The sequence below is a fragment of the Odontesthes bonariensis genome, chromosome 7 (genome assembly GCF_027942865.1).
Source record: "Odontesthes bonariensis isolate fOdoBon6 chromosome 7, fOdoBon6.hap1, whole genome shotgun sequence".
NCBI classification, from domain to species: Eukaryota; Metazoa; Chordata; class Actinopteri; order Atheriniformes; family Atherinopsidae; genus Odontesthes; species Odontesthes bonariensis.
This window is the reverse complement of record NC_134512.1, coordinates 17,283,919-17,428,097: the sequence shown is the minus strand read 5'-3', so window position 1 is coordinate 17,428,097 and position 144,179 is coordinate 17,283,919. Positions and strand designations below refer to the sequence as shown.

The window sequence follows — 144,179 nt, the reverse complement described above, 5'->3', positions numbered from 1 at the left end:
ACATTTTTGCCCTTTTGAAATGACATTTGTAACCGTACTCTACAGTAACAACTTCTGATGACCATGAAGAGAGGATAGTATTAGTCTCATGATACATGATCAGCTGTAAGACAGATAGGCTATTTTATCTTATGCATAAGTAATGAGCAGAGGCCACTGACCCATAAATGAATTATCTCCAGCTGCATGTTGACCCATTGGTATGACTTCACTGTAATTGTTGAAAGTAATGATGTATTCTGGGTGTAGCTTAACTGTGTCTGTCCCATTCCTACAGTCACCAAAATAGAGGACTCCATTTTATTATGGCATGCTGGGAATTCCCCACCATTTCCTTGTGCTCTTGACCTCCCACCCTCCATTGTATGTGCAAGGAGAGGGTCTGAGTCTGGAGTGGACCAGCGCAGCACTGCCAGGCTGACAGATCGGCTCGTCGTGCCCTCTGCTGCTCCGTCTGCACTGCGGCTCCATTGTTCTGCCCTCTCAGGTCGAGCCCCATGGCAACTCCTCACCATTGTGTCTGACAGACCTGCAACCTGATACCATGGCAGTTTAGGCGCCTGCCTTCGTCCCTTTGGAATACAGGTGCCGCATGTACAGTATATGCTTGCATGGGCGTGTTTGCATGTGTGCATTGGATTTTAACATTTAAACAAGGAATAGGAATGGTTTGTTTTTATTGTAGGAATAGAAGTGTAGTATTTAATTGTCAGAAGTTTTAGCACAACATCAACACAATACGAGTTGATCTGTCATGTTCTCAGCACATGGGGGGACAAATAGAATGATCCAGGAATTGAAGGTACAGGGACAAGCCTGGGACTACATTAGAGAAGCATGTATGTTTGCAAATGTCAGATGCTCTTATTTAGTGGCAAACGACAGTCACAGACACATCTTTACTGCAACGAGAGGAAGATTGACATCTTATCTCACCTCCACAGAGAAATGTAAAAACTGAGCCTGAAGAAGCCTTTAGTGCAGACACAACACAACAGCCTATACACATCAAAGCAAGCCCCAACCAGGCTGAGCACGCCGTTGTGTGTCACTGAGGAATAGTCCTCTTTTTATGTAACACACAGATGATTAAAGAGTTCAACACAGCAAGCAGACTAATGACTCCACTGGGTTGCAGGGGAACTCAGGAGAAAAGAAGGCAGGGCCTCTGGAGGATACTTGCTGAAACTGGGATAGGTTCTAAAATATACAAATTTATTCATCAGAAAGCAGTCTTTTTATGTCATGGAAGTGTGTGCATGTGAGTGTGTGCAGGTGGCAGAGAGTGAATGTGAGCAAAAATGGAGGAGGGGGAGATGTGAGAGAAAGCGATACAGCGAGTCTGATGGTATCAGCCTCCTGTGAGCAATAAAACATCAAGCAAAAGGCAACAACCACCCTGTAAAAAAACAGCAACTTTGTCATACTGTTCAGTCTCACTTTCTCCATCTTTGTTTTTGTCTCCAATAGCTTAATAGATATCCTTAATATATTTAATGAGTCATCTTGCATCATTTAACATCCTAAATTGAGAAATTGACTTGTCTTTGTGGTGTTCATTTGCTTTAGTCTCAGTTAGTAAAACGCGGCTGCTATAGTGTATGAGTAAATAGATTCAGATTTTGTGCAGTGTTTGAACGGACCCCATCATCATCATTGAGTCCCTGATGTGAGGTAAGAACAAATGAAAAATAGTTGTGCCGTCCCAAAGGACAAAGTTCAGGAGTTTTAGTCTGTAGGAGGAGATACAGCACTAATGACCATGACCTTGAGATCAGTCGATAATCCATATGTTGAGATGCAGAGTTGTTATGAATCTGTTAAACATCTCAATCTTTACATCAGTGAGTACTTCTTTTGAAATCCACTAAGTATAATTTATAAGAATTCATAAACTTATGCTTGTTGTCAATTCATTTAGTTTTATTCTACTGTATGTTACAGCACATATGGACATTAATCTACTCTCTGAACTGGTTCCAAATCTTTTTCTCAACATTTTTAATCTTGTACTCATTTGGTTTTGTTAACCAAAACCAACAGTTTGTTAACTTCTACTGTTTAGAGCAAACTACCATTTAAAACGGCAACTTGAAGCATATACTGTAGATGATCCAGTTTTATGGCAGTGCACATCAGCAGCTACTGCATGCAGATCTCTGTTGCAGTAAAGAAAACAAGTTAGATTTATGAGAGTAAAATGATGGAAGATGGTCTCCATTGGCGCCTCTGGTCGATCGAGTCACTTAAATAGTTTTATTACGGCTGAACTGGTTTTCACTCCTAACACAATAAGCACATGAACAAAAATGTATCTCACAGGTAACTTGCTACATTTATGAGATGAATGTTGTTTATCCTCACTGTGATAAAGTCAGTTTCCTGCCTTTTTATGGCTTTTATGATGTTGTGATGTTTTATACATGTGTCTGTCTTCATCACTTACCCGCTTACTATTTAGCCTGTTGAGAGGAGCAAATAGTGGATGATCAGTGCCTGTCCCAGCACAAATTCCACAAAAGGGAGATTATAAGCTGGATAGATTCAAGGTCTATCGCAAACCCTGAAATTGGTACATTTTTTCAAATGTTACTTTGCTGTACTGATAAGATTTTTTTTCCCATCACCTTCATGCTGTCAGTTTGTTTGTTTTACTGTTTTTACCATGTAGCCATGTGAATAAAGACGAGCACAATGAAAAAAGTACCATGATTTGACTTTTGGGGGGATTCCATTCTCTCTTGTTCCCATGACTCTGGGGACTTTGAAAACTATTGTGCTCTGAAAGGAAAACATTCAAGTTCATACACTGAGGTGCTATTTTTACATAAACAGGTAGCCGACAGACTTGTGGGTTGAATCAGTGTGACGCATTTACATCTTGAAAAAAGGCATATTTAGTACAAAGTATATTTTATACAATACATATATGTATATGAAATATACTATGTATATGTATACATATAATTATGTATGTATGTACAAATAGCTCATTTAAGATGCATAACTGGAAAAGAAAATACCATTATTTAACAACTAATTCTGCTTAAATTGTTAACATGTCTACTGTACATTCAGCATGGAGAAAACAGAATATATTAATTTACCCAAGCGTGTCGGTTATCTAACATACTGTATCTGATTCATTTTTAATCTTTTTTAGTTCAATCTGGGAATTGTTTCATTTCAGTTTTATTCCCATGAGAGCATTGCTAACCCCTCCCTTTAGTTCAAGACCTCCTCTGGAAATAGAACATACATCATTTTTACAAGAGGGGGTCTTCATCCCTGGATAAGGCACCGAAATAGTTCATGCAAATCCACTGAAATGGTTACTCCTCGTGAGTGCGATCCAGCAGGCATGACAACATAAACAATGGGGCAGCTAGTTGTTCAAACCAGCTGCACAGTGCTATTGTTTGGATTAGAGGGATAATCTCAGAGCTGAAAAAGCTCGCAGTGGAGACACCTGATCAGACGGAGTGGATAAGTACTTGTTCCTTTTTTTATTTTGCCCAATTATTCCAAGCAACATACTTCAGTATTACTTTTACTTTTTGTGTGCTTTTGTATCACATCTGTGTCTTCCTTGCTATTTGCACTTAGTTTTAGATTAAGTTAGATAAGAGTTCATTGTTCATCTTTTCTTCAGATGAAAACTGAGTATAAGATTGCAACTATAAATTAGTGAGCAAAATGTAAGACTACGCTGAGAGAAACAATGTAGATGGAGGCTGGAACTTGGGGGGAAAAGTAAAGAGAGTGAAAAGCAATAGCTTGTGTTTGTCTGGTTGGGCAGAAGGCCTGCAGAGCTTGGCAGGAGTCTTGCTTCTGACAGCAGCTGCGGCCTCAGCTTTATATCTTAAGGTGGTGCCTTCGCTCCGCACTACTCCTTCTATCTCCAGCTCTTTTCAATCAGAGGGGACCATAAATTATTGTCAGCAGTAATCACAGCTGTCCATTGGGGGCCTGCTGAGGGCTCCCAGCCTGTCCTGGTGCATTAAGTCACACTGGATGGTGGCACTTCTGATATGGGCAGTGAGATGCATCTGCAAGCAGATTGATACACATCACAAAACTTTTTTAAGAGGTGCCAAGAAGAACCTGAAGCAAGTGAAATGGATCTGCAGGGTATTTCATGTAAAAATGACACCTAAAGTCATGATATATCAGTGGTAGATTCTGAAGAAAAATAGTTATGCCCATAGTCATCCTTACAGCTCGACAAAAAGTGTCTGTTGGACACACATGAAAGTGTTCATAAATAAGATTTTGGACTTATTAATCTGTATTCCCTTCATTTTTGGTTTTTGTGCTCGAACTTCAGGGGAATTTAGAAGACAATGGGTGTTAATAACACCTTTATCCTGTAACGTTTGAAGGCAAAAAAAATGAAAAAGTGAACATCTTTGACAAAACGTGATCGATAGTCGCTGTAGTCTTTTAGAATCCATGTGATTTCATTTCATTCGAACACTGAATGTAAGAAAAAAAAGCCTGTTTGAGTTTCACTAAATGTTGGCAGAGTTCTTCTCCCTAAAGTCATAAAGCAGACAAAGTGGGTTTCCCCTCTTTCTTCTGTGCGCAAAATTCATCTGGTTCCTTTGGCAAGCTGCCTTGGTAGTCATGGCGGAGCCTGCGTTTTTCACGACAGCACTGTTATTTTGCTGTGAAAACTCTCAGCATGGGGTGGCACACCTACCTCTGGCAAGACACTGCTGTCAGAGCTGATCAGCAGAGAGCAGCCTTCCCTTTCAATTAGCCTTGCCTGTCCAAAAGCAGGGCCAGGAGCACCAGCACACAGCCACACAGGCACCCAGTGAAGGAACAGCAAGGAGAGCAGGTGGGAAAAGAGGAGAGAGCTGGAGAAGTAAGCCCCAAAACTCCAAACAGGGACTGAAATACCCTCCACTGCTGTGCACTAAGTCCCTCTGTACCAGAAAAGGCCCTGCCATGGCACGTCACAGTAAACACAGGCAGGCTCCATGGAAACACAGCCATTTGGCATAAAAGCATTGGATGAGATATGGCACCAATGAGGCAGATAATTCTCTGAATAACTATGTCTTCCCCCTCATGTGCTATCACAGTGATGAAAAGAGAGAGTGCATGTGCGTGTGAAAGAGGTGGGAAAAGAGAGCATGCAGAAAACAACCCATAGTTACTTTGGAAATAACACGCCACAATTTATAAGCCTCTAATCAAGAGACAAATTACAGATTGATTAGAGAACCTATGAATGGTTTTGAAGGGGCTTGAGGAAGACTGCTGGAAGAAAAAAAAAGGGTGTCAGCCATACCCCTAAGCTGTTTATTACAAATGCCACATCCAGGTGGGATTTGCAGAGTTGCACCCTAGCCAGCATCTCTCTCTCAGTGGAAAGAGCCTGAGGTGGAGGATGGTAAACATGAGTAACTGTAACACAAGCACATATGTATATGCTTGATTTGGACTTATAGAAAGTTAAATAGAGAAACTGCTGAGAGGAGGAAACACATTGACAGAGTTTGTGTGAAATTCTTAGCTTTAAGAATGCTGTTAGCAGATTCAGTTTATTAACACCTCCCCAAAGTAGTTCAAACCTTTAAATAAAAGTCTGAGCAGTCTCAGAGAGTTTATGTAAAATACTTTAAAACCTTCTGCTTTTTGATTCAGTGTTTAGTTCAAGACAACATTTTGCATTAAATAAAACCAGACAATAAGAAGTCACAAAGAAAGACTGTGTAATAAGCTGTTACAATTTTCCAATCTCCATTCCCCTAAACGTTGAAGAGATGCTCCACTGTGATTAGTATCATGTGCTTAAACCTGCTGTAGAGGGTCATTGTAGCTATAAAAGCAGCCGTTCTGTCATCAGCTGTACGGAAACAGGAAAACCCATTGCTCACATGAACTTGTAAAACTTTGAGGTGAGTACAGGAAAGCATGATGAACAGACAAAAGAGTGTATGTTTCTGGAAAATGATTTCATTTTCATCATATCATATCTACCTCGCTGGTGATAAAGTTCTGGGGATTTTAGTCACATCATGTGATTATCAGTGGCAGACTTAATTGTCCAGATGTAATGGCAGATACTTGATTTTCCATTCATTTCTGAAGACTTTTTTTTAAATATGAGAAGCAGCAATATAAGAAAGGTCATTGCGCAAACTGCGTTATGCCATAGCAATTATTGCATTGTAGCCTTTTAAGTCTTTTTATGTTCATTTTGAGCCATCTTACTGGATAGGATAATTTAATAATACAAAAAATATATGTGTCAAGAAGACAAAATAACAAATATTTTAATTAATTGGAATCGTCTTCATTGTATTACAGTCATAATCCAATCAAATCAAATTGATTTAACACCAAATTGATCCAATTCATACAGAGCCAATTAAAAAAAAAAGTTGTCAAGCTAAGCAAACCAACAGATTGCACCAAAACCTTTATTCGATCCAATCTCCCGTTCTGAGCGTGCACGAGGAGACAGGGGAAAGAAAAAACTCCCTTTTAACAGGAATAAACCTACAACAGTAGCAGACTCAGGAAGGGTGGTCATCTGCCTCAACTGGCTGGGGTTTGACAGGACAGGGAAGAGGGAGCAACAAGCACCATCACACCAGGCCAGAGTTACCTGCTGTGAGAGAGAAACACAGGATAATGACAACAATAATGTCATATGTACATGGAGAGTAATGAGAGCTGAGCGAGGAAAGGTGCATTATGGGTGGTCCCCTTGCAGTCTAGGCCTATAGCAGCATAACTATGGGATGTTTCAGGGTCACCTAAGCAATCCCTAACTGTAAGCTTTATCAAAAAGGAAAGTTTTAACCCTAATCTTAAAGGCAGAGAGGGTATCTGCTTCCCAGATGTATTCTCGCAAATGGTTCCACAAGAGAGGGGCATGATAACTGAGGGCTACCATTTTACTTTTAGAAACTCTAGGAATCACAAGAAAACCTGCAGTCTGAGAGTGAAGTGCTCTGTTTGGAAAATATTACACTATGAGATCTTTAAGATATTTTGGAGGTCGATCATGAAGAGCTTTATATGTGAGGAGAAGAATTTAAAATTCTGTTCTGAATTTAACAGGGAGCCAGTGAAGAGAAGCTAAAACTGGAGAAATATGATATATCCTGCTAGTTCTCATCAGAACTCTGGCTGCAGCATTTTGGATGAGTTGGAGGCTTTTCTGGGAATTTTTTGGACAGCCTAATGAAAAAGAAATACAGAAGTCCAATCTTGAAGTAACAAATGCATGGAGCAGTTTTTCTGCATCACTCTGAGACAGGATGTTCCTAATTTTGGCAATATTACGAAGGTGAAAGAAGGCTAGAGACCCGTTTTTATATGTGAGTCAAAGGACAAACCCTGGTCAAAAATAACCCCATGGTTCCTCATTGTAGTACTACAGGCCTAGGAAATGCCATCAAGAGTAAGTATATTGCTAGACAGTTTCTACCTGATGCTCTCAGGTATAGAGATAGCAACTTCAGTTTTGTCTGAATTTAAAAACAGAAAATTCAGAGTAATCCAGGGCCCTCATTTATCAAGCGTTCTTAGGAACAGATCTGTGCGTAAAGCGTGCGTGCGATCATTCCTGAGCAAAGTGTGGGATTTATGAACATGTACTTGAACTTAGAAATGTGCCTAAATCTACGCACAGCTTTGACCATGCTTACGCACATTGCCTAGTGGTAGAATTACGAAACTGCAAATGGTGTTGATCGCTGCACAGGGGAATATTACAATGTTCATTCAATTGTTGCATTACAGTATGTCTGACGGCATTTGGGTCAGTGTAGCCTATGCAATTCCAAAGCACGGTGCATTAGACCTACCTGGCGTTCATTGCATTTCATTCAGAGTGTAACAATAATTGTTTCACCAGAAGACCTGACAAAAATTAGCCTAGTTTAATTGATAATCGACCTCTGCCGTGAATTGGGGCCATTTCTTGAGCGAGAAACTAAGCGCACGCAAGCCATACCTGTGCATATACAGGTGCTGTCCACTCTGGGCTTTTTGGCTACAGGTACGTTTCAGCATGAGGTAGGAAATCGATGCGGCATTTCTCAGCCGTCCATGAGCCGAATTCTGCCCACAGTGTTGGATGCGATTATTTCTTTGGCACCGACTTACATTCGATTCCCTTATGGGGGTCCACGCCAGGCAGACATTAAGCGAGGGTTTTATGGTATCGCGCAGTTCCCCAACGTGATAGGAGCAATAGACTGCACTCACGTCGCACTAAAAGCACCATCACAGCACGAATACAACTTCGTGAATAGGAAGGGGAAGCACTCCATTAATGTACAGCTTATATGCGACAGTGATATGCTGCTTCTCAATGTCGTTGCCCGATGGCCAGGGGGGACGCATGATTCCTTTATTTTGCAGAACAGCTCCGTGGGCCTTCGTTTACAAGAAGGAGCTGTTGAAGATGGTTGGCTTATTGGTGAGTGTTGTGCAGCATGTTTGCAACATTGGTTATATGTATGGTCAGTGTCCGAACTACGGGGGGACTCGGGGGATCCGAGACCCCCTGAAACTGACACGAGACCCCCCGAAAACATGATTTGGGAAATGTTGGGGGGTCTCTAAAATATTGGCAAAATGTGATTTCCCCTAATGAGTTATGATTGCAGACGTGATGCGTGTGTGGAGGTGTGGAGCCTGTGTGCGTAATTGGCATAAAGCTGTGCTGTCCGCCGCGTATGATTCTGTATTGCTTCTCATGTGTTTTCGAGATCCACGCTCTGAGTCAAGCGCAAGAAAGCAAGCAAGCTCCGGTGGCTTTTAAAGGGAATGTTGGTGCCATATATGGTTAATTGGGGGCGTTCCATGATGCAAATTAGTCTGATCGTGCCGCGCAAGGTGAACTGGCAGGTGTGGTATTTATCATTGCAGATTACCTACCCGTGTGCGTACGACCTGTGTAAGAACGTTTGATGAATGCCGATTTTTTTGTACTTGGGCACATTCTAAATTTCACTCATACGACATGATTTATAAGGGATTCTACGCACTAATGATAAATGAGGGCCCAGGTCTTTATATCTTTGAGACATGTTTGTTGTATAGCCAACTGATTGTTTTAATACATATAGCTGAGTATCATCTGCATAGCAGTGGGAATTTATGTGATGCTGTCTAATGACATTATCAAATAAAAGCATATATAAAGTGAAAAGAATCTGTCCAAGCACAGAACCCTGGGGAACTCCATGACTTACTCAGGTGTGTGAGGAAGATTCTTCGTTTTCAGAGACAGAATGGAATCTCTCAGATAAATATGACTTAAACCAGCCTACTGCAGCTCCTAAACATAAGCAGTAATTCACATGCCAATAAACCACTGCAGCAGAAAGGGGTACAAAAAGAGTGCAAGTCAAACCTCAAACAGTGCAATGTAAAAATGCTGAAATAAATATAACATTTATCCTATATCCATCCATTTTCTATGCCCCCTTAATCCTATTCAGGGTTGCGTGGGGCTGGAGCCTATCCCAGCTGCCATTGGGCAAGAGCATTGCCAGTCCATCACAGGGCCAATATAACATTTATGTTATGGAACACAGTATACAAGATGACCAAAAACGGCCCCCACCCGTAACTTTACCTTTACAAATAAGCCCACAATGATACAATTGACAAGCCACTTAACTAACTGCCCTGCCTTCATCATGAAAATAGGGTCTTACCTGGATGCCAGAATTTGCGGAACTCGGGCTTTCTACTTAACTTTCATCAGACCAATAGGAAGGGGAAAAACTGTATTACTTTAGTCAAGAATGGCACCAACGCAGATCTGACAACCAGGGCTCCGAACCGGTTCAAGGAACGAAAACCGAAAACGAACGGAATTTTACGAGGAACGGAAACGGAAACGAAAACGAAAACGAAAACGAAAATGAAATGGTCTTCAACTGTTCCGGAACAGAAACGTTATTCTGAAATCCACAAAACCGGTTAATAACATTTTTTTTCGTTCTCTATATATTTTATAAAATTTCACAAAAGCGTAGCCTTTGTCAGGGGAAAAAAAAAGACTACTTCCGGTTGTGCGTTCACTTCGCTGCCCGCTAGGCTCAATGCAGGCAGCTGTCACAAATCACTTCCTTTATCCACTACTTAGTCTAGTTATCCACTAGTTATCCACTAGTTAAGTGATGGCTTGGAGTAGATTCACCCTAGGGTCATTTGAACCGTGACATCCAGCCAAGTAGCCCACCCGAAGTTTTTCCGATCTTGGCCGAACATCAGCCGAGTTACTGAGTTATCCCGAATAGCTTAGTACAAGCGCTAACGGACCCTGGCAGTATCTCCAAAATGACCACACTAAAATCACATGCCATGACACCAAACTTCTACAGTAGTACAAATATGGTCTGTACTCACAAAACGATGCATTTGGAAGTTTGAAAATAGTCCAGGAGTTTATTATTATCAACACAAGCCTAATAGCTTCTATGCTGCTAAAGCTGCGTCGACGTTACTTCCTTGATCTGGGAGCTTCAATGTAAGATGAGGGTTGATCTACTACTGTAGACAACAAAGCAAGGCTGCTCAATTTCTCCATTGATAAAATAAATTCACAACTCTACAACATAAAAATTCATAAAAATTCATGTAGAATATAGCATATACTTTGTTGTCTACAGTAGTAGATCAACCCTCATCTTACATTGAAGCTCCCAGATCAAGGAAGTGACGTCGACGCAGCTTTAGCCCATCTGAATGTTTTTGGATGCTGCCGGTGATTTATTATTTTTGGGCATAGAGCTACGATGTAAATCAAGGGCAAATACTAATGAGTACGTCTATTCTAAGGTAAAGTCCACACACGTAGACTTGATAGGCCCGCCAAACACTGCCAGAACGATAAGAACGAACGATATTTTACGTTCCGAACCGGTTCAGGAACGATATGTTGGTGGCGGAACGCAAGAACGAAAACGTTAAACATGCCTGAACCGTTCGGAATGGAACGATTGAAAAATAATTTCGTTTTCAAGCCCTGCTGACAACACACCAGCACAGATAATTTGATTAGGGCCAAGTTAGCGATTTTATACAAACGTTCAAAGCTTTACAAACTTTTGCCAGAGATAGCTGGGATTACAGTTTTTCTCTATTGGTTTGACTCATTTCTTGAAACAGAAATTACATTCTCAAAACTCTAAGATCATTTGGCAAAACACTCTTATAGTTCAGCACAACACCATAGCTAACCAGCAAAAGCTCATATCTCCCCCTAAACAGTTCACCCATGTGTCAAAATGAAGTTTCTTTCTCATTCAAATAGTCAGTGCCCCCAAAATGCATTGTCCTTTTGGCATTGTGTGAGCACTACAAGTCAAAATGTTTAGATGTTTTGTCACTATGGCATAGGACTACCTAACAGAATACAATAGTGTATAAAAGTGAAGGAAAAAAGTTTCACAGTAAGAGTAGCCTCAAAGCACACACAATACACTCCTACCAACCATTTTTATTCACACAAATACTGTGAAGTATGTAACTTCCATACAGTATAGTATTGTAGAAGGAAAAGAAAAATATATACATAACACACATATACTGTAATATAAACACAAACAAAAAACAAGCAAAATTATGTGGCCTACAGTACTGTAAATAAATCTGCAGCTTACAGAAAACACTATAGCAACACTTTACTGGTCACTGTCGTCCCCCTCCCGCTCACCCTCACCCTCCCCTGCCCCTCCCTCATGACCACTGTCCTCACCCTCCTGGCCGTCCAGACGTTGCTGTCTGTCTGGCCACAGATTCTCATCAACATCGCAACATATATTTTCCCTTGCAATGCAACGCGGGAAGAAACGCCGTGCATGCCGCAACCATCCCCTACACTGATCTCCTGTAATGTCTAAACATGCAGCGTCCATTGCATGGAGCAGGGATCTTTGGTCTTGAGCATGATGCTCATATACTCTCCAACTCCAAGTAGAGAAAAACTCCTCAATAGGATTAAGGAAAGGGGAATAACATGAGATTCTATATGGTATTGATGGTATCATGTTCTTGGCCCATTTTGACAATTGAACAGATTATTGTGCATGTCATGACTTATACAATGAAATCATGCTGACATATTTTGGATAGAAGAACCATTAGACCAAGAATCAACTAATCAGTTCAGATCACCAAAATCTATTCACTTGGAAAATGTGCTAAATGTAGGCAAACTGTGCCAACTGTAGGCTACTTGTACTTAATCTTTTGCAGAGATGCACTGAAACAATTGACACATGTATTAATACAATTGCAATTTGATGAAAGCAATGAGAAATGCCATTCTGTTGTGAACAATTGCGAGGTGGTTTGGAGATTTGTCCATGTTATTTTGATAATGTAATTTCTGTTTCAAGAAATGAGCCAAACCAACAGAGAAAAACTATAATAGATAGACCGATACTCAACTGCAAACCATGGTCTCTCCCTGACCCGCCAATGCTGTGCTCTCATTGCATGAATATTGGTTGAATACTTGGCAGGACATACTGGCAACGAGAATTTAAGCTGCACAATTCAAAGATGCCACTTTTTTATCACAAAGCTGGAAGGTGCCTGTAATACTTTATATCCACAATGTGCCTTTGTGATTTAACATATAAACAGTTTGCTTCAGTTAAAATGAGCTCACTTTGAGCCCTTAGTGTGCTTGATTTGAGCTTTTCTGAGATCTGCTTACAAAGGTCTTCAGTAGACACGCCTCCAACTTGGACTTTAAAGCTGACTGAAAATGACTGAGAATATTATAGAAAATTCTCAAATGATAGCGATCCGGTTAATAGATCTATGCAATGAACATGACAGGAGTGTAATGTGGCTGAAAGTTTGAAAGCACATTTTTGTCAACTACTCTTTTTGATGTCCACAATAAGCTCTTTAGCCACATTAAACATCCTGATTGAATGAGGTCAATCATTCCGTACATACACTGTAGAAAATCCTGAATAAAGTAATCGGTTTTGAACGTAGTGTTCCTGATGCGTTAATTTTTGTCTATTATTTCAAAACAACTGCAGGGAACACAAAACAAGTCATTGTTGTTTTCTGTGAAAGATGTGCAAGTTAATCTGATGCTATTAACAGTGCAAAAGCAGTTCTAGCATAGCAATGTAATACCACGGGGCACTTCAATCTAATAAGGCAATAGTTATCAACACAGACACAGTTTTATAATTCTCAAGTGGCAGGAAGGACTCTGTGTGCTCTTTGTTTCTCTGTGGGCTGGACTCAGTACCACAGGATACTTTCAAGCAATGCCAAACTCCAAAAGTCCCGCTGCTTTTTCATAGCCATGGTCCCATGTGCATCCAGTTCAATCCATATGTAACTGAAGATGTGACTCTATCTCTTTGTTCTTTTGCCATTCACAAAAAAATCAATGTAACTCATGATGGATAATTTATGATATCCTTATCTGACCCAGCCTTTCATGTGGAAATGGTTTAATTTTGAGTGCTGGATTGAACACCAAAGAAAATGTCATTTCAAATGCCAAAGAGGTGCTTTTTATTTTCAGTCATGTTCCTATATTATATCATGTAATAATAAAAAGCTTGATTCAATGTAGTTTTTTGATTATACTGAGGCAAAATAAAAATTTAAGTATTTGGGAATGGAGGTAAACAAAGGCTCTTAGTCCAGAGCGAAGGGCAACATCCTCTCTTTCCTTTCCAGCTGAAGCATAGGATGGGGGCCACTTTGGTGAGTGTTGTTGTCAGCCAGAGATAAACTGCAGCTCCTGGGAGCGCCCCAGATCTGACAGAAACCACCCCCTCCATCAGTCACGTCATCTGAGTCAGTGAAGGAGTCTGTGCCCTGCTCGCGGTCACACAAACCAGGAGACACAAGCTGTTCCTCTCCAGGTGCTCATTAATGCACTTGTCCTTGATACCTCCACCATACAACAACACAAAGACAAACACATGCCTGCCGTGTTCTAATTACACTAGCATGCTCACACACTCACAAAGATGTGCATCATACATTTCACTAAGAGACTTGTAAATGTCAAACAACGACTGACGCCCCTTTACTTCCCCCACCTGCTGTTGTTGTTCTTTTCTTTTTTCTTCTTTTTTACTTTTTTTTCTCGTTTGGTGGGAGGTTGGGGGGAGGAGAACTGTTGTAATGAAGAGAGAGATGGCAAATATGGTGCTGTGGTAAGATGGTTGAACCCTTTGAAGTACGGGACGTTGGGGACAGCTGATAGCAGAGGCAGCACTGGCGCGGAGCACTCGGCTGGAAAAATTCATCACCTTCTTTAGCAATTAGCATATGGGCCTAATTACCATATGAAACCAAACCTCCATAACCAGTTTCTTTCTCCAATATAACTTTCTATCCATCTACATTATCACCCACCCAACTGAAAAATGGTGAGCATGGATGACCCCAGTATTGTCTCTTACCTCTCGTCTCCAAGGCCTGCTTGAGTAACTACTATACCTCCAATGTTCCTTTTTCCATTATGCAGTTAAGCTAGACAGTTAATTATCCAGGAGCAAGGAGGCCAGGTCTCTTTGCTGGCTGCGATAACGATATGCTTTGCTGGGCAGAGAATGAAGAGGGCCAGCCCACAGGGAACAGAGCTGATGTCAGGCAATCTTTCAAAAAAAAAAAAAAAAATGGCCCAGGCAATTAGATGCACCAGTGCCACCAGGAATGACTAGTGTTATTGAAGATACTGGCCACCTTATCTAATGGGGGTATTTAGGGCAATTATGATAAAGATGTCAGGGCGACCTCCCTGCGACTGTTGCTTTTACAAGGGGTGCCTCTGAGTGCAAGATCACAGAGCCAAAATAAGAAGTGACTAAAGATGTGGCCAGTCCCGTGTGGAAGTCTTGCCATCTGCAACTGCACTTAAGACTTAAGTCTCATGTGAAAGATACTGTCTGGAGGTGCTAAATGGGCTAATCTGCCATCATAGTTGTATTTATGGGAATTTTAGAGTCTATTATGACACTCTTAAGTAAGTAAACACACCAGTGCTCAATTAAAGGGTGAAGCCCCACTGATTTGCTTCCGTTTCGCATCATACCCATTTAGTACATCTGGCCCAGGGAGACATATAAACACTGTTGTTATTTAATGGGCGAGGGAAGCTCACCATCCGCAAGGTAGCAGACCCCCACAAAGGGGCATTTGGTGTGACTATTGTGCACTTTGTCCATATATGAATTGCTTCTATACACATATTCACCTGAGATATAACCTTTGCGCTTCTGGCTTCTAGAATCTCACATCAAAGTTTCAGCTAAAGGATAGGAGTAAGAGCTACTGGTCATCACACGCACTTAAAAGCCAGCCAGCCCATTCACAGTGTTAGCATATGTCATCCACATGGCTAGCATGAAACTAAACACACACTGACTTATGTTTGAAGTAGGTTCAAAGAGGCAAAAGAGCAGGAAAAGACCAACGTGGATGCAGCATGTATCCTCTTTCCTTATTTAAAACAGTCTAACAGCTGGTCATGTTTCTACAAAGTGCTCACTATGTCGGAATGACTGTTTTGAAATCGTGTCTTTGGGTAATGCATTATGGAAGCTCTCTCTGTATAATAACCTCTCAGGATAGATATTCGGCCATCAGGAAACAGCAATCCTGCTATGTAGTTAAAGAAAGGCTCTTCAGTGAAGCACAATCCAAAGGTAAGTGTTTCTTTTGGTTGTGGTGCATAGAATCCAGTTATACACTCTCAGAGACTGAGGAGAGTAGATATGAAATTTAATGAAATGAAACTCTTAAAGTACATTTTGCTACTCATTATAATCCATGAGTGCTGCTAAAGCTTAGGCAGATAAGAGAAATCTACCCTGATAAACCAAAAATTTTGGTTTTCAGCCATGCTAGGGGCATGGCCTGAGGCACAACACTGTATGATTCATCAGAGACATCACACTGCTGGAGATATGCAGATATTCATACTACCCAGGGGATGAGTCTTACTTACTTTTGTGGACACTAAATGTATTTCTTGTAATGAAAGCAAATTAACATTTTGTTTGAGTGTAATTCATCAAAAGCTGTTTAGATGACAAAATTCAAGTATTACAATCCAGCAAATTGTCATGACTTTAGTCTTGCCCTCTGTAGGGCCCATTCAAGCCCCATCATTAATCCATCTGAGCAAACACATTTGGGGGGACCATGGAAACTAAACACAATATTAGCCAGGCCAACCTAAGTAGGCCCCAAACATCAGCCCATGTGACTCATCTGCACTGCATATAGTGTATGACTGGATACTTTTTCATCCTGAGAAAACATTACAATGGGCTTTATTTTTCACTAATTAGCAAACGTTAAAATGCTAAACTAAAATGAACATGGTAAACAATTTGCATATTAGAACTATCACTTCACTTACACTAATGCTAAAATTAAGAGAGATTTATTCTTTAAAACTATGAAAGTTATCCACTGTATGTCCATGTAATAGTTCATGCTTGTGTAATGTATGCCTGCATGCGGTGGTTTCCAGGTAAGCCCCCACAAACCCCTTCCTGGCAATGGGGTTTCTTCCACTGTTTCAATTAAAAGTGAAAAAAAAAAATTTAGATGACCTCAATACAAAAAAGGGAATCATTTGTACAAGTGTTGAACCAAGTTTTAATTTTTCTTGAGAAAACAACTGCAGGCTGCAAACAAGGAATTGTTCTCGCAGCATGAGCAAACCTGATTAAAATACAACCTGTAAGACTTTATAGAGAATGTTAGGTATGTCACGTCGTGTTGCATGCTGGGATGGGAACACCATCTTGGGAGGGCAGCTCTGCTGTTACGTCTGCCAACTATGATTGTTGCATGGTCAAAAGAGAAGAGTGGGAGGAAAAAAAAGAAGAGAGAAGATATACGTTCTCCTGTGCAGCTTTGAGAAGGACAAATCATGTTCAAACTAGATCCATCCATCTATCCGTCCATTTTCTACACCCACTTAATCCAATTCAGGGTCACGGTTGCGTTGGAGCCTATCCCAGTTGCCAACAAGCAAGAGGCAGAGTACACCCTGAACATGTTGCAAGTCCATCACAGGGCCACACAGACACAAATAAGACAAACAACCATGCATGCTCATATTCACTCCTATAGACAATTCAGAGTACCCATTGAACCTAACCCTAACATATATGTTTTTGGACGGTGGGAGGAAGCTGGAGTACCCAGAGAGAAACCCACACATGCATGGGGAGAACATGCAAAATCCATACAGAAAGGCCCCAGCCGGGATTAGAACTATGAAACATCTCACTGTGAGGTGATAGTACTAACCACACCACCATGCAGCCTGCCAATCCAGATCATGGGGATAATTAAAGTGCTCATGTAATTCATGTTCACACCATAACTTATTTTTATTCTCTATTTGTACTATACTTTATTTAACATTAAACTTGTATTCTCACTATTTTTTCTTATTTTTACCATGTCCATGTTTTTACCATGTTATATTGTTGTAAAACTTTCATGCGGGATCATTGAAGATGTATGTTTGCTTACAGTTGTCTGTACATGTACTTCATGGATTATTTCAATAGAATAACAATAATGACAGTATACTGCCATTATTCAAGCTGTGTTTGATTTCTTTTATTTGATTCTTTTTACTACTGAAGAATTAGATACACTTAATTGTTGCAGAGATTGAATAAAAAAATCATAATGTTATAAAAGCGCATTTGATGGAAATCAGATCAGAACATATTGCTTTATAAAGCTATGCCCCCTGAAACATTAAACCGGAAAAATAAAACTAAATCAATTCCTGACAAGTTGCCTGTTTTATACTCATCTGTGACAATGAATTTTTCGACCACATATGCATTTGATTTATCATAAACCTTGATAAGTTAACTTTTGAATATCTGTAACGATTAACTATTGGGTCACTGAATACCAAAGGCTTTTGAACACCATGAACTTGAATATAAAATCCAAAAACGGCTTTGAAATGCAAGACTTATAGTATCTTTAATCCTGTTAAAACACAATTTGCCATGGCCAATATGGCGGATGTGTTGATGTATCACAGCATTGGGCTGAGGTAGTCAATGCGACACCCGCATGCATACGTCTAAGTATGGTGTGGCCACCACTTAGGCAACAATGCAGGTTACATGTCAACACAACAGGCTCTGTGTCGATCTGACACTGTAGAATAAAATTTGCTTAAGGCATGGCTGCGCCTGAGCCTAGCCTCATTTAGCTGGTAGCATGACTATAGACTGTTGGTTGTTTTTCTTTGGTCAGATTCATGTCCTGGGGCCTAATGATAATTCAGCCCTCACTGTTCCAAGTATATAATTAATTTGTCATATTAGGTCCATCTCAGCACAAAAACTACAGTTGAAATGTATTACATTTTCTCATCTGTATCCTTTTCCTTGTAATTTAAGTCTAACATAATAAGCAGCATCTCAGAGTCACAAAGCAATCATTCAGCTCAGATAATATAAATCACGTTGGCCTCATTCTTCATATCTCCTCATTCACTCTCAATGTTTTTTTTTTTCACTTGTTCATTATGTCAACAAAAAGCCTCCACTGTACAAAAGTGTAATAAGTAAATGGGCATGAGGCTTCTCTGAGAAAAAACAACAACGAATCAATCAGCTCAGGCTTGCCCTTCTGGAGCAACGAGCCCCCATCCTAACCAGCCATCAGTCATGCACCACCTCTGGTTGTCCTCTTGCCTATTTTCACACCATCTCTTTCACTTCACTGCTAATATAATGACTTATTATGTTTTCCGAATTGATTCCTCTTGATGTTGCTCTTTCTGACTCTCTTGCTTCCAGTGAGTTACAATCCCATCTGTCGGTTTTCCATCAAAAAAGCTGGAGAATTCAATTAAAATATTTGACAAAGTATCGAGCAAGCAGTGGAAACCTGGCATTTGAATTTTGATCCAAAATATTTATTTATTCATCTTCATGTTCCGTTGAACACCTACCATGAGGTTTTGGATGAGATCATAAAGGGTTTGTTAAAGGTTTCCATATATCAAAAATAAAGAATGAATAAATAAACAAAAAATTATATGATTAAAAAGCTTCTGAAGACAAATTGCTACTTGTGCAAATACAAATGATAATACCATTGCTATGTGGAGGTGTACTGTCTTTTTGGAGTTAAAGGGGAACTCCGGGGCATTTGAAGCGCATTTCCATTGCTAGAGGTTGTCAAATACTGACGGTAGGACACAGACCGGTGCAAATCGGCGCTCCCTGTGAAGCGATCGCGCTGTTTGCACAGCCTGTCATGCTAACCAAATACGTGGTGGCTAAGGGGCAAGAGCTAAACCTTCCACGTAAAACAACAACTTGCACACAGCAGAAACGTCACACCACTTTATAAACCATCCGACAATAAAGTCACAAGCCTTACCATCAAAACCATATGCATGGTTCTCACATTACTGGCATGGGGACGTTACAAAACAACTTTATAAACAGCATGTCACTTACCTCTTGTCGGTAGGCGCGCGCATGTGAAAGCCCAAAAGAGTCAATGGACGATAATCCCATATACAAAACAATTATCTTCTCTAGAAAAACTGCGTTCAAGTATTTAAAACATTACAACAATATTACTGGGCATGTATTGTTGTAATGTTTTAAATACTTGAACGCAGTTTTTCTAGAGAAGATAATTGTTTTGTATATGGGAGTATCGTCCATTGACTCTTTTGGGCTTTCACATGCGCGCCTACCGACAAGAGGTAAGTGACATGCTGTTTATAAAGTTGTTTTGTAACGTCCCCATGCCAGTAATGTGAGAACCATGCATTTGGTTTTGATGGTAAGGCTTGTGACTTTATTGTCGGATGGTTTATAAAGTGGTGTGACGTTTCTGCTGTGTGCAAGTTGTTGTTTTACGTGGAAGGTTTAGCTCTTGCCCCTTAGCCACCACGTATTTGGTTAGCATGACAGGCTGTGCAAACAGCGCAATCGCTTCACAGGGAGCGCCGATTTGCACCGGTCTGTGTCCTACCGTCAGTATTTGACAACCTCTAGCAATGGAAATGCGCTTCAAATGCCCCGGAGTTCCCCTTTAAGGCTTTCCCCCAGTCTAATAAAAAGAAGAAAAATAAAAAGTCACAGCTCTTCCAAAGAAAACAAGAGTACAGCATATGCATATGCTACTGTGCTACTCTATGCCAGCACAGTTACGTTTAAAACATCAGCTGAGTATCATTTCACAACATCAGATATTTCCATCACTTGCTGTTAATCAGTTCGTTCACGCTGTAGTTTTTGTAACATCTGGCGTGAGATAAAATTAGTGTATTTGCCATATCATGATCAACCTATAATTGGGAGCAAATCATTCTTATATTTGTTGAAAATACTAATATGACACTCCAATTAGATGTGTTTCTCTTGAAGTAAATGGATCATCAAAAGCTCCGCATAGGGTATGAACAGAGGACCAGCAAGACCTGCTGTGCCTACATAAACCCTAGCTGGGGTGATAGATTGCTACTTGACAGAGTGCTGTTTTTTGATGTATTGGAAGAGGACCACTGTGACTCCCATCCACCCTCACACACACAAACATCTCTAAACACCATACAGTATGAATCATTGTCTGCAGATGGTGATATGAGGATGTGTGGCAAAGCTACTGCTTGAAAATGTATGTGTAATGTAAAAAGGGTGAGAATTTGTGTCTGTGAGCATGTGGGTGTCTGTAACTCGTGTACTTGTAACAGCTCCCAACTCTGATTTCATCAGACACAACAGGAGTGAAAAACAGTCACCTTTACTGTACCAGCCCCTCTTCTCTACGGTTTTCTAGTCCATCTGTTGTCAACAGGAGGATAACAAAAGAAAAAGCAGACAAAGAGAGTGAGAACAAGACTCACCATCCTTCCATGAAGGACCCTGAAGGGTTTGGAGCCCTGAAAAATAAGGCTAATTTGAAGGTCATTTAAAGAGCGCCAGGCGGTGCAGCTCAGGAGGGGGGCCTCGGCACAAGTGCAGGGGGGGGGGGCTTGGTTTGCACCGCTGTGAGGTATAGGCTCCAGCACTCTCCCTGGTGCTCTTCATCAATCTCTCCCATCCACCAAGAGCCTCCTCTGACCCACATAGCAGCCAGAGGGAGGGGGTTGCCTTTCTTCCATTATTGATACTACTGCAACACAAACCTGAACTTACCTGAACCAAGTCAGCAGAGCGGCCACAAAAGGTCAGGAGGCCACAGGCAGACATTTAGCCTCTCATTCACATTTATAGGCAAAGGTAAGTGGCAAAACTCCCTTTTGATTTTCCTTTTTTTTATACAAACCATATATTCTGGAGGCACATTCTTGGAGCCTGGGGTTAAATGTATGGCGGACCCAAGTCTTAAGCAAGAACAATAACTAGAAGGAATCACTTCTCTTGCTGTTAGCATTATGCTCAAAGTACCCTGACTTTGGGAAAATCACACTGACATAACTGACATAAAAAGCCCTCTGAAAATGTTCTTACTTAAAGACAAATCACAGATTATAGTGAGATGCCAAATAGAAAAAGAAAAAGGCTGAAGTACCGTTGGACAGAAAGGCCGTTTTTTTCTAAATGACTGTAAATCAATATACAGAATATAATCAGAGAAATGGTTGATGTTTTTATTCTTAATCCCACAGTAGCACAAGCAAGTTACTGTCAACAGCAGCACTCTGAGGAACTGAATAGGTAACTTGCAGAACTTCCCCTACACAGGTGTGACTGGGAGTGCAGGGCTGGACCGCTGTGAAACAAGGACAAGGAACAACCATACTCACCTTCCAGTGCAATGTCCTTGGCTGTGTTACATTTGAGAGTGTGTGTTCGTGCGTGCGTGTGTGTGTGTGTGTGTGTGTGTGTGTGTGTGTGTGCGTGTACATGTGAGTGTCATGGTTTGAGGGTGCAAGAATACAAACAAACCCCTTTTGGAAATGTTTTGCGAACAGCTGCTGATCCTTGTTTTAGCAGCTAAAGCTTTATTGGAAGCAGTGGAGTGAGATGAAACTCACCATAGATATATCTCCTTGTTTCAGTGCTGCTAAATCTGCAATTATAAAGCTATATACATGCTGTCAGCACAGAAAACACAGTTGTTGGTTTACTCTGCTTTAGTCTGAACAAAGAATGGCAATATCACCCCTAATTCGCGCAGTAATCTTTGAATTTGACATTGAATGGGAAGAGAGAAGAAGCGTTTCGAGATGAAACAATGGTAGATTTCTTTTTCTGCATATTCTTCAAAGGTTTAGGTGAGGATAAACACAAGTTTAAGCCATCCCAAGTCTTCTCCACAGCAGAGAACAATTCCCATCTAAATAGGAAGCCATTGTTTAACAAAGCACTGAAATGGAAGGATGCTGAGGCAAAGAGAGCTTATCTTATCATACTGCAACTATCATGTCTTTGCAATGGACAGCTTCAGTCAGCTCAAAAGAAGGGCTGCTTGGCTTAAATGTCTGCCTTTGTTTCTGCCTCTTAACAACCGCATTACTTGCACAAATACTTTGATTACAGTATTGACACATGCATTCCTGCAAATAATCTAGCTTTATCTGAAGTGTAGCAGCTGTGAAGATATTTGCATATTTGCTGTGAGCAGAGGATACCTTTGTTAAAGTGTTAAACCACTTGTACCATTGAACAGTTAGACTTATGATTTGATGAATTGTGCCAGTTTTCCAGAAATTCAGACATTCTATTCAAAATGCATTGAGCTACGCCATTGTCTAAGATACAACTAGAACATTACAAACCGAGTATCTTGGAAAGACATCTATTTGACCATTTTCAATAAATGAAGACCCTACCTAAAAACATGGCACATTAAATAAAGTTGACTTGATCTGCCCCTACTTTAAACAGCATTTGTGACAACAGGGTTCGTGTTCATTGCTGAGGGGAGGGTGTCTGTGGGTTAACTAACACAGGAAGTGGGGACAGCTGTCTAAAAGATAGGTGGTAGTTTGTGGTTTTAAAAAATAACTGTGACATATTTGACAAACATGAGCACAAAATGATTGATGCTTGTTGCTGATTAAATTTGACTGTCATAAGAGTTTGCAGGCTTCATTCAGCTGTAAATTGGATCCATAAATTGCTTTCTTATTAGCAAAGGCTGGCACGCTTCTGCAGGGAAGGCTAAAGCTGGGTATAGGTGTAAATTAACACGTGTTGATAAGTCATCTCTCCTGCTTAGTTTGCCCACTCCTCATTAAGAACAATCACACAAAACATTATCTTCTCGTGAAATTTCCCAGAACACTTTAAAAATGAATATTCTACAAACATTTGAGATTGAGAGAAACACTAATGTTAAAAAACAGGCAACTAGAATGTACAAATCACATGATTTTCCGCTTCTAATTATGCATGATAGTTCCACAAAAATGACAACATAAGTCATGTCGTTTCACTTTGAGCTCGGCTCAGAAAGACGATTTTTGCCATAATTTATGTGACACACGCTGCATGTTAATGACACCTTCATGCACATGCTGGCGACAGTGTGGTTTGTTACCTTGCTTGTCTGTAAACTGCACAGTTACGCTGCAAAAGTTTTGCACCCAACTCAGGACAACTCACCCAAGTTACGAGATACAGGCTTCGTGTAATTCTTATCTTATCTCTGTCGGGCTTCTTTAAAAGTAATCACTGAAAAGTTGTAGTTCTGAAGCTTTTGTTGCCCGCCTGTCTGTACTTTTAGTTTTTCTGTTGCTTCTCCCATCGTATCGACAAGGAGGTATTCAGTTTTTATCTAAAGCGCCGGTTTGACAAGGTTGCTATGAGCCTAAACAGGAAGGGCAAGTGCCAAAGTACGCCTGGGCAGATTTCCCTGGTCCAGTGTCTTGACAGATGAAAATGAAATAACGACAAAATACAGCATTTATTACAGGCATGGGATGTTCTAAGTTATGAAACATATTTAATTATTTCTAAGGGCTAAGATACATAATTTTCCAAGTAGCATTTCGGGAACAAGGAAAAAAATATATAAGAGGGGGAAAAAAAATGATTGGAACAACTTACCTTTTGTCTTCCTGTAAAATGCTCTCTAAAAGTGTTTTTGGACTGGGTCTATGGAAAATAAAGAACATGGAGAGGCAGAGGTGCACAGAGTAAACATTACAGTTCATTACAGATGTGTTTTTCTTCCGCTGCCTGCATGCTCTGTACTGTAACTAAATCTACATACACTGACTTAGGCAGGCAGCTAAGAATCTAAAAGGTTGTCCCACAGACCTAGCATGACCACATAAACAATACAGAAACACTCTGCAGTCCATACATTGACTGAGCTGACATTGTTTATGAGCCATAGTTAGAATATCTAGACTATGGTGCAAATTGTTTTCTAGGAAGTAAGTGGATGAATAGTTATTTACTAAAGGTGCCATTTTGATGAATTAAAGAGCTGTAAGGACCCAAAAACCCTAAAGTTCAAAGAAATGGCACATTATCTATCTTTAAAGTATTAAGAAATCCATTTATCTTAAGATGCATCTCATCAGCGAACTGGACCATTAGTTATGGATGTGAATTTACAATATTAGAAATGAAAAAAAAACACATTTCATTTTATCTTTAATTTGCAATGAACTGCATGTTTTGTGAAGTAGTTTCAAAGCATGGTTATAAGACAGCAGAAAAATCTGATTAGAAGTGTTTGAATGGAGTTTGGCAACAGTGAGAAATGTTAAGTATTCACCCTCCACCTCTCATCACCCACCCACACAAACTTCCTTGAAAGTCTACACACAAACACACAGATGTCAGAGAAGTCTGAGTGACTCTACCCCTGTCACTGGTTGCCTGCTGTGAAAACAGCACCCCCCCCCCCCCCACTCTTCACCCCCCCCCCCCCCCCCCCCTCCCCTCTCTCCCTCTACTCTGGACGCCAGCCTGACATACCAGACCTTGTTCGTTAGCGCATATTTTTACCCACCGTTACTAAATTAGGAAGCCAAAGGGAGCAAATGGAGTGTGGCTGCCAAGGCAGAAGAAGAAGGGTCTGATCGGGCCTGGGTTTGCTGAGGGACCATGCCAAGCCTACCAGCTTCATTAAGAGCCACTTGGGTTTCAGAAATAGAAGCCCAACAGGGACCAGGGCCAAACAGAGCCCTGAACAGCCAGCCAAAAACTCACGGGACAAACAAACAAATAAACGAGTTGTCTCATGGCCTGCCAGAATCAACCGGCAGTAGCCATCCCAAGGAGCCAGTTGAAGTTATCTTAAGCAGTCTTGCACACAAAATGTGCCCTGCCCTGAGTTTAAAGTGGTGACGGAACACACACTGCCAGGCCGACACAGAATAAATTAACCTAGAAAGCTGTCTCCGGAGACCAATTTCTCAAAGCAGCCACAGAGACGTTATTTCTTGTTTATTTGGCATGAATATCAGGCACTGATGTAAGAAAGAATATTTTTACAAGGAAATCTACATTTCCTCTTGTTGCTATGTCCATATAGCTTTTATGTCTGCTACAGCTCAGAAGTGTGTGGAACACAGAAATTCCTTATCCTTAGTTTATTTTTAAAGCCATGTTTTATTTTAATTCTGAAAAGCTTTCAGTTCCTAGTCTCCATCTATGCTTGAAATGAACCTCCCCAACACTATGATACAGTACACAGAGTAGCTGTTTGAACAGCATTGAAATACAGTGGACTGTAAAATACTAATCACAAAATATCAACAGAGAAAGTATCTCGTTAACACTGTTTCAGAAGCATTTACGTGCGCTTGTTTTAAAAGAACAACAAATAGAAAAAAAGTGCTTCAGAGTAGCACAAACAACTGAAAACACTGCAGATAAAAATATCTTTTAAATATCTTTAAGCTCCATCGCTAACCGTCTCATTTCAGTGGCACTTCTCAACCTGTGATCTATAGCAACTTCAGCCCATTTAGCACACACCCTTTAAAACTAATGAGCTATTAGCAGATGACTTTGCACAACTTATAGGTCACTATTGCCTCTCTCACAGATTGCATTAACCAGTCAGTACGCTGAGATAGCAACAGTTCATATATAGTTTGGATGCACAGGGCTGTTTTATTTTCTTCTTCTAATTATCAAGTTTTGACTTTATGGCCCTTTGCCGGCTGCTGTTATTATGTGGTCTTTAGAAAGACCACATGACAGAGAGAAAACATGTGCAAGGAAGAGTTGAGGGCAAAAATGGAGTTTGGTTAACACCGAATTACGTATACTTTCATGATAAAAACTACTTTGAACCCCTCCCAGCACTTTTTTTTTTTTTTTTTTTTTTTTTTTTTTAGAAAAAAGCATAAAAACAAGAGAGTACAACCTAAATGCATGAAACATATTTGATGGGGACCGTTTCTATTGTGTTACTATACTGACATCTTGTGGACATAAATTGTACAACAGCATTAATGAAATGAGGATACAATGTTACATTAACCTTATCGGTATGATTTGATGTCAGTGGTTAACATTGGACTTTGCTCGTACGACTACTATCGATAATGTGACAGACAAGAGCGATTTAGCGTGTAATAGATTAGTAATAACCCTGTAAGCACTGGAAACGAAACCTGCTCATACCTGATTATCATTCCGTGTAATGAAAACACCTGACTCTCATTTCTCTAATGCGACTCTAATTTCAAATCATCTGGTAGGCAGCCCTGCGGGTTCACACATTTAACCCTCAAATATATAATATTTGACAATGTCTCTCTATTGAAAACATTAAAAAACCTTAAGTAAGTTGGCTTTTTTGTTTAATTTGCTGTCATTTCAAAGGCATTACATACTGGCGAATATTTTTCCGACGACGAGTGCTCTTGAATGCGCCTCACTTCCTCTCGCGTCGCTTGCACGTTGAGACGTTTTTTTTGTTTTGTTTTGGTGAAACGAATTAGCAAGAGCGACAGAACTATGGATCCAGGCTCTACAAACACGACCAACGACGCTCCAAGCGTATTTTAAGCAGCAGAACGCTTTACGTAAGGTAATGTTTTCGATTAGCTTAGGTTAGACCGTTTAATTCTCCGGGTGAGACGCTGCATGCTGGGCAAGGACGCTTCGTCAAGCTAGCACGCACAACGTAACCACGGCAACGAAGCTGCAGAGATTGCGGGGATGTCTACAGCATTTGAATGAAAAAAAAAAACGTTTAACGCTAGTAGTTTTTAAAAATGGATGACAATCAAGCAATGGTAAATACACGAAGTCATTCATCAGAATCTTCAACTGAGTAAGTTGTCTTCCGATGTTTTGGTTGCACTCAGACAGTCCAGATACGTTGGTTTGTTTACCGGAAAGAGTATTACAGAGACGGTGTATTCTCTCCCTCCGTTTTTTATTGCTGTTATTCAGGGGTATGGATGCATTTACTGATGGTTCACATGTGAGTTCCTCACAAGAAAGGTTTGCGAGGAAGGAGTTTTTGATGTTACCTCCCGAGGAGAAGCTGAATCACTTTGACAGACGGGCTCAGGCCACTGAGGACAACCAAGAAGTGAGTATATGATGTAGTCTGCCAGATGTTTGTCTCATAACTCGATGTAAGCCCCTAGACTGTGAGTAATGGTTATTCCTGATTGTATTTGCAGGTTGAGTTTGGAGGCCTGTTGATTCTTAACTTGGTTTTGAAAACAATTTAAATATGCATGAAAGAAACCAGCTTATTCTCCCTCTACTGAATAAGTATATCCTAACCAGTTGAGGAAAACTTAAATACTTGTACCAAACTTAAGACCACATCCCTTAGAATTATCGTTATTTGTATTGTGATTTTAGTAGCATCTGATTGCACGATGGATGTAAGATCAGGATCCCTGGCCAGGCTTGGCACACAATGAAATGAAAACTCTAAAACTTGGATTCAGATGATGCAAATATGTAGCAAGTTAGAAACACCATTGTGTCATTACAGATAATATGTTGCCAAATCGGGATAAAGCTTTAGTTGGTCTTATGAAACCTCAAAATTATGCTCCAAAAATCTGATCATAAATGGGACGGTTAGTCTTCTGTCTAGTCTTTATGTTTATATTTGTTCAGTCAATTTTGTCGATAGAACGCCAACACAAAAGATATTATTAAGACAAAGATGTAAATTAAAACAACACTCAGACCTAAACCCAGAGTTATTGAATGTACAGCTATATAGAGTCATATAAATCCTGCAAGATTCTGAAAAGCTTGAGCCAAAGTAATGCAAGCAATTATCTAGATGATGACAAGAAAGGTTTTATGAATTGTTCAAAATAATTTTTTACTTTAAAGGGTACGTAATATTGATGTGACATTTGATGCAGGATATATCAGGACTGGTGATACTGACAGAGTTCAACTGTGTATGTTTTAGTATGACGCTTGTATCCAGGACCTGGTGCGATGTGTGGCTCTGACAAGGCTAATATATGGAGAGAGACACCTGAAACTAGCCCAAGCCCATGCCAGACTGGCTAAAGCATATTTTCAGTTCAAAGGTAATTTGAAAAACAAACAAAAAATAAACTTTTTTGTTCTATTTAACTCTGTCTGTCCCTGCAGTGGCCTTATCTTGCATGTAAAAACAAGAACATTTTTACTGGCAACACGTCCCATAAAACACTGTCATTATTTATCTAACAAAAAAAGCAAAAAAAAAAAGAGGCAGTGTGTGAAAAACCAGGTACCCGCCATGATCTGTAGCTCCACCTTTAACAGCAGCAACTTGAGACCCTGTAATTGCTTTCAGTATGAAGTTACCAGTGTCTCACATCATGGAGGAATTTTGGCCCACTGCTTGCAATGTTGTAAAGCTCCACTCCCTTCGGGTCCTTCTGTAGCATTTCATTATGCCATAGTGACGCTTCGGTAAGCCCACTCTCACCTGGACAGAGCAGGCAGCACCATGGATCACGTTCTTTGATTTCTCCAGTGCTTTTAATACAATTCAGCTTGCACTGTTATGTAAGACGCTGCAAAAAATAACTGCTGGGATTATTGACTGCTCCACAAACACAGCACAGTTTATGAGACTGAAGGGTTGTGTTTGTGTGTGTGGTCAGCAGCACAGGAGCTCCCCAGGGGACTGTAGTCTTTCAGTTTCTCCTCACTCTGTACACCTCAGTCTACCAGGTCAACTCAGAGTTCTGTCATCTCCAGAAATACTCGGATGAGTATCGTCGCGATATCGAGACTGGAATTACAACATTGAGGCTGTCTTCTAAAAAGGACAGAAAAGATTGTATTTCTCAAGGAGGCTTAGGTCCTTCAATGTCTGAACCATATCTTTTTATAGGTCTGTGGTGGAGTATAAGTTCTGCTTTGCAAGCATCTGCTGGGGCAGCAGCGTCAAAGAAAGAAACTTAAACTGATAAAGAAGGATGGCTCTGTGCTGGGGACTGCTCTGGAGCCTCTGGGGTTGATTGTGTAAAGGAGAATGCTACTAAACTTAAATAAATGAACAGTACTGCATACCCTTGACATAACATGGTGATGAAACAAAGGAGTGTGTTCACGAAGAGGCCTATTCATCTTCATTGTCTCACAGAACAATACAGGAGGTCATTCCTACCAGCAGCAATAACCATACACAATGAAAGCTTATGATGATAAAATAAAAAAGCATTGCAATGTTATAATTTCCCTTTAGGATAAATGAAGTATTTTTTCATTTAACTTAATTTAATTCAGGTTGAGGTCAGGACTTGCCCACCTTGATTATTTTTCCAGTCATTCTTTTATAGATTTGTCAGAAACCTTTGGATCATTGTCCTTTTGAAAGACCCAATCTGGGCCAAGCTTAATCTTTAAGACATATTTTGGTAGATTGTGGAGTTCATTGTCTACTCAATGACTGCAAAACAAGCCCGTATCATCACCATTCCAGCAACCATGCTGAACAGTTGCTGATGACGTGCTGATATGTTGTTTTGATTTTCTTCAAAACATGTAGTTTGTTCAGATGCAACTTTTTCAAATCTAAACTGTGCTACCATTTGCTACCAGAGAGAAAAACATTTCTCCTTGCAACCCTTGCTGTTTGGTCTTTTTGTAATTATAGTGTCATGATCTGTAACATTTAAACACGCTACCTGAGGCCTGTAGAGTCTGACATGCAGCTCTCTGGTTTGATTAGGTTTCTGAGCATTGCACGGTCTGACCTTGGGGTGAAACTTCTGGCATGTTCACTCCTTGGAAGATTGACAGCTGTCTTGAAAGTTTTCCGCTTGTGAATAATCTTTTCACTGCAGACTGTGTAATGATAAGTTAATGAGTTGCAGTTCTACCCCCTGCCACCAGATGGCTGCCGATATGATATAACCCCGGAGGTGTGTCTGTGGCTTGGAAGTCATCAGTAGAAGAATCAAAGACATATCACGTTGTACCTGTATCCTCCTGACTCGCTAGTTAATAAATAAGTTTAATAACGAACCCAAGTTTCTTCAATAATAGTAGAAACATTACAGACTGATGGACTCCAAATAGTTTGGAAATTACACATTAATTGTGTTAATACACACCTGAAGGCTCCAGACCAACGTCAGCAGAATCTTTTGCTTTTAAGGAGGTGCACACACCTCGTGATTATGAAATGATTTAAGTGTGTTTGATAAGCGGCACCTGGCTGCCACGTACCCTCTTAATTCATAAAGAAGCAGTAAGGGTGGACTGTTTTTCACACACACTGCTTCTGCGTTTTGGTTTAGTTTTTCGGAAATAAATAATAACATAGTGTAATATTTAGATGTTGACCGTAGGACGTATTTACCTGGTTTTAAGATAAATTCTTGTATTATGTCATTATTGTTACCCCCCCTAGTATTAATGGAGGATGCACCTTTTTTTATTATTATTTTTTTTTTCCCTGTCGGCCCTTTTTCATACTATGTTTTTTAGCTTTTTCTTCGTATTAATAAAAAATAGCCATTCTAAGGAATGTGTTTTGGATGTGACATGAAGAGGATGTTCAAATTAAGAGCTGGTGAATATATTTTGTCGGTTTTATTTTCTCTTCTGCCAGGGTGGGGACTGCAAGCTCAGGAGCACTTGGCTGTGGCCAAAGAGCTATTATCTTTCTGCTCATCCTCCAACTCATCCTGCAGAGGCAGAAAGCTTGAGGTTCTCACGTGTCTCCTGAGTATACACCTCATATGCGGTGGTGCTTCGTTGCTTACAGACAAATATCCTCACCATGATAGTTTTCACAGTAATCTAAGGGACTGAGCATATAGTAGGCATCATCTCGAATACATTTTTTTTTAAAAACTACAAATTTTCTTAACTTCTCAACTTTGGAGGACGCAGATTCCTCTTTTTTGGAGGCTGGGAAAATCCTTGAGGAGCTTCATCAACACAACGCTATCAACCACGAAGAGATGATAAAGATTCAGCTGGGAATTGCCTGTGGTCTACACAGGTAGGGTAGGATGGTAAAACTGTCTCATTTTGGTGTTTCTTAGCAGCGGATTATGAAAGTTCTGTGTTTTGAAATGAAAAGTGGTTTATAAAGAGTATGTTGAAGGTTCTTATTCAAAACTAGCAGTTAACAGCATGCAATTTGAGTTTCTACTGGGTGGTCTTGTCGGTTAATATGCTCAATTTCCAATGTCCTGCTGTGTCATATTCAAAATGAGCCAAGTTTGAAACCGTTCCAAATGGAAAAAGATAAAGGTCAAATCTTTCAAACAGGAATTCATTTATAAATTTAATCAATTTATGTTGTGGTAATTATCATTAATTTCTCCAAAAATGAATTCCATGTGCAATACATCATAACTTCATTCATGATTTCTGGCCACAAGATGGCATTAGATCACTGCAAGTTTGTACAAGACCTCCCTTTTTGAGAAGGGGTTTTGCTGACTTAATTATGCAATGAAGGGATATTTGTTTAATTTTCTCTTACAAACAACATCTTATCACATCATGAATTTCCCAACTACGATTTTCCAGTACACTTAGCAGCAAGCATGTGTGCCTTGTGCTTACAGATGTTTTGGGTGGGGCTGCTGCATGATATTTAGGTCCATGGAAAAGCAGACTCGGATAGGAACGAATCATTTCTACCCTTTTAGAGCAATGCTTTCTTTGGTCCATGATTTTTCTGTATTTTTCCTATTTGGTTTCTGTTTTACTGTAAACCTTGTGGGATACCTCCGTGGGATATTTAAAGCCCTTTGCTGTTCTGTTAAATGTCAGATGCTTTACTTTAAGCTGCCTAGTGTTTTATTTTATTGATTTGTTTCTACCATCTTGCAAAGTACATTCATGACCTCAGGTGGTGACGGCAAAGGGTAGTACTACATGCTCAGGAAAAGATTAAAGACTTAAAGGATCACGGTGGAGACACGAAGACACGTACATCAAGTGCCCCACAAACTGATAGTCTGTTATTGGAACTGTGTGCCCAGCAACATAGGAAATGGCAGCCACTTGTCATAGTTCAAATCACTCGGGTTGGATTTAGAAGCACAACTGGGAAGCAATATCTTTCTTGGCTTTGGATCATCCCGATAATGTGTCGGTGCTTAATCTGATCCTGTTCATCTTGTTCTTTGAATATTAAAAGTTGAGGTGGTTTAGAATTTATGTATCTGGACTTTGCAAATGGTTCATGTCCTCATTTAAAATTGAGACCACCGAAGGGGGTGACCTATACTTGTAGGAATCTGTAAATGATGCCATCTTATCTGTTTCAGAGTCTGTGTTTGTTGACATTTTGTGTGTAATTGAAAAAATGTGCAGACTCTGGCTGGTGTGTGTAAGCTTGCTAAACCTCTTTTGTTTGGTGATGACTAAGAATTTGGCATGCCTCTAAAGCTCCGTCAGTCAACATTGTTGTGATGAAGGGGAATGTTCCCACCAAAGCCTGGAACAATAACTATGCTCAGCTCGAGCTACAGATCCTGGCCCAAACATTCTGCAGAGTTTTAGATTCACACTCAAGGTGTGCAGTTGGGATCAGTTCGGTGTGATATTTCTGTCTGGAAAGCTGAGGTTTCATCATTACCTTTCAATTTGCTGTGTCTGTTATTATGCTCTGCAGCCAGAGCTGCTAAGATGACTTTATTTTTTTTGCGTCTTTATGACTGCTCTCATAACTCAACTGATTTGGTTGATAGATTTGATTTAATTAAGTATTTTAAGACATGTTCTCATGATGAATAATGCATTCAGCGAAATGTTTTCCACTCCTTAAATCGTTTATTTATTTATTTTTTAGCATCATCATAATTGGAAATGCCCTCTTTTTCCCTGGCTTTCTGCAAATGGCTTCTATGAGTTTTTATGGTCATCACTATAAACTGCTCTATCTTTTATCTGCCCAGAGGCATAGGATAGTACGGGCATCTGTGATCAAACTGACCTGTAGTATATTAATGTGAAGAGTAGCTTTTTGAGTGAAAGTGTGCCATTAGACATTAGTACTCAGAGTTCTGCTAAAGTCCTTTACTATATGATGCTTCACCCTGTTTAGAGTCAAGATTTCGAAAGGCCAAAGTGTTGCAAATTCCAAAGCTTAAGAAAATCGCCAAGATTGAGCAGAACAATGTTGGAAAAAAAATGAGAATGCAATATTAGCTTTTGTTTGACATTTGAGCGTAGGCCTATAGTGTTGACCATTAGCACCTTTTGAGCCATCGCCTAGTACTATGAAAATTAAAATGATGTGAACAATGCAAGAGGGGATCAAAAGAACATGGCAGAACATTTCTGGGAGGCTGTTTCCTTGGGTTGCAACTTATTTGCGAGACAGCAGTTAACCGAAAGGGAGGGTAGACCAAGAAAATCTTTCATAGAGAGCTGTTTTTACTGTAAAACTACTGCATAATGATTTTAACACACCTCAAAGTCCTCAATGAAATACCTCAAGAGATGAAAACTGAAAATGTTGCCATGGCCCTCACAGTTCCCTGATTTAAGCATCCCTGAAAATCTGTGGATAGAACCTTAAAGAGCAATTGATTTAGGGCAAAAAAGCCCTAGAAGCCTTTTGCTGTAAGAATAGATTAAAACACCAAATAAGAATTGAAACACGTGTATGGTTAAAAAAAAAAAATGTTTACAAGCTGTGATGCTTGCCAAGAGGGGTTTTCTCGACTCAGCTGCTTATTATTTTTACATTTATTCATTTATTTTTGTTTCATTTGCTTATAGTTCTGCGTAACTGATACTTTACTGGTAAGAATGCTACCTAAAAGGAAGTAGCAACGATACAAGGTAGAACGTCTGCACACACATGCATAAACATGCAGACGGAGAATTTGTGTGTCCTTTCTTTCTGTCACTACAGCCTCACTGCATGCTGTGATGACAGACAGCTTATACCACCCACGTTCATGGGATGCCGTCTGCAGAAAGTAGAGCCGTGTTTAGTCACAGAATGTTTTCTTGCAGAAATATAAGAGAAATATGTTCTCACATTAACAGAAATGGTATTGTCTGGATAATGCAATTAAAATGGCTACCTATATGTGATTGTGAGTTCAGAGAACAATTGACTTTGATAAATCTAGCAGTTCTTTTGTCACAGATGGTCATGGTGTTGAAGTGGTTTTTCAACAACCTCTACTAAAGGCACGCAATAAAAGCATACCATACGTTAAAAGCGCGACAGGTTTACATGAGCGAGCCGTTGTGTTTTTATGTCTTTCTGTTTTCATTCAGGCACGGCCTATCTGCATCATTTTCCACATGAAAGTCGAACAAACGTACGTCAACCACGTCCTGGAAATATTTACAAAAGACTGCTGTGTGGCTTTGTTGGCAATATATTCAAAAATCCTTAATTATACTAACTCCCTGTCTTGGGGACTTTTAGTGTATTTGAAGAGGATGTGGCATTTAGCTGTTCTTTCAGGAAGTGCACAAGGATGCAGAGTGAATTAGAGGATAGAGAGGCATTGTCTCCGTCTGTACATGCTGGCAGAGGGGCAGGCCTCGAGCAGTGTTGTAGCTGTACTCTGGCCATCGTTGCTGCCCTAAAAGGGATCTGAAATGCCTGTCCCATGAAGATTTATGGGTGGGGAATTTCTTCTGTCCATCAGGGATTGTTTTTATAATCTTAGATTCATGGGAAAGGTTGAGGAAATCAAATTTTGGAGTGTTTTTGTAACCTGTGCTGCTGGTTTTTAACCACTGAGCCATGAATATCCAAATTCATGTGCTTCAGAAATGTTAACATGTTACCACAGTGTCAAGCTTGGGCTGTTGGTTCCCACGCATACTGCGCCCAATTAAAGACATTTGATATACTGTTAAATCTAAAAGGCACCATTGATAGAAATATTAGTGGCATCCTACAGGTTGATTTCAGTATAAATTTAGCTTTGTCAGTCAGATATCCAGTTAAAACTACTGTATGGTGTGGATGTGGGGAAAGAGACTTCCTGTTGTGCTTCGTGGCAGTAATGAAGCCAGAGATTGCATAGCAAAGAGCTTTTTACCCATGAGAAAGGCCACCCCCTTTACTGGAGAGCTGAATTAAATTTGGAGTCCATTACATGATTTAAAGCTGTTAGCACAGCAGCCTGTCCCTGTGTTGGATAGCATCCCATCCTCCACTCACACCCTCGTTTTCTGTAGTAGTCAAAGCAACTCCACACAGTATGATAAGAGTTAACTTTGAAAAGTGAAAAGAAGGTGTGAAGCTTGGGGACAAAAATTAACTGACAGGTATTAAGTACAGTCTGCAGCTCTGCTGAGGTAGTTTCCACTGAAGTGCCAAGAACACCCCCTAATTTAGACATCCTTGAACAAGAATTTAAACACACAGCGTTTAAGAGCAACGTAACCTTCTGCCTCTAAAGAAGTGAATGGCAAGTTGCAAGTGGATACAATTAAAGCAGTGAAAAGGGCTTCTTTCCCCATTGTAGTCTGCACTTCAACAGGTTTCAACTTCAGCCAAAACTTTCTCCTCTCCGAGGCCTCAGTTTGGCCAGACCTCTCCTGGTTACTTTGGTAATGTGAAACAGATTCATGGTGGTTAATACGACAACTTCTTGTGTTGTGGACTAAATAGAGCAACACTGTAAATTTTAGTATAAACATTTCCAATATTGTAGGCACGTTAACAGTGGACTCAAGAGGACAATGAGAGGCTGACAGAAGTTGTCGTTATCTTTGACTGATTTTTATTTTGCTTCTCTCCCTGTTTTAATGTTCATAGGCTCTATAAGAGACAGAACCGACTAGAGGAGGCGTTAAGCCAGTGTGAGAAGTCTCTGCAACTGCTACAGGATTGTAATAAGCCAGAGAAGACTTGCTCTGTCTACAGAGACATGGCTGCCATTGAACAGGACAGAGGTCACCTGGACCGAGCCATAGAGCACCTCTCCAAGGCAAGAAGGAACAACACACACAAACACACGAGGGCTTCTTTAAGACTGTGCCAAGCTGTATTAGGTAATATCCCTTCATCTCTAATTTGGTGGTATGTGATCTGTCTTATTTCACGTGGTTGGTTTCTGCTAGGCTCATGCCATTGCTGTGAGTCACACTACAGAGGGGCTTGAAGGGGCCCAGATCTCCCACAGCCTGGCCCTTATTCTGTTGGCTGCAGCAGAGCCTCATCACAATGGTGAGTCTATTCACAGACAAAGGCTTGGCCTTGGACATCTCTATATGTCAAATTCTTTAAGGTGAAGTTGTGGAAATAAGCTTCATAAAAGCCTTTTTTGATGTCACCAAGGCAAATGTAAGCTCACTGAAAGCTATGTAGAGCACAATATCTGGAACTGAGAGAACATCGTGTAGAAAAATCTCTATTGTTAGGTTGTTATTGTATACGTTGGGGTGTTTTCAGAATCGGTGATTCTGTCAAACTGTTGCCATTATACAAGTTAATGCGCATCATGCTTGTCTTTTTCCCCATGCTGCTGTAGACACTGCAGGTCACTACTTTGAGCAAAGTCTAAGTGCTTACAAGACGTCTGTGGGTCCACAGGATCCGGCCTTCCTGGCTGCCCAAGATGACTTCTGCCGCTTTCTCCTCATTAACGGACAGCAAGAGGTCCCACTCGCGTACAAAACTGTCATTTCTTTAAAAACAGTCGGATATTTTTTCTTCTGATGCAGGATGATCATATGGCAGGCTGTTTTGAAACCCACTTTCAAATTTTCATTACTCACACATTTTATCAATAAAGCAGCAACATAGAAACATAACCTCAGAGTCAAGTAGTCTTTAGCCACCTTCAAGAGCCAGATTAAAACGTGGCTTCGAGCTCAACAAACATGTACACACCACTAGTTTGAACCCGCACACACGCACACACACACATCACTAATACATAGCCCTATTTTGGGGTCTCTTTGTTTCTATTAACATGCTTATTGCTTTTGTATTTGTACCATTTCTTTTGTTACTAACAGTGTTCTTGTTTGTAATGCTTGTCTTTGATTTTAATTTCTTTGCTCCACCTAGCCTGTCTATTTGGACACCAGATGGAAATTAGCATTTGTGCTAAAATCTGGCACATTTACATGTATGTACACTATGTATATGTTCATTAATGTGCAATGTCCTGAAAAATAAAAAGTAAAGTAAAAGTTAAGTTCAAATGTTCTTTTTACTGATGTTAAAGTATTATTTACATGCTTCAAATGTATCATACCAGAAATGCGTGGAGATCCAGAGAGCCTCTCTTGATTCCAAAAGATGTGCATTCGGTGATCTGAGCTCTGAGGTAGCAGACACTCTTCAGCTAATAGGAAGTGTGGAGATGACCAAGGGCCGGATGGACCAGGCCCACAGGACCATGACAAAGGTAATAATCGTTCGTCACAGAACAAGAAACAACCTACATAATGTCTTGTTCACAACCTTCTTGTGAGTAATGCCGGAATCATAGTCAGCAGGTTTGTACACGGACAACAGTGAAATTATGAGAGGACTGTCCAAAATATACATAAAGAGTCACTATCATTTTAAGATGAGCTATTTCCACCTTCTCTCCAGAGCTCCGTGTTATCAGAGTCACATGCTAATCTTGGAAGGGGGTTAGTGTGCAGAGGCACCCTCCCTGGTGTAAAATATCACACAGACTGACTTTGTGTTTCTTCAGTCTGGATGGAACCTGACAGATGGGCAACATGACTTTGGAAAGAGAAGGGCAGTTTGCTAACTGCTGTCAATTAAAGGGACACTGACCTCAATTAGTGTGGCATGCCATTAGACAAACCAGTCTTTTTGTTCATTCAACCCTACTCCTATTACCACTACTTTATCTTACTCTCACCACTTCTTATGTAATGAGCACTTCTGTTTTTCCACATACTCTATGACTACGCATTTGCCACATGATGTCAATTCTGCCATCAACTGAACTTCGTAAAAAAAATAGCCATTCAATCTAGCTGGGACATGCCTGTAAGGGAAGCAGCCCGGTTGCTATGTTTCTTTGTTGTTGCTATCCGACGCTAAGGGGGTCCAAGTATGACAGGGTACATCAGGGCTCACTATCTCTGCACCACGTCCAACTCGTAACCTTTCTGAAGTGCCCTGACCCAGAGCTGACATGCCGGGAGGGTGCTTTTTTTACAGCTGTCATCATGACACTACTCGCACTTCGATTAAGAAACGTTTGCTTTTCCATAGGAAAGCTGGTTATGGTGAATGCAGTACTGACAACAATGAACAATGGTGCACACACAGGCGCACATTCGACTTTTTCCCTCCTTCCTCTGAAGTACTGCTGAAAAAAAAACAAAAAAAGCCCTTCCATTACATCAACCTTAGCAACAGTGAAAACATCCAAGAGGCCAGATGGATCCTTTCCAGATTACCAGTGTTTTGCCTTTTCCAGTGAGGAGGGAAGCTGTTCACCCCTCCTTCTCTGCTTCAAAGTTTCATGTTTTCTCATTTCTGATGATTGCAGAAAAGGGAGGCTGGTTTTTATTAAATCTGTTGTGTCACTGTGTGTAATCATGTACAGATGTTTGAACTTTTCAGTACTTTGACTTCGGTAATAGTTTATTACTTCATGGAGTAAAGCGATGGTTGCCCTTCTCACTTTACTTTGTGAATAACTTCAGATTTCTGGGGTGTAGGTTAACAGTTCTCATCACGAATCCGACAGATTCTCCTTGTGACTCGACACTCCGAGTGGTCAGCACAGGTGTTATATAAAACTTGGACAGCTACAGTGGGTTATTTCGGTATGTTTAGTGCATCTACGTGTTGCTAGGAAGTGTCTCTTCCCCTGTGAGTATGAGTTGCACCTCTCATATTCAACTGACCCCTCTTTCTGCTGTCATCTTTTTTGTTTTCATTTTAGTGCCTGAAGATCCAGAGTTTGTTATATGGTCCTCAGCACAAGAAAACAAAGGCTATACAGAAAGCTGTGAACATGTTGGCAAGGTAAATGTTCAGAAAAGAGAAGTTTAGTCCCCAGTTAGGTTTTAACTCATGGTGATACATTGCCAATTAAGAGCATTATTTAGGTGATATGATTTAAAAAAACTAAATCACGAGATGTGTAAAAATACGTTAAGTGTTTTAGTGATGAACCATTTATTGTTTGGTTTTCAGAGCACCGCAGGTGGTTGAGAGACAGCAGAGGCAAGGCAGAAGGAAAAAAGCACCTGACACATTTCCAGTTGTACCTACCATTGGTAACGATGAAAACTCCATGTCTGACTCTTGAATTCCCAAATATGATCTCTATTTCTCCTTTTTTTTTAAATTTAATTTTTTTTTTTTTTTTTTTTTTAAACCAAAAATAATGAAGCTTTGAGCCAAGAGATTGTGCAGGTAAACCCATTTGCTCTGCTTATTATGTGAATAAGTTGACTTAGAACAAAATACACAAACAAAACATTCTCAGGATATGTTTTAATAATGCTAATATTTTTGTCAATTTTCAACAGCTGGAAGCAATGTCAACTATAGTAAATGTGTAATTTGTTAAGACAAAAATCATCAAAAACAGGACTGTTTTTCTGTTAATTCCACATGATTTAACACTGACTCAAAATTTCTTTAGACGTCAGTGGGTCTTCCATATGCTGATGTTTCTTTATGCTGAGAAATGACACAATAGCATCCAGAAGACATTTTGTACACATGCACAGTAACCTGAAAAATATTACCGATGGAGAGATCATGTAAGTGCACTGATTGTGTCCGCATGTGAGAAAATGTGGGGAAACTTGGTGTGTCCGGGCACTTAAACGCATGAAATCTTTCGAAATAAAGTTTCTTTTTTTAGACTTCTTATTGAAGCACAGCTTTCATGCCAAACATTGCATTTCTTTATTTGACAACATGATATCAATAAGCCCATATGAAAAGACATTGCTCAGTGCAGTGTAAATTAAACAGCCAAGTAAACAAAATGTCCAAGAAATATAACCAGACTGTAATCTTAGTGTTCCATTTTTAGCTCTGCAACAAGGATACGACACAACAAACTGTAGTGAACGCTCAGTGGGACTAAGCTGATGATCCCGAAATAGTGAGAGTCATAAATACACTTAGGTCAGAGCAAAGTTGAATCCTTCAAGCCAACAAAGGTGGAGAAGTAAAAGGTGCCGTACGCAGTATTCATCGACACCAGATGTGATGGTCTTTCATTAGTGGTGCATCTTTTTAATTAAATAGGAATATCCTAGTTTAAATTTTTGTTTTTCAGATCGATTTTTAAATTTTTTTTAATTATTATTCTTTGAAGTACAGTCCATCATTTTTATTTCCAATCACATGTTCAGACCAGAATGTTCACTCTTAAGCATCAAAAACAACGTATGGCAGCGGATAAATGCCATGTAAACCTACAGTTTTAACATACACGTTTCTCACTGTTTGGACTTATTATGTTGGTTTAACAATGGACAAATCGTTATTTTTTTCTAATTATTCCAAATGTACAACCTGCTATTAGCTGTCAGTAAAGCCAAAGTAATCAGAAAATGCCAAACATGGTAAGTTATTTTACCCATGCCATGTTTACTTTGGACATATTTAATTCACTCCCACTATAAAAAAATCTGCAGCTACAGCCTTAACTACCTTCTGTAAATGTTAGTGACTTCTTAAAATAAAGCAGTCTCCACGATGTAGCATTAACTAACGTCATTCCAATTTTATAAAGGTACTCTAGAAATAAGAACAAATGAAAGCCCCAGTCTTCAGCTTATAACTCAAAGGACCTTGTGTTGGTCTAAATTAAATGTTCATCTCAATATTATGGCAAATGAAGTGATGACTGAGTTGATTCTGCGCTGAAAACTGCAGAATAGGCTGTTTAAGGTCCACAGAACTGGTTAGTATAAAAATAGAAATCTAAAGAGAATAAACAAAGCTACTTGAAAGATAAACTGCCTGTAAAACACATGGATGCAACACACATCAGTATCCCCTACGATAAGTTGCTTCTGTATCCAGATATTTAAATCCTAACTTCACCTAGCTCCTATTAGTATTGCGTGTTTTGTAGTCACACAGCCGCAAGGTTAACAAAAATTCTACTCATTTTTAATGAACTGAATTATTAGCATTGTAAAAGATCACACCAAAATCATTTCGATGTTTTTGTTTGGTGAAACTACAGCATTGATATAGTCTGCAACCGATATAACTCCCATGTGTGGCAGCTGCTTCCATAGAATGATTTCTTGATTTCTTTGTCAGTCATCTGTAGGGCTTTCAAGGACAAGTGTTGCAACTCTTTTTTCATGGGAAACCTTCACTGGCGTTTCCGAGGTTGCTTCAACATGACTGCCCTGTACGCCCGTCTTAAAGGTGAAGGACTTCTCTGTTGGGCCCAGTTCAAGGTGTTTCCCAATGATTTCAGATGCGGATTCTCCTTGGTTACTGAAGCCCTCGAAGCCCCCACCATGAGCAACTTCTTCTTTGGAAACTCTGATACTGTACCCTCCTCCTGCCCCGCCTTGGAAGGCTTTCTCAAGCCCCATGTTAGAAGACCTGAGAGCTGCCATGATCTGCTCTTCAGAAAGATCATCTCCTGCCTCCAGCAGCCCAGAGTCTTCCAGGGTCTGAGAGACATTCAGCTCTGCAACTATAGTCATGGTGCCATTATCACTTGACTGTTGCACTTTTTTGACAGCTACATTCTGTGAGGAATCACTGCTCATTTTTGTGAGGAAAGCCAACTCCTCCTTCAGTGGACCTGACACTGAGGTCTGTAGCTTCTCTAGAGCTCCCTTCAGCTGCTCTTTGGGCTCCAAAGTGTCCTCTCTCAGGTACTCAAGTACTGATTCTTGGACAACTGGTGAGACACGAACCTCTTCTTCCATAATGCACTCTGGAAAACTCTCTTTCACAAACAAGTGATCGCCAGACTTTTGCTTGTATTCATCACTTTCCTCGACTGTCACTCTTCTCTGGGTAGGACTTTCGTCTAGATAATACCTCTCATCTGACAGGTCATCTAAAACGCCATAATGGCCATATGACATTATTCCTCCACCCTCCTCGGGCTCAGAAAGGTTGTCATCTGGTGTAGACACAAAATACTCATTAGACTCGTGGTTGTGGGAGAAAAGTGGAGATCCACTCTCTCCAGAAACTTCCTGGACTTGCACAAATCCACCACTGAACTGGCCTGTGCTTCTTAAGGAAGACTTCACTGTGTCGTCATCACCCCTCTCTAGTCGAGTGCCGTGAGAGGCATTTTCTAGCTCCTCAATTTGAAAGTATGTTGAGGGCTCATAAAAACTAGATCTGCTCTCCTGCTCAACCTCGGGCTCCTCATCACTTTGAGACTCTATTGGTTCCTCAATGATTTCCACGTTTACAGACTTATTATGAAGGCTTTCTCCCCCTTGAAGGCTGCTCAGCAGATTCTTGATCATGTTTCCTGTTGCTGTATTTTCTATGTCTTCCAGTGATACCTTCTTCACTCCCTGTCCCAGTAGTTCATCCAGGGCAGAGTCCTCGAATAGATCCAGCTCTTCCTCCACTTTGGATTCCAGCACAATCTGCGTCTTAGTCGTGCCGTCCTCCTGCTCACTTTTCTCCACGTGATATGTGATCTTTGAGTCTCCTGATGAACATATTTTAGCTTCTAAACCTGCTGGTTTTATTACTGTCTCAATGATCTCTTCTACAGACACAGAGTCTAATACCTTTTTCTCAGTTGGCCTTATTGTAGACTCTACTCTGTCTTCAAACTTGTTATGAGCGCTAGCTTTCTCTCTCTCATCTGACACATGCCGTTTGCTCTCTGCCTCTGTTTTTGTGCTTAGGCTCATCTTTGGGGGTGAAACCACTCTCATTGATTTGGTTTCAGCAGCACTACTTACGCAGCTCTGTTGAGAGAGCTGTTTGAGTGTCACAGTTGTCTCTTCTGTTGCTGTTTTCGGCACATTTTGACCCCTTTGGTTTTCTCTCTGACCTATTTGTTTATCCTTGGTGGTGGTAGCAGGGGCAGAAGAGGCAGCCCGAGCTTTGTTGAATGAAATCATATCTCTTCTGGATGCTGGACTCTGATAGCGAGCCCTCCCTTCAACTGATATGGGTATGACTCTGGAGGGACTTATGGACCCAGAGGGGGGCACTGGGGATCTTCTCAGGTTTGTCGGTGATGTGTACCTGATATCCATACGTTGTCTGGTGGTTAAGGTGGAAGCTCTGGGGTTGTAGGGTTGGGCGAGCATCTTTATATCTAAAGCAGAGAAGTAATTAGCGTAAAAAAAAAAATGAATTGATGCATTAACAAATATTTTTTAAGAGTAAGTATTCTCATTTATCCTGACACAAGGTAGCCATGCAAGATTTTTGAGTGATCATCTTATGAATGAAAATAAGTAGTGTATGCATTTCAATACAGCACCTATTATTCTCTCCCTCTGCTGATGCTGATTCACCCTCCTATGAGCGTCGTGCAGACCGACCCTTTCTCCTTCCAGAAGAGCCCTTAACAGAGAAAAGCAAAACTATTTCTGAGAACAAAGGCAAATGAGTCAGGTTACCCCCCCCCCCCTCCCCATGTAAGCCATCAATTTTCACATGGTTAGTAAATAAAAATCAAATACCTCACAAGATGATGCACATCATTCAGTTCTGCCATTTCAACCCTCGCAAACTAAACTCAACAGGCTTACAAGATGGTATGAATCCTGGACCTGGCCATACAGGGCAGTTATCATCAAAATCATATCAAGCTCATATCAACCTCCATTAACAAGTTTTATTTTTTTTTCTTAAGGAAAAAAAAAAGAGTTCTAATTCAGTTAAACAGCTCACCTTTCCTTGGCCATGCTTCAACAGACAAACCAAAGTGCCTTAAAAAAGAACAACCTCTCCGGAGAGCGCTTTCTAAAAGACTGACCTAAAAATATCAACTACAATGTGGGGCTGTCCAAACTCTTCCCCTATAAATCCTACGACAAAAGCTGACTCGTGATGCTTACAAAAACACATGCCACCGCCACATTTCCGAGCAAGTCCAAAATAAACCAGATGTGCCACGGGAGAGTCCATATAGAGTCACGCTGGAGAAGACTGTCCTCTAAAGAATTTTCCTGGGAATTGACAGAACATAAACTCTGTGTTCTTTAACAATTCTGTCAAGGGCTTTGTTTTTGTGACCATGCATGAAGACCTGATGAAAATAAAATGCAATTGCAGAAAAATATATGTCACATATAATTAATCCCGCTTCGTAAACACAGGCCGCACAGACCAGTTACAACAGCAGTGTGAAAGATATGTGTGATATATGTTTACTGTTCAAAAATCTAAATACTAGCTTCTTGCAGGAAGGAAGATTTCTCCATTTAAAGCACTGAGTGCCATCAGGAGGCAAGCTGCCAATTTCCACTGATGTGAAGTGATTAAACCTTTTATTCAACTTGTAACTTCAGGAAGTGGAAGGCCAGTTCAGCAGGTAATCTGTTCTTGAAAAAGAGGGCAATACATCTGATCAAACGAGCATGGAAAAGTTTTTATCAGTGTTTAAGACAGAGTGTTTCTGCTCATCTTTTAACACGGACTCATACTCTATACCTCTGTTGGGACCCGTGAACATAGAACAGTCTTTTTTTCTTTTTTTTTTTTGTTCAACCCCTTTTCCAACCTTGAAGAGTCCAAATGTTGCGGGTAGGATGAAACAAATAGGGTCATCACCTGTAAGCAGCCACCTCCATGCCCAGATCCATCTTCACCTGGAGAAGGTGCTGGTGGTCTCTCATCTTCTCTGCCATAGCATCAGCCATCATCTTCCTTTCATGCTCCAGCTGCTCAATAATCATCTGGAGGGAAATAAATGCATTTTTTTTTTTAAAAAGCAAGCCGTCACAGTTACCCTTTTATTCATCAATTCTTTTTCTTAGCCATGCCGGTTCATTGGAAATACTGAAATTTTGACATTCGGTTGTTTTTCATTTTTCATTCTTGCATCAAAAACTGAGGTTTTGTGGTATTGAAGGAAGTCCTGCGAGTGTGTGGCCGCTGCAGTCATTTAGAACTGACCAGCCTGCCTGGGGCTCCATCTTTAGGAGGCTAATAAGGATTTGTCCGTCTGACAGCTAATTGGTTTAAGTGCCAGGAGTAACCTAGCGACTGTGAAGTACTTGGGAAACAGTCTGTTGAGGCCAAATGTTGCATTTAAGATTCGTGCTTTCAGCAGTTATGGGAACTTGAACTTATTATAGATGGCATTACTGACAAGAATGTACCAATTTGACTACACTAGAGTAAGAGGCATGGTGAATAGCCTGTATTGTGACCATCCACTATAAGAACCTTGAAAATGACCATTCAGGCCTATGAAATGGACTCATCTATAATTTATTAGTAGCAGCCATTGACAGCTGCAGCTTGGTCAGTGCCTTTAGGGACAGTGGGTGTGGCAGGAGGGAGAGGCAGCTTCTCCTCTCTCCCACAATTGTTTTGTGTGCTCTGAAATTTGTATCTATTTGGATCAAATGTTAATCTGGGCTTTCCACTCCCCTGTAATAGACTCGTCCTTACCTGATATTCACTTAAATCCACGCGGAATTTTTCCTGCATATGCATCAGTAGCTCCTCGAGATGCATTTGAATCTTGTTCTGTTTTTCCGCCTCTGTGCGCAGTTTGCCCAACTCGGAGGCATACAGCATCTTCTCCCTCTGAAGATCGCTCAGCCTCGCCTGGTCCCCTTTAATCGACTGCTCCATGTCCTCCACCTTCTGCTGGTACATTTCAAATGTTTCTATCCATCCCTCAGACAGACCGCGGGCGTACTCCTGCACCTCTTCCACGGAGACCACCGGCGGCCCGCGGTAAGTTTGCATGATGATGGGCTCCACCCGGGACTCCACCTGATGCCGGAGGTGCTCCATCTCACGCCCGCGTGCGTCCTCTAAGCATTTATACTCGTTCTCCAGTTGAAAAAGCCGCTGCTGGAGTTCAGTGTTGATTTTGTGAGCTTGCTGAAGCTCCTTCTCGCAGCCTCTGATCTCCCCGCTGATGTCCCTGCACACCCCAGTCTGCTCGCTGCACACAGACTGGAGCGTCTGCAACTCTCGCCATAGCTTCTCCTTCTCCACCTCAGCCTGGGACTTCTCAAACGACAGCTGTCCCACCATTTTCCGCAGATCCTGCACCTCAGCTTTGCATTTCCGCTCCCATTCCGCTGTTCTCCTCACCTGTCTCATCTTATTTATCTCAGTAATAAGATGCGCATTTTCTTGCTCCAGCTGCTTCGTTCTGGACAGATACTGGGCGAGTCTGCTGTTGAGCTCCTGCAGCTGCCGTTTTTCGCTGTCAAAAGTTCTCTTGAAAGGAAGCATTTTGGCAAGTAAGAATAAAAAGTCCGTGAAAAAAAAAACCAACAACTAGCCTATAACCTCGCGTGTTTATTTTTGTCGTACGGATTGTCCCGGTATCATTTGCGTGTCCGTCTGCGGGCACAACTGTGATGTAAATTGCGATCAGTGCCCTTTGACAAGTGCAGGAGGAGGAGGGCGGGTCCTGCATGCATCACACAGGAGCGGCCCAGCAGCGGCCCTGTCCCTGGCAGATGTTATGCTGAATTTAAGGGTTGTCAGAAATATTACAATTATCAACTCGCAACAGCCATGTTTAAATGGTTAAATGTTTTTCTTTAAACCGATTCAAATCAATTGGATTACTGAAAATAATGTAAGTGATTTCTTTTTTGGGTGGGACATATTCAGTAGATTGCCTTATTTTGCATTTTTCATTATTTTGAGTCCACATAATTGAACTAATTGTTTCTACATTTTTAAATATTTTATTCTGCTGCTTAAAGCAATACAATGTAACTTCTCAAAAAGCCCATTATGGAGCTCCCCCTACAGGCTGTTCCGAGAGCAACTCTAGTCCGGTCTCTTGCTTTGTCGGCCTCTCTCTTTCTCTTCCTTGCTTCATCAGTCAACGTCTTCTTCTGTTTCTTCGGTGCCTCTTCCATGATGATCGTACGCGTACTGACAATTTTGCGCAAGCTTAGCCTTATACCTGGGAGCGTGAGAGGGGTCTATTTGTTTTTGCGGTAGGTGTGCCAGAAAGCAAGTCGAAGTACTTCCGCTCAGCTCCCGGGCCGGGAGAAAATTACATAGCGCAGTTATTCGAACTCAGGGCAAAGGAGACAGGCCAATCGTAATATTAAAACTCATTCTAGCAGCACAATTTTTTTCAAGCTGTTATTTTAAGGCAGAAATGTTACATAGTATTACTTTAAGTGTCATCTGGAACTAGATATGGCACACTTTACGCGCAGGTAATCTGAGTGATGATTAAGATTGGCGGAGTGATATGTAAAATGTGACATTTTACGTTTGTGTTCAGTGTGGTCCTACATTTTGTTTTGGTCTGACGTTAAAGTGAATCTAGTCATATGGCCGAAGTTGTCATTGGATTTGGGATTAAACCCAGTTTTACAATGATCTAAAAATATATTTCACATGCTGAAAAGCATTCAATTCTAATTAAGTTATTTTCTGTTGAAGTTCAACAATCATTCCAAGGTCTCCAAATAAAGTGTCACAGACCAGTTCAGTTTCGCTGCGTAGCCTATGTGTTTCTGCCCTTGGAAAGTCATCATCTCCCATTATCCTCATGTCGTTGGAGCATGTGAAAAAATAACATATTAATTCTAATGAAAGAGAAACGATCAGGTTAAGTATTTATGTGGCTCATCCATCCAGGGAGGTGTCACAACTAAACACCACATCACAAAGATTGAAAATTAGCCTTTGACTAACTCTGGCATGTTACAGATGTACTGTTATTAATATGCACTGTCCTGTTAAAAAAATAAATAAAACTGAAAAATAAACCTGTATCACGTTTTATCCCCTTGAAGCTGAACTTGTATAGTTGTAAGAACATTACGAGCAAATGAGTTCATGGCAAAGCGGCGGAAATGCAACTTGATTCAGTCAATCGGTTTATTAACTGTAAATGAGCTTCAGTGATGATTTCTGAAGTTGATGCCACAATTTACCAGATACACTTCAATGCATCAATTCTATGCCAATGTAATGTTTGAGAAGAGCGCCCCCAAGCGGGCAGAAAACGAGTTACAAATTCTAAAATAAGACGCACTCCATTTCATGTACCAAATGTTCGAGCTGTTTCTACTTTGCTGACTGCAAGCTGAACAATGAATGAGAGGGAAGCTGTTGTCGTTACAGGTAAAGCAAGTATTTACTATTGACCATAAAGAAAAAAATAAAGTTTTTGTTTATCATGCATGTACGTACCATTAAGGTTTCGGACCGTTCAGACAGTTCTTTGTGAACCCCAGCTGGAAAGCAGCCCAGGTAATGTTTGGATACGCACTTTGGTTTGTGCTATTAGTTCCCTGCGCGATGTATCTTATCAATGAGAGATATTGCAGGCGTTAAAGTTGGCCGGACTTGGAGAGAGGGTCGACGTCCACATCAAAGAGGTACCAGTGAGTTACGTTCGAACCCGGCAAATAATTACTGAACTCTGGCAAAGTCTGAAACCAAAGGTAAGAATAAAGTATTAACAATTAGTTTAAAACTACTGCATCAGTTTTTTAAATCGCATGCTATTTTTTAATTGATGAGGTGAGGTGTAAAGCACAACAAAAACAAAGAACCCTTTATCAAACATAATCACAATCAGGAAAAAGGGGGGAAAATGACATAACAAAAACATCATTTAGTTGGTTTTTGAAATAGCTTTGCTTAATGTTGTGTATTGCTCATTGGGGACATCATGTAAGTCCACAGTATCAAGAACAGAGTATGGCCTGAGCATCAACTTGTGGCTTCAGTCTTTGTAGAGATTTCATGTGCTGAAACACTCATAGTTTACGGTGCACAATGAGAAACGATGCGCTTGTGTGCCTGTCCTCCTAGTTTGTTGTTCATCTGGGCATAGCAAGAGGTTCCAGTGTTGTCATTTTGGAGCAAACTGGGAAGAACAACAGATACAGAGACAGAGATATATGTGGACTCTGCCCTGAAAGTCAGTGCTGCATCGAAGGCGGGCCAGAGAAACTGGACTCTGTCGTTAACATGAGGGCTGTGTCAAAGCACGTCAAACGTGCAGGGGTGGACGTGATTTATTCGAGAGATGCTGGCAGGTAAGCTACTGTTTCTGCACTGTAGTAACAAACACCAACGAGATATTAAAGCCATCTGTGTTCTTTTCAGATACCTTTGTGATTTTGCATATTACTGCTCTCTTTATCATGGTCAGCGGAGAGCCGCTTTAATCCACATACCCTCATCGGGCAGCCTTGCATCAGGTGACAGACTGGTTCCCCTTCTGCAGGCCCTCATTCTCACAATGCTCCAACAGCTGGAGGACTCCAAACAACACGAAGAACAACACACACAGTGAGGTCGATATCTCACACTTAAGACACCCCAGTAGACAGCATATCACTGATATGAGAAATAAACTGCAATGAACAGATGAAGCAATCCTTAGTTTTCATTTATTTATTTATTTATTCCAAAAAATCTGAACAAAAGTAAAATACAAGAAATTCTCAGATACACGTTTGGAGATGGCATGTCAAAAATACACCATCTCAGCTATAGGTGTGAAAAAACTTTGAGGCCTCAGATACAGAGCTTGAAAGAAAACAGTCTCATGAAATTCTTCTGATTTCCTTCCCCGATTAATTTTTGAACACACAGATTTTGCAAAAGCATCATAATAAGATAATAGTAGTAGACCAAGGCCCCACAGAAGGTGTAGGAATGCAAATCATGAAAACAGAGACATGATAATAATGAACCTCAAACCTATTATTGCAGATGCGAATGCATGGATGCATCCGCCATTAACCTGACATTTGCATCAAGAACATTTCTTAAAGAATTAAAATTATGATGACTAAACTGAGTATAGCGATGGTATATTGATGCTGGAAGTCTAAGATAATGCAAAAGAGCAACTAGTGTTGAAGCTGTAAACTATTAACTTTTTCTAATAGTGTTGTTTACTTGTTATCGTGACTACCCGTAATCTACACAACATCCCTGTCATGTGTCTGTGTGTTTATTGTAACAGCTGTAGTTTTGACAGGCTTGTGACCTAATGGTAACTAGTTGTTCACCTCACAGCAGATCAATGTCTACTCTCAGAACTGAAAAGCTGAAATATGTCACGATACATCCAAACTGGAGAAATATAAATATACAGATATGTCAACTTCTCAAACTGTTTGCTTGTCAGTGGTGATTTTTATACCAATGTGATATTCAGCAGCAATCCGACTGTTTTTAACAAAAGATTAATTCACCCTCACTGATTTCGAAGAACCTTGGCTGAGCACCCGAATTTCACATGAGTTAACCAGTGGCTTACTTATTATTACATTTGTATTGCTTCAGGATATCAATTTCAATGTAAATTTATTTTAACAGCCAGTCCGTCAACCCTGGCAACAAAACAACGCTAACCACCAAGAGTAAAAATAAAAAGTACAGCTGAGGTTTTGAGATGTACCTCGCCACATTTTTTGGTGACGATATAGGATCCACCAAGAGGGGACTGAACCGACATCATTGTTTTGAGTAGCAGAACAACAGGTAAGTAGAAATTACTACTGACTGACCAAAAACACCCCAAAAAGTGTCTCTAAGAGAGCCAGATAGACGACAGGAAATTGGCAGAAACGTCATGCCATTTACTGGGTAGAATATAGTAAAAGTTTTTTTTTTTTTTTTTGTCTACTTCTTTGACTCAAACAATGAAATTAATTTCACCTTAAGGTAGGAGCATGTGCGTAAGGGGGGGGGGGGGTGGGGAGGAGTAAAAAACTGTCCTCATTTCATTCAAAGCACTCATCCACACACATAACTGAATGTAATAGTGAATGCAGTCTGTTTGCTTGGAATAATCGAGAGTTGTCAAATGGGATGTTGGCTTCAAGTAAACGGTGTATAATCTATTTATTTCTTTTATTTCTTGGAGGTGAATAATACATTTCCCTTCTTAAATATTCCCATGTTATCTCTTAGACCTCTCTAGAAATGCTTTTTAGATCAGAAATTTAATGTTGCGTTTTGAGGAGCTATGGTTGTGACAAAATGTTGGGAGTCAGTGGAGATGGAATGTTTTATGTTAAGCTCATATGCGTTACTTCTTTGGCTTTTTACTATTCAATTGAAATACAGTGTAGGTTGATGTATTTAAGTTAATTGTGTCACATAAATACCCAATTTTATTTGACAGTGCCCCTACAGACAGCACTGTGCTGAGGGTTTGCAGCTATCGCTTAAAAACTCTGTGTTATTTGTCTTATCAGCAAGATGAAACGCTTTTTGTAAAACCACTCCACTTTATATTCGTGGGTTAAACTCACAACTCTTTCATTCCATCTCCTGTCGCAGTCCGCTCTGAGGTTTATCTAGATCCTTGTGTGTTCTGTCCAGGCGAGGTCTTTGTTAAAACTGATGAGAGTAAGATGCATTTGATTTCGATGCGCACAAATATGTTTAAAAAGAGTGAGGTAGATATATGTATGCAGGGAAAAAGAAAAAAAAAAAAAAGTTTTAAGTCCCCCAGTCATGACACCACGGACAAAGCATACAAATAAAAAAAATCAAACTTTATACTGAATCATGGGGCATTTATACAGTGATTTATACTGATATCACAAGGAAAATAAAAAAAATAAATAAATAAACACTCCAACAGAAAAAGAGTCAGAAAAGAGGGAGAAAAAAAACAAACAAAAAAGAAAAAAAAAATCACCAGGCAACATGAGGAAAAATCCTTCAAAACACTTTCAATATTCAGCCACTATAAGACCTTTTTCATTCATGACATTGAAACTTGTTCCCTTCCCTGGACCTTAACCCATCCTGTATTTGGTTTACAGAGGTGATGATTATGTCGATAAACAATCAATTTTAAAATCTCACTTTGAAGAAGTCACATTAGCAGAAGCGGTGGCATTGTGCTTGAAAGGGGGGAAAAAAGGAGCAGATTCTAAATGCTTAAACGTTGCTTGGCGTAATTAAGGCAAACAAGACAACCCAATTAGCCCTATTTATTGGTGAAGAGGCATGAAATAGATGGGTTAAAAAAAAAAACAGATCTGGTATTAAAGTATTCATCTTGTATATTTGAATTAATCCTGACTTAGGAGGCACTAGGGAGACAGATAAAGTTTGCTATAAAGGTCAGCAGGGTGGCAGAGGGAAGGAGAGAGGGCACTGTTCTACTTAATAAAACAGGAGGGGAGGGACAGGAGGGACCTTAAAGGTGAGGAAAATACAGGATGATATGAGAATGTGTGGAGAAAGCAAAGCCTTTACTTTAACCTGAGATTGAGTCGCACCCAGAGGGCAATGCTAGGCGCAGTGCTAGACAACAAAAGTACAAAAAAGGGTGCAGAAAGTACACGCTCACACATTGAGCTAAGGTGTCCATTCCAAATAATAATAATAATATTAATAATAATATAGACATCTACAAAAAAAAGAGGAAACATTTAATAAAAATAAAAGGCAATAAACGAAATGTAGTGTTACTGAAAAACTTTTAGGGAAAGACTGTTTTATTTAAAACTTTTAAACAGAACTAAAGGATATTTAAATGGACTGTGGTGGAGACAATGTAATAACAAACCTGAAGGAGAAAAACATACATATACATACATATGTATATGTGTATATATATATATATATATATATATATATATATATATATATATATATACATATACATATATATATATATATATATATATATATATATACATATACATATACATATTATCTCCAATAGAGAAAAATAATAAAAATAGCAGCTTTGTTTATACAGACATAGAGGCAAACATTTTTAACCATAAAAAGGTTTTTAAAAAAGTGACAAAATCAACGTGTATAAAAATGATCCTGCAGTCAAAAATACAACTGTAAGACCTTTTATAAGTGTTTGAAATGCGATGACTATAATAGAAGAGACCTCCTCTGCCTTAAACGTTGTCTCAAGGCTACTAAAATCTGATTTTAACAGCTTCTCATTTGATGTCGCAGCGTATTTGGTGACATTGAATAGGTATCCCACACAAAACGTGCACTCAGAAAAATGATTTAAGGAAGTTAAAGTTGGCATGAGGGGGGTACTGCCAAATAAAGTGTGAGATTCGTGATGCTTTTTTAAAAATTAAAAAAAACAAAACAAGACGGACTGAGGCTGTTATTCAGAGTTTCCTGACTCAAAGTGATGCAGGGAAAAGTTGTGTGAGCTCGAGTCTGCTTGGATGTGGGGCGTGAAGCAAAGTTTTAATGAGCCTATTTCTCAGTTAATTGTTTGGTATGCAAATCGTTACAAGAGAAAAAGAGGCCACAGTGACATTCAAATTCCACCTGGCACAGATTTGTGAGGGAAGACTGAAAATGTGCATTCTTTTTTTTGTATCGCAGAAAATGATCTGATTGTCAAATCCGTAAAGAGATTAATTTCATTGGCCGATTGTTTCAACTCTAAAAAATAAATGCCTTGTGAATACAGTTATTCATACTACCCCATGATTACGTTGAAGTTGTTTAAGTAGATTTTATGACCTGTCAGCTGTCACTTTTTGTGATTAATTTAAAGTATGTACACAGTACACAGACAACTCGTGCCTTATGTCACAAAAATGGACTTTTAGGAGTCTTGTTATTGTATTATTAGTATAGCAATAGTTTGTTTTTTCTTATTAATCATTTCCGAACACATACAAAATTAAGTTGTATTCAGTTTGTTTCTATGTTGACTTCTCCGTGGCCATATTCCCAAGAAACTTTTGCATTTCTCTTAAAAATTTGTTCCACCCCCTCTGCAGATATGGCATATTCTGGTAAAACTTGCAGATGTAAAGGCGTGCAAACGCACACATTCAGCTGCTCCAACAGCAGATACTCCTCGAGATAAGCAAGAAGTCTGTAAAACACCAAATAAACTTTGGTATTATTGCACAGACTTATTACAACTCTGAATCACACCCTTCAACACAAAGGGATAACTTTAAGAAATTGAAGAAAAAGCTTGATTTGGCAATAGTTTGGCAGATATAAAATAGGCCCTCTACCATTTAGATCCTCACCTGACAGGATCTGATGGAAATTTTAATATTCAAATGAAACATCAATCTTAGTACAGCCTTTCTAATCGAGGCATCCTCACACGATGTGAACCAGTCTGCTCATGGAAAGAAAGTCATTTTGATGGAAAGTCCTGATAGAAATGGATCCATACCATATTGTGGGGAGAATGATGTGTTTGTATAAATACACACTCAAATATCCATCGCATCCTCTCTGAAATCTTCAGGAAAAAAAGTGCTTTTCTGTTGGTTTTGCTGGCAGATATGCTATAAATTTTTTTTTCTTAAAGTTCATGTGTAAGTCTTTAGGTCAAGATAAAGCCTGTGTTTTTCTTCTTGAAGAAGCTGTATGTAAGAAAGGTCGAAATGCAGGCTTTTTAGGAAGGAGTCCCCCGGTGTGTCTGAGCCATCATACTCCAAATGCCTCAGCAGGTTTCTGTGCTGTTTTACAGTTCATATAGTTTGGGTTTGACCTTTTAGGAGTGGAGAGACTATCTACTGGCACACAGTAGGACAAAGTAGTTTTTTTTTTTTTTTTTTTTAACCTCATCCATCCCTCCTTAAGAGACTGAGAGAGGTTATAGTTACCCTGTGTGAGAGGAAAAGGAGGGGCTGGACTGATATCAGCAGGCCGATGACTGGGGCAGTGGTAACGCCCGTTCGTTCTTTCTGCCCCCATTCATGTGTGCATAGGGTTGCAACTCATCAAAATTAGGCCGTAGGACCACCACAGGCCCGTTGGCCGAAACATGTCCTGAGTGCTTGTCCAAGGCTTGTCCTGGAGACAACATAGCTGAGGCTACTTGGCCCAGGGTTGAGGGAGACACAGGTCCTAGTAATGGAGTCCTGGGGCCTTGCATGGGGGATAACTGCTGCGTAGGAGGAGGCGACGTGCCTCCTATACACCCAGACGAGGGAACGACAGCAGCAGACGGCTGCCTTGTGGATACAGAGTCCAGTGGAAAATTCTCCATGTTTTCTACCTCCATATCCAGCTCCTCTGTGTCCGGCGGCTTGTTTTCCTCACTGTAGAAGAAACTCATTTCCCTGAAGTTTGGATCCAATTCTTCTTTGATGCTGCTGATGATCTCCAGGAAGGACGGACGCATCTTAGGGTTATACTGCCAGCACATCCTCATCAGCTCAAACCTGAGAGCGACACACACACACAAAAAGCCATTATAATTTAAAGTACAATACAATATTTGCAACCATTTTTCATACATGTACGTACTTTAGATTCCAGCGTATATGAATTTTGACTGCAGTATCTTAAAGGAACCCTTTTGCAATGAGAGAAATACTTCACAGCCAGTATGAACAAGAGGAATTTGAGCGTTTAAGTACTGAGTGAAGACATGCTGGCCGTGTCAAATTTTTGGAGGTATAAGCAATTCCCATTTTCCCCCAGCAGGTGGCAGGAGAAACTCAAGTTTATGCCCTTTCTCTGAGTTTTCTGGCACTATAACCCAATTCACTTGTGTATATATTGATCTTGAAAGAGAGCCATGTACGGTTAGTATATTAATAGTACTAAGTAAACTACAAGGTGAGTTTCAGCCTCATAAACAGAACTAGCATCCCATTTAATGTCCCCGTTAGTGGGTGTCAATGTAAAATAAGGCAGCATAAAATCACTTATACATTCCTGCTTTTATAGTTCTAATTTGAATGATTTCAAGCTTGTTGGCAGGTTGGTAAACTTGTCTCCTTGCCCAATAAACTCTTCCAATTTAAATCCAATGACAATGTGGACAAAGATTAAATGCATGGACAGGTATTCCAAACTTGCTGCAGAGACTTTTAGTGGCGGAGAGTAAGTTTGAGTATGGTTATTATAGCCACTTCTATTGGTTTGAAATTTGAATGTTTATGTACCACTTTACAACAAGTACAGTTAGATCAGTAATGTAGCATGTACTCAACAAAGCAGTAAATCATTCTTAAGGTTACCATGCCAGGCCAGAAACCGAGCTCTGAGAATGTCAAAACAACATCATAAATAGAGAGGATTATTACAGTTTTGTGTAGCGCTTTACCACACACCGCAACTTCAATTATACACAAACAAGCTAAGAATACTCTCTAAGGCTCGCTGACATAAACACCTCAGCCATCTCAGCTGTTATTGCTGCTCCTTCTGACTTTTTTCTTTATACGACATACAATGTTTGGAGTTTTGCCGACACACTGCAGTAACCTGTCTGCACAGTCGTGCCTGCTTAATACAGATCACCCACTTTCTGTTGCAATGCACAACACTTGTTAATGCGAATATAGAAAACAGTGCAGTAAATCCTGGCTCCTTGTCAGCATCCTGCTAATCATGTCATACATGACACGTGGTTGCCTTTAGGCTAAATTGACTTACATTTGACTTGTCGAGCTTGTAAGGTGTAAAAGCAAACGGTGGTGTGTTAAAACGACCACACTTGTTCTTCAGCTGACATGATGATGCCTCCTCAGTATTAAAAGCTAACATTTCTTACACTTGTTGTATGTGTGTTGTGCCTCAAGACTCAAGATTTGATGCAAGAGATTCTATTATAATATAACAGATAAACAAATTATGGCTTTACATATTAATAATCAAAGATTATAAGGCAGATTTTGAACATTAAATGGTGGCTGTCACAAGCAGATATTGTGTTGTGATCGTGTTGAAATAAAAGTTTAAAAAAGGAAAAAATTGTAATGGGTCAAACACAGCCAAACCTTTGTGCCAAAAAAATGTCATAGAATCAGAAACAGACACCATTTCTGGCCAAGTGTTAGTGCAGAGCAATCTCCAAACTTCTATGTCAAATGCTCAATAAACATGACCAGAATCCTTTGGCAATGCAACTGGACAATCTCCACAAAAAGTCATTTGCCTTGACCTTGATACAAACCTTGATATATAACAGCTCTGCAAGTGATACAGCACATTCTATAGCAAAAAAAATAAATAATAATAAGTGATGAATATGATCAGTGTCTGCTTTTTATTTTCATCGAATCCTGCAAGAGAGAATGCACTTTTGTCTGTGGGAAACTCTAGAGAGAAACATGAGAAACCTGATCAATGACCCTCAGCTACCTGAGATGTGCAACACAAGGAGGAGACATTCAAAGCTGTCCAAATATGACTCATCCCTCTGTGTGTTATCCCACCCCCTTCCTCTTCTATCGCTCTATTCACTCTTTGTATGGATGTCTGGCTTCACTACACTTCAGCAGTCTTCTGGAAATCTCCATTAAGTCACTACAACACAGGCGACCATCGGCAGCAGCCCGACTCCCCTGTGCGCTGCTCAAAGACCAGGAGGCTAAGCCCCCACTCCACCACCACCGCATCTGTAACGCAATCCACACACTCCTATAATCAGGACAAAACAGTCAGGCTACCATGGAAACCAGAAGTTTGTGTCTGAACAACATTCAGCCCCATTTTTTTGTTCTACTCGGGCTCTTTCTAAGGTGAGGTCAGCCATAGAGAGTGGGAGGGGGGAGCACAGAATGCTTTCTTATTGAGGTCAGAGAAGGAGAGTAGAAACACTGTACATATATGCAGCTTTACATGCCGACAAGCAGGCTGTGCTGCTTGTTTCTCTGTCTAACAGCCAGGAGTGCTTCATTAATGAACTCTAAATAAATGTAACAATTGTTTCTTCCGCTCTCAGTCTCAGTCAGACACCTTCTCCCTCCTCAGGCCCATCCTCCACGACAGGAATGTGGGGCATCTTTCACACGCGGGTTGTGGCATCCCTTGTATGGGCAGATGCTGACGGCTGAGCAGGCTTCTCGCTGACGGCTGAGCAGGCTTCTCACTGCCAGCTGACCAATGAAGCCATGTCGTCAATGAACTCCATTTAACCAGTGACGTTAATGTCAGCCCTCATTTTGGCTCTCCCTTAGCGTACACACACAATATCCCTTACACTTAAAAATCCAGCTGAAAATAGATGCAAGGCAAAATATTAACGGGACAGGGACAGTGTCAGCAGAGGATAGAGCAGTACATTTTTCAGTGTTTTTAAACATAAAGATGGGAGTTTTTGAGTTGAGTGTATTAGGCCATTATTGATCAGATAGAAAAAGACTTACAGCATGTCAGGGCAGTTGTCAGGTTTGTCCAAGAGTCCTCCCTCCATGACAAAGCGCAGCACTTGTTCATTAGACAAGCCCTGGTAAGGCTGTTCTGCTAAGGTGGCAATCTCCCACAGCACGACTCCGAATGACCTGCAGCAAAAGTGAAAAAAATTGAATCCATTTCTTTTTTAGTGTCACTTATTTTGAGCGCTGTACCAGAAAAAGCTCAAATCGTCGGTAAGCACATGGTTTATTTCTACGTGACTCTTTGTGTGTCTGCGCATCTTATTATCAGACAATGCAGTTCCCAGCTGTTTCAAAGCTTTTGTAATATTCTGTCAGTTTTGCGGGAAAATAAATCTTGTCAATGCAATTTCAACTTGCGTTAGATATGAAAATAATTACGGCACAGGTGCAACATTGAGCTTTAAGTTCTTTTTCCCCCCACAAATGCTCAAGAGGATTACAGCTGCTTTAAACATTACTGATTCAATTTTCCTCCGATTCTAGACCATAGAAAAAAAACATTTGTTGTTGAAAACTAGGTGTCTGTACATTTAAGGCCTCTTTTTGCACTCTTTTTAACTAGCTTAAATGAGGTTATGCTTTCAACATGAGGACATCGTAATGTCAGCAAAGTATGAAATAGCCATTACTGCTGTAATGGCCATTACTGATGTTATGTTCAGCATAACATCAGTCAGAGGCTGACGGCATCACATCAACCTGACCTTACTCCAATCTTAACTGTGAGGATTGTGTTTATTCACAGACGTCAGTAATGAGTAATGTTTTTGTTACTGAAAATCCCAGGCAATGATTTCAATGGGAATTTTCAAATAATGTTAAACCAATTCGGAATTTCCTCTCTGAAAAATGCTCACTGAGACCACTTAATGAACTGAAATGGCCTTTTGTTGAGTTTGTTTGTCAACATGCAAAAAATGACTTAATTCTTCTGTGATGTATACATGTAAGAAGAAGCCTGATTATAAACTATTTACAATAAATAACACTTCTGTTCAGCCTTACACTAGTCTCCAATGACATCAGTATTAAACTATTCAGGAAAAAAGAATAGTCAGTTCACTTATAAGCAGCCTAATCCCAACACTGTATAAAAATGGATTTAACAGTTACGTGCAGACGGTATTCCTCCTGATCAACAACACCAAAGTCACCGATTCATGAAGCCCAGAATGGGTTGTCTCACACTAAACTGCTGTGCAACATCAAAGAGGATACAGTACACAAGATGTGGAGGTGGGTTTGTGCTGGCACTGCAACCTCTCATTTGTGAACATCTGGAGCAGTTTAAACCCACTCTTAGGGACAAACCCATGGGACACTTTGAGTTGGGAAACAAAAACTTGCAGGGGAGCTTGTAAACATTCAGACTAGCTACAGTAGGGGAAAAAGAAAAAAAAAAAAACTAAAAAAACAGGAATTTCCAAAGAACCAGCTATGGCAGTTAATATTGTTTTGGATATGGCAGGAAGTGCATGTTTAAACAGTAGTGTTAAAAGTCTTATAAAGAACTGTAAACTGTAGGGATCTGTAGGTTTTTTTTTTTTTACAGTTTTGTGAACTATTTTAAGAGTAGCCTCATGCACAGACACAAAATATGCAGGCAGTTCAAGGCCCCTGTACCGAAGTATGTTCATACATGTTCAATGCAGGCTTGGGTTATGTGTTCTCTTACCAAACATCAGACATTGTGGTGAACACGCCATCTTTCAGTGACTCGGGAGACATCCAGCGAACAGGCAGCAGACCCTTTCCTCCTTTTCGGTAGTAATCCGTCTCGTAAATGTCTCTGGTCATGCCAAAATCTGAAGAAGAAATGAAAACAATGGTTAGAAAAACCACTAAATATCACTCACTCAGTGTGTGAGAGGAAGCTCCTCAGAGCTCATCCATTGCCCTCACGCACTCTCTTCCCTCCATCCATCCACATTCAAGATTCCACCGCCTCAAGAATTTACTGAAATCCAAACAGTCATTTTCACAGCCAGCAAAACAGGTTCAGCATTGAGAGGCTGAAGGCGTCACATTAAACCGACCTACCTCCAATCTTCACAGTGAAGTCCTCTGCTACCATGCAGTTCCTGGCAGCCAGGTCTCTGTGAACAAATTTGTTGGCATTTAGGTAAGCCATACCGTCGGCGATTTCCCCTGCCATCTGGATCATCTTTTTGAGTGGGGGTAGGACCTGGCTGGTGCTGTTCTGTGGCACAGCAAGAGGAGAAGAGGAGAGAAGAGGAAGGTTGTGAACAACACAGTCTTCACATCATGTCTGTCTGCTGTTGCACACTATTGGGACAATAGAACAAATGATACAAAACAGTTTGGGGAAACATATGCTGCCATCTAGATTATTATTTAGATGTTATTTTCAGGGAAGGGCCTTATTTATTTCAGCAAGACAATGTCAAACCACAGTTTGCACGAGCATTACACAGGAGTGCTGATCAGCATGCAGACCAGACCAGACCTCTCACATGCTAAAACTTTTTTGAACTTTAAGAAATAAAATATACAACAACGTAAAGCTCGAGCTGTTCAGCAACTGAAATTATACATTAATTGAGAAATTGAAAATAATTTACTCTCAAAACTATAGCAATAGTTCTGCACAAAAGAGTTTTTTAAGAAGTTATGCAACAAAGCCCCCAACCACAGCTAATTCAAACATGCTGCTAACATAAAATTCAACTGATCATATCATTTCCACAACCAGGAAAAACTAAATGAATATATGTAGTCTTTGTACTACTTCAAAGGAAATATAATGCTGTGATGTGCAAGATGTGCAAATCCTTGCCCCTGATTTTCATTTCCATTCCGCATCGTGCCAAGCTATTTATGTATGTGTGTGAGGAATAGATGTTTACTTCTTTGCGCATGGAGCGCAGGTGGCTCTTGAGATCTCCTCGGGTCATCAGCTCCATAATCACCAAGGTTGGCTGTCCCTGAGAGACCACACCCAGCAGCCGCACCTACATAAACAACAACAGTAAAGTCAGCTGCAACAATTTAAAGCTGTGTATCACATCGAGACTGCGCATCTACAGGAAGGAGGTTTTCTTTACATAAGAAAAGACAGAAAATCCTCAAACAGGAAGGCAGTCTGTTTAAACCACAGTCATTTTAGTAGGGTAAACTAATGGGCACACTAGGTTACAGGCAAAAAAAAAAAAAAAAAAAAAAACTGCTCATAATTTCCATCATATATTTGTATTGAAACCTTTGAGCTTCAACTTGCTATGAACTGAACAACCTAATGTTTGGGTTTCAGGCTGTCAGAGCAGCTTTGTAAAAGGAAATCTTGAACACATCACTTTAATGCAGTTAATGAGCCTGCAACCACACTGATGTGAGAACATATAGAATCTCCAAGACACTGCTCCCTGCCTCAAGCTGTAGCTGCCCACTTAAAAAGACTGCACTCAATGCCCAAAATCCTCAAGACTTCTATTTCTCTACACCTATGTAGATTAATTAGAATATAATGATAATTGAAGGCACTGTCTCATTACTGGATTCATTATAAAAGCATTGTTTATTTATAGCCATATACTAATGAACTATCTGTCCTCTCATTCAGAGTGCTAATGGCAATCATTTTATGATGCGTCCATCTTACCACGTGGTGACAGTTGAACTCCTTCATGACGGATGCCTCGTTCAAAAACTCAATCCGCTCCCTCATGCTGGCGGATTCATTGACCGTTTTGATGGCTACTCGTGTGTCTGGTTCATCCTTGATGACACCCTTTGCGATGCCTTCATACACCATGCCAAAGGAGCCCTGACCCAGTTCCTTGTGCATTGTGATCTTCTCTCTGGCCACCTCCCACTCATCTGGGGTGTACACTGGCACAGCAAAAGAGACAGCAGCTTAATACCACATGTTCAAACAAAAATATAATGGTGGAAAATGAAGAAGGTATTTGACAATCTTACTCTCAGTAGCACTGATGTACTCTGGGTTGACAGAAGCATAAAGGACTCCATTCCCAAGTCTGTTGCTGTTCCTGTACACACAAACGCAGCTCAGTGAGCCGACTGACAGCTCTGAATTTGGATGCGATATTCAATTCTCAATAGGAAGTCTACTCTATCCTATAGGGGAATGTTAATGAAAACTGCTATTAACTCTAATTAACATCACACTGATCATTAAGCTTCATGAGCGTAGCAACTTAATCAAGAACGCGGAGGCTGCGTTCACAGAAACACTTGCCTCTTTTTGTTGATGAAGAAGAGAATGGCGGAGAGGCTGGCAATGAATAGCATCACAATGATGGGAATTATGATGACCAAGTAGAATGTAACGCCATCATCTCCTGTCAGGATTACAGGAAAAATGAATCAGCGATAACTCAGGGAGTATTAACATTAAACCTTTCAGTGCTTCTTTTAATAAAGGAGAGGTCTGAATTTACTTTTACGTGGAGACACATAGAAGGAGATGCTTCCTGTCCAGGAGCCGTTTCCTGCCAGAGATGTGGCGCGCACACGAGCAGAGTAGTTTCCCGAGCTCAAGTTGGTCAGGCGAGCTCCTTTGTACTCACGGTACTGGTGCCGCGACACACATCCAAGTTTTTCAGGCTGAGGGAAAAGAAATGCATGCTAAATATTTGTTGAAGATGTTTCAGACTTTCAGTGGCTTTCGTATGTAATGTTTGACAGGCATTGACAATTAATGTGCAGTGTTTGACATTAAAATCAGTTTTATTTTTTATTTTTTATGTTTATGCATCTGCTTTAAATAAAAAGGTTACTTTTGAATCTGAGCTTCAGTTATGGCTATATGAGCATAAACTCTTTGTACCTAATCTAATGCCACAGCATACAATTTACACAAGTTTGGTGAGGAAAATGAAGTCTTCACTGAACAGAAGTAACCAACGATTTGTGTCCAGCAGTTAAGAATTTGAAATTAGCAATATTTGCATATTGATGGCATTTGGACTTGTCAATAATGGAGGACAAGTATATATAAAAAATTACCAGGCATAAATGATTGTGACAAGCTGTCTATTATCTGTGTATAACTAAATTATTAACATCTTTAAGCATGTTTTAATAGAAACAATGTTATACCCTTCGTGGCTCACCTCAGTCCCAAGACGGTACTTGATCTCATACATCAGGATAAGCCCATTGGGCATTGTGGGTTCTTGCCAGTGCAGCAAAACACAGCCCTCGACCTTATCACTCCTCTCAAAGACAACCTTTCCAGGGATATCATCTGCCTTTGCTAGAGAATGGACACAACCACAATATTCTAGGGAACATGCCTTTGCAATCTTATGAAAAGTGTTACAATGCACTGCACCACATTTTCATCATTTCATCATGCGTTCGATTTATTGCATTTCTCACCTGCAGGTTTGGTCCTGGAAAAGACAAAAGCTCCAGCGCTGCAGCGGCCCACCACCTCATTGCAGGCATGGATATCAATACGGTAGACAGTGAAAGGCCGCAGGCTGAGGATCTCTAAGGATTCTGTGAAACTCTTGTCCTCCAAGAAGGGATATTCTATGACAGGAGGAATGCCATCTGTACTGTTATCTCCTGGGCCAAGAGAAGTGTTCCCCCGGTCACCCTCCTGAAACAGAGTGTTGTTTGCAACACCAAAAAGGTCTCTGCGTCGACGGTCCGGTCTGAAATACAGATACACAGATTTATAAAGACACCTGTAAAAGTTGAGCACTGTTAGGATGACAAAAAGACAAACACTGAAGCAGGTGGAGAGCAGATACTTTGTGCGTGTATGTTTTTCTTTTTTTTTGCATGTTCACTTGAGTGTGTGCACACGCCATGTCTCCAGATGTTGTGAAGCACTCCCAGTGGTGCTGTGTAGAAAAATGAGGTCAGACGGATCATTGCAAAGTGGACAGACATAGAGAGGCTGCAAAAAAAGAAAAAACCCTTGAATTAAAAAAAACTAAAGCTGTTGTTCAAATCTTTCTGATCAACTATTTAAGAGTGTGTAAGGCAGACACACTCCAAAAGCTCCAAACCCAAATCATTCTATCATCATAACTGGTCTTCAGCTGTCAAACACATGGCTTTGGGGTAAATGGACACTTAGTATCAGAATGCAGATGATAAGCTACAGAGCCTCCTGGAGCTGCACATCGTCATTACAGAGGACAAACAGGTGGTGACAGCTGTGAATGCAGCACCAGCAGCCACACTTGAGACAAAACAGGGCATCTAATCCAACTGAGAACTCTGCTCGGTAGTCAGCAGAGATAGAAAAGCAGAGTTCTGGTTCCGATTGAGCTGGAAACTAAAAGCTGTACAGATTTAATTATTAAATCAGCTGAATTAGGTTCTAGTAATCGATTGTTTGGTCCATAAATAAATGGTCTGAAAACAGGTAAGAGTCGTCAGACTTTTGAAAACCCCAGAGGATGACAAAAATGCATCTTTGTCTAATGGATGCTCAAAATTCCAAGGGATTTTTAATTGACAGTTAAGTTATTGAAATCCCAGGCTTTTGGCATTTTTTTTGCTTAAAAAACAAATGAACACTCAAAATAGACAGCTGACCTCATGTCAATCAACTAATCCTTCCAGCTTTAATGACAGCATTTCATTAAACAAAAAATATGACAGAGAAAACCTTCAGTAAAGATCATTTTGTGTATAAGCAGACTTACGGGACTAGTGTCCGGACACACACACATATGGTGGGAACGACCAGTCACACTTACATGGCAAAATTCCTCTCTGGCTGTTCTAAACTGTTAATTATTATTATTATTTCTACCTAATTTTTTTGTTTGTTTGTTTGTTTATTTAGTCATTTATTATTATTATTAGTTAGTAGTAGTATTTTTACTAGAATTGGTATTATTGTTGTTGTTGTTAATATACAATCATTGTAAATATTTATAATTTTTTGAGCTACTTGACTAATTTGAATTTCCCTCATTGGGGGATGAATAAAGTATTTTTCTATTCTATTTCTATTTCTATTCTATTCTATTCTAAACTGGTGTAGCCCGGCAAAGTGAAGCCAGACTCGAGTTACTACAGACAATACACCATAAAGGTGAGAAAACTGAGAGCAAAGTACAGATTATAGGAACAGATGCATGAGGGTGATTGACACTGACTGTTAGCCTGTTATAATAGACGTAAAAACAAAAGGGCAGTACTGTCCTAATGGAATAACATTAGAATGGTACATTAGAATCAGAAACAATTCTCATTAGAAGACTTAAACAGGAAGTAACTACTGCTAGTGTCCTCACTTCACCTGGTTAAAAAAAAAAAAAAGAGGCTATGACGAGTAGAGCATAAGTGGAAACACAGAAGTAAGTGAAAGGTCTCTGGATATGATGAAAGAAGAGGTCATTTCCACTGACTCCTTATCAGTTCACCTGCGTCTATTCATCCTGACCTATGACAATGATTACAGTAAATAAACACTCCTGTTGGCTGTTGACAGGTTTTTCATAGTCCTACAAGGTCTACTAAACAGACAACACCAGCCGCTCTCTTTGTTAGGCAACCCCATTTCCTCTCGTAACTCAGTCTGCCTTCAGTACTTTCAGTCTGTCCTCTAGTGCTGATCGGGCTCTTCCCTCACTCATTTAAATTCCAGATGGATTCACTGTACATTTCCTGGCAGCTGTCTCGCTCCAGACAAGAAAAAACAAAGGAAAAAAAGAATGCCTCTGACAAAGAGAGCGTGTGTGAGGAGGTGTAGAGGTGTAGAGTGGAGCGCTGGGTCGAGGGGGACAAAATGGATAACATATCCTCCTCTCTCTGTTTCTGTTTTCATGCACCTTCTTTCCCCTCATCCTGGGTCAAAACCATGAACTATTGTTTGAAGAAGAAAAAAATCCCCATTTTAAAAAAAGTTTTCAAGGCTTTTCCTGGCAGTGGTTTAAAATTATGCCGGCTGTGTAACATAAACTGGCTGAGTCCTTTTCTAGAGGTCAGGGATGTGCCCGTTTCTTAGACAGCTATCTGATTAAAATTAAGGACAGCCAGCGAGAGGAAGAGGACATATGTGAATTCATTTATAACAGAAAGCTGCATTTTAACAGTTTTCCTGCAGAGACTTTCATCCAACTTCACGAGTTTACTGAAAGGAAAGACGCTGTAACACTACTTGAATAAATGGTCTCCAGATCTTCATCGTTTAAAGATTTTGATTTATAAAATATAAGCAAGAGGTTTATTTAATTCATCCCAATGAACCTTTACAAGAAAGAAACAAAAGCATTAGAGTCAAATGAAACATACGTAACCATGTGCAAGTTAAATGATAACAAAACACAAATGTCAGTCCCTGTTTTCAAGAACAAAAGCCTAAGTGATTAGTGTCCAGTCAAACGAGGCCCTTCAGACGCTTTAATCACATCTCTCTCATGGGTTTGTTTGTGTCGCCTAAATTGCTGCCTGTTCTAACGTCCTCTATGCCACTGCTGCCACAGCAACAGAAAGCCACAAGAGTGCTAAGAAGGCTTTGGATCCTGCTCAGCAGGTCCCTTCAACTGTTCCACCCAACAAAAGGTCTGAAGCAGGCCTGCCCAGCCCCCCATCTGGTTCGTCTACGCCCCAATGCCCCAATGTTCGGATCCTGTCGGCTCCACAGAGGAGCCGGTGAATCCAGGGCACCACCCAAGCCCTTGTTATGACCCCTCAAGGCAAACAAGTGCAGCTTTTTGATGGCCAACTCCATCAAGAGCTTAGAAGCACTTCAAGCAGATTACTGTGTAGTCAGTGATACTCCCCCCCTCTGTTTAACTGTACCTTGGCAAAAAAATGGCATTGTGGAGGAAGTTCTCAAAAACTTTTAGGAAGACACGGTCATCCTTCTCTCTGTCCTTTTCTTCAGGCGTCTTCTGGCAAGCACAGCAAGTACCCTGCTCCGCCCCAGCCAAGTCTGACTTGGTGGGCTTTGTGCCGTCTTCCATGTCTGTGAGCTCTGTCGCTGGGATGTGAATTGGGATCTTCAACTCTGTTTGAGAAATCAAACAAGAAACCAGCTTAACTTTGCGCAAGGGTTTAAAACCTGGTAATTCTGTCAAAACAATCAAATGTTTCCTAATTAATAGGCTATATGTCATTTGTGTCATGCTTTAGTACAAAAACTGAAGTGTAAGAACACATTTCCTACTATTTCCAGCCTTTTAATGCCAAGTTAGACAAAACGGCAGCTGGACATTGTAACTTTTACACATTCTGAAATTTACAACTCATAAGCCGGGAAATTAAGATACTAAAATATGCTTGTTGTTTTGTGAAATCTAATAATGTGATGTGTAATAACACAGACCTTTGGAGCAGTAGTTGTGTTGGTAGAGCTCTCTGTCCTCAGGCTGCTGCTGCCAGCGCACCAAGTAGTAAGTCAGATTGCCATTGGGAAAGACTGGAGGTGACCACTTCACAACCAGCTTGGTTGAAGAGTTGGCATATGCACGGGCATCTTTGGGCACTGACGGCACTGAACAGAACAAAAGTCATGTCATGCAACCGTTACGTCTGAATCACTGGTTACTTATAAACAGGACGAACAGGACGGTGGTCCGGCTTACGTGATGGGTGTGTGCGAATATAAATAATATCACTCTTTGCCCCAGTGACATGTTTGTTCAACTGCAGGGCAGTAGCCTTCACAAAAATAGCATACTGGGTCCACGGCTTAAGTTGTTGAAGAGACATTTTTGGGTCTGCGTTTTCATCCTGAGGAAGATCAACATCCACCAGATGCCAGCTGTTTGAGCCACAACCATCTTGGCCATCAAACTCTGTGATGTTCTGGAAAGGTCTGGAAAAGACAAAAATCATGGCTGTGCATTGATACAAAGGACTTAATTAAGGAATGATCGTATCTATCTTTTGAAAAAAGAAAACTAACTAAATATAAATCTAGATTGTGCTGAATATTTTCCCATCATTAAAACATACATATTTTATATGATTCACAATCATGTGTCCCCCAAGGATGGAGAATACATTTTGTTAATTTTTTTTTAGATAAGAACATCGGGCTGGTAATCCAACCAAGATCTTAAACGACAAGCAGGCACATATGTTGTAATGGTGTTCTTAAAGAGGATGATTCATACATAGAAAAAAAAAAAAAAAAAAAACTTGTAATGGTGAGCTGAAGTTGCATCAAATGAATGAAATTGATCTGAGAACCTAACACTGTCTTTGGAATAAAGCAGTCAAATGTGTACACATATAATAGCATTGTGTTCTGTACTTCAGGTTCACAACAGGAGGTTCATACATTCTATATCTGTTGTGCCACTGTTATGTTCGACACTCTATTAAATAATTAAGAAGTCAGTCATGCCCGAGTACTCACGACTCCTTGTAGTAGACTGTGAAGCTGATAAGATTCTGGGTTTCATTGTCCGGGGACTGGTAGCGCTCCCATGTCAGCTCGATTGTATGACTTGTTGTGATGTTTGACTTGAACTTCAAGATATGACTTTCACCTGTGATGACAGAGAAGGCTCCCCTATGAGACTATATTTCAACTGGCAGACACATATGTGTGCAAGTGTCTGTGCACAAATGAGCAAATTTGTAACTTTTCCTTCTTTGAGTAAAGCGTGTGCAGGATACTAATATGCTATTCTATTGGACAACGGGTTAGGCTTCGCTTTTGAGTTTGGCGCAGTTTGTTTTGGAGTTGGCATCTGCTGCTCGAGTGCAACACCCAGTGGTTTGTCTAAGGCTGCACGTTACATCTTTAAAAGTACAGTATCTGGAACTATGTTTTGCATAAAGAGATTTACCATAGATACATCAGACATGTACAATATGAGTAAAAATGTGTTTGGAACATTAGAACTTTTCAGAAAATCTTTCCAAGTGTGTGTAACATAGGCTCTTTAATATTACATTTCATGCTCTATGAATGCACACGTGATGACAAACATTTATACTTACAGCTAGCTCTATCACCATTGTTGCTGAAATCACCCAACTCTGGCTTCACAGCGATGCCCGTCTTTTCCCACATCGTATGGATCTCAGACATGCAAAGTTTGGGGTTCCCTCGGAAAAAGAGACGTCCAGCACTAATAGTAAGGTTGTGTTGACTCCAGTCCCACAAGAATTGCAGATTTTGGTTGTTGACAGCGGAGACTGAATACATGCTGATAATGGGGAGAAAATCAGCAGATGGTTAAAAACAATGTCACATACTGCTGACCGATATGTTTTTTTTTTTCCTATTCTTTTTTTTTAAAATAAGACATGGACATGTTTAATGCAAGTTGAAAGCGTCAGAAATTAGGTTAAAAGTTTTTTGGGTTTTTTCAAGCACAAATAGAAGTGGAGACCAAGTGGGCTGAGGCTTGATTGTCTGTCTGACAATGTGCATTTATACAGAGGACATGAAACAGAAACAGTGTCGTGTTAAAACCCTTCGGTTCAGCAGTCCAAGCAGAGCACCTCCAGAGAGAAGGGAATGTCTGCCATCCTCAACAGCATTCCTACGAGTGAAACTTAACCCTGGGAGAAACGATAACAAGAAGGGCGAAAGGCTTTCCCATGACCCCTTCGGACAAGAAAAAAAAAGAAAGAAACTTTCCATCGTATCTCAGACTGCTGCTGATATAGAAGCGTAAAAACTTGTACATCTGAGACTTTCCTCTCAGCTTTGTAGCCACAGTCACTCATCTGGCTCGTCCATTTTAAAAGGATACCACGCTATCTAGAAACACACACCTCAACACTGAGAAATCTTAAAACTATATGCTTGCTGCTTGTGTCCTCCAATTTCCAATCACTGCACACATACATGCATACATTCACACAGATGAAAAGAGCAGACAAGCCCTACTTTTCGATCAGTTCCTGCCCATTGATGTAACGGAGGCTCTTGAGGAAGGACAGTGAGCCAAGTGCGTGGGAGTGTCGAATCTTCACATAGCCCGTCACTGTCTGGATCAATCCCATGAAGCTCTCCAGCTCAGAGGCTATATTATCTGTGGCAAGGAGATAAAATGCACACACAATCACAAAGACATAAAGATAAAAGAAAAAAAATCTGAAACAATTCCAGATCTCTGCAGCTATTTTGAAATACAGACTAGCTTTTAATGCAAATGTCCCAACTGTATGGGCTCCAAATATATGTGGAGATTGCATTTTCAGCCACCCTGTAAACTGAGCAGCATTATAGCATAATGTGATAATTGCGTTAGAGTATCTGCATCCTACCAGCTTAGTCCACATGGCCCCTCTGTTACCATTATCTCTCTAATCACAATAATTGCAGGGCAGTCAAGTGCAATGTACAGTAGTAAAGGATTACTATAGGCGTATTGTAGGGTAGGCTGTAGCCAAGTTTAATATTCTGTTGATTTGTGTGTACCAGTTTGAGAGCAGAGAACTGCTAGTGTGTATAATCTGCTTAGTTGCTGAGGTAGCTTAGCTCTGTAAAAATTCCTGGAATGTACTGTCGTGGCGCTAAAAGCAAGCTCTCTCTGCACAGATTCACTCACTTCCACGACGGATGTTGATGTCCAGATTGCCTTCGATGACAGTGCAGTCCCTCAGGGACTGAGCAGCATCCACAGAGTCGATGACAGGAGACGTGCAGACCTTGTCGCACAGGCCGTTGCAAGCACTGCACAGCATGCTGCACAGAACAGAGGCAGAAAAAACAAGCGAATGAGAAAGTGAAGTCTAAAAGAAAAGTAGAGCTAAATCTACCTAAATGTTCTACCTTGCCCCAAAATAATTAGCCTTCTCCTCAGCTACCAAGCAGTCCAGAGAATTCATGCAAACAAATTCATGACGTGATACAAGGTCACTTCTCACACGAACAGTTTAATCTTTTATGAGGCTTGAACTGAACTGTTTCGTGAGAGAGTGAGTCACTGTATTGACAACAGTCTATGGCCAAAAGCGCATTCAGCAAAAGACAATTTGAATCGAAACTTTGAGACTAATGAAAGAGACAAACAGTAAAAAATAAAAATAAAAATAAAGTTTTCTTATCCTAAATTGGCATCAAACAAAGGACATGTTAGTAAAGAGTGTCTCAACTGGAACCTCTGAGTACTCGTCTGTAAAATCTACCAGTGGAGTTTGAAAACAAGGTGCTGTTTTCTAGAACATTTCACTTAATAGTCTGGGAAGTCTAAACATGAATCATTTATGGTCCCACATGCTCTTAACCTCTTACACTTCCAGTTTTGGGACCTACTTTAAGAAAAGAAACGTGTGGAGAGCGAGGTCAGGTTTAGTTCAACTCAAGGATGCTTCATACAAAATAATTCATTATGCATAAGTACACGGTGAATAAAAGCGGCTTCACTGCATGTGAATGCTGAAATATAAACACAGCAATTTAGCCAAGAAGTAATACCAGGACCTGTGGTCCTCCCTGTAAAAAGGATCAGGTTATGACCTCATACAGATTCAAATGCAGAATATTAGAGAAAAGTAGTTAAACCTCAAGAAACTTATGATACAAGTGAAATTTTCATTTCAATACGGGTCATTAGGAGCTATTCCTTTGTTTTGGACACAGGGTGTTTAATCTCGCATAGCATTTTCTAATAGTTTTTCAATCAGGACCCAAACTCGGACCCGAAGGGCATGTCCTTACCGATTAGTATCGTTGCGCGTGAAACCAGAGGGACAGTCGGGCATACATTCCCCTCCATGGATGACGAAGTGTGTGTCGCCGGACAGGTGCACCTGGGAGCACAGCTCCATGGTGATGCAGCGCCAGCCTTCAAACTTGTATGTGTCCAGCGGACAGTCAGGCACACAACGATCATCGTGGAAGTAGTGGAGGCAGGCGGAGCAGGCCATGTCATTGTTAGGTTCGGTGCAGCTGCCCAGACACTGGCTGTGGCAACACTCTCCCTTCTCTGTACAGGCAAGCGTGCAGTGATCTGGACAAACTGAGACAGAGAGAGAAACAGAGGGAAGTGTAAACCGTCGTGTTACTTTCATTTATTTTCTCTAGTATTTAAGTGGCATTTGTTTCAGACTAAAATCAAGAAGCAAAATGTCAGAAACATAAAATGCTGTGATCTCTAATGCAAAGACAGAGTCAGTTCCTCATTCAAGCATCAGGCACCAGCACTCAGATCAACACAAAGACACAGAAAAACAACTGAACATGTGTGAAATGACTGAACCTCAGTCATGTTCAGCTGAGGAAAGAAAGCCAATAGGCTCATTATCTGGAGTTTGATTTGTTGAAAAGAGAAAAAAATTCAGAGATGGCACCACACAAAAACTCTGCATCCAACTTGAGCGAGCCTGAACAAGTTCTCTGATTGAGAACTCAATTACAAATCTGCCTGTGGTAAGAGCCAGTAGCCGTGTTCATGTTGGCTCAGATGCACATCTTACAATAAATTTAAGAATATTTAATTAAATTCTTATTTTATGTTTTAGTTGTATTTGTTGATGCATTCTATTTTAGGATCCAATATAAAGTCATAGATCTCACGGATCTTGTTATAATCCATTTAGCTTGTGCTTTCATTTCAAGTAGATTTCATTGAAGCCTCTGATAGCAGACCAGAACGATAAAAATATGTTGTTTTTCTGCTTCATATGTAACATATCTAAAAACAGTTATCTGGTTTAACAAGTGAGCAAAATGTGTGTGCACTTTCACTGTGTACCTGTATATATATGTATATATCCCAAACCACATTACACACTTGCAACCTATTGAATTTGCTTTTTAATGCTCATACTGTTCAGATTATTAAACTCTCAGTTAGTCACAGTGCTGCACTGCTCTGTATTGTAATGACTGCATTTCTAATGCTTTGCTCATCCCTTTTAAAAACATGGGTGGTTGTGTGGAGGGTGAATGTTAGAAACACACTTCATGGGAACTGATTTACTGTCACATCTGTGAATGAGCGTGCACAAGTATAATTTTGGACATAAGCACCATGTAAATAAAAATGTCATTTTTGAGAACAAAAGATATTCTTTACAATCTGTCGTTTTGGGGCTGTAAATGCAAAAAGAAATGTCCAATGGAGAGAGAAAAACAGAAGAAACGAGAGCTTCCAGGGTTGAAAGTCAAAAGGAAGTATTTTACAAAAGCTGCAGAGCAGAGCTTGCTTCACTTTAAGGAGTCACATCTTATATTATTAAACCCAATCATCTATTCTTCAGGAAGAAACAAATTCCTGTGACTACATGTATGCCCACGTTTTGTTCCTAAGCCAAGCTGACAACCAAAAAGCTGCTTAAATCATCTTTGTCATCACGGTTTAGAAAACAATGCATTCTTTTATCTCATTGTTATTCAGCTTTAATGGAAAAAAGACCATTGCTGCTTTAATCAAACTCCTTCTCCCATTATCACTAGAGAATTGAAGAAAGAAAAGCGGGCATCTTCCCAGGCTGAGAGAAAATCACAATATAAGTGTGTGGGGTGTTTCAAATTAAGCTTGAGCAACAGGACTATTGAGAAGCTCCTCACTGTTTACTGGGCATCTCCAAGAAACCAAAACATTGAACAATATGTTACCAATAACTCAAGGCATTTTCCCACTGCTTGGCACAAATAGTATAGTTGACGGATTCTGCACGCTGAAAAATATGATAATTAATGAATCCTCCTTCATCACCAGACCTTCAAGAGCCAAGCTTTGACACAGAAAGAGACAGTTATCAGAAGTGCTTGTTCATGTAATAAACGCACAGTAAACACAGGTAAGTGCTTGTTAAGTAAATAAAAAAGCGAATGATTCCAACTGTAAGCTGATCTTGAGGCACAGCAGACGGGGGTGTCCTATTTTCAGAGTCCACATCAGAAAAGCATCTGGTTTACACGGTTTGCACATGTGGATTTACATGACTGATGATGGATTTTCTACTAATGAATGCTCATGGAGATAAAGCGCTGCTCTGGGAAATGCTGGATCAAACGTCCATGTTTCTTTGGGGAACATACGTAATATTAAATCTGTTAGAGTTTGTTCCTAAATCTGCTTTATCTGCATAGCAGAAACTGTGCAAAAACAAATCTAACTGGCCTGCACACACCGTCCATAGTTTGGAGCCTTGACTGTTTACTATTTATTGTTATGTTCTTTGTTATTGCTGCAGGACAAATGTTTCCACATGGGCAATAAGAATGAACTACACTGAACTGAACTCAAATAAGAGGCACAGCACTTCTGGTTCCTTAGCAACTGCATCCTTGTGCAGGCCAGAGCTGTAGGAAATCAACACAATCTCCCTTATGCATGTTATCCTTTACAGGTGGGTGACAACAACCTTTATCTAAGTAACTTCAGTCATCCTCTCACATTGTTGGAGCACACAGAATCAAAGATAAGTGTCCTTGTGTGAGGCTTGCATGTGAATGTTGCATGTGAAAGGAAAAGGAAATTAAACACAGGCTTTGGAGTATTTTGTTTTATTTGTACAGTTTTAAACTGTGAAATGACTGTGAACAAAATGACAAGTCTTTCATTTTGTTTTACAGAACATATGTGCAGGAAAAGAATGCAATGGTGCACTACAGCAATGCTGCAGAGCCAACACATACTCCCACGGTGCCAACGTCAGTTTCACTTTACCAGGCAAGGACACTGATCACTCCCACTCCTGAAAGTTTCTCAAATATTTGCCATTCCCTCTTACATTTGGTCAAATCTAATAGTGCAGATGAGATGAAATTCCTTCAAGATTCTTTGAAAGATAAACTGACAACTTCTTGTAAAATTGCATCTTGTACAGTAAATCTAATGCAATATATTAGTTGTTTATTTTAATTTGTTTTAGACAGACCGTAAAATCGCACAACAATCACTGTCGAGAGGAACGTTTTCACAGCGACAAAAGCAAGAAGGTAGCTCCATGGCCTTTTCTGTGCTACGTGAAGCTGCACACTACGCACATGCTCTGTCCATACAGGAGCCGAGTAGCTCTGTGGTACGTAGTGTTAACCAACTATTTTGGATCTGGTCCAAAGCAAATGGCAAAGATCTTTTTTTAAAACTACAGCATCAAATGCCAACACACACAAGTTATCACATAACAGCTGGTATTTAATTGGAAATACGATGCTGACATAAGTGTGGTTAGAGCAGGCAGATTAATGTTGCACATTTGCAGAGTGAGGAAAAACGATAGAGAAACATAAGTGAGGCTTCATTTTCTTGGAATCCTACCAAAAGGGGGCAGCCAAGGCAAACTGTAATGTGCCTTATTGGAGGAGGTCCGTTCCTCCTTCTACATCATTTTAACAGATTCCTCAATGAGGAAAAATTCCAAACATGCATACCTTCCGCCAGAGGAGAGCAGAGTGAGGGGGAGTCACTGTCTCAAATCCATATAAGTCGACCGGGTTTCACTGTGTGACCAAACAACCCATGGTATCAAGGATACAATCCCCTATTTATAGATGCTCCTAATGCAGGCCTATTTCCATATTGCTGCTCTCTACACATAGCTATGCGGGGAATTGTAGGTTTCCAATGCTTCAAAGGAGAGGAACTTCCTAACAAGGGGCTCATCTTCAGATAAGACATCACAATCCTTGTAGCGCTCTGAGTTGATTGATATGAACATGAATAAGCAAGAAGGATCAGCAAGTTGGGGTTTTGACCAAATTTGAGTTCATGCTGTGTTACATTCAGCATGTCCTAAACCAGCTGTGAAAACAGAAACTTTTACCATAATTTGAGTCAAACAAGTCACAGTGACTTGCTGAGAGTGGGGGAAGGGAGATTTATAATGTTGTTCTCCTCGTACAGTAGTTACACAACCCCCCCCCCTCTTTTTTTCCTGAGCAAACACAGCCAGGTCAGACACCAAAGCTGAGCCTGCCCCTGCTGTTCACCAGAGCACTGCGACATGAAGAGTGGCAGGGTCCATTTCATCCATAGTAAACTAGACAACAGACAAAACGGAGTCCTCAGTCGCTGGTGCAACTCTACAACCACAATCGAACACAGCAGCAGGGGTAGGAGGCATCACTAATGGGCTGAGGGACAAACTCATTGTTTGTTTTTTGTTCTAAAGGTATCCACAGTCACGATGACTATGTGAAGAATTTGCAGAATGTTCCAGGCCATGGAGGACTCAATTGAGAGAATGTTAATCCCTTATAACAACTTCAGGAAATGCTGGAAATCCGAGGAGGTGGTATTTTAGCTACATAAGTGACGTGAAACGAGAAAATAAGAACAGAAAGTGAGATTTGCTGTGATTTTCATAAACAGCATGCAAGGGCAAAACGCTGTGAGCCAACAATAGATTCTAAAGAAAAGGTATTCATGGCCTGGACTTCTTGAAGTGCAAATGTGAGGGGGTTCAAGGTCTTATGACCCATAGCTCTTCAGCCATGCCGTTCCTGCCCTAACGCCACAGTCTGCACTAACAAAAAAACTGTTTCTGTCTGTTGAAAAGACAGCTAAATGTGTGTGTGTGTGTGTGTGTGTGTGTGTGTGTGTGTGCGTATCTATACATGTGGGAGGGGAGGATGGGTGTGAGGTTTCAGAGCTGAATTCCACCTAACTTTAAAGAGTAAAAATGGCAGCGCATGAGAGGAAGAGGATTGCAGTGCAGCAATGCTCCTCATCTAAATGCGAGTCATGTCCTGTTTGCTGGAGAGCATGCTGCGTTAAGTAGACTACTACACTGTTTGCAATGGGAGGCTGGTGACACGTTCACTGCGAGCATGCCGCCGCCACCTCTGAAGATGAGGCGTTACGTGGAAATATAAGAAATGCTTGAAAATGACTGTATTTATCCAAAAAAACGATCACAGGTGTCAGCCACAGTGAAACATAAAAATCCCCTGGAGAATCATTAAATGTTTCCTTTTTCAGGACATGTTTTCCCTGTGTCATTTAAGATAAGAAGGAAGCATGACAGACAGTTGGGAAGTCATTCATTATTCACATTGGGGCTCAGGGGAGGGGGGGGTCAACTGAGAGGAGGAGGGTTGGGGTTAAATTAGTAGCCATCTTTTGGACCAATCGCAGACAGGCAGGGGAGGTTCTAATCCTGATGATTGACATGTTATTGAGTCTGGAGCAGAGATGGTAAACAAGCCCTCTCTGAGCAGGCATTGAGAGGGGGAGTTGTAACCATAGTGATTAGGCATTACTTTTGCACATTTTCAGAGAAACCATAAGTTACAGAGATGACTCGCTGCACAAAAAGCTTTTGTAATGTTATTCCTGTAAATAAGGCTGAACTTTTAGAGGAACATCAGCTAATCAACAGCTTATGAATGTGTAGATAAAGATGAAATTAAATTCAAGGAAAACTCTATAAAGTAATATGCTTCATTTAGACCATTGAGATATATACCAAACGTAACCACCACATAGTGAAACTGATGAGTCTGAGGAGTTTAAAGCCGAAAATGCACATTATGCACATTAGGAATCAATTACACAACCTATCTTAGATCCACAATATTAAGAAAGAAAAAAAAAGAGAAATCGGGCCATAGTTCCATTAGGACATACAAGTAATCAAATGTATCTCCACATCAACCTCCATCCATCCATCCATTTTCTATACCCGCTTAATCCGTCGGTTGGGTCGCGGGGGGGCTGGAGCTTATCCCAGCGGTCATCGGGCGAGAGGCTGGACAGGTCGCCAGTCCGTCAAAGGGCCTCACAGATACAAATGAAATGAACAACCACACACATGCTCACACTCTCTTCTAAGGACCTTAAGAAGCATGTTAGGACCTAACATACATGTTTTTGGACAGTGGGAGGAAGCCGGAGTACCCGGAGAGAACCCACGCATACACAGGGAGAACATGCAAACTCCGCACAGAAAGGCCCCAGCCAGGAGTTGAACCTGGAACCCTCCTGCTGTGAGGCGACAGTGCTAACCACCACACAACCGTGCAGCCCCCACATCAACCTCTATTTGCCAAAATATTCACTCTGCTAAATACTCAAGCATTCCACAGCACTGTGTGGACACAAAGCTTCAGTCAAAGCTGCTGAGCTCAGGTTACCAGATCTGAGATCAGACATGTAAGAGAGCTGAGCACAAGTACAGTAGCAGAAATCAAGCCCATCACAGACTGCAGCAGCTGGGATCAGAGGCTGACTACTTCCCCCTCCACCCAGCTCCCTGAGCTCCATCAGTCCACATCCTCATCCGGCAATTCGATCTTCCCCGGGAGCCACCAGCCTTTCACTCCAGACACTTGTTAAAACCACATCAGCCCAGGTATCTAGAGAGAAGATGCTTCCTACACTTACAGCCAAAGGCAAACCGCATCAGAAATTCCACTGCTGCTGTCTTACTGCTGCAGTGATACTGTCTCAAGTGCTAGGGTGGACTGATCTCATCCAATGTTGTGTTTTTTTCCACCCTTTCAGTCCGAGTTTGTCTGCCTGTACATGTTCGGCAAGTTTGGTTGGCCGCCCTGCTGAGCGGAGGGGGTTTTGTTTGGACGTGACTTTCACATGCAGACAGCTGGCTCAGATGAGCTCGTCTAAATTTCTGTTTCTGTCTGCGCATAAAGGTGTGTAAGCCCATTCCTCTCTGTCCCAGTGTTACTGGGTCTTTTCCACTCCTATGCCCTCTAAAGAGCAGCAACGTGTTTTTCACACAACTTTGTGCTGGTCTGTGTGTTCAGGCATGCATGGCATTTCCCTTCACTCGCAACAACAACAACAACACACACACACATACACTTACACACACACCTTCCTTCAGCCCTCAGGGCCCAGTCTGCAGCTGTCGTTGTTGTTGTTGTTGTTGCTGCTCTGTTGATTGATTATACTTTTTAAAAAGGACACAGGTATACAGCCCCATCGCATGTGTAAGAACATTATTTATATATTCATTTTTAATCACTGCAGACAAGCCTGAAAGCTTTTGAAGGCTTGTTAACATTGAGGAAAATATGATAACAAATTTCAACTTCTATCAAAATCTAAACCAGGACACTGATTGTATAATTAGGTAATTGTGCTCATAAATCCAATCTCATAGAAATTACTTATAAGTGAAGGAAATCTTATATAAGGTCTTAAGGTATATCAACATGAGATCCCATAAATCTTCCTTGAATAGCAGTTATTCAAGAACCTACTCTGATACTGATTGAAAGTTCCTCTGAAGAGGAGCATCTGATGGAATCCCCATGGTAGAACTGAATACCGGGGGTCAATCCCACTTACTGACACTAGACCCAAGCTGAACTTTCGATTCCCTTTGGGCCTGAATTCTTGTAGGCTGGAAGTCCCAGAGTCCCATCTCATCTCCTGCGGAATCTCATTTGTAACATCGAGACACATCTCTGTCGCAAAAAAACCCCGTTAAATCAGGCAAACTCGCCAACGTATCTTAAGGGCTTAAATGTACTGCAAAACAGAAAGTAAAAACAATCTATATTAAAACTTGATAGCAAATGACTCTCTGAATGACACTTTTAAATCTATCATTATTACGGAGAGATGCTCTGCAACTCCTACCCAGTGGATGGCAGGTAAGTGCATCACATGATGGTCATTTGAAGAGCTCATCGAGGTTTACAGAAATGTGCCGACTGCAAGTATTAAAAGCCAGGTGCTTAATGACGGATGGGAAAAGCCATTTGGAGGAGAACTTAAGAAAATGGGCTTTTTTTTTCACAGATTCTGAGGTGTTTCCTCTTACTAAAATTGGCTTTTAAAAATACCTGACTTCCCAGATCTGCTTCATTAAATACAGCATGTTTCCTGGCAGTGCCATGTTGGCAGGCAGCTAGCTGGGTAACTGGTTGGGAAGTTGAGGGAGACTGTGTCAAGCCTCAACATCCCCTCAGCCTCTTATGAAAGCAGAGGAGAAAGTCATGAAGGCAAGCGTTTAAAAATAATGTTTGCTTACATGTATAAAGTGAACATGGCATCCATTAAAGCCGGGCTTGAAAATGAAACACTGCAGAAAAACATAACCAATCACATGAAATTGACAACTTTGGTGCTAGATCTTTATAGGCACAGTGAAGTGGCTCAGAGAGAACCTTCAGCCTTACAAAACCAATGTTAAATATTCACTCCACAGCACTTCAATAAGCACCTTTTTGGCTCCAACTGTAGCAAAGAAATGTTGCAAGCAACCACGTGCAATACTCTGTTTAACATTTTTACTCTGCACTTAAATTCGGTCTATAATCATCAGAGCATCAGAATAGCAGTGGCTCTGATGCCAAGGCCTATTTCTGTAAATGACCATCTACAACTTAGCGACACATGGTGCCCAGATTTTATCCTGGCACGTCGTCCGCCACACATTTTCCCCACGGGCACGCATCTGGATTTAGAAGGGCACATCTTCATTTCACATCGGCTTCAAGGAGGCAGACGAAATTGCAAGATTTACATGAATAAAAGCATTTTATTTATGAATGTAAAAAAGAAATAGTGACAGGTGGGTGGCATTGCATACCCAGCTTATTTTGCAGCTTCTGTCTGTCTGACTGACTGCAGTTTCCTTCCCTTTTAAGTGACAGCGGTTGGTTGTTGGCACAAACAGATAGACTGCGGTGAAATGTTGCTACTCAGCCCATCTCTGCAGTACATCTCTTGCTTTGTTTTGAGATGTACACCTCAGTGGAGCCTATTCAGTACATGTAGGATTTAAGGTTTTCTTTGTTTCTCGCTCAAATCTTTTTTTCCCCTGGGAGTTTGAGGGAAGACATTGTACAATTTTTGTGAAACTACACTTCAAACTAAAGCAGAGACAGTTGTGACCAGTGTTAACATCTGTTACAACAAGACATTGAGATTATTCTCAACTGGAGTGCCAGCTCTGAGAGTTTAGGCAATTCCTTTAAAGTGTAATGGCCTGATCAGAAAGTCCCAGGTGGTGTAAAACAGTACTCTATCGAAGCAGTAACTGTACAAAGCTTCGTTTCGTGTGAAAGAGGGTTTACCATTTACTTTTAATAAACAAACCTCTTGTTTTGCCAATTTCCAATCTGCAGAATTCATCTGAATATACATGCTCTGACATACACTCTGACATACACACTGATAAGACCAAAAGGACCTATGAAGACAATTATTTGACAGCTTCATCTAACAATGAGCTGGGTTTCACTAGATCCTTTAACATCAAAGTTTGTGCCTGAATACCAAAAACAGGGACAAGGGGTAAGATTCAGCCAATTAAAGCAATTTCCACAAAGCAAACACAAACTCTGAAAGAGCTTAACAACAGCACCAAATCTAGTTGTACAAAGCCTTGCTCTGGATTGTAAGAAAAGTCACTGTTTACAAGTCTGGGCAAAGTGAGTTTACGTCAACCTTCAGGAACTTTCACCCACAGTCTCAGCCCAACGTAAGTTTCAACCTAAGTCTCGGTGTTCGGTGTTTCTGGCCTAAAACACCAACACTAAAGTCATGAAACTGAGTGTAGAAACCATCAACGTGATTAATTGCAGGAACCCATGTAATCTCTACTATATTTAGTTTGGGACAGTTGCAAATTGAAAACAGTATCACGTATGAGCTGGACTTGAGACCTTCGAAAACTATACATGAACTGTAAAGTAAGGTTAGTGGGGTTTGGACATGTCCATAAGGCTAGAGACATGAGGTGAGAGATGGAGCAGAGCGAGGAGAAAGCTGTGTTTGCTTTCACTTCTTCGAAGAGCAAAGGAGGACCACCATTGTGGACGGCTGACAGGCCTCAGACAGTCCCCAGTCCACACTTCTTATTGGCTGTGGGTGACATCAAGGTTCTATCCCCATTTTTCACCTCCTCTTTTCAGAGAGGGTGGAGAGTTAGATTCTCCCTCCTCCCCACTCTCTCTTACAGGCTGTTCCTCTCTTACCATCACACACAGACACATAAACACACTCAGCTTCATTTGCCCCTTTTAGGGACCTCAGCAGCTTCAGGAGGGAAGAGAGAGCAAAGAACTATCAGAGCATGTGGCATGTGCAGGCTATCGATCCTTCTGTCTACGTGTGAATTTGACACTTATATCTCCTCACAGGAAGGAGAAGGCATGACACAGGATATAAGGTGCTGTTTACACATACCCGGGTATTTTGAAAAACGAAGACCTTTCCCTTCGTTTGTGCCTTTCGTTTATACACAAACGGAGTTTTTTTCTCCGAAAACGAAGCAAAAAAAAAACTCCGGCAAAAGTGGAGACTTTTTAAAAACTCCGTTTAACGTTTGTGTGTAAACTGGTTGAAAGAGACGAAAACGGAGTTTTCAGAATGGAATGCGGAGTTGTCGTCATAGTACAGAGCCCCGCCCCTATCCGCCATATTGGCAGGATGCTAGCGTGAAAACGCCATTCATTGTTTATCTGGCAAGCATGGAGGTACTAGCAGCATTTCTGTTGTTGAGAGCTATACTCGCTTGTGTGATTTTGAAAATTACAGTCATACAATGTATTGAACAATAAAGACATTTTTCACGGCTTTAGCAGTTTTATAGTCCAGCGCAACGTGTAAAAGTAGCTCAGTCTCGCTATCAGTCCACACACATGAGCCTGGTGCCATATTTTCTTCTTGAAAAGGATCCGGAAGTTCTTCCTGTCAGCGGTTCTCTATTAGGCATCTGATTGGCTTGTGTGGAATTCTCATTGTTCTAACACTGCCACCGTCAGGCTTGGCGTAATTTAACAGCTCCTGATAGCGTATTTATGCGGATCAATGTAGACGTGTTTTTTTTTTAAAACGGGGCTGTGTGCACCAAGTTTTTTTTGAAAACGAAGGTTAGAAAATATGCGTTTATCAAAATACCCGGGTATGTGTAAACAGCACCTAAGACACAGAGCTGTGTAGTTATACACACATAAGTTCGAAGACAATGCCAGATGCTTATAAAATGTATGCGCTAATGAATATTTTTGTCAGAAACAGAGACTCAGCCATCCCTTCTTAACACACATAAACCTATTTAGGAGTTTTACGAGAGGAAAGATGCATTATAGGACAGACTTCATTGTGATCTGACTCCATTCATGAAACAAAAGAGAAAGAAAAAATACAAAACAGAGACACAGAGCGACTTTAACTCTGTTAAAGTAAAACTAGAGAAGTTTGTTAACCTTAAAACTATGTGCCTCTGACTCATTTTGAAGTGTACCAACCTTGCTGATTCTTTGTTATGCACATTCTCATGCCTGGAACTGCCCTAGAGCACCAGGTGGGTGAAATACCATACTTGAAAAATCTGCTTTCAAAAACATTTTGCTCTACAGTACCACATAACACACCAGCAAGTAAATAACAACAAACTTTCACCATAACAAATATAGTAAGAAAAAAAAAAAGAAAAAGACCCAATTCAACCCTATAAGAGGACGTGAGGAAGAGGAGATGGAATGTACGAGCAAGTCACAGGATAAGAATAAACATCAGATTGGAGTTTATTGCAGGAGAGGCTAGAGAGAAAATACAGGATGACAGAGTTAGCTTTATTGTTGCTATCGGTAAGTAATATTTGATCAACTCTCTTGATCAGTCATGCTTGCTTTGTTTTATCGGTGAAGTAGCTGGCGTGGAGATTGACAACTGTTAAAGGAATACGATCGTGATCATTTCTCCCTCTGCTTTGTGTCGGCTGTAAATCAGAGAAGACGGAAACTGTGGTGGACTCCTGTAATAAAACTCGTGAAATGTGTTTATAAACTCGACGACACAAATGTCCCAAAGTGTGAAGAGACTGGAGACCAAGTACTAAGCGAAGGTAACAAAAGTGGGAAAGTCGGTCAGTCAGCTGACCTTTCTCTGCCTGGTGCCATCAGACGCAGTGTTCACACCGTGATCACATCCCTCCATGAGAGATTAGCTCTTAGTTGGATTAAGGAGGAGTCAGTGGACGCAGGAGAGGTAAAATGTCATCACAGCGCTGCAGGAGGCTGAAGTGGTAAGGAAGCACAGAGCAGGAGGAGGGATTTTAGGGGCTAATGGACAGATGGAGAAGGATCTGCTCTCTTGTGCTTGGGCCCCACAAAGAAAACATTTTAAACTGTATTCATCACAGGCCAACAAGGCAGAACAGAGTCATTTCTAAACTACAGCTTGTCCAATTATGAATCCAAAACACCTCGTCATGAGAAAGACTCCACAGGTGTAAGCACATGGTGAATTACAGCAGTGAAAAAAATGGCACAGAGGGCAGAGAGGACGGATGCCCAGGGGGAGGCAGAGAAATGGGCACAAAGAACAAGCCTGCCTTCAACCATAGGAAGTGCTAAGCCCCCACCATGTCAAACATAAGACTTCCAGAAATGATTGAAACAAAATGCCCACGCTTTCTCTACCAAACAAACAATGGCCTTCATTGTAAAATGCCATGGCACACTCACAGTCAGGGGAGACATAAAGACACAGTTTAAAAAACAGTGGGTTTCCTCCAGAGCACTCCTCTGAAGGCTGCAGACAACTGTCTCCTTCAGCTGAGACATAGACAGGGGACACATAACACTTTGGCCCACTTTGGCACCCCCTTCTCATAAAAATATGCTTTTGTTTTTCTATAGTTACAGCCCCAAAAACAACTCACGGTACTAAGCTGCAACAGTGCTTGAGCACCAACAGGGGGCCTAAGACATGAGAAAAAAAGCATGGTGCACTGCAGACATGTTACACGGATCCACTGAGGATGCAAACACAAGACTGGGGGGGCAATTTTATTTATTTTCTACCTAAAAGCTATGGTAATTTAAAAATGATTGAAAAACAATCCTTAAAAAGGAAACATTTAGGGCAGCAATACGTAGAATAAGACGAGCTCCCACCCCATTTATACATATATATATATATATATATATTTTTTTTTTCCATTAGTTTAACACCTTCCTTCCACGCAGTGTTTTTTTGTTAACTTGATGAGTTATAGGCTGATTTCTTGACATACCTTTAATCCTCTAGCAAATACGTGACCACCAGCATAAAGAGGACACTGCACCAGCACTGCCTGCACAGAATGAGCAGAGAGCGGCTGTTTCCCCACTGTCTCCAGATGCAGCACTTTATTAGAAGTATTCCATAAATGTTTTAACTGCTTTTGGTCTGAATGCAGCTAAACTAAACATCTTAAATTGTAGCAAATGGATGGCTGGAGGGCATATTTTTTTGTTCCATTGAATCCCTGCTGCAGCTCTAGAACTGTTTCAGAAATATATAACGTATGGAGACAGAGATCATTTGAGTGTTGGCTTTAACTGCACTAAAAATCCATGTAGATGGTTGTACAAAGAGCCCTTTGTCACATTTAAGTTAGGAGTTGATAAATACAAGGTCTGAATGTCCTTTCTTTTGAACAATGATTCCACCACAAGATGCCACAGGAGAGGAGGAGTCCCACCTGCATGATCAGTGATTTCCACCAGAATGCGCTTAGACAAACATCAACGTGCGCACACTCTCATACTTTCGAACAGCTGGTGCTGGGCTGGCTGGCTACACGCAGCTAAGGAACAGATAGCTGGCTGAGTGAGGGAATGAAAGCATGCTGCTCAATCAATGAGCCATTAATCACACACACACACACACACACACACAGCGAGAAGGAGCAAACACAGGAAACAGGAGACCATATCCTTTAACTACCACTCAAAAGAAAGCCATCAAAGTGCTGGCTCTGACTCCGGGCTTTTTTCCATAGCCACTATTACTCTGCCCTGACCCCTCTCAGAGGAGTTGTGTAGGTGTGCAAGTGTATGTGTGAGTCTGTGTGTGCACTATATTCTGTTGCACTAGAGGAGTTACATATCTGCTATCCTAACAAGACCACTGTGGTGGGGCCTCCCTGCACTCTACAGACAGCAAAAGGCTACGAAAAAGCTGGCATGGAGTGTGGCACCGAGCATGAAGTAACACACTTCTGTCACATTTTTTGTTTTTTGTAAGAAAGATGGGATGAGCGAGCAAGTGAACAACCAGTGACTGCTATTATCAAGAAATCTGTTGGTTTCTTTGGCAAAACTTTAGACTATGCCACAATTTCCAAAGAATTGTCAAAGCTTTCTAGAAAGGTCTATAATTTATACTAATCAATAAGGTGTACTCAGGATAAATGCTCACTTGGTACACTTCTATCAAACTTATTTCAATACCCACAGTGTTATGGTCTGAGTGGGGAAGTTCGGCCTAAAACAAAAAAAGATTAAAAAACATGCAAGACTCTAACTAACCATAGAAATTGTGTTTCTCTGCAAATTCTTGTTATCAATACAACACTACAATACATATCACATCTTCTTTTCCAAAATATTTACGAGAAATTCTTTGGAAGAGGAAAAAATATTAGAAACTTTCCTTGCATCTAAATATTGCGTAATTGCTTATCTCTTTTTCAATACAATGAAAAGATGTGAACAAACGTACAGTAAAACTTCAAATGCAGACATAAAGTAGACACATGTTCAAATTTAAATGAAATTAAAATGAGTCTGATTGCCTTTTTTTAAACCGGAAAAAAAAAAGAAGCATTTGATATCAAATGTTTCAGCGCACACAACTGATATGTGTATGTTGGATGTCCCAAAGGAGGGAAAATATGTGAAGTTAGAGTAGACTGCAAAAAAATTCCCAGGCTGAGCTGCTCCATTTCTGTACCTTTTGGGGGAGGTGCCAGAAAAAGGTAAACAGCATCTGCAGCAGGATCAACAAAGTTAGTGTACACAGTGATGAGTAAACAACAACAGAGGACGTCCTCACGTCCATGAGCCGCAGTGACAGCATGTTCCCTTCCCTGCAGTGTCACTCTGTGTCGGCTCTCATTACCTCTAGAACTGCACAACCAGTACTGAATGACTGACTGGCCAACGGCACTGGGATCACCATGACAACACAGAGGCTGCGTTATCCTTGATTTTGTTCAAGTCGGTTAACTTGTGCTCTTAGGAATTAACTACTAACTATCAATTCAAGAAAAAAATTACATTGTTGTTTCTGATGTGTTCAATTTTTCAAATTTAGAGAGTTAAAAAAAAAAGTCAACATCAGAGCATGTTAACCAATACTGAAAAAAAACCTGCTTATTGCTACTGCTAAAACTGGCCCAAAGTACAAGTTTTCACTGTCAGACTGAACTGCAACTCTCGTCTGCCTTCCAAAGGTCTTGCAGGCATATTTGACAACAGCCACAAATTATTTGGACAAAACTACAGCAATAAGGGGAAAAAAAGCAAAGAGGAGACGCCTCTCCTTGACATAAGACTCTCCTTGGTCCATTAATGCAGCAAACAGAGACATGATGGGATGAGCAGCGCAAGCCTCATAGGGACTTAAAGGATGGTCATGCTGCGATTGTGTCAGGGGCATATGGGTCAACGCGGGTCAGTTGGCAATGGGAGCAAGTGATCAATACATGTTGGCAGCTCGACGCCTCCTGTCAAAAGCATCCATACGCTTCCACAGTAAAGAAGACAAAAGATGTACTCAGTGACCTCAAAGATGCCAAAAAGAGGAGCACAATTGTGCTCACTAAAAAATAGACACATCTGTGTTGGGCTGGATACAGTTTCCTTTATGTTATAGAACAATGTCAAGATGTGTTCAAGATAAAACAGGTTAGCTCCAAAATACTTCGTTGAATTAATTTATATAGTCTCAGCTATCAAAATAGACAAGGCCTCTAATACCCTTTTGAAAATAACTAAATGAAAATGGGCTCAGCAACACATACCTCCAAAGGAAACAGCCTGGGTAAGTCAGTCCGGGAGGGGAAAAAAATGTTTGTATTTACTGAAAGGCTTACATTAAATAACAGCAAATAAACTAGAATGACGTTATCTGGTGAGCCCATGGGACTTTTAAATAACAGTGAGGGTAGAATTCATGGTGCGACTGGGACAACAAGTAGGCTAAAGAATAATGCTAACAGAAGTGAATACCTCATGAATGAGGGTAGCAAAATCAAGAAGTCTCTAAATGGAAGCTGGCAGAGACTTTTGCTTGAGGTGTTCTGTTACTTCTTATTCTGACAACCAATCTGTAGGGGCTGCTAAGCGAGCAGCCTCAGACAGAAGCACAGCCCAAACTGGGCCTTTGTTCCAGACTGCACAGTGTCTCAGCAGCAGAGGCATGAAAAAAAAACTAAACAAAACAAAAAACACAAACATAAAAAGCCTGAACAGCCACACACACACACACATATATATATAACCAACTCCACCACAAGCGCCTCTGAGCCGCGTCTAAACCACCCACACGCATACACCAAACGCAACCTGACCCGCCTCCCCTCTCACTCTCTTCTTCAGACTTCCTCCGTGTCTCTCGCGCTCCCCCTCTCACCCTCATTCATAAAATGGCTGCTTCACAACTCCAGCTGCTGACATGGAATTTATAGATAAGAGGTCAGGGGCAGCAACGGGGCCAGAAGGGACTTACTTCCCCCCCCCCCGACTCCTATCTATTCCCACCTCCACTCTGTGCCTACCTAACCAATGTTGAGATTTGTCTGCCTAATTCTCCTCCTCTTATATGCCAGACTTCCTCATCCCTGTCCTTTTCGTTCTACCTCCCTCCAAAACAAACCTGATACCCTTGTGGCCTGTGAGGGAAACTGAAGCTATGCGTCTTGCAAGAGAAGGCTGGCGCAAAGCAAAGCGGGGGCAGGAGCAAGCGCTGGTGGCTCCTCCTCAGAGGCCAGCGAGAGGGTAACGGGGACATTCTCAAGTTCCATCCCTGGAACACAACCTCCATGTTTCTGCAGTTTTACCACATCACAGACATGCATGCAGACTCTCGTGGCACATTTTCAAATCGACATGAGATTCATGCTATAACGTTTGCCATTTCCCTTGACTCTGTGTGGCCCTCGAATAGGAGATCTTTTGTGTATCATACGCAAACATTTTCTGAACTATGTAAATGATAAATGAAAAAAAATACGAGAATGAAAAGGCCTGTGTTCCAGTCTGCTGCCGAGTTTTAGAAACTGATCAGTTAGACAAAAAACAAGGATTGTAGTGCCAGGACTACACTTCCCCACAAAGGTGCAACAAGAAGTGTCAGGGCTTTTGTATTTGTACGTGATAAAGGGGTGTGCATCTAGTATGTGGTGAATTTGTGCATGAGGGCCGACACATCTGCTCCCCCCCATGACTCCACTCTGAAGCGTCTTCTGCTGTACGCAAATTAAAACTCACTCAAGCAAGCGCAGCGGCTGCCCCGCAAGCATACATACCATCCCTCCCCACCTTCCTCCTTCCCGCTTCTGAAGCCCGAAGCAGAAGAGGGGATGAGCAAGGAAGGGGTTGAGGGCCAAGATGGACGGAGTTACCCCGTGTAGGAATGAGTTTAAATTTGGGAGGGTGGGGCTGGGCCTGGGCTTCTGTGCCACACAGAAGGGACATGTGTTGAGTCAACGACATGCACACACACGGCAGACACGGAGGCAAGGGTCAGTCTTAGGATACAAAAGAAAAAGTCAGCCGCATTATATTAGTGGTCTGTCAGTGAATTCTCTTAATTCTGCATCATGTATCTAGAATGATAACAACGGTTGCAACCATTTGTGTAAAATTAGGGTATATCATGGTTATATAATCTCGGAACTAGCAATGTAACATCTACCCATCTTATAAAAGCAGCACATTTAGTTGTTCAACTACAACCAGGATATTACATTTCCCCTCCTCAGCCCACAGGTTCCAGCCCACGCAGGCCACCCTCAGCCCACCCACCGCCCGTACTCCGCTTGCTTGCATTTCAATTCCGGCTTGATTCCACTTTAACTTTCCACAGATGGGCACAGAGCTGTGTGGACGTGAGTTCATAATTTAGTGTGCGTGTCTCAGTCACACCACAGCCTAGGGATCAGTAGATGAGAGGTAGGGTTAAGGGGCATGGTAGTGGGGTATATGCAGGGGGAGAATAATATAAGACTTTGAATCAGAGCTGGTAGTGCAAGAGAGGCAGTGCGGTAAACAAATTAACTAACATCCAGGCTGTGCTGCTTGGTGTGGTTATGGCTGCCTGGCTATTTATATGCGTCCCTCCTTTAGAGAAGGAAGCTGCTTGTATTGGATCCAGATGTGAGAACAGCTCGACTGAAAGGTAACTGCCTGGACCTGATGGAAGTTCTGCGCTTGTGGAGCTTCTGTACTGTCAAACAGGAGACAGTTACACATGTCCAAGGGCAAAGACTGTCACGCCCATGGACTCTCGTTTTTAGTTTCATGTTTTAGGTTATGTTTTTGTGTTCAGTCCATGTTTAGTTTTTAGTCATGTCTTAGTTTCCCTGCACTCTGTTTATTAGTTCACTCACTTCACCTGTGTTTTTTCCCTCAGCTGCACTCACTCTCCAATCACTCTCACTCCCTATTTAGTTTCCAGTCTCCCCTCTTAGTTTGCCGGATCTTTGTTGCCATTCATGCCTACCTTGTTTGCTCTCCATGCCAAGAAACCTTGTTTGTTCCATGTTCCTCGTCCCTTCCCAAGATAAGTATTTATTTATTGCTATGCCAAGAGTTTTTGTTTGTTCTTCATAGTTAAGTTTTTTGAATCCGGCTTTGCCTCGCCTTTTGTTTGCACTTTGTTTTTTGTTAACTCATTGGCTGCCAGCCATTTTCAGTGCAGAGACACCCATACTGCCAAGTGTTTTTCAGTATTTTGACTGACTTTCCAAGACCCACAGAAAAGTGTGTCTTATGACTATGTACACACCGAAATTACCAAAAGAAAGAGTAGACTCTCTTCTTTGATCAGGAAAAAAAAGTTTGTTTCTACCATTTTCAGTCTTTTAGTAATAGACAGTAGAACATAGGTTGGTTTCACCAAAAACAGCTGTTTGACCCAAAAAATGGAGAAAACGAGCTTTTTTTTTTTTTGTGCATAGTGGCACTGCTGCCACCTAGCGGGTAATTTTGCCAGTATATTCTCTGTTTAGTGTTTACAAGCCTAAGATTTAGTGACGAACTCCGCTAGATTGTCCCCCAGCCCGCTCCGTTAAAAAACGCAATTGACGTCTATAGACGTCTTTGGCAGTGAACGTTTTTTTTTTTTTTTTTAAATTGACGTGTATAGACGTCAATGGCACCGAAAGAGTTAATAAATAAAGTCCGCATCCGTGTCCTCCCTTCACCATCAACTCACACAACCGTGACAAAGACAAGATTACATTCACCTTTAAAGTGGAACAACATGACACGTGCCATTTTCACAAAGACTGGTTGTCAGAGTAGAAAACAACAAGTGAATTTATGTGAACTTTATAAATAGGTGTAAACAAACTGATTTGCTGATTGAAAGATTTTGTTAAAATAACAAACTGTGTTTGAACTGAGTTTCTGGAACGATCTTTGGATAAAACTATTTCTCTGGCTCCAGTAGAACTGTGCTGGTGGGATGAGGTAGTTAAGGGAAAGCACTCTTCTGACAAGCTAAAGTCACAGCCTAATCAGAGGTGAAATCATGCTGATCTCAGCCAGCCAACTAACATAACTCTGCTCCTCTTATTTGACCGTGGCACTTGAATGTCAATGAGTCCTTGTGAGACAGGACTAAATGTGTTTTGACCCCTGATGATGGATAGCCAGTAGCCAGCCCCCAGTGAGCTATAAACCCATTGATCTACTAGTGGATCTATAGTCACATGATGGATCATTGGACTGAACTCTCGAGATGTGCGGTTTGAGTAAAGTGAGAGTGGATTGGGAGAGAGTCCCTAACCAGTTTCCTCCAGAACAGGCTGAAAAGACAGAAAAACTTTTCTGCCTCTCCATTAGTTCACAAGGCTACGGACAGCTGTTAATACAGTCACATCTGGCTCCATCAGCCCACGCATAAGGCTTCTCTGCTGTGAATGGAATACAAAAAGGGAAGGCTATTCTCAGAAATGACATACTGATCCCTTGATCTGCTGTTGCATTAGATATGGCTGGCATGAGGTAGTTGACACAAGCGTAGACACACACGTACACACAAATAAGTGTCGCTTGTGGTTGTGGGACATGAGGTCTGAACAGGAGCCATTGTGGACTGTGCTACCAGGCAGCCACACTCGCTGGGGCCCCTTTCTGATATGGCTCGAGTTTGAACACCGACGTCAGCCCACAAGCAGCCCGCGTGACGTCAGCACATGTGTGCTTTGACCTGGTGCCTGCATGAGTTGGCTTGACACAGAGAATGCAAAAGAGGATGAAAAGGGAGGAGAGCGTAATCCGAATGTCACAGCCATTTGCGGCTCCCTCTCCCCCAAGAAAGAAACTGATATTAGCTTTGATAAGAGCAAGCAAAATAAAACCTTAGTTTTTCACAGTAAGCGTCACTGTCAGCCTAATGGTATGATTATATTTCTGCTCTCAAATAACTCTGAGGCATTCCTGATGCCCACAGTAGGGCCAGTGTTCAAATAAAATAGCAATGTCTGGTTGACCAGCAGCTGCTGGCTTGTATTCAAAGAGAAGTGATACAGAAGGGCAAAAGAGACTGCAATAAAATGAAAACCCTTCACCAGTCAGAGGTACTGTACGTCAGAGTCATGTCAGATTGGATAAATAGGTTTCTTGGAATAAAACCAGACATTCCCATGAGTCAATATTCTCCTCTGTTCCTTGTGCTTTTTGTATAACACAATTTTGTGATCCGTTTTCTTTGTCCAGTGCATGATCACAAAGGCAGTCATGACTGGTCTTGTATGACATTAGCTAATAAATAACATCCTGATGCCGAGCTAACTATGTTATCTGTTTGGCTGAATGAAAAGTACTTGAAGGAATGTCTCAAACGCAAAAAAAAAAAAAAAAAAAAAAGTAGGTATGCCTACAAAATTAGATCTTAGTTGCTCAGTTTCAAATACACCAAAATACCAACTCTATTGGCACATTCCACTGATTCCTGAAGCCTCCTGGTACCCACACCACTGGCTCATTCTGCTGAGGACACCCGCCATGAGGGAAGCGGAGAACGGTCTGACATTCCACAAGCCTACGTGCAATTAGACACAACCACACAAGAACATGCACAGAGGGGCAGAACCGGAGGTGGGGGGGTGGGGGTGCCCTCCAAGCCACCCTGTCACACTTGATCACAACAACACACACAGACTTAAAAAAACATTGACATAGGTCAGATCATGAGAGTATAAATGCTCTCCAGTTTCTTTAGAAGATCTTTTGCCACTGTTTGACCAAAAAGGGCCATTGCTCCACCTGGAACCCTGTCCTCAATACTATCAAAACAGCTCTGAACTCTAGGCTGTTGACGAATGAGGAGTAAAGTGGGCCTAATGGGCTTAAGTCAGTAACCAGACTGCCCACTCCTCTCCTAAGCCTGTTTGACCAGCTGTCTGTCTACCTAAAGACAGACTAGAGGGTGCTTTGCGTGCACACGCCTACCCACTTGAGGAAGGAAGCACTATAGGCACTCAAACCTCCAGCCACCCCTCCCATTTTCAGCACCAACCGCCAAAATCAATCACAACAAAAAAGAACCTGCGCTTGGCTTGCCTAATTTAAAAAATAAAATAAAATCAGAGGTTTAAAACATGAATATATTTTCTTGTTACTCAAGTTTATCACAGCTAAAATGGTTCCTCAGTTATATATGTTAATGTTTCTTTTTTAAATTTTTTAACCATGGCTTCTATAGATATCTCTTTAACGAAAAGTTAACACAATTTGTTTTTGCTCAGATTTAATTTTAATATCGGGACCAAGTGCTGTTCCTTGCAAAAGATAGTGTAGCAAAATGAATTTGATTGTGGGATTCCAATATGACACATGTTAAAGTGTGACATGCAAGACTTATAGCTGGCGTGAACATGTCCTGCAAAGTATGTGTATTTTTGTCTTAGCAGCACCGAATTTTCCTCTACAAGCGAACAGCAGGTCAACCGAAAGGCTTGAATTAAATAACAACAAGAGTCGTCCTATATTACTCCGCAGCACTGAGCAAAGGTCTTGGGGCACCTCTAATTTTTTTATATTTTGCTTTCAAGGAGCCAAAGTTTCTTGTAATCTTTAAAAAAACTAAAACTATTGTTCAAAATCTTTTTAAAAGTTTTTCTCTGGACATTTGCCACTTATTCTAAGTGCAGTTCTTGTACAGGACCATTTACAGAGGAATGTGATTTATTAAAGCATAAAAAGTCTCCTGGATGAGCAATACACACATAGCAGACAACTAATCAAAATATCATTATAAGTTATATCTTTGGGCACTTTGTTACTAGAAGCCTTTCACAAAGACACATAGTTTATTTCTTTTTCTTTTCAGTATGATCGACAGGAAAAAATTATTTTGCACTAACTGGTTATTCCCAAAGAGCTATTCGCCAAAAAATGTCAGCAAACTGTGCATTGCATCCTTAATAAATGTGAGAAGAAAGACAAAAAGAACCGGCAGGCCGAAAAAAAACTATCTACAGCAGATCAACATAGTTTCAACGTGTTGTTTAAGAAAGAGTCGAAAATCCAGCAAAGACCTAACGCAGACCCTGAGAGATGCATCTGGCTCTTCAGTTTATCCATCCTCTGTTCGACAAAGCCTCATCAGAAATGGTCTCCATGGAATGGTGAATGTCAAGAAGCCATTTTCAAGGATGGGAGAAGGGGAGAAAAGGCTGATGTATGCCAAATGACACAAGAACTGGACAGAAAATCAGTGATAGCAGGTCTTATGGAGTGATGAATCCCAAGAGTCCAGACCTCAACATTATAGAAGCAGTGTAGAATCGTCAAACGGCAACCAATGTCCAAACAAGAGTTTTTGAATGTCCTCAGAGATGTCTGGATAACTACTCCTGAAGACGACTAAAGAAAAAGTTACCTTAGAGGATTTAGGCTGTTTTGAAACTTAAGGTACTCATCGACCTTTTGAGGTTGTTAGAATTGCAGAAATACAGTTTTTGACAGTCAAAAGAAATGAGGGATGGCTCATGACTTTTACACAGTACTGTGCCTGCTCATTGCCCTCACACATTTTCATTGAGGTTAAAGAAATAGCAATGCGAGATGATTGACTACATTAACTGTCTGATAATGTCAATCTGCACAATTCTGCAAGTGTCTGCTCTTGTCTGTGAATGGCAGGAGATTATGAGAGAACTTCTAGATGGGCAGCATATCCCAGTGCCTACAGTGTCGCCTGCTGCAAATGAAACACATAATGAGACATGGCAGTGGGCTCTTAACCCCACTTTGTCAGATGGACACATGACTGTGTTTAGTCTTGTGCTCTCGCGTCCTGTCAGAGGTGAGCCCCGGGTTCTCAGATTGCTGCAGCTGTCAGGGGAGGCCCTAAGGACTCAAGTTGTTTCCTCAGCTCACTGAAAAGACACCATGTATGAGAACTCTACCGCCAGGGGTTGCATGTAAGTGCTGTTGTGCAGTAGTGCTGTATCATTATGGCACCTTTCTCCAGAGGGTACCTCTAATCCAGTTACAGATTTAAACAAGGGAAATGGTTTCTAAGGCATCCATGCCATTTATCCTCTGATCACAAGGAGAACAGAAAAGCAATCCTGAAGGGACTTTAAAGGACTCCACAGTCTAACCACAGTCTGAAACTGTCGCCACAGTCTGAAATTTAGGGAATTCAACATTGTTAATTATCCCTAGCCTACAAAAACATCAAAGCTCCAGCCAATAAATTAAATCATTCGATGAAACAAACAAAAACCTGTGAGGCATGTGAGACACAGAGAAGAGCACCTTAATGAACTTATTTACATTGGTCAAAGCAGCAGAAAGGCAGGCACTTAGTGCTAAAGATTACCATAATGGCATGACGTATAAAGAACACGATCTCATATCACTGAGGTTAGAGAAAAATGTAGATGAACAAGCCAAAAGCAACAAAATCATAGCTGGTCCATTCCCACTCATAGAAATCATTATCAGCACTTTATATAGCTCTCAGCCAGGCCCACACACAAACACAAACAATGCCTGAAGTTGTGAATTTGGCCCAGTCCAAACTTGGGGCAAAGAAGAAAAAAAAAAAGAGAGAAAATCACATAAAACACAGAGAGTCCCAGCACTCATTATGTGTAGCATCTATACATGACCTTTTACAATGAACTCAATATCTAAGCAGAAAGAAATAAGAGATGTGTCGTCACAGCCTTATCACTGTTAGGAGGAATAAGCAGGGGAACTTTCTAAAATTACCCTTATTCGTCAAAGTTTTAGAGGCTGGAAAGACGAGTGTCAACAGATCATGTGCGACCATGCTTTTTTTTTCTTTTCTTTTTTTGCTGTAATCCAGCAGAGTGCCTTAGGTAACCTCATAAAAACATGTTCAAGAAAGGGGTCAAAGTGAACACAAGTGTCTAAACCAGGATAACCTAAGTCCTGGGTTAGCTAGCACTGATCCACTGAGTGGCCGATTCAGAATCAGTTCATGTCTGAGCCAGTAGAGAGGTACCAAATGAAGAAAGAAGTAGTTTTCAGAGGACAGGGGTTATGAACCCCTTCTGTCTGTGGCAGCAGTCTTATTATTTTGTAAGAGTGAAAATGAAGACTGTCAACTTTTTATGTAATCCCTGTCCAGACTGAGGGATCTTTTCTATCCTCTGTAAACAGGCCAACAGTGCCCACAGGCCAAGGAGGTCCTCGAGCTCAGCAGCTGTTTTGGCAATAATCTGAAGGAAGAGGAAGGTGCATTTAAAGAGGCAATCTAATGAGCAAGAATGTGTTAAGGGGGAGGGGAGTTGGTGATAGAGGGCTGACAGCTTTCAGAGAGCTATAGAATTGGTCAGAGTTTATCAGACAAAGCAAGTGATGAGGAAACAATAGCCATTCTTCCAGATCTCCCTGCCAGGGTCAGACAGTGAAAAAAAACAACACCCCCCACACGTTGTGTCCTACAAAAGCACTGTCTGTGTTTTCAAAAAGCTTTAACTAAGGCATATACTGGGCTTAGAATGATGGGCAATTTCATGAGACAGAAATATGACAACACCAAGGGAAGGCTACCAACAACACTGTGACGCAGTAAGCCTGAGTCAATACCAATTGACTCAGTTAACAGAATCTGCCCATTGTCTGCCCTAAATGGCATTCCCCATTCCTCTCCACCACTGTATCTCCTCTTCTTATCTTTCACAGGCAGAGGAATCTTCAGTATGCAACAAGAATGCTAGCATGGGAAGCAAACCATAATAGTGAATTTCACATTGGTTAGGGGGCTAAAATGTTACTGCACAGAAGAAGAAAAAAAAAAGTGCCGATCCAGAATAAAACTGAAATATCATTAAACAAGTCCATGGTTTTAGCTTCTGATAAAATTTGGAGTTCAAAAGTCTATCTGCGAAACGTATTAAAGCACTAGTGGCACATCAAGGCTCTGACTGTAGCCAGTGTGACAGTTTACAGTGGTTTCTGGACTGCTGTTTTAAAGCCTTGAGTTCAGCATTTAAATGCTACCAATATTCCCTTTTAAATTTTCTTTATTTTCATTTTAGTTTTTAACAAAGCTGTAAACTGGCTGCTAGTTTTGCTGTCCAGATGAGAATTTCAACATGGGATTAATGAGGAGTAATCCCTTTCTTAAATCAGCCTCATGTGGTCAATCGGGGAACTGCAGCTTTTGGCACTTCAACACTGGCTTCAATATCCAGGTTGCTGCTTGGTGTATTCCCATCCAGTCATTTTCTTTTGTCAGTTTAATGGAGCGCCTCACTTTAGAGAACTTAATTAGCAGATTTATGGTCATTCAACCAGTAATCACAGGCACACATGCGGAACAACGAGAGAGACAGGCAGTTAACAGAGAGTTAAGAGAGGAATTGCTACTTTATAGATGAGCAATAAAAAGCTCTGGATAAAAAGGGTCATGCTCCTATTATCGCCAAGTGATCAGTTCAGAAGTGATAGCAGCAATGATAACAGATAATCAGATCAAATAAAACACAACTGTGCCAACATTCTAAAAAATAAATTCAATTCCACTTTTGATGCAAGCCCAATTCCACATACAGTTTAGAAAACAACTGGCAGCTTAATTCAAGGAGCCTCATGCCAGATACCAAGTGTCTAATACTAACAGCAGGTCCAGTGACTTTACAATGACTGCACTGCCTTATAGCCTCTGTGATTCAGCTTAGATAGAGTCCAAACTAAACTAACAGACCGTTAATGGCCTTTTGTAAGATGCCATTGGCACAAAAAGGCTAATTCATTTCTACTGAAGAGGGCAGCTTAGTCAGAACAATGACACACGGTGATGAGGGTATGAGGCCACACTTGAACAGCTTATGATCTTCACAGTTAATCAAAGTCAGAGGGCACAAAGGGAACGAGTGGGCAGAAGATGAAATGACTGAGAACCCCAATAGTAGATAAATCCAAACCAGAAAGACTTTAGTGTCTGAAGATGCCCACGACAGACCTAAGATGGGGAAGGATGCCAGGCAATTAACTGGAAACTCACTGGTCTGGAAGCATTTTAATAAACTGGAAACTATTTCCAAAATGGTTGACAGTTCTGATGCCGAACAGAGACAAAGACGTGCATTGTAAAGGCAGAGCATGTATTTTTTTCTTTGCTGATCAAGTTAACTGCCAAGAGGCAGGGAACAGGCGACGGACTCGAGAGCAGTCGCCGTTGTTTTTTTGGCCCCACCTCCCACCTCCCACCACCCCCTCCTCCACCTCCTAACACACAAATTCAAACACAGCCTTCTCCACCACAAAGGCAGACATGCGAGACCTGCTCCATCTATAGCAGAAAAAAACCCACACTGCAGACCATCCCCAAAGTGGCCGGTCGCCACAACCCTGAATCAATCTGCAGTACGACAGGCCTAATTTGGACCATTCAGAGGTTAAGTATTTACATGAGAAAGTTAAAGTCAGTAAAACCACCAGAGATTCCTGGAATGGGTGTGTCAGTAAGTTGACAGAAAAAATTTTAAAGGAAAGCAAAAAAAGAAATAATGTAGCATACAAGCACATTTCCCAGCACCATGCATCTGTGTGTCATGCTCACACAACTGTCCTTTTCCACAATTATTTAAATCAAATAAGAAGTTACTGACAAAAACAATCTACTCTTATACAGGAGAAATAAATACAGCTCACTAAAGGATGGATTTTTACAAGTTTTTGGCTGCTTATTTTGTTTGAGAAAACTTTTCAGTTCCTTTTCTTCTTTGTGTGTTTCAGCATCCTCCACTGTTGGCGATTAGTTGAGTGATGGCCTTACCATGTGGTCTGATCATAGACCAGAGCAGGGGGTGGGTATGGGGGTGACAAACATGCTTCATCTTGACTTTGTCTTATATAGATGCCGGTGTGGATGCATCCGAACTGCTGGTTGGGGATTTGAGAATCTCAGCCTCACTTTCTTCGTCTTAATGCTTTTCTACTCTGGACTTTTTCTTAAACTCCCTTAATCTTCCGCCAGTAGCTGGCCCGCCTGACAGGACATGACCCGCCCAGCTCATACTCACTCCATAAATCAAGAACTTCATCTCCGTTGTTGCACTTAAGCGGCGGCAGCAGCGACGGCGTTGCTTTTCTTTGCTGTGCCCCAAGAGGCCACTTCCTCCCACTGCATTGAAGCCAAGAGTTTAAACACATGCTTGTTTGCAGCCTTTTCTGACACCCGCAGGCACTAAGTGATGCTCCGAATACAGAAGTGTCTGTCTCCATGACAGCCCCAAAGAGCACACTGGAGAGAGCATGAACGTGCATGATAAGAAATAACAACCCTCTTCGATATCTTCATAAACTCCTTCTGAAAAATCACACTGAAAGAATGTGTGGTGTGTGTGATGTGGCTTGAAGGAAAAGGCATAGTGTAAAATGTGTTCATTTAACTGATTTAAAAGAAAGAGAGAAAAGTAGTCAAAAATACACACAGATTCAGCCTGTTTGGGTACTGTGCTTATTGATTTGTTATTTTCTATGGGTAAAAGAAAAAAACATGACAGCTGTAAAGAAAGAAATAGTTTAAACTAAATTCAAAGACTTGGAAAAAAAACGTCATATTGGCTTCAAGGAGCAGTGCATAAAATGTCACACACTCAATCCCTCGTGGTCTTAAGTTTTTCCTTTCCTTAGCCACTTCAGCCTTTTCCCTTAATTAAACAGTAGTGCCTTAAAAGGCTTTAAAAAAATAAAAAAATAAAAAATAAATAAATCAACAGCACGCTTTGAGTTTCTACACGATACTTCAGTCCCTTATCTGGCCAAGGTGGGCAGCTGGGTTGTTTTTATGACCAGAAGCCATCCAGAGGTCCAATATGCAAATAATTCCACTGCTGCCCAGAGCAGGACAAAGTCCAATAGATCCATTTCATCTATGGACCTTTCATGCCAGCTCAGTGGCACACAATACGATCTATCCAAACAGTCTGCACACTTGTGACCGTCAGAGTACTCCTGCTGCTGACAGCACACAAATCAGCCAGCAAGACATTTTCAGCCACGACCCATAAGGACTGAATGAAGCACTCCCAATGAACCCAGCACTTTCATCGCCATACTTCAAGGTGAGTTGAGGATTCTTCATTGCTTATCAAGCATTTCAAAGACTTTTTTTTACACCTAAGTGATGAAATGAAATTGCTGCACCCCCATAAGCCACACTCTCTCTTGCCATTGCTATCGTGCACATGGTGTTGTCAGGGGAGGAGACCATTGCTTTTTGAATGTTATCTTATCTAATCAGAGTATACTGCAGTTGAATGCATTTATTCCACAGAAATGAACACACCTGGAGGTATGATGCAGTCATATGGATCCAACAGGGAATTTGCGAAAAGATGAATGGGCTAAAATAACAAAATTATTTAAATGTGGTCAAATGTATGTCTTACTGTGAAAGAAATGTCGAAGAAATTAGATTCACTTGTAAGTGAGCTTTCATCATGCTACATGGTCATTGTGCCTCATGAGATGCCTGTTTCGGGACAGTCTTGAAATTAAGCACAGAATGAGTAAAGATGTGTTTAAGATCAAATAGACAAGAATGGGGTATGGAAATTTTCCGTTTGTTTAGCACGATGCCAATAGTGTTTGGGGTTGGATCACTGGCCTGACAAATCAACAATACCCTCCACTGTCGAATGTAAGCACATTTTGACAATTAAATACTTGGAGGATTTTGACATTTGCTTTGAACATTGAGAGTTGTGTTTGCGTTTTAATTTAATCTCAGTGCCTTAAAAATGTGCTGTTGACTAAAGGCTGTGTAATAATAGTGAAAAAAAATGGTCTTTTGTGTGTGAGCTCTCAAACAGAAAAAAATCTTAAGAGCTAATCTGTAATGTCAATATTTCAAAACAACCAACTTCAACTTTTAAATTTTTCTAAACAGAAAGGTTTACTGTGCTGAAAAGGAGACAAAGAAGGGAAAAACACAGCACTACACCCTGTGCAGTGAATGAAACGTCCAGAAGAAAAGGCAACAACTCATAGATGTTATGCTCAAACAGAAACATAAAGGAAGGAACAACATATTGTAAACTACAACAGAAGAAAAACAAAGAAAACCAATCACTAATGTAGCCTAGAACTTTCATATATGAAAAGGAAAACGGTGCTCATCATTACATGAAGATTAAACTAAATAAATGTGTTTAGATGGGACTATGCATCTTGCCCACCAACCACAACAAGACATTAATCCTGCTGGATGTTTTCGACCTGCATCTGTAATGCACCTAGGAGCACAACAAAACACCAAGTCAAACGAGGACAAAAGTTCGAGGGGGTTTTCCTAAACAGGAGGATCTGTGTTTTTACCCCACACACAGGAAGGGGGAAGGCAGGAGTTAAGGAAAAATGGTGCATGATAATACCACACATTATGCAGGGAGGTAGGTGGAATGCAACAACAAGCTTCTTACAAGCAGGTACATGTCTGATTTGGAAAACTGTTAATAGTCCATAGAGGACTGGGTAGTGTCTCACAACGAAGATATGTTGTGACTCAGATCACAAGTAAAGTAAACTCGTCTTTTTCTCACAGTGTTTTTTCACTGAAGTCATGGCATTTTCAAACCTTTAGTTTTATACTTAAAAGGCGAGGCGTAACACAACAAAAGCCCAAAGCAAGCAAAGTGTAGGCGATAGAGGAGAGGCTACCCGGAGTAAATGAAGGAGCATGAGTAATAAAATATGAATGACAATGGGCGATGTTTACATGCAGGCTGTAGGCTCGGGCCTGTCATGACTATCAGACAGCCACAGAGAAAGCGGTTCCTGATTCACACTCAAGTGCAAACAAGCCCCGCAAGCCTTGTTTCTGTAATTGATGCACTAATGGGAGAAGGTGGGTGGGGGGGTTGGCGTTAGAATGGGGGGTTCCCAGTCCAGACTGGGACTTCAAAGGTATCATGAATGCTTATCAACAACTGCGCTCTCATCAGACACAAAAGGACGGAACAGATGAAAGGAGTGCTTATGCACCTCCTCATACATCCTCTCTGCTTCATCAGCAGAGGCAGGCTGACACAGGATGATGCACAGTATCAAAACACACACTACACGTACAGACAGTGGGTCAGTAAGCAAGCTGATCACTCAACAGCACAGGCACACTTAACTTTTTCATACAGTGAGGATAAGAAATACTGTAGCAACTTCTGGGCTCTCGTGTCAATGAATCCACCCTCTGACAACTGAACCAACTTCATCTAATGATGTAGGCTATTTGATCAACTTAGTACAAGTTGATAAAAGCTTGTACTGTTAGACAGCTATTTCAACAAAAAATATTTTCTGACTTGCCTCTGAGGGCATTTACTCATGTTTAGGTATGACTTATCTCTTTGTCAGATTTCACTCCAATTCAGTGGAAGTGAATTGGATTTTGTTTATGGATCGTACAGCTCTACAGAGAAAAAAAGAAAGAAAAACCTTTGAAAAATTTAACATTATCCCTCGTCTATCCCAGCCCTTGCCAAGATGACAAATCCCTCTGCTGATCTTTTAATGGGTCAGCACTCTGTCGTCACACAGGCGGGCCAGTAGGGTCAGGGAACAGTGACAGAACTGTCCGGTCACCTTACCTTACCCCATCTGCCACATCAGAGTCACAAAAATCTTTAATGCCCTGCAAATCTAAAGCCAATTTGGTGAGGATGAATGAGGACAGTGGCAGCTCCCAGGTGACCCGGCCTTCCCCTCCCCTCAAGCAGCAAGCAGAGATTGAGCTGCAGTGTGGAGCTCCAGAGACCTCTATATTTATCTGACACAGTAACAAGCTGCTGTCTGACTGCTGCATGGTGCAATACAGCTGTACAGTTTCTCCGTATTCAACCCCCGTCACTGTGCTCCACTGTGGCCAATCACGAGACACTGAGCACTGACCCAGCGACATGTCATCGCCACGAGAGCTGTCAAGAGTGAAACTGTATTTACGTCCACGTCTACGAGAACAAGACTTACACGGAATTCTGATCATCACTTCACACGCTGCTGGGTTTCTCTACAGGAGGAGCCACATATCAAACTTGAGAGGCATAATTCATCCTGGGCGACCCCGAAGTTAACAAAGCACCAACTGGTGATTACTGTGTTTGAGTGGCCCATTAAGGCGAACAGCCAAGAAGCTGCTGGCCTGCCAAGAGAGCCATGCCATGAGGGCTGGAGAAGGCAGAGGACAGCCAGCCACCTGTGGCCATTAGGGTGCGTGCTGACAGCTGCACTGGCCCTGGGGATCCCACCCAAACAAGATAAGGAGACAACAAGGAGGCACCAAAGAGGGTCAAGGTCATTCTGTAGTCACAGACAGAAAGCAGACAAATGATATGAAAGGTACAATAAATCATAAGTGTTTAATACTGTTTGCAAACTCATCATTGTAACAAAGACAGAAGCAGTGAATCAGAGAAACAATCGGACAACTCTTTGCCCACAAAACTGCTGTTGTTTTAGTTTTGTTTTATGCTTTATGTCTTCTGTCAGTGCTTTGTTGGGTTAAGGCGACAAAAATAGTTGATTTAGATCTAACCCCTCACATATTCTATTCAATTTTACCAAAGACCTTTGTTATCATGGTTGTTGATGAAGTCTGACTCTCAGATTGTCACCATCTGGGATAAACCTTTCAAATGGCCACTCATTTCACCTTCCCGTCCATATGTCCTTTGTTAAAGGTGGGGTCTGAGATCTTGGAAAAACGGTTCCTGCAAGCTATATTTTTGAAAATACACAACCTTGCCTCTCCCTTCAGCCCACCCCTCGAAACCACGCCTTCAAAACACATGAACGCGCATGCTGTCAGTCGAGGTGTTCGGATGTTCCCGAGATCGAGAACGAAACTAGACGAGACCTCACGAGTGCTCGCGACACAAGATGAGGCGAGAGTGCTCACGTCTATTACTAGCTAACAACAAAGAAAAAAAAAAAACTCACGAGTCTGTGAACGCGCAGGGGGGAGGGGTGAGGGGGGCTGACGGTTGATGGGCATGTCAGAATCCAATAGAAGTAACTCTCATCATTACTTCTATTGGTCAGATTTTTCCTCTTGCTACACCCTCTACACTGGACTAAAAGATTTAGTTTTTTTTCCAAACATTCTATTTTAGTGGGTGCAATGGGGCCGTGAGGAGGTTTTCAGACAATATGATAAAAAAATGCTCCAGAAAACATCACAGACCCCACCTTTAAGTAAAAACAATCTTTAAGATGTAACCTTTTTGCTAAAAATGGAAAGTTTTGATTTTAAAAAAAGATAATGGATTGTGCAATAATGTTGTCATAGAAGCAGACTACAGGATCTCTGCAACATCAATACACTTCCACATAATTACAGTGAGTCATGAATGATGACAGAGAGGGATTACTTTACGAGTCTATAGACTGTTTCGCTTGGAAAATGCTGCCAATTCTACCTTTATGCATATGAGATGTTGACACTGAAAGTAACCTGGAGGACAGTTTGTAAAGTGATCCAAACTTTGCTCGGAGCAAACATAATGCAGGTCCTCATTCTGGCATAAAAGGAAATGAAAGAAAATGTTTGAGCGGAAGTGTGTGGTTGTCACAGGCATTTCATCAGGCTTTGTAATTCATGATCTTCCTTTGTAATTTTATGATGCCCTTTCATCTTGTCATTGAGCACATGCTCCAAAGAAAAACAGACAGCACAGCACCTCAGGCACGTTGAAGCCTGCTTAAGACCTCTTTTATAGATGGTATGCACACAAAAGCATGCACAAACACCACCATCAGAATCATGATTCATCCTTAGAAAAGCAGCTGCAGGATACAATAACAGTTACTCACTCTTTCAACAATAATTGTTCTACTTTTTATGTATGATATAACTGTAAACTTTATGGGAGCTGGCTGCATTGTTTAGTACCGAACCAAAACCACTAGGTCACAAAGCAATAAAATATGTAATATATATCTACACATGACCATTTGAATTGGGCTGTTTTTATATATATAAAAAAAAAAAAAAACACTTTTCAGACAAGTGTGTAGGGATAGGTAGAGGGAGCAGCTCAGAAGCCCTTTACCACATACATAACTGGGAGAAAATAGAAGAGCAGTGTTGCTGTGACCTCAGCAAACCTGACTAACTATTCTGGCAAAGCGGGATACTTTCCCCTCTCTATTCAGCATACCAGTGTACATCCTCACCTCTACAGGAGAGATTTGTCAGCAGGAGATTTCTTTTTTCCGCTGTGGAATTAACCCATGCCCTGAGAGCTTACTTGCAGGCATGGCACATTATCTCCCAGGAGTCACTGCCAAGTCAGCCAAGCTGTGAGTAAATGGCTGTTCTGACCTGAGCTATGTGGAGGAATAGAGTTGGGACAGGCAGGCAGGCAGAGGCACAGCTCAGGCACCAAGGGCAAACACAGGAAGCAGATGAGGGCACTCATCTTTCTCACCTCTCTGAGAGGCATCACAAGAGGTGGCGATAGGCCTCATCCTTCCTGCCATGCAAATCAGGACTGAGGGAAAACCACCACAGAGCTGGAGTGGGGTTGGAGGGAGGTTGCACGGAAGTTATAGTATTTGAGAAGATTCATGAATGAGAGGCAAGGGTGAAGGATGAGTCACAGCTTCCGCTCTGCACAGCCAGAAGGCAGCAGGCAGCCTATCACCAGAGGCACTGGGTGGCTCAAACAGGCATCAGACAGGCTGGAAACACATTACACACTGAGCTAATGCTTACGCAGGCATTCATTCACACACAGCAGGCACAGTCACAGTGGACACATGCAACCTGGGCACAAGATGAGGAAAATTTGTCAACAGGGATGGCTTGTGAGAGAAGAGAGCATATGTCTGAGTGAGTGTCAGTGTGTTTGGATGCAAATGCAAGTGTGTCAGTCTCTCTGGAGGCTGGTAGCAAGACACACACGTCCTATTTTTGGTGAGAGGAAATCTCAAAAAGAAGTTGATCTGTCAGTGCTTTGAGAAAAGAAATTTGGGGCAAAGAGGACACGAGTCAGATAAACTCGCATGGCAGACCATCAACGGACAATAAGCTCCACTGTTCATCCATGGATAATAACACACTGTATAATCATGTCATCATGACTTTGCACAACTCTGCAAACTCAAAAGTTACTTTTTTTTTTAACCAAGAAAGACTGTTGTTGACATTGAAAGTTAGTAACAGCAGTCAACACAGGCCTGTGGCTTTTCATCACACTGAGGAAAATTGAATAATTTTACAATTTTGCCTTTGCAAGAAAGTCAAAACACATTAAAGTGTGAGGTGAAAAGAATTCCACCCCAGGCATCTCAAAAGTCCAAAGGCAACCAATAAAACCAATTGAGCAGAAAAACTATTTGTAACCAAACTGAGTTTTCCTCTTACTTTAAGGGGGGCCAAGGTTCTGAGTGCTCCGCATGAGGGTCTCTGTTGTGGGCAAAAGTACTAAGATCAGCTGCCAACCGATCCAAGAATGACATTTATGAAAGTGACCTGGATGGGAGAATCGCAGCAAAAGCCAGGAATGAGGAGGAGAAGAAGGCAGGGAGGGTGCAGAGATTGGGATGAGATGAGTGCAGGTTGTAAGAAATGTGCTTTCAGATCTTTGATGTGTAAATAAATCGAAAAACAATTAATTCTGATATAAAACTCTCTGGTACAAATTCACTGTTGGGATTAATGTATTAACTATCTTGTGAATTATAAACAGTGTGGGATGTACATCTTACTGTTTAGCCTTTCTTGCTACACAGCAAGACACACCATTTTAAGAGGTATAAGCATGTGACAGTGTGATCTGGAAGTCTGACTTCCAAAATAGTCATTTTCTGCTCAAGATTTATGAGAGCCTTTTGTTTGCACATGCGACTCGCATATCTCTAAGACACAATTAGCCCTGGCATATTGCTTGTCTTCAACAAACATTGTAAATGTATGTAAATATGTACGTACTTTAAATAACCGTAAGCAAGTACAAGAGTGGTACAAGTACAGAAAGATCTGCTTTTGAGCTGCGAGATTCCTGAAACTTTGCTCAACCGATACAAGCACACACTATGAAGTAATACTTGTCCTTCCCCTTTTTAATCATTTCAGGTACCATAGAGAGCCACTATAGAGCCAGCTCATTGTATACACCTGTTCCAACAATCGTTTTAGTTTGTTTCACTCCACTGAAAATACTGACAGGTGATGTGACCTCACAAGCTTGGTAGCGCTGCTTGGATTTAACACCAATACATCACATCAGTCTTTTAAAATGTAGGTACACTCATTAAAACCAACCAATAAATCCAATTCCCACTGCCAGAAGTAGCATGTTTACCCTCAGTGTGCTGAAGGTAAACAACAAACACTTGTGCTGGAGTTAATTCTTGTACTTAGAGTGAGTCCTGTAAGTATCACTCCTTCCAGTGGACAAGCTTGTAAGCTACAACAACATGAGGGGGTGACATTACACTGCATCTTGGAGGCTGTGAGGCTTTCTCAGGCAATTGGACTGGTTTATTATTTCAGGCTGGACCATGGGCGTTAACCCCAAACAGCCAAACTGTGAGTGAGCTGTTTTGCAAGATGGTCAGTCAAACGAGAGGCAAAAATCAATCAGTTTTGTGTCTGTGAGCTGCTGCTGTGGGTTTTAGAGCCTCCATGAGGGATCCGATGGTTAGTAAACATGCGTTTCTGTAAAGAAAAGTTCAGCCGTGCCCATTTTTGCATCCCGTAGTGAGGAACTCACATTGAAAATTTGCATGTGCACCTTGGTTGTGTGTTCCCAACAATGCCAATTTGAGCAGGAGTCAATAAATAGCCATGACTACTAAAGAGTGTTTTGAAGATGCAGGACTAAATGCTGCTTAAAAGCTTTCCCATTGCACTCAAGAGTCAAATGTTAGCAGGATTTTTAAGACCAGCATAAAAAGAACTACATTAAAGCTGTGCTTTTATTTGTTCAATTTTCTGTTAGACAGCAAAGAGGATTTTTTTCTTTCGTATCCCTTTCTGTATTTTGTCTTTTTAGTCACAATAATCCCACCCCCCAGCTGCCAAAATGAATGGTTCTTGGTTTTAAACCACCAAAAAGTCAGTAGGTTGGCTGTCGAAAGGCCAACGAACCCAGATACCCTTGAAAATATTTGATATGCAAAAGGAAAAACAGTCTAACAGTCTAAGCATCTATAAAAGACGCTATGCCTTTCATCGCAGAACATAAAGCCAGTGTATCTATTCCAGTTACACCAAGGTCTTAACAGGACTTAACAATAGCACCTGTTTATTATAGGAATTAACAGTAACATACATGCACATGCCTGTACACGCACGGTAAGTGCACACAGAGCCAAAGTTTACTGAACATGATGACTGTGTTGTATACACACATAAGTATAAAGATTCCTGGCAGTAATGATGCACATGCCCACCCTCTCTTTTCCCAGGAAGCTGTGCTGATCCAGCAAACAGAAGGCAACATGAACCCTGCCCATGGATAAAACACAATAGTGATCATTCCATTGTTTGTCTGGTTAAGGGGGGCAGGAAGGAATGAATTTGATCAACATGAGTATCATCTCTTCGGCACCAACACTGGCTTACTGCCAAGGCTTTGTACAAAATGGAGCAAAGCGCAGGGGAGTAGTTCATGCCCATTGAGAACAGCGGATGTATGGGCACTGAGTCATGGGACTGAATGTGCCCCCAGGAAAGCACAGGACTACCAAGACTGGAATGTGAGCTTTTTTTCTGTTTCCTGTCCCTGTAACCGCAAGACGCTGACAAGCTCCAGAAATTCCATTAAATATTTAAAAGCTTCCTCAAACAGTATCTGTGAACTCGGCCCACCGTGGCAGACAACAACGCCAGACAAACACAGAATAGCCCACACATTGATTTGTTTAACTTATTCTAATTGCAAGTAAGACACAAGCAGTCTCTGTATGGCCTTGTACACTTGGTCCACACATACAGCCTGCATTTTGTATTTCCCCCTCTTTATCCCCTCACAAGTGCAATGACTAAGCCGGCAAGAATTTCTACCATATATACTTAAAGGCGCAGAGTCATTTTATGTAAATTAACAAACATGCCATACATATAAAGTGTAGATCTAACCCTCAGCAAGAACAAAGTGAGCATTATTTTTCGCAGTGCAATCTGTCGAATTAATCTCAATAACAGGAAAATTGAAATCTGCGTTAAAATCATTATTTGTCATCATATTAGCATTGAGAGTCAGAAAAATAACCAAACTAAAATTTCAAATAAAGAAACAAATAATTTAACAGTTGGTTAGCATGCACAGTAGTCTGACGGTTTCACATCAGCTCTTTAAGACACAAAGTGATTAATAAACTTAAACCAGAAGAAAAGCAATATATTTTCAGCGGACCCCATTTCAGCGGATGTTGTATATAACCGCAGCATGCATGACATGCCAATATGATGTTTTATGGCAACACGACATGTTGTTAGAAAACTCCAACTTCATCAACACTTTATTATTATACTGTTATACTTTTAGATGATGTGTTGTCAAGTCTTGTGCAACTGGAACATATTGCATGCATACTGTGGCTCCATACATCACTGTCAAGGGTCCCTCTGAATGAAGCCCTGAATACCAAATGTAAATGTGACCTGCGTCTAAATATGTGAATGTTTGAATACTTATGTCCCAGAAGGGCACATTTACTTTTTTTTTAAGATTATTGGTTACAATAAGACAACTAAAGTATACCATCAGTGGTATTGTTTATTAATAGATTATCTTTCTGATCTTCTGCTTTTCAGAACTTGGTTATAATTATGTTGCATTGTTTGGAAAAAAAAAAAAACAATAGTCTGAGTAGTCTGACCTGAAATGGCCTCAGGTCAGAGTATACAGACCAGATGTACCAAATACATCTTTGGCAAAGCAGAAGTAAACATATTGTCAAAAGAAACAAACAAAAAAAAGCCTCGCTGGTGCAAAAGCTCTTCCAGCTGTCAGGGCTCCAAACTGCTTTAGTTCTGCCGAGTTTCCTGTTGAGTATCAGTTTAGAGCAAAGACTGTCCGTAGCATAACTGGAGAGCAGGTCTCTGGTCTATGTTAAATTTTCATCTTACCTCAAGGACCTAAAAGTGACACCCAGCGATGGTCGGCCCAGTTTCATTTGTTTTTGGCTTGTTTAGAAACCAATGGCAGTTTCAGTTTGTGTTTTTTTAAAGAAAGAAAAAAATCTGAATTACACACAGTCAGGCTCAAAACATCAATCAATATCTTTAATAAAATCATATGTTGTGATTCTTTGATTCAGGCAGGGCAAGGTAGCATGGGTTGAGAAACTAGCCTTGAGTGCCAGTGAGTCTCAGCATACCGTCAGTTAATATTTGATAGCATATAGAAGAACATTTTAGCTCTGAGACAACTTGAGAGTAAGGGAATGTTAGCCTCCTTGTGCAGCTATGGAGATTAACCTGAGCCGAGACAGGGCATGTATACAGCAGCACACTTTCTGCTCATCTGCCTGATTCCAACAGGCTTTAGTCTATCTGCTTTTGGCTCAGGTTCAGCAGCAGAGGGTAAGCCATCTGCAGCAAACATAGACCTGAGGAGGTTATGTGACCCAGTCTGGACACATTTTAGTCACGGGACACCCCTCCCACTGCCAGCCCTCCCGACTCAAAGCAAACATCATGTAATGTCAAAGGATCCTGAGTCTGGCCAAACAAGCTGGTTGCTTGAGACTATTGTGAGAGTGAGAGAATGTCTCCGAACAAGTAAACAGTTGAGATGTCTGACAGCCGGGCTGTTAACAGCCCCTGATAAGCCCTGCAGAAACGAGTGAGGTGAAAATAGTGAAAGAAACACCAGCAGAACAACTGACAGGCAGAATCAGAGATGAGGCTAAATGAAGTGGAGAATGCCAGTGAGGAAGAAATTAACAGACAGCATGTGGGAAAAGGGAAAAGCTACAGCAGGAAGGGCAGGGAGGGTGCATGAAGAAGCATGGGGGGTGTTAAAGGAGGAGGAGAAGAAGAAACAAGAGGAGAGACAGGTTTTTTCAACACAGAGCGCCCTTCACTGAGAGATTGCTGTTGAGCCAGTGTATTTGACATTTGTCTAACATTTCCCCTCAGTGCCCCTCCTCTTGTGTACGGCTCATCAGTAAGGGCCTCTCTGCGCATTACGGCCTGCCACTAAAAGCACCCAGAAACTCTGCTCCAATCTCCACTTCCCTAGACTGTCGCTCGCACTCACTTCAATCCAGTTGCAAGTAACCTGGCATTATCTGTTCATCCTCAGATTACAATTACCAATGCTGTCTGAGAAAACTTAATAGAGCCCAAGCTGTAATAAGAACCGGTCTGAACATATTTGTCTGAACACTGGACAAACATGTGGAAAGAAGTAGTTTTTTTTTTTGGGGGGTGGGGGGGGGGTGTTTCTGTAAAGCACTTCAAGGGGCCCAGAGGCTAAAGCTCTGATCTAGCAGACAGCACTCTCCCTCATGTAGTGTAATTAAAGAGAAGACCAGGCTGTATTGACTAAAAAAACCACTGCATGCCCTTGAAGGAACATCTGTACTGGACAAAAACAAGGCAATTATGCAAAGGGGTGGGGAGACGAGAGAAGGAATCTTAAGCAGGAAAGAGAGAAGCAGACATATCAAGAAGAAGAAGAAAAAAAAAACAAAGATGGGCATAAAGCCTGGGATACTAAAATGCATCACCAGTCTTCTCTAGCTTCATTCTCTCTTCATATTGTTTGAGTAACTCCTATTTTACTTTTTAAAAAACTATGTAGCTCTCTGAAGCCTTTATCTGCAGCCTTGAGACCCCAAAACCCTCCAGATGAATGCATTTATCTTGACCTCGATCTGGGGCTCTGAAAGAGGCAGACTGGTCTCAACAATACTCCTGCTCTACTTCTTAAGTATGCTGTGTGAGAGCAACAGACAGTTTCACCACAAAACACCACAAAGCATCTACTGTGGGAGGAACAGACGTGACTAAACAATCGTAAGCCTGCACCTTTCACAGTGTATCGTTCTGGAAACATTCAGGAAAATGTTGTTCTGAAAACCTTTTAACAAAAGGGATTCAAATAACCCCACAACATTTTTCATCTATATCGTCAGTTGTGTATGGATTATGCAATTCCTAACATGCAGGAAACACCAGCAGGTCACTGCATCCAAGAATAAACAAAGACAAACAATAAACATCAATGCTACTCTACAGAGACAGACGTGGTCAAGGGGGGGAAAAGACGTATTTTCAATTTCCACTATTTGTTCTGCAGGTTCCCACCAAGTTAAGGGGGGTGTTTGTGAATCTGAGGGAGAGGGAGGGCATAGGAGGAACATGTTCACAGCATTACTTTTATGAAGAAAAATGAGAGAACAAAGAAAATGGCATAGATTACAAGTCAACCTCAACATTGTTGCCACAATAATACGTGTGCGTCTCCATGCCACGGTACAACATTTCTGCTTTGCCTCCACAGAGGGCTCTCAATGCCACAAATTGTGGCACAACAGAGTGGCAAAAGATGGAAATTTATATCCTGATACCCGGTGACAAATTAAAATTAAAAACCAACATAAAGAGTCAGTGATATAGTGGGCCTCCAGATCAGCTTGATTATGCATCAGCAATGATTCTACAGGTTTGTGGTACTCTACAGAAAAGGCTGAACACCGTTCTTAAAAAATACATTGTCCAACAAGTATGGAAATGTGTCGTAAAAGGATGAGAGCCATAAAATAAATCGGTGATGAATTGTTGTCAGGCTTCCCCATGGAGCACTCAATAATCATAACATCAAAATGACCCCACAAAGAGTAGTCAAAGCTATATGGTAGAGGTAATGGGTTCAGGAATTTCCTTTAAACTGTCAACCATGTGTATAGTCATTGCCAGCAACTGTTTTCTCAATAACATTTCTACACATAAGCCAATTAGATCTCGAATCTGAGTCCTGGCACTGTGTCAATAACCTATTCTGTAGCTTTATGATTAACCTACAGCTGATTTCCCAGCGGATGTTATTTTTAAGTGCAGTCTGTGAAGGAATCTGAAACTCTGATAAAAACTCAATGGGCTCTTTTGTATTTGAAGAATCTACACTGTAAGACCCTGAGGTAAAAAAAAAATGCCAGAAACACTGTGACGATAGCCTAAGGAAACAATTCAAACTTGATATCTGCAAAATAGCTGCATGAATAGCAACGCGGGAAAGAACATTTATGTAGACTTAAAAAAAGAATGGTTGGACTATGCCAGAGAGCAGAATGTTTTTTCTAGGAAAAGAAAATTAACAGCTCAGCTTTGTCTGCCTTACAAAAGAAATACAGCTGATCTAGTTGTCCCAAAATCTGACCTGAAAGCACAAGCTACTCACAATGAATCAAGTATTAAAAAAAATAACAGTGAGGATATGATTAAGTTTCTACAAGGTGCTACGCTCAATGTTAGAGCTTTCTCAATGATTGAGACACATTGAAAACTGGACTGAAATACACATCAAACCTGCAGACTGAAAAGAATTTAGAATCTAAAATGCCTATAAATAACATGACACTCCCCTGAACTCCTCAAAAAAATGCATGACCCCAACGCTGGGCGAAAGTATAACAAGAATGACCCTCCCTTCATATTCTTCAGTACACCCCTTTTCATGAACTGCAAAATCTCCCCCAGGCAAATATTTAGCTGACACGGTCCAGACTGGAAGACTACCTAATTTCTTGGCAGAGATACTTTAACCTCAACTGAGTATGTCTCACTAATACCTGGTGCTCTATATTGCAGCCATCCTTCATTCCATAAATAGCCTGATCTAAAGACAAGGTCTCTGTAGTGAACAGAGAGGAAATGTTTTCACTGGACCACAGACAATCCTGCAGCCTGACGGAAATGAATGAAAAACCTTGCAAAGATTCTCAGGACTTGATCGCTGGTGAAGATATGCGCAATTACAGAATGTTTGTGAGACTGTAAACCACCATCCAAGATCAAAGTCACATCTGTGTTTACTCTACTTTCATTTGAAATGGTGCACAGACCATGTCACAATTACACTTGATTCTTCACCTGAGGTGGTCAGCTTTAGAGATAAAACAGAGAAATCAAGTTACCTTTCTGGCACTGGTTGGAGGTCCAGCAGCGGTAGTCATTGTTGTCATTGAAGGACGTCCTCTGACAAAGCGGGTTATCTTCCATGATGCCAGGGCAGACATTGTCACACTCCTTTGCCTTCTTGTTCCCATTGATAACATTATTGAACTCAGCAGCCATAATCAGTGACCAGTCCACCGAGTCTAAGTAGCAGAGCTCTGGGTTTTTTTCAATCCGCATGGCTCCACGGGTGATGTTCCTCAGGTTGTACAGACCAATGTCCTTTAGGCTGGTCATCTCATAGATCACCAAGGCGTAGTTGTAGAAGAGATTGCGCCCACGGATGACACTCAGGTTGGGGAAGAGCATGCTGAGGCTATCCAGGCCCGAGACACGAAAAAGAAGCAGGTAGTCGGTGATGACGGTCAGCTTAGGGAAGCTGAGGGAACGGAAGACCTCCTGGTGGATGTTGCTGGTCTTGTCGTTGATCAGGAGGATCTGCAGGTAGCCTTCCACCACCGTGCAGTTCTCGAGCCGCTTGAATTCACTTATGTCATTTCGGATGTCGATACTCGGGCTACAGACTGGAAGACACAGAAAGATGACATATGTAGGCCAATAAGTGGGTAAAGCAAGACAACATTAATGGTAGAGTGTTGCAGATTTTGTCCTTTTTTATTTTCTACTTTACATTTGTAAAGGTAGTACAGGTGTTTGGCCACATTCAGATGTAGATTACATTTGCCAAAAATTTTAATTACAATAATCTCCTTGAAGCATTTAATCCTGTTAGTCAAGATGGTGAGCCTGGCAGAATGCATTACAGAGCCGTGGAAGACTGTTTGCAACATTAGGACACCAAGATCCTACTACATTTAAAAGGAGTTGATTTGTGCTCAGTGTTCTCTCAGGAAGGTATTTTTAACTGTGACAAAGTAGAAACCATCATCGGGTTGAAGAAATGTTTTTATGGTTTCACACCGATAGGCATAGGTTAATATGTTGGCACTCCTTCTGTAACAAATCAGATGCAAACCCTGCATGCAAACCCTGCGTTTCTCTGTAAAGTGTTTTGCTTGTCACCTCAAATAACCTCAGCCTGTTGGTGAGCCATTTCTCTGAGCTTGGAAAACAACACTTGAAACCACAGTGCCGGGAGCGTCGGCTGACAACATACTCACATTCAAACAAACCTGAACAACAAAGACACCATTTATTGTCGATGTTAATCACCTCTCCCAGAAAATCAAGTGATAATGTTCAACTTTCAGACATACAAAAAGTAGATCCTTGTAAAGTAAATCCCAGTTGAAACAGGTCTTGTTTTGTCTGCTAGTTTTGGTAGTTTCTCAAATGTGCCAGGCTATGACATCCTCACACATTAAAACCTCTAAGCGGGCAAGAAGATGAATACAAGTTTGGATTTAGAAGCAAACAAATAATTGACAAACTCCATGCCAACAACAATGAAAAAAATATATAACAATAGCAATACAAATAGGCCACATAACTTTGCTTGCTTTCTGAGGCTGATATAGTCCGTTTCTGTCATTCACTCATACAAGTGTGATGTACAACATTTGCAACACATACACAATACATACAATACTATTCAGCAAAAAGAGATACCCTGTAAAATGTAAGTCAAAGCATCTGACTTGTAAATCATTTAAATCCTAATTTTTTAAAAAAGAGCTAAGTAGCCTATAGTTAAGTTTTCATGGCATCCATGCCAAGTGCACTAATTCACCCCCATATGTCATCATGGTACCTGGCTTTTGAGTTGACCACTGAGGATGGTCACTCCCCGCATGATTTCCAGAATTTTAATTTAGCCAGACCACAGTTTTCCACATCACTTGTGTCCATCTTAACACGAGCTCAGGCCTAGAATGAAAGTGACAGCCTTTCTGGGTCTTCTACATACGATTTCTTTGCATAATATTCAAATCACTCATTTGGAAACTGAGACAAACTGCAATCACTGACGATGGTTTCCAGAAGTGTCCCTGAGCCCATGCAGTGTCATGTCTGATTTCAACGTAGTGCCACCTGAGGAGCCAAAGATCACAGGTATTCAAGTCTGGTTTTCTGCCTTGTCCTGAGTACACAGACTTCTATCCGTTCTTTTAATTATATTATGTACAGTAGATGAAAGCAGCATCCTCATCTTTACATCTGAAGGGATCAGCCACTCAAATGTTCTCTATATACCTATCAATATTACTGAACCAACCCAATTAGTTCAATTTAAACATTTGATATGTTTTTGACTTGATTAGATATAATTACATTGCATTCATCTTTACATTTTACACAGCATTGAAACTTTTATGGAAACCAGACTGAAGTAAAACATGGTGGACCAACATCAGTGTGTTCTATGAGTTGTTTCTTTGCTCGTGATATTGTTGTTGTCTCTTTTCCTTAAAGATATTGTTAGAATTTACCGCGTCATTTCTTAAGGTGTTGTGTTGCCCACCTTACGTAGTATTCAACATTTGTATGTCATTCTGTCATTGTAGTGCAACTGCTCGTGGTTTCCAGATTCATGCCATGTTGAAAGTGATACGTAAACGTTACTGGGTCTGATCTGGTAAGATTGCCGTCACAACTCTTACCCAACAGTGAACAGGGTACTCATTCAGACATGAGGCTTTCACGTTCAGTTGAACTGAAAGGAGTGCTTGTCTGAAAAGGGCTTTAAACAGGATTCAACAGGCCGAGCTTTAGAAGAATAACACTTGGTCCAATGATAACACAGTAGAAAGATGCAAAGAAAAAGTGGGGTGACAGACTTTGATATGACATGTGTCAGTAAAGTAGCAGCTTTTCCTTTTACTTCATTCAATATTCAAATGCATCAGAGATAAATACAAAAACTTAACAATACATTTGAATCATTTTACACTTTAAACTGGCTGTAAATGAAATCCAGTGTTTTATGTTACAGGTAGATAGTGAGCTACTTTAGAATCTTTTCAAGATTGTGACTGTAATTGTTATTAAAGTATAATTAGAGAATTCATGTATACTTCAGAAAACAAGTGGCAAATTATTTTTGAACAGTCTAAAAGAAGGTTTAACAATTGGTCCAGGAAACGCCTTGACATATGAGCTCCTTGGTCAAACTTGTTATGTTCTTACAAAGGCTTAGGACGGTGATGCAGTGGTACCGCCACAGCGGCTGTCCAATAAGGCTGACTGTTTTCAAGGCTAGTCTTTGATCCTTGTCACAACACCGTCTAATCATATAAGTGGTTGAAGCAAAGCACTAAACTGTTGTAGTCCAAAACAAACATTACACCAGTGGGCTGGTTTTCTTAAAATGGGTAATTAACAAAAGAAATACCATAGAAATGGCACCTAGGACTTCTCTTTGGCTAAACCATAACATCTCTATGCACTCAAGATGTCTCCCGAAGTAAATTCACTTCATGTCAACAGTGATTTTGATGTGCTTTGTTCCATATAGTCCGCCTAAAATAGAAGCCCCATTGTTTAAGGGGGTGAATGAGCTATATTCGCTCCTGATGGGCTGTTTCGCTTCTCCAATTTTAGAACGGAAACAATTACTCCAGTAGAAAATAGTATTTGCTTTCTCCAATCAACACCAATGCCCCTGGGCTCCACTTGTGAGCCATCAAGCTCCATGTCTTCTTTGTTTCATTGAGAATTTTCTTCCAGCTTCTCCAGCAGCCAGGGAGAGGGAGGAAGGGAGGGAGGGAGGAAGGGAGGGAGGGAGGGTGGAGCCACTCAAATACAAAGAGTAATTTGTTTGTTGGTAAAGAGAAGCTCTGGGCTCCACTTCCTGATGAGGGCATTAATAAAATCAGGGGGCGTCTGGCCAGAGAAAGATAAGATTTCTGCCAAGCCAAGCTATCGTAATGAAAAACTGAAAAAAAAGAAAAAAGAAACTAAATGTGTTTCTGAGAGTTGTAAATGCTAAAGAAAAAAAATGCTGTAATAGAGAGGAATGACACAACCCTCCCATTTTGTGATTCCTTTGCTTATTAAGCATATCCAGAACCAGCAATTACAGTCGTCTCCTTGAAAAAAGACTAAGGAGATTGGCTCAAACTAAGCCTTCAGGTCCTTTCTGATTCAAGACAACTCATATGTTATAAAGATAAAAAAAACTTAAATAAAATTTAGTTCACAAATCTTTTACTTATCAATAGTGAAGATATTTCACCACACAGCGTTAATCCTACACATGTGCCCGTCCCTCCCTCCTGTGTCTCTTTACTCTTCACACTGCTGAGTAAACACACATATCTCCACAGCGTAATGCGATCCATCAGCTCATGTTTATGATTGATAAACCTTGCCCTGGCCCTCTGTGGAGATGTCACACCACAAACACATACACACCTGCACAAACGAAGGCAAACAAAACCCTGCACACATCCGTTAAGATCAAACCAAGTCTAACGATCACCGTTTGTCTTAACGTCCCATAAAATCTGACTCAAATTCAATAAACATGCCCAACGTGTAAATGATAAATTCAATCTCAGTAGGGACTGACAGACACAGAAGATTGAGATCCGGACCATATGCAGTTCTGTTTATTAAAGGGCCACAAAGTGAGCATTCTGGGGAAGCACTTAACTGGATCCTTTACCAGACATCCAGCTGTAAACTCCACGAAGGCTGTTAAGCAAGATTCCTCCCATCCATGTTTAGTTTTAGGACAGGCCTCATGGCCATTTCTGGCTTGAGGTATTTGAGCTCCTAAAACTCTAGTGACCATAGTACTTACAGATATGTACCAACTGCACGCACCATTATAGATCATCTTTTCAAGTATAGACTATGATGCAAAAAGCCAGTTTCCGCTTTTCTATCAAAAGGACTTCAGTAAAATATGCAGACTCAACAGAGGATTTATTCAAATCTGTTCAAATACTATCAATTCTACAGTCTGTTAAAGACTTATAGAAAAGATTCCCAAGACAACCCCATTTTTATGAGTTTAGGAATACCTTCTATGAGGTCTTGTCCAGTGTGGACAGCTGAATTTTAAAGGAAATTGTATATTTCCTTTAGTTTATGACCAACCACAAATTACATAATTTTATAGTATGAGGGCTGCACAGCAACAAAAAAAATTTGATTATGTGTCAGATTTGGAAATGATATCAATTCTAATGCACACTGAGCTCCAAATCATCCCCTAAAATTAAGCTCATCTTCAAACTGTGAGGGAGCTTGTCGCTGTGCTGTCACATCAACTCGCACCTGCCACGTCAACTGGCTCTAATCCCCTACATAGTGGAAGTCATCTGATCAGCGGTACGGTGGGCCGCTTACACTCAGAGGACCTTACTTCAAACACTGTGGCTCAAATATCACCAAACCCCCCCCCCCCCCCCCAAAATGCAGCATAGAGGACAGGAGGTGGGGAGCGTTATGAGTTACAGTGGGCTGATTTTTGTGAAATAATGTGTTTGATTAATAGACTCATGAAGGAAGGATGCATGAGGAAGAGGGAATCTGAAGTACTAATTTTTAGTTGGAAGACTTTGATACTTTTATTTGTGCTTTAAAGCATAAAAACTTATGTGTGAGAGGTCACAATATCATTCCTACCACTGATAATGGAGCAGCTGTTCGTGCGGAAATTTTCAATTGACAAAGGAATAGAAAGTAAACCAAATAAGGACAAATGAAGGCGTTATGCTGCACTAAATGTGATCTACTTTAAAATTATTAGACCAGAGAAGTAATTACTCTGGATTATCCCTTAATCTGGAACGATATGAAAAAATACCTGCTGTTATTGACAACAAATTTCAAAATAACCAACTACATGACCAACAGCATGCACTGAAGAGGCTTCTGCAAACGGCACAGAATAATCTTTGCTTGACAAAATCGTCATTCAGGATGTATCCACGTTCAGTCAGCTCTCATCTGATAAAGCGAGCACCATCTCTTACAAGAGCTTACATTTGCTATCAAAGACACAGTAAAATACTCCACAGGCCATTAAACCAGCAGCCAATGATCTATGTGCGGTTGGTCATAGACTGCATCTGAGCAAATACTGATGATGATGTGCCACTTGAAGTAAAGCGTTAAATCAAGCATAATCAAGCATCCGCTGTCAGCCTGGAAGAGGTGTAGGGCAACATTTGACGGTACTCTCATAAACTAGCCCAGTGACACACTTTCACATCCTTACTTGGGGCACGCCACTGACTGAGGATGTCACGCAGACTCCTGCTGCCATACACAGAAAGGTCTAAAATAAACTCTCATTCTCATCATGGAGCTTGCTACCCTTTTCAGCGGGGGTGTGACGAGGCATTCTGCTTCCAGCCTGCTCAGAGGTGGGGACAAAGTGGATGCATAGTGGACAGAGTGGAAGGTGGGAGAGTGTATGTAACAGCATTGTGCCGGTCACAAGGCAGAGTGGGGGCACCTTGGAGAAGAGTGACAGCAGTCACAGCTGAGCCACTCACCCCATCATGACATAGAGAGCTGAGCTGCAACAAGCCCAACGTAGAGGGAAAGGTAGGAAAGGAGGAGTGCCTGTCAAACACAATGCTCACTGACGTTTGATTATCTATTCCACCATTCAGCTTTTCCTAGGCAACATGTTCTTTCATAAATAACTGAACAGGAACACCGGTGTGCCCTCACAGAACAGGACAGAGGGTGCCTGTACTCACACAACCCCTGTGCCAATGCTGCTGATGACACATCTATTTATAACTAACAGTAGTGCTGCCAAGTGATGAAGTTAAGCGCATCACTTCATGCAAAAGAGACCACTCCGTACGAAAAGCAAAAGCCTAGAAAACAGCTTACAAACTCACTACTATTCCAATCAACAAAACCATGACTGTCTCTCTCGCAAGTGTATTTTTGCACAATCTATTTCCAAACATCAAGTCTCTATCTTCCTGGCCCGCTCTCTACCTCTTTTAGGAGCTGCATAGTTGGAAGCTATGGCATTGAAAGGCTATAGCATGCGCAAGAGTTAAAAAGAAGCTCGATTACATTTTTATTGGCATGGACAGATTATCAAAATGAAAGAAAAATTTTAAATCCTGAATTGATTTTTTGTATATTTCTGGTTTTCCATTAAGTGATGATAGCAAGTGGAAATTCTGACCCTCTACAGCCAAGCGAAGTAAACAACCCTCGAGTGATAAACTGGTGACAAGAAATCCTGAATTATTTGCTGTGGAAAGCCTGACGTGTTATTGATTTCACAATGTCAAAATCTGAGGACAACTACTTATCTCCCAAGGGTGTTCATGGGTCTCTCGCTGAGCTCAGAAGGGTTCAAAGAACATTAATGCGGTTGGACCACCGGTCAATAGAAATCAATGAAGTTTTTACATGTTTTTGAATGCTAATGGGGGTCAGTTTACATGTCTCCTTCCCATGCCAAGATGTCACCACCTTTGGAAACAAGTGAATTAATAGAACGGATGTGATGCAGCTGGCAAACACACACAAATAAAGGCAAGTCAACCATGTTACGCAGACAAGCACAATCTCTGGGCTTGAGGTGGAAAGATGTCAACACAGAAGTGTTTAATGAGCTGAATGAGTGACGCCTGGGTTTACTTACAGAAATGCAGCCTTAGAAATGAAAACTCACTTGTGTGGTCAAAAAATGATTTTCAGCTCTGTTTGAGGTAGAAGACTTCATGCAAAATATCTAGTTCAGACAAATTGTCTAAATTGTCTTCAAGCTTCACCACAACTGTTTTTGTTTGTTGTTGTTGTTGTTTTTAACAGTTATTTAAAAGACAGATTAGATGTTCTCTTTGCCCATTGTAGTGTTTAGAGATATTTGTGGAAAAAGCACATCAGTTAAATACTGATGTTATATTAGCCAATGAACTGATGAGTGACCCGAGTGGATCAGTGATCAACAGTTTTCTCTTTCAGCATTTGCTAAAAGTAGCCTTGACTCTGTTCACAGCAGATTAGATTAAAGGAAAGAAACCTGAAATAAATAATTGAAAATGTATTTTCATGCTTACTCAGGTTATTATATGCCACCTGTAATTTTTCAATGATAAAACTAAACTTGACACCAAAATTAGCTGAGTTTGGGAAACAGGCTTGAATATATCGGTAGCCTACTTTAGGAGAAAAAAGAATACTATATGTGTAATTTTAATACAGATCTGCATTTTAGGGCCCTATAACAACAAAATTAATTATTTTTCAAAAATAACATGTAAAAGAAAAAAGCTCAAATTGAAAGCAAGAAAAATGATTAAAAATGACAATGTTGTCCTGCTCTGTGTTGCTCAATAATACCATGTAGCGTAACAGAACATTTGGTAATCAAGTGAAGGATTGTTATGTTTTGTAGGCTGTCATCCATCCCTTCTTAATTTCCATCAGTCCACACACTGTGAAGGCTGGAGTGGACGCTCAGCTCAACTCCGGCTCCTGTATTTTACTGACGTCTTTCTAATTGGCGCACAGAGAAGGATCGGTCACTAAAAGCCAGACCATTTGCACCGTTTCCATCCTTGTGATTATGAAATTGCCGTCGACTGTTTTAACCCACGACGTGGGTGCTTCACGGCGTTACATGGGAGCAAAGAAATGCCCGAATTTGTCTTTTCGTGCGCGGCGACGCCACACTACGAAAATGCAAAATGGCCACATGGTCGTAGTAACCTTCAAGCTCTGCTCCCGGGATTCATCCTCAGCATTCTGCTCCTCTGACGTTCAAATTGAAGCCGGGCAGCTTAAAACTTCAAATGAACACAAACGGATTCATCAAATCAAATTGTCTTACGTAGCCTACTGTCGTGACTATTTGATGTTAATTGCAGTAGTCACCTGAGGCTCAACCACATGGTCCTGGAGCAAACGCACTGTTTTGGTAACAGGCACAAGTCAGTTGCGCCGCTGACCGGCTTTGTCGCTGCCCGTCATTATGTCTAAAAACAATAAGCATTCAGTCCGGTTCTCCATAAGACACTTAACCTCATTTGCTGCTCCTCACCAGTCAGTATCAGGCTTCTTTCGACGGAGTTAAAGCCGGGTGACAAAAGCCACACCGTGCATTCCGGCCTCCTCCTGTTTAAGCTACACATTTATTTATTTTTTGGGGGCAAACTACCATTATGAATACTTACTCTCTCCATGTGTGGACGAAATGCAGATAGTGGAGACAGAGAGCATCAGACCCCAAAACAAGGTCAGGCTGCCCATCGATGTTTCTGATCTCACGTTCCAGATCATTATTTTCCTCTTAACGCCAACAAAAATAACGACGTAAAATTCAAATAAAATAACGGGGTTGTACTACACATCAGCTCCTCGGCAGAGAGCCTGTGCATTAAGGAGGAGTAAAAGAAGAAAAATAACAAGTGTCTGTAGCCTGAGAGGCTACTCTTTGGCAGCCTGAAAATGCGTGGTCGCTCTTCAGTCTGACTCTAAAATTCCAATAAATACGCACAAGTGATCTGTACAGGGGACTGCTTGCTTAAAAATTAAAATAAAATAAAAAAAAAAACAGTCTGTTATTTTTGCCGATCACTGGATACTTTCGCTGCTATGGCAAGCAGGCCAGTGATTTTCCTGGATAAATGATGGTAATCCCCATCTTCATTCTCCATCTCTTGAAAACAGCAGCACATTTCCAGTGCGATCAGGCCTGGAGTTGACAATTTAAATTTTTTTTTTTTTTTTTTTTATTAAAAATCGGTTCACGGTTCTTTTTCACCAGTAGCCTTTGCCACCACAATAAATCAACGCCAGTGTCGCTCGCAAGAATCCGCCGTGAGAAGGACCGTAGGTGGAGGGGAGGAAGAGGAGGAGGAGGAGGAGGAAAGGGGCAGAAAGCGCGTCCAGATCCACAGGGGTGGTGGCTGTGAGGTTGAAAAATGAATGAAAAAGATCTTTGCCTATGCCATTCAGCCAGCACGGGCTATCGATCCCCACCGAGCAGTCCCGGCTCGCGATGAGAAGTCGTCCTTAAAAGCAATTTCCCTGCTCCCCTGCTTGGACTTATCTCTGCCGTCAGTCGGGATTTGCAGCTGAAAGAAATTACCAGACTTGTGCCACGCAAGAGAATGGGTCTCCAGCTCTCCAGCTAGACGACCTCGGCTGGGGTGGGAGGGAAAATGTGTCCACGCAGTTGTCCGTCTAAGACGGTTTCTTGTTTTGCTTCACGCCAAACGAGAGAGGGGGGTGAAAACCGATAAAAAAAAAAAAAGATAAATACTCCGGTGATGCGTTCATCCACACTGAATTCTTACGGCTCGCCCTCCGTTAGCGCAGGCTGTGGGTCTCTGCCCCACCGTGGAATCGCTGCTGTAAACAAGAGTCGGCGTCTCTTACACAGAAACGCACAGCGCTACGGATAAGGTGGCCGGAGCATGTGTGAAAAACCGGAGTGGATTCAGAGCCGGTGATCCTCAAAGAGCGCGGCATCCCAAACAAAACGCGCACACCCCTAACGGGCCGTCTCTCTGAGCAAAACACGGCTCGGGATTGCAACGACAGCAGTGATCAAATCCAGCAATTGATCATCCTCATCATGAGCGATTAAAGACGACAATACTGTCTCCATGCCCTCACTTGTTAGAATCACGTGTCTGAGATCTGCGGACTGTCTGGGGAAAATACAGTTTCATATGTTATGGAGCGTGGCTCACTGCACTTCACCCACGCACGAACCAGGTGTGGCTGTGTTTTAGTTCGCTCTGTCTGGGCCGGATTAGGTTGGCACTGGCTATATCTTTTCTATTGTCCATGCTTCGTTCGGTTCTTTTGGTGTAAATAAAGAGAAGACAGAATTATTTTCTCCTTCGTTGATCCTCTTCATGGTGTCAAATAGAGCACATTTCACCAAATTGGCAACATTCAAGGTCTCGCGTTGATAACAAATGCTCGACGACTTATGACCCATAAATGTGACTTGCAGTGAGAAATTACTGCACTGTCCTGTGTCTTACACACCGTCTGTGAGGCAATAGGTGAATTAAATGACCTTGTGGTGGCTCCTTTTAATGTTTTTCACCCCTTTCAGCGACATAGGCCTGTTCTACAATAACTTTAAACCTTGATATGTCTGTTAAAAAAAGATCATGTAGATCATATTGATGTGTCTTCCAGATATGTGTGACAGAAAATAAATAACTGTTGCGAGAATTTAACTCTGAAGAATGTTGGCTTAATTTCCAAATAAACCCCCAAAAAACTGTACTCGTTTTTTTTTTTTCAAAAGTTCATTTATTGTCAACCTTTCGACACAAATATACAAAAGAAAGAAAGAAAAAGGAAGAAAAAAAAACATCAATGTGAAACAAGAGGTACAGAACCGAACAATGATGTTCCAGTGAAACATGAGGCAGATAATATTGTTCATACTTTAGGTTAGAAACCGGCTAAATTAGGCAAGAAAATCAGTGAATACTTTCAATGAATATTGCATATAAAGAATGTTTTTTTTTTACTTTAAAGATATGCAGAGCAAAGCAATGTAAACTTTACCACAGTTTGGTTGGATATACTTTTTTTTTTAATTTGGTTTGAAAAAAATGTGGAGGTTACCCACCGGATACTAACCATCTGTAACCGAGTTCTTTTGTTTGAAAAATAACGACATTTCTATTCGGCAGTGAATTTCACACGTAAACGTGCGATTTGTGTTTTTCCTGGAGTAACTCCACAGTTAGCATGCGCTGCATTTCTAATATTTCTCCACACGATGTGGCTAAAAAGTACTGCTTAACAACTCTAAAAACGTAAAGATATGTCATTACTATTCTCTTAAGATTATTAGAACATTTTCAGTAGACTAGAATAGCTCAATCATTTCACTAAGAAAACAAAAAGAAAAAAAAATCTTGTTATTCTGGTAGTTCCAACAAAAGTGACGCTAAAATAATTATACTTACATAGTAATCACTAAGTTATAGAGTGGAAAATTAAAGCCTTATGCCCACAATGTTTTAACCATTACAGGACACCTTGCTGCATGGATAAATAGAGCAACGTTCAGCACCGTGAAGTCCCTTCAGCACACTAAAGTTATATTAACAAAGGTCCCAAGTAAAATCTGGCATGGATCTTAACCTAAGAAGGGACTGCCGGCTCTGCCATTATCTTTAATTCATCTCACACAAGCAGCAGATTCAGTGCACTGAGTGAGGAGCATCACTGTCCACTCTCATGTTTCCATCCTGATGAAGATTTACAGCCTAATGACACTTTAAACAAACAAACAAACAAACAAACAAAAACCAATACTAATCAAACAATAATAGATTAAACCATGGGACTATTCACTTAGTTCACACTAGTGAAATAATCCGAAATTTCGCTTACAATGGTAATCTATTCTTAACTCTAGGTACTTGTCATTATTACTTTTGACTTAAACTTACCAGCAGGAATGGATTTTATCAGAGGAGTCCTGCTGATAAAGGAGGACGTAACGTTGCAGCTTTTGGTAACATCAAAAAACAAAAAGAATAAACCCATCTATCTGGCTGAGATAACTTGCACATATGTTTTTAAAATGTTCAAAGTGCGAGTGTGTTCTGCTGAGTCTTCTGAATTGTAACTATTGTGAGGTGAGTGACCGAGCAAGTGCAAAAAGCAAAAAACGGCATCTGACTGCAAATGTGAAAATGGACGAAATGTCTGTGTCCCCTGAGAATGACAGACAAAAATCAATGTTTTTTAAAGACTTAAAACTTCAGGTTAACAGATGTCTTTATGGCACCGTCCTTGTCAAGCTCCACCGGTGAGGTGGCGCCCTCTGCTGCTCTATCGGACACATTACAGTTGAGCAGAGAAAAAAACATGTTACTGGAAAAACAGAAGATCGGTACGGAATGACAGGGGTGTGGGAATTTAAAGAGGAAAAACCCCCAAATAATGAAGAAAATGATGAAATAAACAGATACTTAGATGTATGACATGGGGAAAGAAATTGAATGTGGAAATATTAAGATAAAATAAAAATAATCGTAAATATTTGCATGAATTTTCACATTTATATTTGTAAACAGTCCAAAATGTTCTTAAATCTAGGATGATATTTTTGCATACATATACTTGAAATTGTATCCACTATAAGTTTTGTTTAACGTGCTCATTGGTTTTATTTTCACTTATTTTCTTCCAACTGCTTTTTCCTTCCCTAACTTGTCTCTTAAATTAAATTAAACTTAAAAAAAATTTACAAAAGCAATTAGCAGCGGAAAATACATAAAAAATTTCATTAACTGACTCTAGTTAATTAACTGAAATATTTGGAATATTTACAGAAATAAACTGAATGGTGAACATGTCTGCATATACTATTTTGTTATTTCTCTTTACATTTCCACATCTAATGATCTTTTCTTATATATTCCTGCAGTCTTTTATCTAATATTTTTCCTCTTTGCATTTTTCCACATTTATGGGATCGTTCTTTAAATTCGTTCCTCTTGTGGCACTCCTGTCATTTCGTAAACCATGGCTCTGGAGAGAACTAAGGCAAATACTTTCAAGTTAAGTAACTGCATAAGTTAGAAAATATACACTGTCACTGAGGACTCTATAAAAAGAAAGGAGCTTATTTAGGCACTATTTTGTGTCTGGTTTTCTCAATCTGACACAAAGACAAAGCATCTCCATGGGCTGGTAAGATATGAGACATCTATTGTCTGTATGTACAATATCATAGCTAGGAACACAACTGCAATCACAAAATGCAAACTTATAAGCTTAATTCTGTTTAAAGTGGTCCTTAAGTGATGATCCCTTTCAGAAATAAAATACTGTTAAACGCTTTAACCACCAAGCAACTTATTAGAGTTTCACTCGACTTCTCAATTATTGCACCTCCAACAATATTAAAGCTTTCTCTAAGTGCTTCATCAATGAAAAGAGGCAAAAATGGAAACAAAGGCAACGGTTAATGACAACACGCCAACTGGGCATCGGTTGGGTTCAGTTTAACTTGACTATAAAATATAAAAGGAGAAACTAGAATGAAAAACATTGAAAAAAGCATCTTTGTGCATCCAGTGATTAAAAGGATTTGGGGAAAGCTAGGAAAAAAAAACTAAAAAAAACTAAACTCGAGACTCGAATCATCAGGTTTTATGTGACCGTAATCCTGTGTTTTTTTTAAAGAGATACCACAGTGATGCAGCTGCCTCCAAAAACCACTAAAAAACAAACAAAAAAACAACTGCTGGTCGAAAGTTGTGCGTGTTTTGGTATACTCTTGGGTTGCAATGGGGTTTGGCTTAGAACTTTGTATTGAGAGCACAGTTCAAGTCTTCACTGGGTTCAGGCATTTCCTCTGCCTCTGGATCATTTTTCTCTTTAAACACCCCCAGAAAATCCCAAGACTGCGGAATTAGTTGGCGACGTAAGCTCAAGTCCACCAGCCATGACACTGTAATAATACTTATCACAGAGCAAAGCGTGGCCAAAGTCCTGAAAGGAAAGTACTGTTTGATAACTCCATTTTCCTCCCTCCAACCAGGGTACAGGAGGAAAGGAGCGATACCAAGTAGAGGCTCCCCGCTCACTAGTCGCAGCAGCAAACCTACTACGAAGCCACTAATGGCACCATATGTGTTTGCATAATTGAAGTGCAGCACACAGACCAGCTGTGGAAAGATCATGCAGTAGATGAGGTCCCCGCTTACAAGCCAGAGAGCGAGCACGCTGTCATCGCCAAAGGCCAAGCCCGTCCCAGCCACGCCCACCAGCAGCACGCTGACACGGATCACCCACTGCAGCTCCCTCTCCGAGGCCTGCGGGGAAAGAGGGAGAAACCAACAATGAAGCCTAAGTTGTTGTGCCCTATGCTGAATCAAAACACACTCACACACACCTTCTTCCTCAAAGTCGTCTTGTATATGTTTTGTGTAAACAAGGATGCTGAGGACAGCAGCACAGAGTCCATGGAGGACATAACAGCTGCAGCCACAGAACCAATGCCTAACACTGAGACCCAACTGGGTGTGAGATGTTGTAGGGCAAGAGGAAGGATCTTCCCTGCATCCCCATTTTCAAAAGGAGTGGGGAGACCATACTCTGTCTGGTTCCAGTCTTAGAAAAAAGGAGAGGAGAGGAAACAGAGGTAGAGAAAGAAAAGGAATGACGGGATTGGGAAACATTTGAAAGATTATGGTGATGGCATCAAAAACGCAAAAAAAAAAAAAAAAAAAACCTACGATAAAACTATTGATTATTAACTATTGATGATGCCATGCCATTTACCGTGGTGGTGAGCTTAAATGTTAAGGCATATTCTCATATTCAACATGTTAGCATTTACATGAAAGAATACCTGCAGAGGCAGCCATGGCTCCAATGACAACTGAAGGGATTCCCATAATGAAAACAGTCCCAGCAGAAGCAAAACAGGTGATCTGGGCCTGAGTGGAGGAGGCTGCGGAGAGGATTCTCTGGTACAGAGCTTGATACGACAGGCCCCCTAAAGCCTACAACACACACAACACATGAGAGATGGGTCAGAGACAGGTTGAGCAGAATGAAAAATGTCTGCACTGCATTAATCCATTCAAACCCAAGGCTTCCTTTTTAAAGCTGAGGGTGTTACGGAAAATATAAAACTGCTCACTGAAGAAACTAGAAACATGAAATAAAAAAACAGCTTTTACTGTATCACTGGAATCTTTCCCTTTGCCCCCCCCCCCCAAATGTTCATCTGTGTGTCTTGAAAATGTCGATTCAACACGTGCGAAGCTCCGAACTTGAAAGGTCAAAAGGCTCATATGTCGCTCAAGGTTAAGTGTTACGAAAAGTCATTTCCAGTGCTGTGATTGAAATGTTGGTTAGTCCTCCGCTGCCTTTCAATACATAAGGGAGTCAAACTGTGCACAGGCAGAGCAATCACTGTGCTATGATAACTGGCTTTTCTTAATTTAATCTGTTTTTTTTTCATTCTCTAATTGTTTTCATTTGTTCTGCAGTTGCCTTTTCCTCCTGTCGAGTATGAAAAACAGGTCTTAATAATGAAACAGTCTGAATTCCACGCAGCTGCTCCAGTTTCAGGAACCTTGGCATTTCGCAGGCACCATGCATGCGGTGTCACAGTGTGAGGTCTTACTGAGACAGTTGCATAGCATTAAGCCATTCTTAATGTTTGTCTTATGCAAAAGCTGCACCCCAGGAGTCTTTCCAGGAAATTGCCCTTTAAGGTGCAAAATTAAGACTGGGGTCGCGACCCTGGGGGGTTCGATCCTCTCTAGGACACAAAACACCACGTACACAAATCAGTTTAAAATATGTTATTTCACAGGTCATGCAGAGCAGTCACTGTACATATTGTGGATAGGTCAAGTAATTGAAAACACAGGGGGGGGTAAAAAATAAAAATTCTTCAAAATAATTCCTTCGTTAATAATTGGTCACACAGAACTTTATTGTATTAACCCATAAGAACCCAGACCCATTTCTACTTAAATGAAAATTAAGGGGGTTATAACACAGACTAAATAGACCACATAGAACCCATTTCAGAATTTTTTTTCCAAAATACCACCCCCCACTGTCAGAGATCTGTAATGTGACATATAAAATATTTTTCAATACTCATCTGGATTGAAGCAGCAAACATTCAGTGTAAGAGTTTAAAAAAAACTACTTTATTTGACTCACAGCTGCTAGTGTTTTGACCTCGACAACCCAACAACATTTTTTTTTTTTGCGACTAGTTAACTTTATAAAGAAGGCGTAATCGCTTGTTTGCTATGGGACGGGTCGGGACAACATTGTATTCAAAATATAAAATATTTTTATAGGACTTTTTAATGTGTGATTTTATAAAGTTGCACGTGATACCAACCTTTCGTGAATTTTGCCAGCCGTCTTCTTTCGGTTGAGCTAATCTAACGCGATAGGCTATGCGAGAGAGACGCGAGGGACAGAGAGACGGAGGGTGAGCACAGCAGGTTAAGGAAATGCAGCTGAACGAATTCGAGTATTTTTTAAATAGAGTTAAAAAAAATAATAATAACGAAACGCCATATGTGGCGGCCGGTGTTTAATCTGTGGCGCACCGCCACGAATTAGTCTATGTGTGGGAAACACTGCCAGAGAAATTTAAGACCTATGTATGACATTTTAGACCCATGACACACATTTAAGACCTTTTTAAGGCCTAGAATCGGGGAAATTTTTTTTAAGACTTTTTTAAGACTTTTAAGACCCCGCGGCTACCCTGTAAAGGATTCTTTCAGACCTGGCCATTTGCATCTCAGGTACAAGGTAGATTAGGCAAATTAAGTCTATTGAAGAGTTGTTCCTCCCTGACAGTCCTCGCCAGAGTGTCGGAGCAGCCACTTTGGTTCAAAACCACCCTAAAAAGGCAGTCAAACCACAAAGTGAGCTTCAACTGCATTAGAAGTAAAATCGCTGAACCTAACACATTTCTACAGGTTGCAGGTGTGCCTGAGTAACCGCTGTGAACCATTATGAATGAACATTTTATTGCTCAGATTTAATCCTTTCTCGTCGTGATTAAAGCAGTAAAAACACGTGAGGAAGACCGCTTCAGCTGCAAGCACTGGAAATCAGTTCGTGTCACACGTTTCTGTAGACTGTGCTTTTTAGAAATGTACTTTAGTACTTTAATCTTTGCTCAATTTCAATTTGATGCCAGCAACACGTTTGGGGGGAAAAGTTCCAACAGGGGGTCAAGTAAAAATGTGAAAAATTGTGTCAAGCTAAAAAGCATTGGAGAGGGTTTCACAACTTTCTCAGAGTCTGAGGACAAATAGCTTTTTTCCCCATGTTAAAAATAGCAAATAATTAGCCCGCAGCACTGTTGACTGTACATAACAACATAAAAATATTCAAAGAATCCAGAGAGATCTCTGTGTATCAAAGACCAGGGTGTGAATTTGAAGTGTTGGTGAACCTTTGTCCCAGCTTTTTAAAAGAATATGCAGATGCTGTCGAACTTAAAACAAGGATACTTTTGATCTGTTGTCTTTGTACTTTTTTTATTTATAATTACATAGAGGCTGTGTGTTATTTGCAAGTCATATTGTTTTGTTTTTATGCACATTCTATAGCGTCCTGGAGTTGCATTTAAGATGCTTAACTTCAAGACACATATTACCACAAGTTTAATCTTTAAAAAAAAATTCTTTACCAGTAACAGCATCTCATCGACCCATTTTCCCGAGTCTGCCAGATCCAGCTTTCCAACCCACGAGTGCCCTTGTGTCTGATTGAAGAAGCTTGTTTGCGAGAGGACGTTCACTGCAGGACTGAGCACCAAAAAAGGAATGCAGAGCCACTGAAAGAAAGAAAAAGGTAGGTACACCAGAACCACAGACAGTTTGGTTAGCCACTGAATTACCAACACTTCCTAATAAGTGCATCAATCTTTTATTTCGGTCCAGTATTTTTTATTTGCACTCCACCCAGACCTACTTTCCATGTTTCAGTCATTCTGTTACCCAATACTTCATTTTAATCTCCACCTGTGTTTTTATTTCTTACCAGGCTGACGAAGACAAAACAAAGCTGGATAATATCAGTGTATGCAACTGAGTAGAGGCCCCCTAGAAATGTGTAGATGATGGAGACAGCTGCTGAGATGACGATGGAGAGGGCAGACGACAGCCCGAGAATTATGCTCATCGTTCCTCCTGAAATTCGTAAAATATTCAGTTAGGGACGGTTTAATATCTTATAACCATAAATGGAATTTAAAAATGCACCACTCCTTTATCAGGGAAGAGTTTCGTGGAAAAAATGAATAAATTCTTGCTATTTAACACTATGTTAGTGTCGAAACAAAGCTGAGAATACTCGGTTAACTAAAGTAACTGGACGGCACTGATATATTCAGTTACAAGACTTCATTGGCTCCACAAACGGCCGTAATAATCCTCCTTATAAATAAACCAAAACGTCCCCTGTTGTGACTGGCCCCTTTGTCTCTCTGTTTCCTTGAGTGCAGGATGTAGGCATGTCTGCTCTCCTTCAGTCTCTAAACTCTCCCCATCAATCCCTCTTCTCATCAGCAGGCAGTATATCTGCACTGGGCTCCACGCTGTTCCCTGCCAGATCGTTGCTCCCACCAGTGGTAAATGCTCACGTTTGGCTGCCGCTCAGTCTGTTGTCTTCGCATTTCCAGGCCCAATTCCCAACCTGCCACTAACCTTCTTTACTCCCGTTTTACAGGTGTTGTGCCAGCCCGAAACACTGCCACCCCAGGCCTGTCCACCTTTCTCAACAAAGCTCTGTGGAAATACCTTAGTTGGTGGGAAAAAAAACCTTGCTAAAACTTCTTCTCTTGCCTCAGTGTCTGCTCCTGCATCCACCTGGTTCTTTCTAATAGTCCCACATGGCTCTGAGGAATGGCTGCCCATTCCTGCACTGTGGAGAAGTGATTTTTGATGGCTTTAATTTCTGGACTTCTGGCAGGTCATGGAGGAAGATCAGTAATGTTCGTTGCAAGATCTTCGTGCCAAATCTGACACACACATGTTCGGGTTTTGTGTTGTTGTAACGCAGCACCTCACGCGACGACTTGGATTACAGGGTCCATTATTTTCCTTCAAACAGCCGGCAAGTGTGCAAAACAGCAGAAACATCATCCTACGTGGTGATACCGGAGCCATCCCATCTGTCAAAGTGCTGCACACAGTCCTGTCATTCTGTCTCCTTTAATGAACGCCCGTCCTGAAAGACTAGAACGTTTTCATATTTGAGAACTTCACAGAGGACACCTGCTGAGGAGCTCAACATCAGTGACGCACAGCTGCAGTCCGTCCTGTCTGTGCCAAGCTGCGAGTACAGTATCATTGTTTGGACAGTTTTCCTCAGCGGTTATGTCAGTCCTTGTATTTTACAGATAAGCGAGAACGTGGTCGCGCTGCTTTTCAGAAGGGGTTAGCATACCTACTTGAGGAGTAAGCTACGCTGAGCATGTGACAAAATCCCTATTGTTTTCCATGGTCAAGTGGAACGAGAGAAATCTTTTTATCCAATTCTCAGACACTTAAGTCGGAAAACAAAACATTTAGAATTAAAAGGTAAACTAAAATTAAGAGTGGTGCATTTTGAAATTCCATGACAATGTACACGTTATGGCACAATCGCAGCATTATACATTTCGCTTCTCAGAGACATGAGTTTTTACCCAGAGCAGCAAGGATGCAGGCAACCCACAATATGTCACTGACCAAAGCAGGAACCATGAGTGTTGCAGTGAATATGTTCCCATAGCGACTCTGAAACGGGTCCAACATGGTGACGTAACGCTTCGACCTCATAGGTTTGGCAAAAAACAATCCACCTTCAGGAAGCAACAGGATACAAATAAAACAACAACTCAAGATAAAATAACATGAATTATTTTGATCATAAATCATGAAGCAACTAGATTATTGTTAATTAAACTAGCAAACTAAGAAAAAACAACAGAAGCTTCCCTCCAACACAAATGATTATATTGGAGATTTCCCGTGTGTCACTGTAATTATGGACTGTAGGCCTAGAAAAGGCAACAATTAGCTGATTGAAGAATGCAAATTGGTCGAATTCACCTGTTCAACTTTTAAATAAACCTTTTTAATAAGAGGGTCTCGGGAAGAGCATTCAAACCTCACCTGAATCGCATTCGTCTGATGCATTCAAAGCCAGGCTGTTGGCTTTGAATAGATGCACATCTACATATTTAAGTAGCCTGTTATTGAGGCTAAAATCAGGTGCCCAATATGACATCTAATGGAAGTAGCCTAAAACTTCTCCCAAGTAAAAAATAAATAGCTTTCTCTATGAGTTAATTAATGATATATTGGAAATGTATAAAGGACAGTCAGCTGCCTTACAATTTCAACTGCCAATTTTACCAGTTCTATTCCCCTGAGTTCTGTCATGAAAAGCAAAATTACTCTGACACAGCAGATCACCGCTACATGACTAACACTGACAACCAAACTTTGAAAGAAAGTACTGAAAAAAGCAGAATGCTGGCACATGTTCAAATAGTTCATACTTCAGACTGCACAACATCAAAAATCAGGCTTTCTTCCTTTGTAAGGAAGATCAAACGTTTTGATCTTTGCTACAAACTGTGAGGCTTATTTCTGTGTTAGGAAAAGATGAAAGACTGGGCTTTTCTTCTGATAAACTCCTGCTGCATAAAGAGTTACAAGGGTAGTCATTATGACAGAGTCCACTTGATCTGGTATTTCTGAGACAGTTTTGAAGAGAGGTCTTCCGATGAGGCCTTCTTATCATTGTGTACTGTTGAACATTAGCCTACACACAGAAACTGAAGCCAAACTGACTACTGAATGCAATCCTTGTTTATCTTCTCTCTACCAGCCATCCGTTTGTCTGATATTTTTAGTTTGCCAACAAGACATCTCTGCACTTTCATTCTCGTGGAATCTGATGCATACCAGTGCTTCAGTATTGAGTTTATCAGTTATTTCTAAATCTATACTCTGTAAATTGCTTGACTAAATTACTCTCAAACAACATGAGAAAGCATGATACCCACACAGTTGGAAGAAAAATGTCTGATCTGTGGCAATATATGAAAAATATATACCTTTTTTAATAAATAAATTATTTGCAATAACCATAACCTTCAGCTCTGCATCATTATTGTGCAGCAGGACTTGTTTTGGCTACTTACCCAAAAGGAAATTGAGAGCATAGGCAGGAGGCCCCATTGCCCAGATGAGACCTTGAGTGGGAGAATAAACAGCCTCGGCTGTTCCCATAACATAACCTCCACCAACCCACGTAGCTAAAATCGAAGCACAAAAAAGAGGACAATTGAAGAATGGAGCAATAAAACGCAGGAAAAGAAGCATGGAGCACAAACAATAAGAACCAGTGGCACACGTAAAAATCAAAGATTATACCTGTCATGGTAAAAATCCCGACCAGGACACTGATGTTGCGACCACCAACAATAGAAACCTCACTCTTGCTGCCGGGGCATGTCTTCTCCACTTTCTTGGATTTCCGTGATCCCCAGACTCCAATTACCAGGATACAAATATAGAAAACTACCACAGATATTAGTCCGGGGATATTGACTGCCATGATGATCTGGTTACAAAACAAATCCAAAGTGCATCAATTACACTGACATTTTGATATGGGAAACACAATAAGCATTAAAAATCTTTAACACAGCTGTTGTCACTAGCTCAGCTCTGGCTGATAAGCAGAGGAGCTGTGCCACAATCGCATATGACAAAGCTAACGTGTTGGGGTTTTTCCAAAAAGGACCACTATAACACAATCAAATCTTTTCAGTCATCTACATCTTAACTTGACCTCGATGAGCTATTCACATCCTTAAAAGGCAGGGGAGGCAGACTGTTTTTCACACACTATGCCAACTACTGCAGGTTATGTTTACAACTCTAACCAAACTATTTCCTGTCCTCGCTGCCCCTGGCTAAACCCCATAAATGAAATTCACCCAGAAGACTTAGGTCAGATTGCATTGGAAGCCTCCTGCACATAAAAGGCTGATTAATAGAGGGGAGTTTTCAGCCAGGGACATGTATATTAGAGGAGTGCAGCCAGGGCGAGGCTACAACTGAGTCCTGTGTAATTTTCCTATGAGTTTAGTTTGCTTGAGGAAGTTTGAACTGTTCAGTTAAAAGATTACTCATGAGTTCAGTCTGATTTAATTATTTTTAGATCCAGTATTTTTCCACCAGGATTTTGTTTTTCTTTGTCAGAGTGGTTTTCCAGCAGTGGGAGGACTCTGAGGAAGAAAAGCAGACTTTCATTCTCTTATCTCGACTCATTTCAATTCCTTAGGTTAGGTTTTGATGTTTGCACGTAAGCTTACTGATAATTTACAGGAATTATTTACTGTCGGCCTAATTACCGTGAAAAAGGAAACCGACAGTTACTTTAACACTTCCTTCCTCTTCTTCCTTCAATCTCTGTCTCCTTCACTGCTCAAGTAGTGTAATCAGTAATGTGTTTTTTTTATGGTTTTCAGTTTGTTTTTAAGGCACAATTGTTTTGAACGTACTGGTTATTAAAAGGCGGTCATCTTGACTTTGGCCATGAATTGTAAAAAGGCACGTGCACAGAATGACCGGCAGTTTTTGGGTCACTACTTATATACGATGTCAGTCCACTATCCATAAATCAATGTAATGTTTAAGAGATCTTCTATAATACAAGGATCAATACCACTCTTTGGAAAATCCTCATTAAATTTGCACAATTGTTTACGAACGGCATTTGCAATTTGTAAACAAGTTGTTTGGGGGGGGGGGGGTTTCAACCCTCTTTACAAATTAACCCTTCCACTGCAGTGGACTGATTCTGGTGCTGTACCTTAAAAAAAAATAAATGAATAAATAAATAAGTAAATAAGTAAAATGTAAACATAAAACACTTTCTGATATATGGCCAACAAGATGCACAATCAAACTCACAAAACCAATGTGAAGGTGGGCTGTTATTAGCTGTGTATTTGTGGGGACATTGCACACAGCTCAGCGAGAGCTTATTTGATTTGTTGTAACTGTATCTTCAGCTCCACTAAAAAAACACCACAGACTTCATCAAAGAATCAGGTGTGAAGAAAAAAAGCTTGATATAACAAAGGATTTTCTGCACGCAAAACAATTCAAATCCAGCATGCCGCACACCCTGAATGATGTGGGACACAACCAGAACATGCACAGGCCTGCTGTGTTCCTGTGCCACACCTTTCAACAGTGGACTTCACCCTGACAAAGATAAGGTCAACGCGGTGGTCAATGCACTTGTCCCACATGACACAGTGATCTTTCCCAGGACTTACAACACGGTGCAGCTAATTCCATGCTTAAATTCACAATGTACTGGCAGCTTTATACTAACTGAATTATTGCTTCTTCTGCACATAGAGTTGATCTCAAGATGCATAGATAAAAGACAGCTATGGGTCTTTAGTTGTACATGTTGTTGATTCGGGCCTCTTGTTTCAGATACAAAATTGAAACTTGCCATCGAAGGATGTGCTTCTGAGCAAAAATCTAAACTGCCTGAAACCCAATTGCCAGGCCTGCCCTAAAAACTCAGATACTGCTGACTGATCAAGTTCCAACAGTGGTCAGCCAGAGTGTCGCTCTTTGAAGAGTTTCGATGCAGCCTCTCTCAGAGTGTGGGTACGAAGTGAGGGACGGTACTGACAGAGAAAGACCCCAAACTTGATGTCTTTAGTGTGGTTCCACACCACAGCACATGAAGATGACATGTACATATGGGGGGGGCAAGGTTAATGCTGCCCCTCTCTTTTAAAGGGGAACTCCGGGGCATTTGAAGCGCGTTTCCATTGCTAGAGGTTGTCAAATACTGATAGTAGGACACAGAGAGGCGCAAATCTGCGCTCCCTGTGTGGAGATCGCGCTGTTCGCACAGCGTGTCATGCGAGGCTAATATGTGGTGGCTAAGGGGCAACTGCTAACCCTTCCACGTAAAACAACAACTTGCACACAGCAGAAACGTCACACCACTTTATAAACCATCCGACAATAAAGTCACAAGCCTTACCATCAAAACCATATGCATGGTTCTCACATTACTGGCATGGGGACGTTACAAAACAACTTTATAAACAGCATGTAACTCACCAGCTCCACACAGGGAGCGCAGATTTGCACCTCTCTGTGTCCTACTATCAGTATTTGACAACCTCTAGCAATGGAAACGCGCATCAAATGCCCCGGAGTTCCCCTTTAAAAACAACAACCCCAGGGAGTGCTGTTAAAGAAGCAACATAAGACAATAAAAACTACTCCAAATCCCACTCCAGCAGAAGAACTTTAGCCCAAAACAAATAAACCAAAGCTGAAACCCTACAGGGAACCCTTCAGGCATCTCTTCATTTCAAGAAAATAAGAGCATGGTGGCCTCTGGTGTTATCCCCCTCGACGTGGGAAGCTCTATAGCTGAAGCATTATATTTACTCAGAGGTAGAACATTTGGATGGGTGCCTACACCTGACTGCACAGCAGAGACCGACTCCAACACGCACGAGCGGCCACAGAAAAGCTAAGATTACAACACACACACAGGTTGTGAGCGAATCCACCTGAATCTTAATATCGCTTTACTCTGACATTACCTGGCTAATACGCATTATTGGAAGAGTGGCTGTGCTGTTCCCACTCCACCACAAACGACCATCATCACGCAGTGACTAAACGTTCAAAGAGAACACAGCTATGAGTGGAGCGAACTGCCCTACACTTTCAGCAGAGAGACCAGACATTGGAGCCCTACGGGGTTTCGCATCATCTTTTTTCCTACGACAAGGTTACGTTCTAACGATTCTGAAACACAGTATCTACGGCTATCATTTAAGGCAGCCGTAGCAGCCTGAGGGCGCCACGGAACACGGCAATGTTAGGCCAATTTGCATTGTTGAGAAAGAAGAAGAGAACAAAGCAGAGGGGAAAATACTGCACGTGTCAACGACTCGTATCCACCCCCCACCCCCCTCTTTTTTTTTTTTTTTAACAAGCATCAGATGGCACGCATCGGTACACATTTTTAATATAAATCACAGAGAATATACGTTTGCTGTAACGTTATTTAATTTTTTCAAAAATCGGCTTATTAGGCTACTTCAAACCCGTCTAACGGGGTCAGGAGTAACAACGCGCAACTTCCGCTCCAAGTCAAATTGAATTGAAGTCGTACGCACTGACACGAAATGTTCATATGATATAAATACGACCCGCTCGTCAAAAAATACGATAAGTGTCTTTCTGTAACAATATCTAATAACGCATTTATCTCAAGTGTTATTATCGCTCCGGCTCTCCCCTGCCTTTTATCCATCACAATGAATAACGCTAAACATTTAACTAAATTGCCTTCCATTTTGTTAAACCTACCTCTCTGTGGGGGAAATATCCTCCTTCACCGAACCTCTGCTTGCAGTTAGACACTTAACTAGCCTCTGTAAAACCACAAGCTGGATGGGTTGCATTCAACGCGCCTACGTTTTTTTTAAACTGCTATAGGTGCGTCCACCTTTTTGTTACAAAAGGCTTGTGATTTTTTTACCTCATTGCCCTCTTCACATGACTTTTACACAACAAACGTCTCTAAAACATAGCGGTCACGTATAACGCTGTAATTAAAATAGCTCACAGTTAGAATGAAACAGCTGTTTCGGAGCAAATCCAAACCGATGCTGAAACGGTGTAACTTGAATGCACCCCGGAACGGGAGGCGACGCGCCGCGTTATCTAAGGTGGACGCTTCCTCCCGTTCTCTCATAATTATGCTTACATGTTTAACCCGTGAGAAGAATAACGCGTTCGCCACTACTGTGAACAGTAATTTATAGTTCACACGAAACCCCATACATAGCCTATTTAACCCTGTTTCTATCATTAACTGAACCTGAAACAGGATGCTTGAAAGGTGACACCACCTCCACATTATCGCATCACTGCGCGTTCTCCGCGGGGATGAGAGTGACCGACGAGCCTTTGTCAAAACTATCAATCGGCATGTGTAGCCTTCTCATAAGGAATTTCAGTAAACGTGACATGTTCTTAAATGAATGGGTGTGACACGAGAGACAAACGGAAAGCAACCAACAAGGCATACCAGTTCATGAGAAAACGCCGGAGGTATTCTCTAGGTACCAAACCCTGTAATTTTCCTCAACTGATAGACGGTGCTGTGAAGTCACAAAAAATGTATCTGAGTTACACAGAAAATCCAACCCCCCTTCAAGTGGACCATCCTTGCCTCTCTGATCTTTATTACAAAGAAATACGCACGGCGATGGTGTGTTGAAAGGGACACACTTAAATACTAGATCCAGGTGTTTGTCCACCTGTAAAGAACATTTATCTCTGCAATGTGGGCGCTTGGAACCTGTTCGGCAGGTTGGATGTTTTCTGTTTCATTTTAAATAAAGAACGACTTTATTTTAAACTATTTATAACCATACACGCATCACGATATAGTTGTATTGGAGCATATCTTGACACCTCAAGACCATCTTTGACCACGGCGGTAAAAAATAATTTGGTCAAACATTAAAAAAAGTCATGACGAACAAGTAAAAGACACATCTGTATTTAAAGTGATACTCCGGAAAATAAGATGAAGGTTGATCTACTACTGTAGACAACAAAGCAAGGCTGCTCAGTTTCTCCATTGATAAAATAACTTCACAACTCTACAACATAAAAATTCATAAAAAAAACATGTAGAATATAGCATATACTTTGTTGTCTACAGTAGTAGATCAACCTTCATCTTATTTTGAAGCTCCCAGCTCTCTGAAGTGACGTCAACGCAGCTTTATCTGCAGAGAAGCTATCAGGCTTGTGTTGATAATAATAAACTCCTGGACTATTTTCAAACTTCCAAATGCATCGCTTTGTGAGTACAGACCATATTTTTACTACTGTAGAAGTTTGGTGTCATGGCATGTGATTTTAGTGTGGTAATTTTGGAGATACGGACCAGGATCCATTAACCCTTGTACGAAGCTATTCGGGATGACTCAGTAACTCAGCTGATGTTCAGCCAATATCGAAAAAACTGCGGGTGGGCTACTTGGCTGGATATCACGGTTCAAATGACCCCAGGTTGAATCTACTCCGGAGTATCACTTTAAGTCAGACATTTTGTATGCTGAATTCAGAAGAAGTGTTGTTATTATTTTAAAGTAACACAGTGTCACTTTAAGAAGTATTTTATAATATCAGTTGTCAGAGAAATGTCTGACTAATCCCAGACAAATCCCAATTCCAGCTGCACCACCGAAATAGATCGAGTGCGTCATTCACAAAGATGATGTATAGCAGGGTTGCCAACTTTTCCTAAAACCTTGGAGTGAGATTTCAGCGGGTCGGTTCGCGACACGCATCTCAGAAGTTGTTCTACAGTACATATATATATATATATATATATATATATATATATATATATATATATATATATATATATATATATATATATATATATATATATGTGTGTGTGTGTGTGTAGATATGATGTAGACACATGTATGCATTCTGTGAATATACAATAGTGCAGAGTATGGGGCCTTCCTCTAGAAAATTTTGCATTTCTTAAATGCAATTTCTGGTGGTGGGGACATAATTTGCCACTCCACCACCTAAGGTTGAGGGACACCTCATTTGTGTGGGGGTCTGGGGGTCCTCCCCCAGAAAATTTTGTATTTCTTAGATGCAATTTCCTGTATTTTAACCAAATTCTGGGGTAAATAATGGCAAATCCCATCTGATTCACAGCCCTCTGATTTTTTTAATGTAAACCATACTGGCAAGATTGAGAATTGATTTTTTTTAATGCAAGTCACTCAAGTTTCTGACTTCAACATCATCACAGGCCCAGGCAGACATTGCCACAGTAAGATGTTTTATTATTACAGATCCTGAAATTTCAGGATCTGTAAGTTGTAGTGCATTTTGTATAAAATATTAACTGATGAAGTTTTGAAAGTGCACACTGCAACAAGTGTGAAAAGTGTGAACAATAAAAGTGGAAATGTACAACTTTTTTTTAAAAATGTAGGCGGATGACTACTTAGCATTACCAACAAGCATTTGTTAGCTCTGCCCAGTTCCCACAAAAATAAAACACCAGTAGTCAAAAGATTAAGGTCCAGCAAACAATTATTAAAAATAAAGAAATAAACTGTCACATGAAAAACACTTTTCCACGGCTCACTTTTTCCTGGGCTCCTACAAACTATTAAGTTTGTAGCATTGAGCCTATTAACTAGCCAAATCTTGTATGAATGAGCCAAATGCATGGCCGTCAGTTTTCTTTTCCTGCCCGAGTCGGACATGATGACTCCGAACCAAAGACCGGTCACCTCGTCAGCTGTTTTCCCGCTATCACCGCTTAGCAACCAACCTAGCAACAAACAACAAGCCAGGCATAGCGCTACAGAAGGTGAGCCAATCACAGATAGCAAGGTTGTCCCCACCAATGACACGCCGTCTTTGAGAGAGGGAACTGCGGAGGGGAAATTAACCCTTTGTTTCGCCCGTGCTCTGCTGTGGTCCATTAGTTTAAGCATTCGGAAATTATAGAACGAGAGTGAAAAAAGTCCACACAGAAAGAAAAAATATCTAGCGTGAGATTTCTTTGTTAAGCGTGAGAGCGTGACACTAAGTCTGAAAGAGTGAGTGTCACGGCAGATGCGTGAGAGTTGGCAACCCTGTGTATAGTGTATAAAGTAGAGAGGATGAAGGTGGAAGTTTAC

General features: G+C 40.9%; 5 protein-coding genes across 7 annotated transcripts; 2 read left to right on the top strand and 3 right to left on the bottom strand.

Moving 5' to 3' along the window:
* The first annotated feature begins 26,880 nt into the window (after positions 1–26,880).
* On the top strand, positions 26,881–39,691 carry ttc23 (tetratricopeptide repeat domain 23). 2 transcript variants are annotated; one of them, XM_075469798.1, is made up of 11 exons: positions 26,881–27,243; positions 27,366–27,507; positions 28,360–28,483; positions 31,006–31,165; positions 31,276–31,401; positions 36,154–36,325; positions 36,459–36,564; positions 36,869–36,996; positions 37,604–37,753; positions 39,263–39,345; positions 39,517–39,691. In XM_075469798.1, exons 1-11 carry the CDS (start codon positions 27,185–27,187, stop codon positions 39,629–39,631), a joined length of 1,365 nt encoding a protein of 454 aa, XP_075325913.1. In that variant the 5' UTR covers positions 26,881–27,184; the 3' UTR covers positions 39,632–39,691. The 2 variants fall into 2 exon arrangements, with proteins under 2 accessions (XP_075325913.1, XP_075325914.1); XM_075469799.1 differs by lacking the exons at positions 37,604–37,753; positions 39,263–39,345; positions 39,517–39,691 and adding an exon at positions 37,411–37,569.
* A 113-nt stretch (positions 39,692–39,804) lies between these two features.
* synm (synemin, intermediate filament protein) lies at positions 39,805–46,860 on the bottom strand. Its single transcript, XM_075469797.1, has 4 exons — positions 45,922–46,860; positions 45,076–45,200; positions 43,781–43,863; positions 39,805–43,612 (listed from the first exon to the last, which is right to left on the bottom strand). The coding sequence occupies exons 1-4, from the start codon at positions 46,720–46,722 to the stop codon at positions 41,613–41,615; spliced, it is 3,009 nt and encodes a 1,002-aa protein (XP_075325912.1). The 5' UTR covers positions 46,723–46,860; the 3' UTR covers positions 39,805–41,612.
* Positions 46,861–48,501: 1,641 nt separating this feature from the next.
* On the top strand, positions 48,502–50,599 carry pgpep1l (pyroglutamyl-peptidase I like). 2 transcript variants are annotated; one of them, XM_075469795.1, is made up of 5 exons: positions 48,502–48,588; positions 48,665–48,717; positions 48,795–48,911; positions 49,285–49,511; positions 49,582–50,599. In XM_075469795.1, the coding sequence occupies exons 1-5, from the start codon at positions 48,558–48,560 to the stop codon at positions 49,769–49,771; spliced, it is 618 nt and encodes a 205-aa protein (XP_075325910.1). In that variant the 5' UTR covers positions 48,502–48,557; the 3' UTR covers positions 49,772–50,599. The 2 variants fall into 2 exon arrangements, with proteins under 2 accessions (XP_075325910.1, XP_075325911.1); XM_075469796.1 differs by having other exon boundaries at positions 49,628–49,710.
* Positions 50,600–53,143: 2,544 nt separating this feature from the next.
* Positions 53,144–125,280, bottom strand: igf1ra (insulin-like growth factor 1a receptor). The gene is made up of 21 exons (XM_075469794.1): positions 124,069–125,280; positions 114,964–115,527; positions 72,166–72,466; positions 71,054–71,190; positions 70,390–70,534; positions 69,492–69,700; positions 68,902–69,034; positions 68,123–68,355; positions 67,864–68,031; positions 67,338–67,545; positions 63,945–64,225; positions 63,677–63,819; positions 63,002–63,167; positions 62,800–62,902; positions 62,520–62,590; positions 62,200–62,429; positions 61,448–61,552; positions 60,621–60,780; positions 60,256–60,385; positions 58,569–58,703; positions 53,144–55,631 (listed from the first exon to the last, which is right to left on the bottom strand). The coding sequence occupies exons 1-21, from the start codon at positions 124,172–124,174 to the stop codon at positions 55,106–55,108; spliced, it is 4,254 nt and encodes a 1,417-aa protein (XP_075325909.1). The 5' UTR covers positions 124,175–125,280; the 3' UTR covers positions 53,144–55,105.
* Positions 125,281–126,174: 894 nt separating this feature from the next.
* On the bottom strand, positions 126,175–140,956 carry LOC142383935 (high-affinity choline transporter 1-like). The gene is made up of 9 exons (XM_075469793.1): positions 140,812–140,956; positions 136,813–137,002; positions 136,581–136,694; positions 135,075–135,230; positions 133,427–133,575; positions 133,074–133,220; positions 130,242–130,395; positions 129,783–130,000; positions 126,175–129,702 (listed from the first exon to the last, which is right to left on the bottom strand). Exons 2-9 carry the CDS (start codon positions 136,994–136,996, stop codon positions 129,187–129,189), a joined length of 1,638 nt encoding a protein of 545 aa, XP_075325908.1. The 5' UTR covers positions 136,997–137,002; positions 140,812–140,956; the 3' UTR covers positions 126,175–129,186.
* Between the last annotated feature and the right edge of the window lie 3,223 nt (positions 140,957–144,179).

Coding starts and splice junctions, on each gene's coding strand:
- pgpep1l (XM_075469795.1), top strand. CDS start 48,558: ATGAATGAGAGGGAAGCTGTTGTCGTTACAG. Junction 48,718..48,794: donor CCAGCTGGAAAGCAGCCCAG/GTAATGTTTGGA, acceptor GAGATATTGCAG/GCGTTAAAGTTGGCCGGACT. Junction 48,912..49,284: donor GGCAAAGTCTGAAACCAAAG/GTAAGAATAAAG, acceptor CTGTCCTCCTAG/TTTGTTGTTCATCTGGGCAT.
- LOC142383935 (XM_075469793.1), bottom strand. CDS start 136,996: ATGGCAGTCAATATCCCCGGACTAATATCTGTGGTAGTTTTCTATATT. Junction 136,695..136,812: donor CGGGATTTTTACCATGACAG/GTATAATCTTTG, acceptor CTTCGATTTTAG/CTACGTGGGTTGGTGGAGGT. Junction 130,396..133,073: donor TCGATGAGATGCTGTTACTG/GTAAAGAATTTT, acceptor TGTGTGTTGTAG/GCTTTAGGGGGCCTGTCGTA.
- igf1ra (XM_075469794.1), bottom strand. CDS start 124,174: ATGATCTGGAACGTGAGATCAGAAACATCGATGGGCAGCCTGACCTTG. Junction 69,035..69,491: donor CAATGGTGATAGAGCTAGCT/GTAAGTATAAAT, acceptor CTGTCATCACAG/GTGAAAGTCATATCTTGAAG. Junction 68,356..68,901: donor ACAGTCTACTACAAGGAGTC/GTGAGTACTCGG, acceptor TGTCTTTTCCAG/ACCTTTCCAGAACATCACAG.
- ttc23 (XM_075469798.1), top strand. CDS start 27,185: ATGGATGACAATCAAGCAATGGTAAATACACGAAGTCATTCATCAGAA. Junction 31,166..31,275: donor GCTTCGTTGCTTACAGACAA/ATATCCTCACCA, acceptor TAACTTCTCAAC/TTTGGAGGACGCAGATTCCT. Junction 31,402..36,153: donor ATTGCCTGTGGTCTACACAG/GTAGGGTAGGAT, acceptor TAATGTTCATAG/GCTCTATAAGAGACAGAACC.
- synm (XM_075469797.1), bottom strand. CDS start 46,722: ATGCTTCCTTTCAAGAGAACTTTTGACAGCGAAAAACGGCAGCTGCAG. Junction 45,201..45,921: donor TGGATTTAAGTGAATATCAG/GTAAGGACGAGT, acceptor ATTTCCCTCCAG/ATGATTATTGAGCAGCTGGA. Junction 43,864..45,075: donor ATGGAGGTGGCTGCTTACAG/GTGATGACCCTA, acceptor TTCTCTGTTAAG/GGCTCTTCTGGAAGGAGAAA.